General features: G+C 38.6%; 7 protein-coding genes, 1 long non-coding RNA gene and 1 other non-coding gene across 14 annotated transcripts; 5 read left to right on the forward strand and 4 right to left on the reverse strand.

Annotated features, from left to right (window-relative positions):
* Positions 1–2446: 2446 nt before the first annotated feature.
* Positions 2447–9645, reverse strand: LOC105696030 (60S ribosomal protein L3). Its single transcript, XM_012418167.2, has 8 exons — positions 9605–9645; positions 9022–9214; positions 7123–7291; positions 6149–6284; positions 5585–5771; positions 4498–4700; positions 3263–3418; positions 2447–2720 (listed from the first exon to the last, which is right to left on the reverse strand). The coding sequence occupies exons 1-8, from the start codon at positions 9605–9607 to the stop codon at positions 2505–2507; spliced, it is 1263 nt and encodes a 420-aa protein (XP_012273590.1). The 5' UTR covers positions 9608–9645; the 3' UTR covers positions 2447–2504.
* Positions 9280–9356, reverse strand: LOC111673983. Its single transcript, XR_002762201.1, has one exon. It is a non-coding gene; the product is annotated as a small nucleolar RNA U43 (small nucleolar RNA).
* Positions 9646–10569: 924 nt separating the features above from the next.
* On the forward strand, positions 10570–35705 carry LOC105696019 (meiosis regulator and mRNA stability factor 1). Of its 5 annotated transcripts, none has more exons than XM_023432473.1 (25): positions 10570–10696; positions 10937–11268; positions 11894–12037; positions 13166–13450; positions 14015–14181; positions 16253–16356; positions 17642–17840; positions 18271–18433; positions 19211–19427; positions 20250–20326; positions 20885–21028; positions 21402–21554; positions 21989–22387; positions 22801–22976; positions 23408–23580; positions 23726–23937; positions 24016–24166; positions 24616–24794; positions 25514–25906; positions 26647–26859; positions 27845–28112; positions 28930–29279; positions 29502–29582; positions 30699–31023; positions 31196–35705. In XM_023432473.1, the coding sequence occupies exons 2-25, from the start codon at positions 10966–10968 to the stop codon at positions 31258–31260; spliced, it is 4941 nt and encodes a 1646-aa protein (XP_023288241.1). In that variant the 5' UTR covers positions 10570–10696; positions 10937–10965; the 3' UTR covers positions 31261–35705. The 5 variants fall into 5 exon arrangements, with proteins under 5 accessions (XP_023288241.1, XP_012273568.1, XP_012273569.1 ...); XM_012418145.1 differs by having other exon boundaries at positions 10966–11268; XM_012418146.1 differs by having other exon boundaries at positions 10966–11268; positions 30699–31020.
* LOC111673982 lies at positions 13401–14045 on the reverse strand. Its single transcript, XR_002762199.1, has 3 exons — positions 13963–14045; positions 13554–13872; positions 13401–13487 (listed from the first exon to the last, which is right to left on the reverse strand). It is a non-coding gene; the product is annotated as an uncharacterized LOC111673982 (long non-coding RNA).
* A 951-nt stretch (positions 35706–36656) lies between the features above and the next one.
* LOC105696023 (NADH dehydrogenase [ubiquinone] 1 beta subcomplex subunit 10) lies at positions 36657–39043 on the forward strand. The gene is made up of 4 exons (XM_012418153.2): positions 36657–36874; positions 36974–37109; positions 38270–38406; positions 38519–39043. Exons 1-4 carry the CDS (start codon positions 36793–36795, stop codon positions 38626–38628), a joined length of 465 nt encoding a protein of 154 aa, XP_012273576.1. The 5' UTR covers positions 36657–36792; the 3' UTR covers positions 38629–39043.
* An 882-nt stretch (positions 39044–39925) lies between these two features.
* LOC105696022 (nuclear distribution protein nudE-like 1-B) lies at positions 39926–55372 on the forward strand. Of its 2 annotated transcripts, none has more exons than XM_012418151.2 (8): positions 39926–40093; positions 42021–42251; positions 43363–43653; positions 44657–44793; positions 44879–45079; positions 45514–45647; positions 46630–46700; positions 54730–55372. In XM_012418151.2, exons 2-8 carry the CDS (start codon positions 42166–42168, stop codon positions 54785–54787), a joined length of 978 nt encoding a protein of 325 aa, XP_012273574.1. In that variant the 5' UTR covers positions 39926–40093; positions 42021–42165; the 3' UTR covers positions 54788–55372. The 2 variants fall into 2 exon arrangements, with proteins under 2 accessions (XP_012273574.1, XP_012273575.1); XM_012418152.2 differs by lacking the exon at positions 39926–40093 and adding an exon at positions 40103–40442 and having other exon boundaries at positions 54730–54798.
* A 1684-nt stretch (positions 55373–57056) lies between these two features.
* LOC105696012 lies at positions 57057–59591 on the forward strand. The gene is made up of 5 exons (XM_012418121.1): positions 57057–57642; positions 58175–58222; positions 58294–58395; positions 59099–59242; positions 59489–59591. The coding sequence occupies exons 1-5, from the start codon at positions 57378–57380 to the stop codon at positions 59578–59580; spliced, it is 651 nt and encodes a 216-aa protein (XP_012273544.1). The 5' UTR covers positions 57057–57377; the 3' UTR covers positions 59581–59591.
* Positions 59592–59965: 374 nt separating this feature from the next.
* LOC105696003 lies at positions 59966–61779 on the reverse strand. Its single transcript, XM_012418111.1, has 4 exons — positions 61673–61779; positions 61110–61202; positions 60255–60508; positions 59966–60114 (listed from the first exon to the last, which is right to left on the reverse strand). The coding sequence occupies exons 1-4, from the start codon at positions 61762–61764 to the stop codon at positions 59966–59968; spliced, it is 588 nt and encodes a 195-aa protein (XP_012273534.1). The 5' UTR covers positions 61765–61779.
* A 2119-nt stretch (positions 61780–63898) lies between these two features.
* Positions 63899–71304, forward strand: LOC105696004. Its single transcript, XM_012418112.1, has 10 exons — positions 63899–63998; positions 64459–64827; positions 65719–65859; positions 66344–66394; positions 66755–66820; positions 67529–67810; positions 68738–68872; positions 68971–69021; positions 70515–70729; positions 71146–71304. Exons 1-10 carry the CDS (start codon positions 63899–63901, stop codon positions 71302–71304), a joined length of 1569 nt encoding a protein of 522 aa, XP_012273535.1.
* Positions 71305–109917: the final 38613 nt, after the last annotated feature.

The following is a 109917-nucleotide window of genomic DNA, read 5'->3' on the forward strand; positions in this document are numbered from 1 at the left end:
GTTAAAGGATCTTTGTGAATTTTTGTCGCGATGCGAACTGCGTCTACGGTAGCTTGATGGGGAAGGTTGTTCCGTTTAAATTGATCTCTCGAGCTAGCGGCTGCGATTTTTTTCGGAGGAGACACAGGGTTTGAAGTTTTTGTGAGGAGTTCATCACTTTTTTTAGCTTGATGGGGAAGATTGTTCTGCTTAAATTGATCTCTCGAGCTAATGGCTGCGATTTTTTTCGGAGGAGGTACAGGGTTTTGGAGTTTTTGTGAGGAGTTCTTCACTTTTACAGCCGGTTCTCCGGCTGCCCAGATTTGTAACAGGTGGCAAGTGCATTAGCCGTCTGCATCCTCCACCGGAGGTCGAACAGGACGCGGTCGCTCGATCCTTCCCGTGAATCTCTCAACTCATCTCTGATTTGGCAGAGATGAGTTAGGAGATTGCCATAATGGTAAGCCACCACCGTCAACTGCCGCATGGTATTACCATCGCGAATACGCGAGCCCCCAATGGTAAGAAATTCGTTGCGCCGCCCTTGGGGGCAAATAACGGTGAAAGCTAACGTACGAAATCAGAGGCAGCACATGGTGCGATCGCGCGACTCTGCCCGTGAGCAATCTCCCAACTCATCTCTGTATATATATGAGAAGTCAAATCGTTGGGGAAAGTATTCCCCCAATTGGGTGTACCGATTAGTTTGAAATTTTACCACGTAAATATGGAGGCGCCAAAGTAGGTCCTGAAACTCATGAAATTTCATTTTTCATTAATAATTTATTTACTCATCATGGACTAGAACCAACATGGTGTGGTCCGTGTCCAATTTCGACGTTTTACGCTTCTTTGAGGCTTAGAATAGAAAATGAAGAGTTTCAGGACCTAGCTCGAATCCCCTGGATTCATGGTTTCCGAGGTTCTAATTGCCTGCAGAGGGACACTCTGCGCCATCTGTGATTTCCGTGTCAACTAAATTTCCACCCGAGACCTTGCATTACCATCGTTTTAACATAGCAGCGCGTGACACTGTTTTGCCTCTATTCCATTTAAATGCAAGTTTCTCGATTACCAGAGTGTTCTAAATTGTCGTGCAATTGTCCTGATACTTCCGTTTCTCATATTAGAGCCCTCAATGATTGTATATCGATCGAAATACGAGTTCGACGCCATTTTAGTTTTGGTTTTGGCTAAGTTATCAAATTTTTGGCAAAAATCCAAATTTTGAAAATATCAGGATACTTCCTAGGTGCTCACGAGTTACGTGTCAGTTTCAAACCGTTCGATTCAATACCTTTTAAAAAAAGAAAAAAGTGTCTTATTCGAGTTGACTGATTTGAGGGGGGGTTCACTTCACCTTAATAGGCCTCCGAATTTTTTAGTAATTTGTAACAGAACGTAACGTTCAATTAAGCTCGAATAAAAATCAGTAAGTCTCCATAGATTGTACACGATTTTCCGACACATGCACTCGTAAATCTCTATGACTTAGTCATTTGTAACATAGCGCATGAAGCCGAACTTAAATAATAAATGGCAAAGCTCATAGCATTGTATGTACACATTAATATCTCGATAAACGTTTGGAAAATGGTACTTTGTTACGTGTAGAATAAATGATCTAATTCAACATGTTCAATAAATACTATATTTAGAAGCCTTTTTACTAAGAGTATACGTGATTTATGTAGGATAATCCAGCAGGGAAGATCTGTGCAATCTTGACGGTAAATATCTTACAAATGTACACTAATAATTGTCACAAATTGGGACTTTTTTTACAAGGAAATCTACTACTTAACCCTCTATAACGCCACATGGATTTGAAGTCATATCCGTATATCGATATTTCTCCAGTTTTACTCAATTTTTCCTGTAAAATTTAATATAGCATATCATTGTACCATTCCTTTGTAACCTAATGATTCGGTTACAAATCAATAAATAGTTAATATCTGCAAATTTCACATTGTATCACTAAAAAATGATACAAATTCTTGTCTTGTACAAAAGAAGAATTGAGTCACAGAGGGTACAAAGTAGCAAGGAGACGATACTTATAATCAGTTCCACAAAAAGCGGTCCCAGAATCGAAATCCAGGGATTTCAGATTTTCGCTGATCAATGATGCGAGCGCCACGCGCGGAAAATCTCGAAACTTTGATACTACGGTACCAAAACATTTCCTATCGATATAACTTAAAAAAAAAAATGCTTTTCATTTTGCAATTAAAGTACTTTCAGAGCGATAAAGACTATCAGACGATAATTTTTAATGGCAAAGATTCACCAAATAGGCGCTCTCGGAAACTAAATTAGCAAAAATCCGAAGAGCTTGGACCTAACCTTAAAGTGGAACCAACTTCGATACACAGAATTGTATCTTCTAATACTACTTCGTGACAAGGAATAACTACACAACTGTCAAAATTGCACAAATCTGAATCACACACCACATTCTTCATTGGTTTTCACTCATCGGTCACTTTATTTTCCAATAAAAAATGTGATCGTAATAGATTCTACTGCGCAGCAGCAGTAGCAGTGGCAGCAGCAGTGGGTGCTGCCGTAGCTGTCTGAGCCTGCTCCTCGCGAACACGATCCTTCTTCAACTGGCCCATGAACGAAGCCTTGTCCGCAGCAGTCTGGAAGCGACCGTGTCCAAACTTGGAGCTGGTATCGATAAACTTGAGGTTGATCTTTTCCAGTGCAGATCTCTTGGTATGCACCAGCAGCGACTGCAAGAACAAAGTCACATAGTACGATTGACTTGACTCCAATCGTGCTAATTAATGCTACGATGCCCATGACTTCTCAGTCCTATCATTTATTATCACATATGTGTCATACGAGAATAGTAGGCTCTATTAGATTTTCATCATCGAATCTGTTGACAATGATATAGTAATTACTAAGGTTGTAAAGAATATTTAGTGTTGCTTTCGATGTATGTAAAAATTTCGTGTCATTTGGACTTTTGCATTGGCAATACGACTTTCCTTCTTTTGCTCTTACTAAGTCTTTCATTTCTTTAACTGAATCAACTTTTCTTTCTAACGCGTCTATGCACAGAAAATATAATGAATCAGACCTGATGAAGCCGAGCTCAAGAAAATTGAGTAGCCTGTAATTTGCCTTAATTTCATTTGATCTTATTTTCTTGATAGTAGCCAATAAAAAAATCTATTCGACACAAGAATTTTCTTCTGAAAAGTGATTTCTTTTCTTCGTGCATTTTCATTACAACCCCAGTAATTGCAAAAGAGTAATTGTCGGTTACCTTTCGTAGCGTAATGACACGCTTCTTCGGTCCCATACAGCATCCCTTGATCATGACAAAGTCATTGTTCACTTCTCCATAATGTGGGAAACCACCCATGGGCGTGATGGTTTTCTCCGTAAGATCATACTCAGTCGAGGCATTGTTTTTGATGATCTGAAAACGGCAGAAATAAATCAGTAACGTATTTTAATCGATCCAAAGGATAAATATAACTCCCATAAGATTGTCTAGAAATAAATCGATACAAGTAGATGTAAAGATTCAATAGACACTTCCATTTCGATAATATGGAAATGTATAATTACTCGTGACTTCGATACTTATTTTGTGATAAGTGAAAATTACTCATTTTGAATCGGATGGAATGAACATAGAGGTATTTTTTTAAAAATCCATTTTTGCATACTATTTCTGGGAGACCGGTATGATTTATATGTATGTATACATTTAATTTGATATATAAATATAATATTACATATAAAAATATCAATACTTTTTTCAATGCATGTAATAAATAGGTCTCAATATACTTTAGTGGTATCGGTTCATCCCTAACAATGTGTTAGCGAGTTGCTCTTACGTAGCTTTGAAAAACAAGAGAGGAGTAGCCAGAAAATCACAAAAAATTATCTTAATAGTAGAAAATACTTAAGTTGTCACTTGAGTAGGAGATCCCAAATGTGAAATAATCACACCGGGTACTATGGTCAAGTCCGTTTAATCTGGCCTCGAGTCGATATTAAAAAGCCATCAATACATTTGTGTAGAATTGCTTTCTTGCGAGGCGTAACTTAATTCTTAACACGTTCGCTACCACGTACTGATTGGAAAACTGCCACCGCGTTACAAGTTTTTATTAAATAGATCAAAACCAATATAAATACATAACTAGGCCCTCGTAGAGAATCGAGGCGTTATACATATCAAGTGAAAATTAACCTGAAATATTCTCAGATTGACAGCGTATAGCGGATGGTTCGAAAAAATCCGAAAAAAGTTGCAGGCTCTACAAAAGGGAACGTACTTTCATTATGCCAAACATGGGTCTATGATAAGTTCTCTTAATTGAGAAATAAATATTTATCGAATTGATGTGCGGAATTTTGGCGTTAAGTATTCGGTGTCGTTCGCACATGCTTTTAAATGTATTTGGTGCGAAATTCTACCGAATTTTCTGATGACACTGGTAGCGAAAGTTTAAAAAAAAAAAAAAGTTGAATATTAAACCGTACCTTGCCATCCTTTGTATGAATACCCTGACCGATCCTGTAGATCTTCTTGTTCATTTCTGTACGATGATGATATCCCTTCTGACCAGCACGAGCCACAGTGAATGAGACTCGACTCGGATGCCATGCACCGATACAGGCAACCTTTCGCAGACCCTTGTGTGTCTTGCGAGGTAGTTTCTTCGTATGCCATCGAGAAGTGACACCTACAATACAAATTAACATTCCATTAGAAAATGGATACACCGCATAAAAAATTATGATCCTTCACTTAAATAAAGACGTCAGTAGGAAGGCAGCAGAGTGTCATCCTCATGGAAATAGGATAAATGATATCTGCTTTGTCATCATGTAATAACCATCAGAAATTAACAAGAAAAAGTTCATTCGCCTTCATTCTCAAACTACGGAAGTCAGTGTATATACACATCAAACATTATTCATGTAACTGTCAAGAATTAATCATAAAAATAAAGTTCATTCGCCTTAAACAATTCACAGATTACAAAAATCAGTATATGTGCCATTTGAATGAAAAACGACGTCGACGTGAAATATATTAAATAGAATTGGTTACATGAACGTAGAATAGGAGTCTGCGAATTAAACCATTCCCATGGTTCTTGTAAAGGCATAAAAGTGAAGGGAACGGTTGGATAGTACTTCTTTGTCTCTCTCTTACCGTTAAGCTACCTTTTCACTGCCTGCATTGCTGTAAAATTAAATCCAGGAAAATGCTTTGATTGGCTCATAATTCTTTGTCATCTATGATGGCTATCTGCCTATTTCCAATCAATCGAAAAGTTTTGCTTGAAGCAATTTGATAGTAATGCAGCAAATGAAAAGGTACCGTTAGTCTGTCGTCTTATTAGAGTTCTCTTATGCAAAATCAGAGTAAAAGGAGAGTATAACCTATTCTATCTTTCTTGATTTGGCTACCTTTGGTGAAATCGGAGAGCAAAGTTCATATAACCTAAACTTATCTTTAATTACAAAGTCAAGGATCGTTCCTATTAAACCTTCTCATTTATCTTAAAATAAACTTATCTCTAACAAAGTGATAACATTCCTTAATTCTTGCTTTACATACCCTTGTATCCTTTTCCCTTAGTAATGCCAATAACATCGATCATCTCATCTGAAGCGAATACGTTGCTAATGGGAACAGGCTTCTCAAGATGTTCCCGGGCCCATTGAACCTTCTGCTCGATGGTTCCACCATTGAGCTGGATCTCCATAATGTGAGCTTTCTTTTGACGCTGCCTAAGCAACTTCATCTGTGTAGCAAAACAATGATACAAAATATTAGTATCTTGATCTGTCTTGTAATTGAAAGTTATGTGAGATTGGCATCTAAGGGGTCAAACGTTTATGAAACTTTCCGCCAAACCACGTGTATCTAATTATTTGACATTCTATCACGTTAATATGGTAGCCTTAAGAAAGGTCATAACTAGATAAAATTTCATTTTGTATACAAAATTAATATCAAATTGTAAAGAATGAACTTTTATAATGCGTTTCCTTAGAGCCTTCGTATTTACAACATAAAATTTCAAACTATATCCAGTTTGGAGAAAAGTTTCATAAACGAGACATCTAAAAGACGCTTCACGTCTTAACACTTCAGAGTAAAGTATACGATATTACTCACTTGCGTGTGAGCAATGATGCGAACAACCTTGCAGTACTTGACGATCTTCTTGATGTCCTTTTCGATCGACTTGCGACCGAGCTCGTCCTGCCACTTCTTAGAAGCTTTGGTAAAGGCCTTCTTCTTGCTCTTATACCTGAAGAAAACCAGCGGGAAAGTCCGTCCGAACACAGCAAGGTGGACGAGACGGTATCCCTGTATTTAGTGCCAGCCTCATCATAATGAGCGGAGGCTGGACACCGATTCGAATTGACCACAAGATGAGCATTCGGCTCGTTGGACAATTTCGAAAAAGTGCCCTCATCGAGTGAGCGGAGAGCTAAGTTCGACGGTATTAATATCATGTGCACAAAACTACTCCAGAATTACAAATTATGTCTTGACCAGACTTAACGCCAGAACTTCCAATGGGTATATATTGCACTGAATGAAAAAGATTACTTTCTAGAAAAACAGAAATTCTTGTGTCAAATAGATCTTTACTAGCTGCTATCGCCAAAATAAGATCAAATGAAATTAAAGCAAATTACAAACAATACTCAATTTTCTCGAGTTCAGCTTCGCTAAATCTACCTAACTCATTATCATTACGTTTAAAGTGAAAAGTTAATTTTTCTTTAGTGTGAAAGTTTGCAGGAATTAATAATACATTTATAACAAATGAGAATTCAATAGAATTACCAGTAGGTCTGGTATTTTTTTCTCAAACTTTTAACAGTTACCAATGAAATTGTTCTTACATTAACCTTAAACAATATTTGTCATTCGTTATTTTTCATATCAAGTACTGAATCATTTGAATAACTAATTTTGCCTAGAAAGTAATTTTTTTGTTCAATATGCATCTGCGCACATATCTATACTTGTTCATCTTCCATTGTCATTGTTCTATTGTTATATCATTATACCATTTTAGTGTTCTCGGAATGTCATATAATTAATGAAATTGTTCCAGAAATTTCAGGCCTAATTACCAATTCTTGTAGAAGCGACGCCGACAGTCTTCGGAAAGATGTTCGGCCCAAACGGTTGTCAGAGCACGAAGTCCATGAGGAGTTTCGATGTATCCAACAATACCGACCACGATCATTGGTGGTGTTTCCAGGATCGTAACGGCTTCGACTATCTCCTTCTTGTTCACTTCTACTCAGCAGAGAAAAAAATGATTTAGCAATTATGTATAATGAGTTAATGGTGAAACTTAATTACATTTGAAAGGTAATCAAATGTAAATTAGGTTTTACTGGTTTAAAAGCTGTGCCAAGCATGGTTTGTCTCAATGGTCTGCACCCAATGGGCTACCAAGAGTTTATGGAATATGCCGTGCTGCCGTCGCTCCTACAAAGTAGGGGACAGCATTGATATTCGACATCGCAGTTTGGAATATACTGCACGGAAAAGCAGCTCCTAACTGCAACTTCCGCTCAACCAGAGTGTTCCCACAAAGGTCTCACGAAAGTATAGATGTCGGAACTTATCATAAATACAGGCAGTTTTCGCCTTTACAAATCAAAGAACTCGGTAAAGTCTCAAGTCAAATATATTTATTTTATGCAAGAATTAATTTGTTCCTAGCGACTGTTCATCAATAAAGAATGTTTAAAGCAGGAGTTACATATGTAAAATGGAGCGTATAAAATATGAAAATTTGAAAAGTAGAAACTACCTATATATCGATAATATTTAATTGCAAAATAATATTCTCTTGATGAAGAAAGTTGCTCCAACTAATGGGTACTTTTTCTAAGTTTGATACACTAAATACTATACAAACCATTAATTCAAATAAATATTTACTGAAAAAAAAAACGACATTTTTCTCTATAAAATAAAAGATACGAAGAGTATGTATTATCCTGCTGAAACATCTACATATATTTTTGCACATATTATAAAATGTATGCCATAAGAATATTCAATTCCAAGAAGATCTGTCTCAAATTTATGTTTAAGCTCAACTGTCACGTATCTTTGCTCGAAAATCCAACAAAATATATACCACTCACAATTGAAGCAACTTTAATTTAGTTATTCTATTTACTAAAAATGTATTGAAACGTTTACATAATTTCACAACAGATATTTTACTTCTATCAGTTCAGGTTTATGTAAATGTAACATTTTACTGAAATTCGTAATGAAATTTAATGAAAAGCTGGTAAACTCAACACGGAAATGAATTTGTATTCCTAAAAATGTTGCTATTTGATTTAGCCGTTCGGAGTAGCGATAATTACATATGAGGTTATGTGAAATGAATTTTACTGTGAAATTACTGTGTAATGTGAAATGCATTTTAAGCAAATTTTGCAACAAAACTTTCACAAATTGTGGGTGGTATTGGTCAGTTCTTATAAAAATGGATTGATCGTTACATGTATAATTAAGTTTTCAAGTAGAAACATTCTTAACACATTCCGTGCCGAAATAAATGATGAGTACGGTGTCGTAAACAAACCATGAGGCATATACACCCCATGTGGCATGGAATGTGTTAATCTTACCCTCATTCAAATAAAACTCTTCATAATTCATATTCAAATTAAACTTATCACAATTGATAGCCACACAAAGCAACTTTTTCACATTACAATTTAACTGGAATTTTACTAATTTTCACTTATTAAACCTTTGCAAAATCTTTTAAGAAAACTTCAAAATGCAGAAGCCACACGTAACTTCTTCAGGTTAGAATTTAACTTTACTAAATTTCTAATTATTAAACTTTTGTAAAATCTTTAAAGAAAACTAAAATGCAGAAGCCACATGTAAAGCAACTATCTCATGTTAGAATTTAATTTTACCAAATTTCTAGTTATTAAACCTTTGCATAATCTTTAAAGAAAACTTAAAAATACAGAAGCATTACTTACTTGAGCCAGGCCGATCGGCTTCTCGGACCACATGGGTCATACCAGCTTTGTAACCGACAAAGGCAGTAAGGTGAACCGGCTTACTCGGATCATCCTTAGGGAATGCCTTCACCTTTCCTCGGTGACGCTGGGATCTCTTTTTGGGGTAGAATCCCATAGAGCCATGCCTCGGCGCACTGAATTTCCTGTGAGACTATGAAAAGGGAATGCTTATTCCCATGCCATGCTGACATGCACATGTTAAATTACTCGATTAACTTTCTCAGACCGCCCTAGTTTAGTTTCCTCATAGGACATCAGTTAAAAACCATAAACATTTATAACTAAATCATCATTGCAACACTTTATCATGTATAAAAACATGTACATTCACGAGAAACGTGTCTTTGCACGTTGTTGAGGTTAGACTCGGAATCGAGTTTAAATTCTGCACATATCTATGTAGACAGTTCTAAACAAGAAATATTGCTCAATATTGATTGTTAAACCCGTCTTCTTTCTTGTTTTTGTGTATTACATGAAAAATGTAAGAGGATGTTTGAATTATCGAACGATTACGAGAACAAAACACACGCGCGCTTACCATGGTTGAACTGCTCACGAAGGTGAAATCAAAATGGAGGACGTAAGTTCCGGCAACCTCCTTTTATACCGTTGGGTGGTTTTCATGTAGATGAGTTTGAGAACTGCTCATCCGTATCTGAAATGGGATTAGTTGAAATGTATTGACGGATACTCACCGAACCAATAGCATAATAGAGTATTAAATTTAAGAGATCGTCCCTTATAGGTTTGTTCGCGTGTCTGCACTTTCTACACTCGAGTGTAACGAGTGTGTTACACTTTTTTTTAAAGGTGCAGAAGTGTAGATACACTTTCGTCGACAATTGGACATTTAATTAATTTTTTGTCTACAAATCTTTATTTCTTCTTATACAAATTTCATTTCTTCTTATATGTTCAAAGATAAATGAAAAATATGTCGAAGACAAAACAATTATTCCGAAATTTAACGTTTATACTTGTTTAAACCTGCTGTAAACCAGTTAATCGGAGATTAACTTCACTGTGGAACCAGACCTTAACCGGTGTTTAATTGATTGAACTGGGTATAAACCAGTTAAAGTTCGGTTAACTCGAGTTGTGGAACCGGGCCTTAATCAACTTGTCTATAGAAATTTTTATTTCTGTTCATTGTTTCCGGAGCTTCCTATAGACGGCAGTGAAATGAAGTAGTTACTTTTACATAAGAATTCCAACTCTTCCATACAACTTTCGAGCAAATTCTTGCTGATGTGAACGCTTAAACAGACTACGTCTCCATCGTACTCGAAATCCGGGATTTATCGAGTCCGGATCTAGTAAATCCGAATTTAAGTGTCGATAAAGACACTCGGGATCAAATTTACAAATTCTCTGATGTGAACATACAATTTACGGGATTCGGATTCGATAAACCCGGATTTAGTAGTGCGATGAAGACGAGGTCATAGGTTTCATTGATGGTGTAAACGTGTTCTAACAAGGAATGAAGGAATCACCATCCTTGCAAAAAGGGGGAAAAGGAACAGAAAGAAGCGCGAAGCTTCGCTGACGAAAGAAGTTTTCGGTATTTTATGGAGTTTCTCCAGATTTTCCTAAGTTTACGATGGATCGACAGGTTAAGTGAATGCAGGTGAGTTACAGATCGTTGTCGCAAATCAATAACGAAGAAAACTGTTGGAATAATAACGTTAATTTCGAGGTGCGCGTCTCTTGACATAACCTTAAATAGCCTTGAAAATATGCGCTTATTTTGCGACGCAGGAGCGCCACATGTAATTGATTTGTTTCTATCATGTGGTTGTCGTCAGGTTTCAAGTTGTGGCATAATTGTCAATTTATGTACTGATTATGATTGCATGCATTCTTGCAGGAACCCTGCGTAATATAATTTTATTATAGATGGCAACGACTGACCCTTTGACGCCAGTGCCCTGTGCAGAGATCGAAGACGAGATCGAAGGTCTTAACGAGAAGCTATTGGAGCAGCTCTCATTTCTGAAGGTATCCACACCAAAGAACGATGGAAAAACGAGCGATCTGTCAAATCCTTTGGTGGACCTTCAAAGGTCGATATCGTCGGAGGTGTTTGGTCACTACAGATATGATTGCTCGTTCTATACCCAAAGGAACACCATTAATGCAAGTACACCTGCAAGTTATTTGCCCCCTATTGGAGTATTTTGGGACATAGAAAATTGCCAGGTTGGTTTATAGTTTTTAATCCTCGTTCCTTCCCCAACTTTTACATCGCTTTCTACAATTGGGTTCAAATGGATCCATAGTAATAAAAGTATAAAGATAATAGTACAACCATAAGTTTGTATATATAATTATTAGTTATGTAACTAAAAGCACGGCAGAAATATAAAAAAAGAAAATCTGATCGGGTTGAAATGAACTTGTAGAAGGTATGAAAGCTAAATTTCATTTGTTGGTGCGGCTGAAATATCAAGTAACTTGTCTATGATTAACAAAACAGATGTTTATAAGAGGCAGCTGTGAGTAATAGTTTTTAACATTTCCGCCTTCCGCAATTTTCACATTGTTTATTATTATTGGGTTCAAATGGTAATAAAATATGAAGATAACACTTCCACCGTAAATTTATTTATGTTATTTACGCAACTGAAAACATCACACAGAAGTATGAAAAAGAAAAAACGGCATAAAAGTCAAATTTCATTTGCAGCTATGGCTAAGATATGTAAAATAACTTGTATATAATTTATTTATAATTAGTAAAACAAATTTGTATGAGGTGGTTTTGGAGCCTGATTCACTTTCTTAATTTATTAATTGAATAAACTTTATTTTCCTACATGTTTAGGTCCCAAAAGGTAAATCCGCCATGGTAGTTGTACAGGCAATTAGGGATAAGTTCTTCACTGGATATAGAGAGGCGGAATTCATTGTTGTATGTGATGTACAGAAGGAAGTTAAACAAGTCGTCCAAGATTTGAATGACGCTCAGGTATTTTTATCAGTGTTTTGCATTCAAAAATCATTTCGTTGTTCTTACTCCATTTATATCCAGGGTTCTGAACCAAAACGTAATAACGGTCCCAATACGGTTTTGGTTCAACCTTAATTCTCTTTAACGATTCTGGTTTTGGTTCAGTAAGGAAAATAAAGGTCCAGGTTTTTTTTTATTCCTGTCGGTTGCCTTCGATTTTTTTTTGTTATAAATATTCACTTGTTTTAATTTGATATGCACATGTGTGTGACGGTTTTGAATCATACTATGAACGGAACTATTACTTTGTGTGGAAATATAGTATATTGGCTCGCATGACAAATAAGGAGACATTAGGTATTTTTCCGTTTATAGTATTGTTTTAATTTTAAATTATGTGCATATGTTGCTCTTATAAAAATCAGGCAGTAAGATTTAAAAAACAGTTTATTTCATTTTCAAAATGGAACCGAAAAGAATAAAAAACGACCGAATATAGCAACTTGGTTCCGCTGTAACGAATTATTGACAAATATCAGTTCAGGTTGAATTACAAATAACTCGACTTCCGGTGTAGCTATTCCAAAAAGTAGAATAAGGAGCTCCTACTCTGTGGGTTTTTCCGGAAAATTCTGACCCTGTGTTTCCTTGCCAAGTTAGCCGATAGCGACACTAGCGATCCTTGCGGGGAAATCGTAACTTGATTATGCAACATGGTAGTGTGTAGAATATGAGTCAAATGTGATAATACGTGTGGTGCAAATGTAAACAGGGCTTGTGTCACCGGTTTTGTCGCTTTTATTTATTAATATTTGTAAGGTATTAAATAATACGTGTCTCGGTGATTAATAAATGTTCCGTGATTATCATGTACTTGTTTGTTAAACTACTCTGTGACTAGGAGTTTTAAATTACAATAGCATTCTCAGATACATTTCTGAGCTTAAATTCTCAATAATTTAAAAACTAACTATGACGACCATTTGTGGGAATTTAAAAGTGTTGGATTTTTCCACAAGAGTCTCTAGTGTTATTATAGGTTAACTTGGCAATGAAATATAGGGTTACTTTTATATGAAAGTGAGAGCTCTTTATGTTACTTTATGATCGAATGTATGCCTTATTCCGTACGTATTGAATTTTCAGGTAAATTTAATACACGTTGCCTCGACGTGTAAAAATGCTGCCGATGAGAAACTGAAGCAGTCGATTCGGCGGTTCGCCGATATCCATGGCAACTCGGCTGCCATAATACTCATATCGGGAGATGTCAATTTCGCCGCCGATCTGAGCGACCTGCGACATAGGAAAAAGATACATGTGATACTCCTACACAAGGAGAACACCTCCACGGCCCTTATATTATGCGCTAACGAACATTACAATTTTACCGAACTAGTGGAACCACTGTCGGCGAGGCCAACAACGAAGGTAAATACTAAGCAATTCCAGGAAGTCTTTTGCATACCTACAAGAATGAGTAAACTATTACGAAAAGTATAGAATTTGGTATGTCGAGGATCAAGGAATGCACCTTTAACTGCAAATGCTATTGCCACTGCGATCATTTTACCATACGTCAGACCAGCTTTAGCACCCTTTGATGAGGAATTCAAAGCTTCGATCCTGAGCATGTGATTCATTTCTACATTTGCACCGTGCAATAAACTCATGAAAACAGATTATTCACCAGTTCTTTCAATCTTTACACTTCTGCGTTACGTTTGTGTGTTGTATCCAGATCTTGCGATGCCTCCTGTGAGACATGTCGAATCTATTTGTCCAAGTTTGTTATCAATTCTGGCCTCGTCTTGACTTGTTGGTATTGGCTTTCCCTGGGCTCGATTCTGACACTTTGCATGCCGTAGAGAAAAGAATGGATAATTCAAGGCGCACCGTTGTGTTGTGAAGTGTTGCACAGTAGATGGTAGAGAAAGACTTACCCGAAACCTATTCGTTGTGCGTGTTGTCGTGTATTAACCACGTACTTTTCAGGTGTCCGAGACTTATGACCTCCTAGTTTATAACCTCCCCAGGGATAAAGACGTCATAGCTATTAAACGCCGTCTGAAACATCTATCCTCCAACTGCGGTGGGCGAGTTATGGGCGTTGAATCGAACGTCGGTACTGTACGCTTCCTTACTCAAGACTCCGCTGTCAGGTACTTACTGAATATTACTTAACCTCACTTTTTATGACTCGGTCACACTTGCATGAAGTAGTATAAGGGACTCCCACTCTACACGAGCCATAGGCTTATATTCGTTTCGCACTTTCAGTGTTAAAAAACATGTTTTATCCTTTCAAAGACGACATGTAAAAGACGTCTTTTAGGGGGATATGAGAGTGGTATCCAAGGGGTCAATCGTTCCTGAAGTTTTTCTCCAAACTGGGTGTACCAAATCATTTGAAACTTTACTTATTGAATATAAAGGCTATAAGGAAGGTCCTGACACCCATGCAATTATCACTTTTTTTTAATTTTTGGCAGACTTTTTAAAATTTTTTATTAGAAATGAAATTTCATGCGTGTTGAGACCTTCCTTATAGCTTCTATATTTACGTTGTAAAATTTCAAACAATTCGGCACATCCATTTTGGAGAAAAGTTTCATAAATCTTCTTATCTTTGACACCATGTTCATGTCACCTTAACTCTAAAAGTGAAGTATTAGAACAGAATATCATGATTATCATGTAAGTATTTTTTATACATTATGACGACCATTTATGAACATTTATAAGCGGTGGGTTTTTCTCCAAGATTCGCTAGTGATACTATTGTCTGACTTGACAGCGAAATGTAGAGTTACTTTATATGGAAATGAGAGTTTATGCTACTTAACACTACTTGGAACGACGTTTTGGGTCATCCGACTTCATTTGTTGGTACACAGCACAGCACCGTGTGATTGTCTTTGCTAATCTCTGGCATAATTCACTATTTCTCAGCTCTTTGGGGACAACTAATCCAAATTAGATGGCATAGATAATTAGTTATCTAAATTTAACAAATCCTGCACATCAGATTTTATTTTAGATAAGCTTTTGGGAACTTTTGTGTGATACGACAGTGAGAACGAAGGCTTTATTTTAGATTCAGTTAATAGAAAGTTGCTGTATAATTATATTAAAGCTAGGTATGATGATTATGTTAAAAGTATATCAGAGTATTCGTTTTAGTGTTTCCACTTAAACATATTTTTTGTAATTGTATGGATCTTTTAGAATACTTTTTTGGAGTTTTCAGGTCCAATGAAGTGCTAATTGAATTATTAAAACACCAAGATCACTGATTAAAGGAATATTTCCCAGTAGGAAGATTATTACAAAGAGTACGATGTTATGTAATAGTTGTTATATAATTTAAAGCCGCCCATTTATATATCTTGATAATAGAATACAGCTTGTTTTTATATTATGGAATTAACATTTATTAAGAATATTGGAAAAGTTACTGTTAGACCTTAAAAAATTAGGAATAACATTAATATTGCAAAATAATTATTATTTCAATTGAATTTTAGGCTTTTAACTGAATTTCTATTTAATTTCTTTGATCTGATTCAACACTGAGTTCTTATTTAATTTTTAGGATTAACAGTAGGAATTGAATTTTAAATTAATAGGTAAAGTAAAGCAGGATTAAATTCTCTTACGGTGAAAGCACTGGTTTGTGATTTTGAATCGCACATTCCGAAAAGGCTTATATCAATTAATCGATGTAAGCATTGTCTATAATTCGTATGTAGATCGAGCAGAGGTAGGGTGGAGAGGAAGGATTATAAATGGATTTAAATTACAATAAACCGTGATAGTCGATCGTAACTCCAACAACTTCCTTCCTCGAAGTTCCTTTGTAGACTCGTAGAGTCATTCTATTGCCACATTGAGTAATTGGAGCCCTGAAACTGCAGGTAAGATTACGGTTAGATAAAAAGTGAAGCATTTAATCGTTCTTCAAAAGTGTTGACAGTTTATGTGGGCCGAGATAACATATTGTAATATAAGCGTAGAGTTATGTAGACTGAAGTGGGAGAACTGTTTTTGCCTTGACGATTTCGTCCCAAAGTAAGAGGGAAAAAAGAGTTTACCTTCGACATGTGCCAACTGTCAATTCAGAATTGCTCTCAAATATGACGTGTGGCTGCCAATATAGGATGTACGTCCCAATTAGGTTGGGTTGGCATTTATATCAAACATGTTTTTTTTTTTTTCTTTTCCTTCCAACAGAGCACAGAAACGTATGGACGGGGAGTTTGTGCTGGGCTCGCAGATCACAGTCAAGTTTCAAGAAGGGAAGGTCGACAACAACGGGGAAACTTTAGGCAAGGAAGGTGAGTAATGCTACGATAAGTCGAGCACATTCCTATGGCACTTATTCCACTAAGATTATTCTCTCTGGAGAGTGTCTCAATTCTCGCGAGAATTATCTTTAAATACTCTGTTGAAAGTGAATCGTTCCCAAACGGATTTTATGTGCGTGTATGTGTGTTTGTTGACAGTTTTCAAAACGACCTCAAAGTTACGAGCACAGCGTTGTATGAAAAATTGATTCGTATGGTCATTGTTTTAATAAATGCATGTTTTAATAAATTCACAGTATGTAATCATACTGTGAATTTTCTTGGTTATATTTATTATCTGTACGTGAATTCAGTCGATGGTGGACTTTTGTTTCAATTCATAAGGAATTTTGCAGCTCTAGGCTCTCTCTTAGTATTGTTTAAATAAGGTAGGATGTTTAAGAGGCTCTTTCTGTAATACTTAACCTCTGTATTCGTTAATGTTTATATATTTGTAATGTTCATGGGAATTTAATGATTCCTCGTTAGTTCGTTTAGATTTTTGGCGGGAAACTCGTCGGAGAGTCGCCATTTACTGAGGTTATTCCTTTATGCGTGTTTTATATTATCCTTTGTTATTTTATGTCCTTTATAATTGTTTTTCGAGGTCGTTTAATGCATCCTGATATGTGAGAAATTGTACTTTTGTTTCCTTCTTTTCAATTATACCTGAAATTGTATCGGAGGTGTTACATTTCTGTTAGAGCTTGCCGCGAAAGGTTACAAATTCTGATTGACAAGTTATGAAAAACATATGCCAGTTAAGGTAACCAATATTCACCTCGTTATGCGAAGCGAATAGCTGTCATTTTCTCAACGTTTCTACTAGCTGTCATTTTCTAGTTGAATGTATTCAGAGGAAAAGGATTCGCATCATAGTCAAGAAAATATCACATTCGGAGAGGTAAACACAACGCAATGATTCGTTTAACGATTTGAAAGATAGTCAGGTAGTCTGTCGAACCATTATAATTATTCCTGAATCTGTTCGGTCGAGATGAAAATGAAACTTGAACTTAAATTATTTACAGTTGACGTAGAGATGGATCAACTTCTTACCGTAATTCTCTTTGAATTTGTTCTGTTCAAATTAAAATAAGAAAACTGTTAGTTAATTCTATATCATAAATTTAATGCTGAATTAATCTTTTAAAGCAAAGGTATTAGTTGTGGAGAAAATAGGGGAGAAAGAATGAAAAATAATGGAAATTTTGTCTCTTTAAAGAAACTGATCTTTTGGATTTGGCGACAGATTTAAGTGTTACGTTGTCCACAGAGATTGGATCCTGTGAATACTCAACAAGTGAATCCGAAGTAGGCTCCAACACCAAACAAATGTATTCTGCAAGTGCCTCCGTCAGAGGCGCAAGAAGTCTTCCTGCCACCCCGCACTACTATTCGTCATCACCTGTCATCGGTGCCTACCCAGGATGGAACGGCTTACACTGCCCTGTCACAGCCGGAGCACCACCCGGGTGAGTTGGTCACATAATTTCCTACACAAAATAACAATGTACAATTTCGTTTAAAACTCTACGTGCACTGTGTGATTTTATTAATTTTTATATAAATTTTTATTTAAATAAATAGCTTGTGGTTTTCATCCAATATGTTGTTACAAATTACTTAATTATTACAAAAGTAGTCACGTGAGTAACTGCGGCTTCCTAACTAATTTATTACGCAGAGCTTGTACACATTGGTGCATTCGTAACTAATTATATCGGAACACATTGAAACCTTTTATGATGACCATCCGAGATTGAGCCCTTGAGTCACCTCAAGCTGATTCGGGCTGTGAACATTCGAAAGAAGCTTTGATCTTATCTGATATGTTATCACCATTCTAATCGATAGAATGTATCATAGAGCTGAGATTATTAATTTACATTATTAATGTTTTAGAATTATTCAACCACCTGCTGCCTACATGGGAAGAGCCTTCCCTAGCAATGGAGATGCTGGCTTCAACAGATCATACAGTGATCTTCCGAGGGTGTACTCATCATCGGTGTGGCAGATGAGCAGCGGTCAACAATGTGCTCGTCTCTGGGACGAACAGTACAAGGTACTTGCTTTTTCCTTTCATTTTAGTCTAAACTCTTCCTGCTTCCATTCTATTAACACTGAATTACTTTATTAACATTTGGTGTACGAGCATTTTGTATACATATCTCCATGGGAACCCATCAAATCGACAGGTGAATGAAAACTCATTTAAAAAAAAAAGTCGATTTATTTAATTTAAAAACAACTTACTTCTATACTATTAACTTATACATTTAATTGTGATATATAGTTACATAATATTGATAATATTAACATATTACCAGATGAAAAAAAATAGTGATTATTTCTGTAATTTTGTTGGAAAGCATAACGTTAAATCATTAACAGCATAATTTTCTGGATAACATAATATTATTAAATTAGCGATGTTAGAATTGCACTGTAATATTTCTTCAGTTTCTTCAACGTCTAGTAATATTGAGAAAATGTTTAGTTATAAATGCGTAGAACATGTCACTTGAGATTGGTAAAGTACACGGAGTAACTTATTAATAACATATATTTTAAGATAACATTAAGGTGATATGAAAGTGGCATCTGCGGAGACAGCCGTTCATGAAACTTTTCTCCGAACTGAGTGCACCGAATCATTTCAAGTTTTACCACGTGACCATGAAGGCCTTAAGGGAGGTTCCGCCATTCATAAAATTTCATTTGTAATACAAAAATTGAGGAAAAAATGAAATGATTCGAAACACCCAGGTTGGAAAGAGTCTCATAAACGATTTTCTATCCACAAGTCTCTTTCTTATCACCTTAATAACTTATTTCTTAGGCTGGGAAAACGAAGCTCCTCGGGAAGCGCATCCAGGTTCCGCAGGCTCGGGACAACGATGCCGCTACAGGAATTCGTTCCCGCACACCAGACGGTTTCCGACGAATTCGAGAAAGCCCGTCGACATTCCCTCATCTACCACCCCTCGACTGGAACACGCCGAGACCTGCGCCATTTAGTAACTCGTCCCTTCCGACAGGTTATACTCCTGGAAATGGTACTTTGATCGCAGAAGCTCTTCGATGTCACTCGTTTTATGAGAGCAGATGTCAACTTAATCCTTAATTATTTATGTTTTATTTGTAATTTTGATTCTTCAACTAGCAATGTGTTTCCTCTGTACTTTGTACTGTCAAGAGTTTGTTAAGGTGACATGAATGTGGCATCGGAGGGGTTGTTCGTTTATGAAACTTTTCTTCGAACTGAGGGTATCAAATCGTTTGAAGTTTTACCACGTGAACGTGGAGGCTCTGATGAAAGTTCTAACACGTGAAATTTCAATTTTTATAAAAATATAAAGAAGGATTATGAACAAATTTAAATACAAATGTCATAACAATTTAAAAAAAGTCTATGAACAAGTTAATATATTAAAAAAAAAAAAAAGAGATTTCTTGGATGTCAGGACCTTCCTTAAGGCCTCCATGTCCATGAGGTAAAATTTGAAAGAGTGCAAGAGAAGCGAAAATTTAGTTGCAGCTAAACCTCACAGATGGCGACGTTGGTTTGTCAAAATATAGTTATGAATTTATGGGATTTCGACAGTTGTATATGGATCTTTTTATCATTACTTTACCGAAATGACGTATAAAACCCCTCAGTTTGTATAATTATCAACGTAGACTGTAAAAGACTTCAACATAAATATAAATGTCGGTAATGGGACGCGCCAGGTTATGTTGCCACCTGAGTATTTAAAACGGCATTGCCACCAAAAAGGGTGTAGAGAAATTTTACTTTATCGTCGTCGATTAAATTTCTTAACGCCTTTTATATCCTCTTAAGTCACCAAGATAGTGAAGAATTATATTATTTGCAGGTTATACACCTGGACCAACTTCGTTCAAACGTCGCAGTTCTTCGCCGATGTACGAGCTCGGCCATTGGAATGGTCAGGTAATTGTAGTAAATCGATTGTTCCATCCTTTTGTTTTTTGTGATAACATTTCTTCTTCGTTAATGTTGGTTCCGTATTTAAGGGGATATGAAAGTGGCATCTGAGGGATCAATGAAACTTTCCTCCGGACTGGGTGCACCGAATCGGTTCGAAATTTACAACGTGAATATAGAGGCTTTAAGGAAGGTCCTGACACCCATGAAATTCCAATGTTTTGTAATAAATTTAAAACAATCTAAAAATGTTTTGAAAACTTTAAATTTCATGGGTGTGAGGACCTTCCTTATAGCCTCTATATTCAAGCGGTAAAGTGTGAAATAATTCGGTACGTCTAGTTCGGAGAACAGTTAAATAAACGAGACCTCTTTGACGTCACTTTTACATCGCCTTAAGATTAAGTATCGAGTCTTCGATACCTTATGTACCTTCTTTCGCAGCATTCGCCTTTGATTGTAGACATAATTTATTCCTAGCTAGAGGCTCAAGAATATATTTTCTGTAGAGTGAACGAGTGATAAATACTTAGAAGTAATTACAATTCTGTAATAATGTTGCAGCCAAGTAATCAGCAATCAGGTCGACCTCGTTGCAGCCGTACACCATCACCATTCGATCAGAGTAACGTTTCAAGAACGACGGCTCAGCAAACCGACAGGATCTCACCGTATCAGCACAGTGACGCCGAAAACGAGGAAGTCGAGGTTCGTTCTCGCCTCTCGATTTGGCTCTTAATTCCTAACTTCTTGTTTCCCTTAAGGTGATGTGAAAGAGTTCTGAAAGTTTCGACAGTTTTACATCGATTTCTTCATCGTTATTTTATTGAGACGATGTATGGAACGCTTCATTTCGTATAATTCTCAAAGTAGACCGTAAATGAGTTAACATAAATATAGATGTCGGTAACGTGACGCGCCAGTTTGTTACCACTTGAGTATCCAAAATGACGTCACCACCAAAAAGGGTATAGATGAATTTTATTTTCCCGACGTTGAATAAATTTCTCAGCGCCTTTCATATCATCTTTATAAGTTGTGGGATAATAAGGTGGGATTCCTAATACGCTCATCTCTGCAGAATTTCTTCAACCCGATAAACAATCGCAACAGTAGTACCATATCCAATGGTACGTACACCCCGATCGAGCTGCAGGTGACCAACTTGGACCAGAGTATCGAGCCGAAGGAGATGAAGCAGATCCTCTCCTCGGTTTTCACCGAACACGTGGCGGTATGAATCTCTCTAATTAATAGTATATGCGGCATGAATCTCTCTAATTAATAATAATAAAAAAAAAAGGAGAATCGAGTCCGGAAAGTTCGTGCTAATCTTTAAGTCCTAAAGCCATTTGCATACGTACCAGTTAAACCGGAGCCGGCATCGGCTTTTCTGCCAAGAACGATGTGATTTTCATTTATTTACATTATTACCATCGAAATGAAATCGGCGTCGGCACCGGTTTTGCCGGTCGTGTGCAAACGCGGTAATGCCATCTATCGAAAATCAGCAGGAACTTTTCGGACAACCCAATATTTAAAAAGTCTGCACTTTTTGCAAGACCAAGACCAAGACCAAGACTCAACCGAGCAAGACTGCGACTACGGTAGTCTTGATCTGGTCTTGCATTTGCTCATCCCTAACTATTCCTTCGTCGGTCTCCGCAGATCCTGAGCATCTCCCTGTTCATGCAATCGGATGGCAGCTACGCCGCCAGCGTGAAGGTTCCTTCGCTCTCGGACGCACAATATGCGATCTCACAACTGCACAGGCGCAAAGTCGGCTACAAGAGGATCCTGATATCATATGCACACGCCGGGGGTCCGAATCCCCAGCTGGTTCGCTCGCAGATCGTCATGCTCCTGCAAGACGTGCCCGAGCACCGACTGCCCCTCTTCAAGTTCCGGCAGATGTACGAGAGCAGGTTCATGTCCTCAATCAGCGTCTCCGAGATGCACAAGATGAGGGACGTCTGCACCATCACCGAGGAGGCCGACGGCAGAATGGTCACCCTGAACCCCGACCACAGGAACACCCCCTCCCCCTGCGCGAGCATCGTCACCCAGGTTGGCGCCGAGGCAGATTTATTAACAGACGAAACATTTTTTCATTACGTCATTATGCGAAACTCTTGCGTCACTATCAACCTCTTCTGCATGATTAAATTTGATAGTGCTGTGAAGTTGCAGCTATGTAGGTATGAGATTGTAGCCTTTGGCTTAGTTCACACTGTGCAAAGAATTCAGAAGTCCCCGTAGAGGTCAGTTTGAATTCTGTGATGATACCAAAGAACTCAGAGGTTTCATAGACGGCCAGAATCTACGTTAGCATTTAATTCTCTGAGTTGGCTAACAAACCGGAAGTAGGACTGAAAGACCTTTTTGCACGTGCTCTGCACTCTCAACCAGTTGCCATTCTCGATAGGAAAGGTGGTAGGGGATTATTCTGATAAAAAATCATTTTATAAAACTCCTTTCAGAATGGACTCGTCGAGTTGCCTTACTGCACGATACACGCTAGGAAACCTTGGTCAGGAAAAGGCTGGGCCGAGCAGGAAGTCGCTACGTTACCTAATATCAAGGTCCCCTTGAAGGTCTTTTCCACTCGTCTGCATCGACTTTTGACCTCGCATGAAGGATCTTTACCTCTACGAAGGTAAGCGTATACTTAGGGGAATGTTATTACTACTGTAACGCTTCGTAAAACATATGTATTATTGGGAATTCTTTGTTAACAAACAATGTGATATAACAATTTCTCTGTTTAACTTCACGTAAACCACAACTATTAAGGGACAGATGAGAATATATATATATATATGTTCAATCCATTTAATNGGAGTAAATTACTTGTCACGGGAAGTCCTGGTCACAGGTTCTTTTTTTTTTTAATTTATTTATATTTCTGGAATTATTCTAATACAAGAAGATAATACAATGTGATATAACAATTTCTCTGTTTAACTTCACGTAAACCACAACTATTAAGGGACAGATGAGAATATATATATATATATGTTCAATCCATTTAATCAATACAAGATTTTTAAAAGCTTATGTATAATTTATATTGCATTTTTATTGCAGTTTTCCAAGCTGTTACGAGGCAGAGTTCAATGAGAAACTGAACGTCGATGAGACCGGTGTCCCCTTGGAGCACTTGGTCCTCTGCGTACCATCCGTTGAACTGAAACAAGGAGCTGGTAGCGTAAAACGCGTCGTCTGGGCTAGCAAAGGGGCACACAACACGGAATGCGAAGGTAAACGCTGTTAATAACCCATTCTTTACTAATTTTACCCTTGTACGTTGGTACGTTGGTAAAGGTACGCTGTACCTTTTCCTTGGATCTCGATTCTCTCATATCTTTTTTGTTTATTGTTTATTATAATACTGTTCTTCTACAGAGGCTAAACGAGTCAGTCCACCCCTGGCGAACCAGCTGGCTCTCTTCAGCAGAGAATTGGTCGATCTTTTGAAAACCGCACCCCATTGTCAGATTCTGTTCAACCGATTCATTCCTGCTTATCATCATCACTTCGGAAGACAGTGCAGGGTCGCTGATTATGGCTTCACGAAGCTGATCGACCTCTTGGAAGCTTTAGCACACACGGTACAGGTCCGTGAATTAACACCTCGTTCGCGTTGTAATTAATCCGTAAGACGGAGGACATTCTCATTGTTTCATTTTTCTCAGGTAATGGGAGAGGGAAACAGCCGAGTCGTAACCCTTTCGCATCGCGCACAAATTCGACGCTTCACCTCGGATTTATTAAGAGTCCTCAAAGCTCAAGCCAGCAAGCAGGTCTCGCTCGCTGAATTTCCAAGCGTCTACGCCAAAGTCATTGGTAAGATTTCCTTTTCATTTCTTTATTAGATACACCGATCGTTAAGGGCGCTTTACCTTTGACGGTGTTAAGGTGAAGTGAAACACGTCGAGGAACTTGATCGACGTCGATAAAGATCTTTCTAAATACCTACATCGTCGACGTTCGTTTTTATATAGACAGCTGTGTCGAATTATATTGGAACTTTAGCACGTGATTACGAAACTCCTAATGAAGGTCTTGAAACTCATAAAATTTCATTTTTCCAGAAAAAAATGTTTTATTTAGTTCTTGCCCGGGATAAATATATATATATTTTTTTTTCCAGGAAATGAAATTTCCCCAGTTTCGTACTCTTTATTAGGAGCAATCACGCGTTAAAGTTTTACATTATGCTGAGCATCTTGTTTGGAGAAACGTTTTATAAATATTTTATATATGTATAATATATAATTTACTGTTTCGATCAGGTAAGCCCTGGGACATCGCAGATTACGGGGTCTGCGAGATGGACGACATCCTCGGCGAGGTCTCCGAAGGGACCATCGTCGTCAAAAGCGTTAACGAGACCAACGACAAGATAATCGCCATCCCGAAGAGGAAGCAGACTCCGGAGGAAATCGAACGCACGAAGAAATTCGCTACCGAGGTAGATTGCAAGCTATTTGTGTAACGAGAAGTAACGCCCTTTAGATACACAGAATGGCAAATTTACTTTCTAGGTGAAATTAATTGCTTGAGAAAATCTATATGCTTCTTACCAAAGACATTTCTTGGCTCCAGTAAAATTGATTTTGTATGTGAACTTGCGAAATTTCATTTTTCGACAAAAAAAAATGTATTTATTCCGGACGAGAACCAAGAAAAAATATTGTTTTTATTTAAATTTTATTTAAAAAGTGAAATGTTGTGGGTTTCAAGACCTTCATTAGGATCTCCATAACCTCGTGTTAAAATTTCAAATTATTCGGTGCACGTAGTTCGAAGACAAATTTTGTAAATACTTTAATGTTTTGATATATGTATAATGACTTTTTCATATCACCTTAAGGGGATGTTCATGTGGTGTTAAAGAGGTCTCGTTTATGAAACTTTTCACGAAACCGGGTGTACCGAATCGTTTCAAACTTTACAACGCGAATGTAGAGGCTATAAGGATGACCCTGACACTCGTGAAATTTTATTTGTTATAAAAAAAGTGAACAAATTTATAGAAATTGAAATTTTATGAGTGCCAGGACCTTCCTTAAGGACTCCATATTCACGTTATAAAATGTGGTATTCCCAGTTCGGAGAAAAGTTTCATAAACAAGACCTGTTGGCCGTCACTTTGTCATCGCCTTAATACTAATTTCATCTTTACTCCAGGTCGTCGAATTGCTGAGACACGCGCCTAGGTGCAAGATGCTCTTCAACAAGTTCGTCCCCTCTTATCACCACCACTTCAGCCATCAGTGTCGCGTCTCAGATTATGGTTTCACCAAGCTGATCGAGCTCTTCGAGGCCATCCCGGATGTCGTCAAGATCGAGGATACCAATGGCGGGGAAAGACGAATAGCTCTGACGGAAAAGGAAGCTCTTCAGGTTATCGCCGAGCAGATTGCCATGCTGAGCGCCAGGTCGAAGGGGGGCCTGGACATCGCCAACGTCGGCCAGGCTTTTCTTTGTCAATTCGGTTATGCTTTACGTCCCGAAGTCTACGGATGTAGCTCCATGCTCAAACTCCTGGAGAAACTCGACGGCATCGAGGCTGGTTTCGAGGTAAAGCGAGAAACATTCGGTAACATTGTTGCAAACTTGTTAGCATTCCAATTATATAATGTTAACATAACATGTAACATATTGCCAATATGTTATGTATACATTGCATTATTCGATTTATAACAGTGTTATATAGCTGCAGAGGAAATAGCAATACAAATTTTACTTTTATATTATATGTATGTTACATTATGTGTTACAAACGTTATGTAACAGTTATATTATTGTTACATAATCGTGTTTGGTGTCCTGAGGCTCATCCACAAGTCTTTGAAGAACTGTTTATTCACTTGGAATTGTTTTTAATTCTTCCAGGAGTAAATTACTTGTCACGGGAAGTCCTGGTCACAGGTTCTTTTTTTTTTTAATTTATTTATATTTCTGGAATTATTCTAATACAAGAAGATAATAGTTGATCACAGGAAGTGCAAAAAGCTCTTTCCCGGTGTGAACTATTTCCCTTTGACGATTCTATTTTATTTATTCACCTACGATTTTTCTAATGCGAAGAGAAAATAATCTATCGCAGGAAATACAATACAGAATCTTTTAAATAAGCAGACATTACTTTACGTATATTTAATAAACGTGGATTATTATTTAAATGTGTTGCTTTAAATGAAAGTGAATGGCAGTGTCTGGAAAGCCCGATTTTTTAAATTTCAAGTAACGGCTAATTAATGAAGCATATCGAATAAATTTCCGTTTACTGTTCATTAATTTTCCTTTTGTCGTTTCAGGTCATCGAGACACCAGCAGGCACCAGGGTGGTAGCTGTTAGCGATAACAAAAAGCCGACCACACAGGAATTAACTCTGAGGTGTCGGCGCGTATTGATGGACCACCCTTGGTATCGATTGCCGGTGGCGGAATTTCAACACCTCTATTCCCGATACTACCGAGGACCTTGCAACTTCGAAGAGCTGGAAAATAGCTCCAAGGAAGTTGTACAGGTTTGTCGACATAACTCTTGCTCCGACACCCAAGGTTTAGATTGCACTGACCATTTAGTACACATACTAGACACCAGGGGCCCTTACTCATGTCTCACTTTTAACATTAAAAGATGTATTTTAGAATACTGTCAAAAGTGATACTACTTACTACGTTGCTTTTAAATCACTTTTATAGAAAATCCTTAAAATACGCATTTTAGCAGTAATACCCTCATTTAAGGTGATGTGAAAGAGTCAGTCTGTATATATCTGAGAAGTCAAATCGTTGGGGGAAGTATTCTCCGAATTGGATGTACCGATTCGTTTCAAATTTCACCACGCGAATATGGAGGCGCTAAAGTAGGTCCTGATACTCATTGACATTTTAATTTTCATCCAAAATTTATTCACTTATCATGGACTACACCAACATGGCGTGGTCTGTGTACGTTTTCGATGTTTTACGCTTCTTGGAGGCTTAGAATAGAAAATGAAGAGTTTCAGGACCTAGCTCGAACAATTTAGAATATCGCAGAAATGGAATATTACAGAGTCAGATGGAAAAATGTGGTAAATACTTTCACCAACGATTGCAAGAGCTTGTCCTGCGGCTAACATGTGTTTTTGGAGGAAAAATTTAGTTGCAGCTAAACGTCACAGATGGCGACATCGGTTCGTCCAAATATAAACAGTCATGAATTCATGGGATTTTGGCAGTTTTACATCGATCTTTTTATCATTACTTTATCGAAATCACACATCGAACGCTTCAGTGCGTATAGTTCTCAACGTAGACTATAAAAGACTTTAACATAAATATAAATGTCGGTACGGGACGCGCCGGTTTATGTTACTATTTGAGTATTCAAAATGACATTACCATCAAAAAGGGTATAGATGAATTTTAATTTATCGACCTTGATTAAATTTCTTTACGCCTTTCATGTCATCTTAAATCAGATGCAGGTTACACGGCAGAGTTAACATGATATCATGATTTCAGTTTACGACAATCAATGGCGAATCATTCGTGGAGTTGGCTCCTCTTCAAGGCTTCGCCTGCGACTTGTATCGCGTCTTAACGAGATATGGCGGCTCGATGAACGCCTCGCAATTTGAGAATGCGTACCAGACAATCATCGGCCAACCATTGCGCGTCTCCCAGTTTGGATATTCATCTCTCACGGCTCTTCTTCAAGCTCTGCCTTGCACGGTAACTCTGAAGGAGTCTCGCCAGAAAGAGATCATCCAGCTGAACAAAAAGTTAGCCAGTGAGTATTCATCCAGTGCGTTAATTTATCTTCGTTGTGGATTAATTTGCGAAGCTTTTTCAGAATGACACCAGTGGCGCTGGCGTCGTTTCGCTTGGCGAATGTTTATGAATTTATGGGTGAACTTAGTTTAAAGATTTAAACTGGGTGATATTTATGCGTGAATGCAATGTGTGTGAATTTGGTTTAAAAATGCGAAGTGTGTGAAATTTGTGTGTAAATTTAATTTTATAGGTGAAAAATATGTAAAATTTATGTGGGAATTTAATTTAAGGAAGCAATGTGTGTGAGGTTTACGCATGGATTTCGTTTAACAACGCAAAGTGTGAAGTTTATGTGCGAATTTAATTTAAGAAGACAAAGTTTGTGAGGTTTATGTGTGGATTTGGTTTTACAGCATTCATTCTACACGTAACGTACGTGTAAAAAAAACCGCCATTACTTATGCACCAACCCAATATTTTAGCTTACGAAATGCAATGCATTTTCAAAAAGAGACGAATTTCAAAATACAAAGAACTCTCACACCGTAGTGTTGAATGAAAGTAGATTTCAAACATTGCAAGTTCAATGGATGGTCACGTTACAGAAAAGTTTGTTGTCCTTGATTAATTTTCTCCACGCCAAATCTATTCATTTTACGGCAACTAACTTAATATGTACATAGTTTATATGCAAATTATGTCAATGAGATCATTGGAGCGAAACATCGACGAACAATTGAAGCGAACCCTAGTTTTTCATTGTTCAAAGTCATTGAAATGTCGATTTTACGTGTAAATAAGGTCCAAGACGTTAATGGAGAATTATTTTGCAGTCTCGTTGCCGTCGACCTCGTCGCCTCGAAGCAGAAGCAACGATTCCGGAAGCGAGTCCTTCGAGAGCGAGACTTCATCTCGGAGCAGCATCCTCGCCGAGACTTCCAATCCTCCCGCAAACTCCACAAAACGTCCAGGACAGACAACCGAGACCCAGGCAATTTGGAAGCGGAAATACGGAGAGCCGAAGTCCTGGAAAAAGAATAACGACTCTCAGCTGGAAGCGCCGAACGAGTGGCCCGCCCTGGAGGAGCAACAAACTCCCCAGGAGAACACCCCCACCGACGTTATGCGTATCCCGTTTCCACCCGCGCCTGTCTCACCGGATTTACTTCAGTCTCCTGTCGGGGTACGAGCTCGATTTCATTCCTTCGTCACTGATCACTTCGTTCGCTGAATTTAAGATGATGTGAAACAGTCAGCTTGTATATATCTGCGAAGTCAAATCGTTGGTTAAAGTATTCTCCGAATTGATTGTGCATCCAAGAAATGTATCTTTTCGTTTCTGTTGAAAGAAAAGAGTGATATCCTAAGATTTATATAATTTTAAGGAATTTGTTAATGCTTCTAGGCGGAAGAGAAGAAGACCGGCGTGTGGGAAACTCCCCCGAGAGTCGTTCATTCCACCCAGGACAAGGCAATCGTCGTTCATGTAAGTTAGGGAGTACTACTTTAAGATTAAGTGAAACACGTCGAGAAGTTCTATCAACGTCGGTAAAAGATATTCTTTTAAATACCTACGGTACCGACGTTCGTGTTTATATCGACATCTGTGTCGAATTATATTGGGTATTGTACTAAATAGCATTCTCCATATGTCGTTTCCGTACAATGTTTACAAAGAAGTTGAAGTAAAACCCGAGAAATCCCCAGGATTTGTGGTTATTGATGCCGTAATTGACTGCACAGTGCCATCCTGCGCCATCTGTGATTCCAGTTCTAACTAAATTTTCTGTCCGAGACCTCTTAACTTCGTTTTAGCACGAAAGCTCATAAGACACTTTTTTCGTCTTTATTCCATACAAATGCGAGTTTCTTGATAACCAGAATGTTCTAAATCTTTGCATAATTGTTCTGACACCCTTGTTTCTTCAAAGATTCCATCTATTGCATCTGAGCCTTCAATAATTATATATCAATCGAAATATGAGAGCCCGACGCCATTTTAATTCTGGTCTAGACTAAATTACAAAATTCCTTCTTTATAAATACAAGTTTTGAACGCGTCAGGATAATTATATTAGATACTCACGAGTCATGTGTCAAAGTTTCGGACAGTTAGGTCCAATACCCATAAAAAAAAGTGTCTTATTCGAATCAATTGATTTATGGGGTTTCACTTAAAAGAAATCAGAAGTCTTCATAAAAGCCCAGAATTATACGGACATTTGATGCTCGATAAATAGTATGTTAGCCAATGGATGGCGCTGCAATCTTCTCTCCATCTCTCTTAATGTTATACGAGTATAGTAGTACTTAATGTGTGTACGAGTTAATCGCGCTCTAAATAAATTTGGAGGAACATTTACGTTTTTAACCCACGAGCAACTTAGACGTTAACTTTAACCTACGGTTGGGTAATCAGTGATTTAACCAAGGTTAGTGGAACCGGGTATAAGAGCAAGCGCCATCTGGGCTTCTATGGAACTTCTGAATTCTTCGACTTCACCTTAACAGATTGAATGACATATTACGCCGCAGTCGCTACGTCGGCAAGTTTACTTTTGTAAGTAAATTAAACTAAGCTTTTCATGAACGAATTTCACAGCTGCCGCCCCTGACGTCGTTCCTGCACTGGGAGGAGGGCTCGAGCGACGAGAGCCCGTCCTACGTGATCTCGCCGATGATGCATAACCTCTCCGTGACGGGGAAATCATCGGTGAGCCGAAACTTCGCCAGCAGTTCGTTCGAGTGGACCTCCGTGGAGGCTCCTCACCCCTCAGAGCTGCCGCTTCCATCGCTGTCGCTGACCCCGGTGAAGAAGAGCCCCGTCGAGGTCCAGGTTGCGATCGACGATCCCGAGGTCGCCTCTGCTCCGGGGCACGACGAGGTCGACTCCGTCGGCCGGTCCAGTGTTACTCCGAATAAACGTAGTGAGTCGTCTACGATCAGAAAGTAGAGAGAAAGCCGATGCTAGAACGGTAGATACCTTGGGCCTACCTCGAGTACCTCGCGCAGGGGCCCCCACGGCCGGCAGGCAAAGCAGCGCCTCTGGTGGCGGTCCAGGGAAACATCAGGAAGCTGTTTTCTTTGATATGTTCGCAGGAAAACGCCGGCTGGCCGCCCAGTTCGATCAGCCCATCGACGCGACCGCCAACGCGAATCTCTAGGGCCGAACACCGCCTCGAACAACTGCGGGTGCAAGGAAACGGGTTATTCTTTAATGTCGTGTGCGAGTAGTGGACTGGAAACCACTGGCTGGGCTCTACCGGGCGCAGTTTCATCGGAAACTGAAAATCAAGTCGTGTAGAATTATTCAAACCTGTGATTCTCTTGGTATCGATTCCTCTTGATCAGTTTGAATAGATACTTGAAGTACAAACTGGTCAGACAGCGACCCTAGCTGTGGTTAGATGAACTACCGGGAAGCTACTTCCATCAATGCTCGCTCGGCAGCTGCTCGGCTTAGCTACCCCGTCCAATCCATAAAGAATGCAATCCTTCGGGGCGATTGACGCCTCCAACAATTGCATTTGCAAGGAAACGGGTTATTCTTTACTCTTATATCTGCGTGGGTAGAAATACGTTGGCTGGACTCTGCCGGGCGTAGATTGAGCGAGAACTGAAAATTAAGATCCTCACGATTATCTGGAATGATTAGAAGGCGTGAAGAATTGGTCAGACCTGTGGTTCTCTTGGTTTCGATTTCCCTGAATCGCTTTGATTAGGTATTTGAGGTGCAGTCCTGTCAGACAGCGTCCTCAGCGACGATTAGGTGAACTATCGGGAAGTTACTTTGAAACTACATGAATCAATGCTCGCTCGACAGTAGCCCAGCTTGATTAGCTCTTTCAATTGATGAGGAATGGAATCCAACTCCATCAACGCCTCAAACAACTGCATTTCCAAGTAAATGTTTATTTTTTATCGTTTGCATGTGGCTGGATTCTGCTGATCGAAGTTGGATCAGAGACTAGATCGTAGATCCTCGCTTCAATTGAGAATGATCGGAAGGAATTTCAGTCGTAGGGAATTATTCATATCTGTGATTCTCTTGTATCCGGAGCCTTCGAATTGGTTTGGATGGGAAACCTGAGGAGGTAGCTCGACCAAGTAACACAAAGTAAATCATAAATGTCTAGCTGGAGATTCTTTTCTTTTTTAGTACTCACAAGGAGACGCCAGTAAAGTGGGATTGAGATTTATAAATCCTCCCTTCCATCCCAGATGATTAGAGAACGTTTTGCTAGTTTAGGAATTATTTCCACCTGCGATTCTCTTTGAAGTCGTAGTAAGTGTTGGCGATGGTAGGAGGAAACGTGGATCCAATTCTTCTTTTTTAGTCGCCGAAGCAAGGCACATGTTAGATGCCGTCCTTTAGAAGCACCGAAATTGACACTTTTTCCAACTGAGCTTATCGATGGCTTAATTTCTCCCTGTACTTTGAGATTAGCTTGGAGCTTGAACACATGGACATCTAAATCGAAGAATTTGTGCCTTAAAACAATTGGTTTAAGTTATACAAACGAACGTAGAGTTATGTGAACAGTCAGAAGGATTTAATTAAGTTATAAATGAAAACTTACATATCTTACTCGACGTTCAATCGCTTGGTCAATAAGTAACCTCTTCGGCGTGAATGTGCGCGTGTTCACGCGTCCTAACCTAGAAGAACAGTGAGAATTAATTGCAGTCGGTAAACTGAACTTGCAAAAGGGCAGCTTCGACACCTCCTTTGAAAGGAGCCACCTTCACGGTATTAGAAATGATTTCTCGAGAACGAGAGAAGGAAATCGCTCCCGAAAGGGTTATTTTACCTTTGCGGAAACACCCTTCTCATTTAGGAATTTCGATAGGACATCATGGGTTGAACACGATGGGAAATAAATATAATGACTATTGTTTCCTCTCGTGTGACCAATCTCTACCCTTCGTTACCTTCTATTGGAACTCTTCAATCAGACTTCTCCAGCATGTGCGTAGTATTATTTCCTTTTAACAGTCGTATTGGCCCCGTCGATGTACTCTCCCTTAATAATTTTAGCCATTACTTTCGGTAGGGACCGGGGAGAAGACTTGTCGTTTCCTCAGGGAAGATTAGGGAAGCGTTTTTATCCACGAAAAGACAAAAACCCTGGAATAAATATATAGATATATATAAGGATGTATTTACTTGCGTCGTGATGAGGGATAAAACGTGTCCTACGTGTTGGAATGCTCATTATCTGCTCCATGATCTCCGATTTTATTTTTTAGTAGCGTATACGTCCATGTAATATATGCGAATAGTGTCTAATGGCCAGTACGATGGGTCGTCACTGTCGAGAAGAAGGATTTTGGATGGCACACCTTGATCGTGGATTTGATGTTTGTCATTGCAGCGTGGCAATGGGGTTCTAACTAAATCGTTGAAATATTTCCATGAGTATTCATTTAATTCGAACTATGTACAAGAGTAACTGTTTAAAAGAGGTTAGAATCTGACTTTTTAACACACAGGGTGGTTCACGTCTCTTCCGCCTTTGAGGTTAAAGCAGGAAGCTGGCTGAAATTTTATTATATGTGCATGTTTAAATTACAGGGAATATTTATTGACTGGGAATGGTGCATTTAATCTAACGCAATTTGATAAAGAAATGATTTTTCTTATTTTTACCTCAATTGTTATAAAATAATTCATTTTGCTTCAATCGTTATAAAGCATTGACTTGGTTGAGTAAATATTTCTGTAGTTAAGTAATAACCTCTGTAATCCAGATTAACACGTATAAAATGTTTTGTCAGTTCCGAACAGTAGCCTTAAAAAAATGAGAGATGCTAACTTCACCAATAAACTCGCACGATAAATTGTCGCTGTACAATGTTAACTTTTTGTATGCTTATAATATGCAAGAAGTTTTAATTGAATGGTAATTTCAATGCAGATTTTGAGTGGAATGTTTGATTTTTTTATAAAAGTATCATGTGCTTTACTATTGTTTTCTGTAATCGGCTAAAAATGAATTATTAACTATGCTTGGAATTTGTGATTGGCTAATGCTCATATTGCTTAGATTTGTTATCGATTGTGCAGTGATTACGATTGGAAATCAACGATGGATTATCTGCAGTTTTGTGATGATTAGTTTTTGAATCATCTGTGTAAATTGTTATCAGTTCTCGTTGCCAGTTGCTATTTGAACTGGCATAACAGTAATAGTCACAAGTGCAGTTGATGATTACATTTCGTCAGTTGTAAATTTCAAGTGCAATTGACGTTTAAATTAGAGATCGATTGCAAATTGCCACTTAATTGTCAAATAGTTATTCCGAATCTTAAGGTGGCATGAAAGTGGAAAGAAGAGTCTCGTTTATGAGACTTTTCTCCGAACTGGATTAACCAAATCGCTTGACATTTTACCACGTGAATGTGAAAGCCTTAATAAAGGCCCTAACTCATGGAATTTCATTTTTAAGATTTGTTTATAAACATTTTAAAATTGTTGTATAAGAAAAATAAAATTGTATGGATGCCAGGACCTTTATTAAGGCGTTCCTTTTCACGTGACAAAGTTTCAAACAATTCGGTGCACCTAGTTAGCAGAAAAGTGTCATAAATGACACTCCACTCGTGTGTTGACTCCTCCGATGCTACTTTCATATCGCCTTAATAATGGATTCGAGTGACTACAATTAAAAAATGGTTTCCATCCACAAATAAATGCCATTGAAACTAATCCTTCTCTGTTCCATGGACTCTAGTTCTATGTTTGAATACATGAAGTCCGTACATATCGAATACCTTTTCCAAAGTGATGCGAAAACTCCATTTGTCAGCTGTGGGTCTTATCAGGACACGCAGTACAAAAGAAATGTGCGAAATACTCTTTGATCATTACTTCGTTCAGACAAGTCCTTCGAGGTACCTCTCCGCACCATGGTCCAACATTGCCTTGATCGATTGGTTTTTACACTGCAACTTTGATTCCGTCGTACACAGTGCCTATATAATATTTGTTTGGTATATGTATATATGTATAAGCTTATTATGTAATTGTACAAGTATGTAAACGTCGATCGCATACGACTGAAACCTGCTAGACTTAACAGTGATATTTATGTAGCGAAAGAGAGAAAGAGAATGATTTTGTATCGATTTCTGTACATTTGGGTAGTTTAAGTGTAGCAGATTTTAGTCGTCTCGCCCCCTTTTTTTAGTCAGCATCCTACACCTTTAACTTGTCTTCTTCGTTGAAGAAAGGTAGCGATGCTCAGGTGTCCTCAGTGAAGGTTCTTCGCTGCCTTCGGAGAAGCCTCTGGTGTTCGATCCAGTTTTCTTGTCCTGTCGAGTTAATTTCTTCTCTCAATGGGAGTTAAGGTAGTGCTCGGTCGATGCTAGACACGCCTGATCATTGTAATCCGCTTCTAAGGGACAGAAAAACAAACTGGTTTGATGCCTGAAGTGTTTTAACGTCTTAACGAATAGGAGCGAATTGTTAATTATTAGGGAGATAATTGGATTCTTCGACGAATGTATTATAAATTAATTCGGCATGCGCGGTCGATCTAAATGTTTTTATAAACGTATACACGCGTTCTTCCAACTACGATGCAAATAAATTTAATTACAAAGGAACGATGGTTTGTTGGGTAATGTATGAATCGAGTAAAGTAATTAAGATTATGTGTTTAGCACCTGAAGATTGAGTGAAAACTTACAATTCATTCTGTTTTATGCAGAATACAAGAAATGCAATTAAGTACAAATATTTATAATTTTATGAGATTAGTTAAGGAAAACATTAGAAATATTCCCTAGTAACGATTTAGTTTTGTAATTACTGGGGAGTATTCCTTAATCTGTTACATCATATCTCATCTTACAACTGCAGCAAAATATGCACTGTTTTAGTGGAACTTTTTATGACATAATAGTCATGTAAGTTCACATGTTATGAAAGAGTCCTGGAACATGAAATGCTTTTTTTTTAACAGTTAAATCATATTTTTTTTTATGTAATATTGAAAGAAATTCTGCAAATATTTTTATTCAGCATTATAGCGTTGTTTTCAATCTTTATGAATTTCGGCCATCATCAGTTAGGCTTGGTTCCACAATTCTGGTTAATCGGAGTTTAGCTGATTTGCAGCAGGTTAAACCTGGTGTAAACCAATTATAGTTCGGTTAACTTGAGTTTTAGAACCGGGCAGGGATGAGTTGGGAGATTGCTCACGGGCAGGGTCGCGCAGGATTTAGGTGGATCACAGCAGGATCCATTTTTTTTTTCAAGTCATCACGGGTAGTTCATCGCTATAGATCTTGCCGACCCTGCCAGTGAGTAATGTCCCAACTCATCTCTGATACATATTGACTATATTTTGTGCACTTATGAAAAAGGAAAACCGTAGTAAAATATCTAGAAACTATTTTCATTAATTCCGCTTTTTACGCTAGTGGAAAAACTCTGGATATTGATTAATTTTTGTATGCATAATGTTTCTGGGGAAATATACAATGGTTTCCCCTATTTCACACGAGATGGCGCGACATTATTGGGGAATCAATATGGCTGCTCTAATTTCCCCGTGAATATGCCATCTTCGCAAGCAGTTCGTTCGCGCCTCTTTTGAGGCGGTTATGGCCGTCGTATTTTTGTACATTTAACAAATTCTCGTAATCTTAGAGACTTGTCAATTCTGATCGGTGAAATTGCCCACCGAAAATGCCGTTTCGCGACAGTCCCTTGGAAAAATTCCTGAGCACAGTATACAACATTCTCGATGTGCCGGTTACTGCTTTTCGAGGTATTACCTAATCACCTTTACCTTCTCCCTTGTTTTTCTAATATCAACATTAAAAGAAGCCTCGATTCGTGTATATCAGAGTGTCTCGAATAATTACAGAGAAAATCGTCGTACCTAATCAACAGAAGTATCCGTGGTATCACCAGCAGTTCCGCAGAGTTCCCACAATCGCTGAGTGCAATGTCGACGACAATGTCTGTATCTTCGAGGCTCAGACACAATTCTCGAGAGATAAGTACGTTGTCCTCCGTTACAAGGTGGAGAAGAAGTTCCCATACGAGCCATTAAACTCGTTAAAATCGAACGTTGTAAGCGAACTTTTTCCCCATCTGATATACAAATAATATAAGTTACTTGTAAACACAACGGACACAATTCTTAAGAGATAAGTACATTATCCTCCATTACAAGGCGGAGAAGAAGTTTCTATACGAGCTGTTAAGGTGATACAAAAGAGTCAGCTTATATATATATATATCTGAGAAGTTAAATCGTTTATGAAAGTATTCTCATAATTGGATGTACCTATTTCGTTTTAAACTTTACCACGTGAATACGGAGGCCTTAAAGTAGGTCCTGAAATTCATGAAATTTCATTTTTCATTCAACATTTACTTATTTATTTATTTATTGTGGACTGAAACCAACATGGCTTGGTCTATGCATGTTTTCGCTTTTTTGCTTCTTGGACGCTTAGAATTGAAAATAATGAGAATAAAATGAGTTTCAGGACCTAGCACGAACAATTTAAAACACTGTAGAAATGTAATATTACAGGGTCAGATGGGCAAATGTGGAGAATGATGTGATGTGATTTAATTTTATCCAATTTGTGTTAGGTTAGGTTAATAGTTCTAATCTGATCGTTGTAAAATGGCCAGCAATTAATAGCAATACACGAGTTCAACTTATTTTGTTCCACCTCCTCTTTAGCCTATTTTTCTGAAGAGAATTATTAATTATTCTTAATCTAGAAACTCGGTAGAGTTTTGAGCCAAATACATTTAAGCAAGAAATTCACAGTGTCGAATAATGAGTGATATTCTTTCACAAAATATCGTTACGCATTCGCTATTGATTATTTTGGGTATAACAGAAAGATGAATATAACTGGTAATAAACAGTAATTAGCTGTAAAATTAACTGAAAGAATAACATACTAATACTATGAAAATGTTTACAATACATAAATCTATTAAAGTCCTTGCTAATCGCATCATTTATATAAAGGTATAAATTGTTGTTAGAAGTAAAGTTTTAAAAATAAAGTAAACCAATAAAATTTTAAATGATTGATGCTGATGTTTAAGATGGGATGTGTTCAAATTGTACTGTATTTAAAATTCTGACTTACAACTGAATTAAAAAGCTATTGATTGTTTCGTTAATTTCCAGGTTGGTGGATAAGGAAATTCTCAATATCTTAAAAAATCGGTACGGAGACTGTACAAATTTTGAGTATCCAGACCTCGAGAAATGTAAACCACTCTATGATATGTACTATGATGCCCTAGACAACTGGTTCATAAAATGTAAAGGATTTGTTACCTGGCATTTATTTTTCTAATGTTATTACTAATCTCTGTGATAAGAATTCTGAATAGAAAGTAGTTGAACAGAAATCAACATTATCTTTATTTTTAGATGGTGATTTAGGATATAACAACAGCGTTATACACGCTTTTATGAAACAGAAACATCGCATGATTTGGGAGCGGAGACATGGTCCTGTTGGTACGGGAATGAGAGAATAGAAAACCTTGCGCTCTGTATTCGTGTAATGTTGATACTGTAGATAATAAAATGAATAATCGATTACAAGTACGGCATTAAATCGTTTTTCGATAAATTACAATGTTCTGCAGAAATTGAAGGACATTGTGTGTATGTACATGAAGTGATACATTGGAAAGATGGGAAATAGACAACGGTCTATTTTCACATCTTCATAGCGTGCATGTACTGACATATGAAGACTAGTTGTCAAGGTATATAAATGCCTTTTTTACAGAAACAAACATCGCTATATTTGGTTACTTATGTATATATTTCTTTGCATGACAAACTTTGTTCTCATGATTAATTACTGCTGTGTTAAGATTCTTATACACTTTTCTTTTATTCTAAGGGAGAACTTCGCAATGTAAAAAATATAAGCTATCCGACACAGAGGCTTTTATCAGTTTTAACTGACAATATTCCATAACTCGAATTAACCAGAGTTTACTCGGTTTACAGGAATTTTAAACCGGGTGTAAAGTAGTTAAACTTAGGTTAATTTGAGCTATGGAACAGTTCCACCAACCTTAGTCAAAAAGCTAATCCTCGGTTACGAGTTGCACGTTCTACCACATTTTAACTGCGGGTCAATTTCATTAACCGCCGTTTAGATTAACCAGCCAAATTCGATCGTTTAGCCTCAGTTAATCGAACTTCAACCTAAAAACTGCACAAACGTGAGGAAAACATGGATCATATTGAGAACGTATTAACATCTAATAACCAAACGGATGAAGACGCTTTTTTATTTTATTTACAATTTCTTAATGATCGAAGTACGCTTGAGAGTATTTTATATTAATTCTTAACCAAAGAACTTTACTTCTTGACGCTAACATCTATTAAATAAGTTCTTGCATGAAACTAGTGGGACTTCCTGTCTTGACAAGGGCGCATCTATTTTGTTTTTAATCAATCAGAGTATCAGCCAATCACGTGAATATATTCACCGACAATTCTACTTTTTTCGAACGGTACATACGATTAGCTAATGCCGCTCTAAATAAACGTGGTAGATATTTACGTTTTTAACCCATTATTAATTTGGATGTTAACTTTAACCTACGATTAAGTAATCAATGATGTAACCGAGGTTAGTGGAGCCGGGCATTAATCCTAGACCGGCTAATCTTGGATTAACCGAACTTTAAGTAGTTAGAATCGGATATAAACACGTTAAACTTCGGTTAATTCAAATTGTGGAGCCGGGCCTAAGTAATACACATTGTTCACGATAGATGTCACTACCTGGTCTCGATAGAATAGGCTTCGTAGCTTATTCGCGTCCGCCATTTTGCAATCGATAGAGACAACTATTTGCGAAGTAGTTTGACAGTTACGGGATTTTTGCGTCGCACTTTGCGATGTCTTGTTACGAGTTCTGTCACGTTCGGCTTCGCAACGCTTCTTGGTGATAAGATTGGCGGGCCAGGTGATAAGGTACGCTCTCAAGTCGACCTTTTTGGCTGTCTGCGTTTCCGACGTTACGAGTTTAAAGGGGACTCGAGAGATCATCGCGGCAGTGACTCACGATGCGCCTCAATACCAGCGAAACTATGCAGCGTTATTATTAATACGTATAATCTGCCGTATTTTTTAATTACGTATCTCTCTACACCGCAGAACCGGCTCGCCCGACGTCGCGCGTTCTCGAAACCGTCGGAGAGTGTCGTCTTTTATTTATTTCCAAAGGTTGTCTAGGATAACGTAACTTTCTCTGCGACTTTTACATCACGAGAGTTTTACCGAGGACTAGGAAGACAGATTTTATGTGGCTTTGGTTTACAAAGTAAGTTTGCGGTCTCCCTCTGTGCCTTCGTAGATTCAGGATACCCTTCGTTTATTTTAGAATGATTCGTTGGGTTACTTCCGTAGATTATTACACATTTATTATATAGTAAACATGTTTGCGATGTAAGTTAAGAACTGATTTATTTTACGATACCGTGGATGTATTTTGGTTTTAATTTGTTAAATCTTGTCCGGCAGTATGTAACCTTTCTCCACAACTTTTATATCAAGAAAGTTTTGCCAAAAACTAGAAAGATAAATTTCATTATGTCTTTGGGTTTAAAGATAAGTTTTATGGCCTCGAACTTTTGTGAAGTTATATTTATTTTCTGATAAACATGTTTGCGATATAAGTAGAGAACTCGTTTATATTATAACGATAATGTGCAAGCAGTTCCATTTTTATTTATTTTGAAATCTTGTCTGGGAATACATAACTTTCTCTGCAGCTCTCATATGAGGGGAGTTTTGTCAAAAACTCGGAAGATAGATTTTATGTAGCTTTGGTTTATAATGTAAATTTAAGAACTGTGTTTTTGAGAACTTGGGAAACCGTTTGTTAAGTTGTTTCTTAAGTGGTACTATTAGATTACAAATGAGGAACTGTTAAACTTATTTTGTGGCAAATATGTTCACGATGTATCTAGCGGACTCATTTATTTTATAACGATACTATGGGATCATGTAATTCTTTATTTGTTTCAAAAGCTTGTTTAGATGTACTTCATTTTCTGTCTTTCGTATCAGGAGAGTTTTATCAAAAATTAGGAATATATAGTTTAAATTGTTTCAGTTTATAAAATATGTTTATAGTGTCCGTGCTTTGGTAGATTTAGGAAACCCTGGTTGATTTTTTTTAAACGGGTAACTAAACATTTATAAAAATGATAGATGAAACAATTGAATCATAACATTACTGCTAGTTTAATTATGTAGAATTAAATGGTTCTTATTTTGCTCTTCGTTTAGTTTAAAATATTGGCTAGAAGTACATAACTTTATCTGTGACTTTTATACCGACACGACTTTATCGAGAAAGCAAGAGCGGAAACTTTTATTTTCTGGTTTTGTTTTAATTATTATCAAGTCCATTAATTTCATTGCAAGTCGAAAGTACAGAAGCATTAATTTCACAAGCATCAGAAGTTACATTTGAATTTTATCTGACCTCGTACTTGTGATAAAGATGGACTTCATGGAACTGATAAAGTCACAGCTGATAAATGTTTAGAACAATCGAGATTATTTATAGGAGCTTTAATTGCAACTTATCGAAATTTCTGCCACCTTTGCTCCCCGTTTCATTGACCGTCTTTATGCAACGAAACTGATAATTCAATTTATTTTGCAAGGTACATATGTGCCTGTAATTATGAAAGTGGCCCAATTTATTTATTTTTTGTATTGAAGAACTAAGTTCACATTATTGTAATTTAAATGTACGTAACATAAAATATGGGAGACTCATTTTTGTACGTTTTAGATTTTGATTCTGACCATTTTCATACTTACGGACAGATGTAGATGAAAGTTGAAATGAATCGATTCATTCAGTAATTAATTTTCATTTTTTCAGCTCACCGAATTTTCCTTAAATGTGCACACACACACCCGGGATGTGTAATTCTCTGTGTAAATAGAGAGGCAATACATATTTCGTCAGTTTCAACGCTTACGGATCAGTGGGTCATTCTAACGAAGTGTTTCGAGCAATATCAAAAATGATGGAAATCGACCCACCACATTTCTCGTCGAAGGACGATGAAATTCAGTATTGGATGGAGCTCGCTCGCCAAATGCATCAACGGTAACTAAAACTCTTATATTTGAGAAATGTAAATCTATTTTCTTGTAATACATTGAATGGTACGAGAAAAGCGTCGCGAAAGACATTATAATCTTTTAAGTGAAAGTTCTTTCGGTATAATAGACGTGTAAGTTTGCATGATATAAAAGGACTCCGATTAAAAAAGTGAGTCTTTTTTTTGTTTTTACAATTAATTAAATCATCTTCGTATTTGTCGCGAAACTCTACCGTGTTTTCTGATTGGAGCAACATAAATCAAATAGAAATAATTGTGCCCAAAACCAGTACTGAACGCGTAAAGGCATATTACGTTAGAACAATGAGGAATAATTAGTAATTAATAATATCTAATAATCAAGAGAAGTGGTAGCTTCTCAGACAAGTTCATGATCGTAGCTGAGCCCTGCGTCTCTTTACTCTAAACATCGCTTTAACAGGCATTTAATGTTCGTTAAGTAGCTAGTACTGCTACTAAAATATGCTATACATTTTTTAACATATAAAAATTCTCTTCAACTCAGTAGTTTCACTTCCAACGCAGCAATTATGTTTTTAATTGTAAGTCTTAGGTTAAGGTTGCACAGTACAACGTACTTGAGGCAACTCTTCGTTGGGTTTCTTAACCTAAAAATCGTAATTTATTCTTACCACGAAGTAGTATAAAGAGATAACGCCATGTATTGAAATCGTCTCTCACTTTAGGAGTCCAAGAGCTTCAGACTATTTCCGATCTGATGTCGAGAGCGTCTCCTCGATGAAATGTCGCAATTGAAAATTATCGCCCGCTAGTGTGTCTGCTAGTCTTTAATAACATTAAAAACGTCACATTCTGTAAATCATCCGCGGATTAACGTTTCATTTTGCGTACTTCAATTGCAAAATTAATAGCATATTGTAGGTAATATACGCCGATAGGAAATGTTTGGTTACGTAGGATTGGAGTTCCCTCATTTTCCGCAAGTGGCGCTCGCATCGTTAGATCAGCGAAAAACCTGAGATCTTGGGTTCCGATTCTGGGGCCACTTTCTGTGGAATCGAGCATAGGCTTTGTCTCCTTTTAATACTTCATGGGTGTAGTTATGTCACTACTTCATGATTCTCACTATTGCAGAAAAGAAGACGTGGAAAGAGAATTGGAGGAGTTTCAAGAGAGCTCGCAGATGCTGGAGAAGGAGCTGGAGACTTCGCTGGAGCAGGCCGAGAAGACGAACAGAGAATTGCGACAGCGAAACGCCAGACTCGCCTCCGAGGTGGAGCAGCTACGTGCTCGGTTGGATCAACAGACTGTGGACTGCACCGCGTTTCAAACACAAGCGCAAGACCTTCAAGCCCAGCACGAGAGGCTGGTGAAGTACATACGAGAGCTGGAACAAAAGAACGATGACTTGGAACGGGCACATAGGTACTTCACGAAATATTCACTGGAGAGGTGTTTAAAGGTGGATTCACATCCGACAAGAATCAAATCTGGAGCCAAACCTGAAAAAACACTTGTACACGGAATCTGTGTAACGAATGTTAACCCTTTGCACTCCTTTGTCGAGTGTGACTCGACATCTGAATAATTGGGAGTGCAAAGGGTTTTCCCTTTGTCAGAGTTAGTCGATTATGAAACTTTTTTCAGAACTATTACAGGTGTACCGAATTATTTGACTATGGAAACCGCAAGGAAGGTTTTGATACCAATGAAATTCAATTTTTTAGAAAAGCGTAATAAGTTTGAAAAATATGAAATTTTATGGGTGTCAGGACCTTAGAGCCTCCTCGTTCACGTGGTAAAATGTCAAACTATTCGGTATCCCCAATTCGGAAAAAAGTTGTATAAATGACACTCTTGAAAAGCCATTTTTGTATCACCTTAAGACACGTAATTGTGCATTTTGTTCTCCACACACATTGATATTGATACTCGTGTTTTAGTATACGGATTCGTTCGACACGCTCGAATGTTGACTGGTGTGTTTTTAATATCAAAGTGTTTTAATGCTGGTTTAACAATTAGTTGATATTCAATTAGAAGCGAGTACTACATAAATATCCGCGCATTTGAGTATCCGTGTACTACAAATAACACGTATTAAAACACGGTTACGTTAATAACAAGAATACCCTGAAATTATCTGTTGGTGCACAATTTTAATGTTTATTACAATACCTGTGAGAAGGTCACTCACGTGGTCTGGAAATCAAATCACATAAGAAAACTGACTTGGCACATAACGCGTTAACGATTTGTTGCTACCGAATTTCCAGCATAAAAGATAATTTAAATTTATTAATAAGAAATCATTCGCGGGGTAAATGTTTAAGCGAGTTAGTAGGGTGTGAAACGCGTTCTAACCGACGTGAGTTTATATAAGAAATTCTCAAGATAACAAATATTTTATGGTGTAATTTTTTAAAAGGGTTAACATGGTAACCGAGGAGGAGATAGAGGCTAAGTTTAATTTAGCCATCGAGAAGAATGCTTTGCTCGAGTCTGAACTTGACGAGAAGGAACGCCTAACAGTTGTAGTGCAAAGATTGATGGACGAAATCAGAGGTATGACTGTGTAGAATTATATGATTGGTGTATTTCTAAAGTGTTTACAGAGTTTGGCACGTTTCATGTTGCACATTCGTTTCAGATTTGAAGCAGGAGATACAAGTGCAAGAGCGTCAGAAATCGGACAATGATAAATCATCGGACAGGATCTGCGGCGTCGTTGACAGCAATAAATTACAAGTCGAGCTGGAGTCCCACATTGTGCCGCCGGCCAGTACGGTGGCGCCACAAAGCATCGCACCGCAAGTTCACACATCCTTACCGTCCACTGCACCTCTCAAAAGTAAGATTCTGCTTTTTCTGTTTGCGAAACGAGTAATTTAACCAGGGTTGGGTAAGTATAATACGCCGTGTAAAATAGTAGTTTAAAACATTTTGTAGAAGAAATGAAATTTCATGAGTGTCAGGATCTTCCTTGTAGCCTCCACATTCACATTGTAAAGTTTAAAACTATTCAGTACACCTAGTTCGGAGAAAAGTTTCATGAACGATTGACCCTTCCGATGTCACTTTCACATCTAATTAAATGGGGTTCTTATCAACTTGAATAAAATTAAATTTGCTATTGGTCATTCATTTACTTATTAAAACGTGAAGAGATTCACTTATTAACTCTTTACTACTGATAGGGAATAATTTGTTAGAGGTAATTCTAGAGGGTAAGCAAAATGATACATGAGGTCTACGGTTAATGTATATTCATTTATTCTCTTGCAGTTGGGAATGGCGTTATGCCGGGTATCATCGGCAATAACAACAACAACAACAATAACAACTCCAGTACACCATTGACACCTTGCACTCGAATATTGGCCATGAATATGATCGGTGATTTGATGCGCAAAGTCGGGGTACGTCAATCGATTCATACCTTTAAGAAATTAAAACAGTGTACTAGTGAACGTAAAAATGTTGCGTATAAGTATTCATCGATGTACACGTTAGTATGTCGATTAAGAGTATGTACGCAGCTGCATTTAGCCTCGGGTACACTTTTAACAAAATAAATAGATTCTATAGTTGTATCTATAATCTTATGGTGTTATGAAAGGGTCAGCCTGTATAAATCCAGGAGGTCAAATTGTTCGTGGAAGAATTTCAATTGCAAAAGAATGCTGGCTTGTGTTAGTAACGCGTGTGTTTAGAGGAACAGGTTAGTTACAACTAACGTCACAGATGGCGTCACTGGTCCATTAGAGTATCAAGTCACGAATCCACGGGTTTTCGACTATTTTATATCGATCTCTAAATCATTACTTTACCAAAATGACATATGGAACGTTTCATTTCGTATAATTCCCAACGCAGCGTGTAATAGACTCCAATATAAATATAAATGTCCGTAACGTGTGGCGCGGCAGCATATGTTACCTCTTGAGCATCCAAAATGTCGTTACCACCAAAAAGGGTGTAAATGAAATTTATTTGATCGACGCCGATTAAATTCCTCAGCGCCTTTCATATCACCTTAACCGTTTGAGTCCCAAGCAGGGCGATCGCGCAGTTCAGATTTCACGTAGAAAAATCCTAGTACATTTGAACGCTATGAACAACTGACGGTGCAGTCAGAGTCTGTCGAAATAGCGCGCTCTTCCTTCCTTTTCTTCTTAGCATAAAAAAATCTAAACTAAGAGAAGCTCTATTGCGCTGATTGTCAATTTTCGAGGGCAAAAAAAGGCGTCTGGCCGAACAATAGCGCTTGTCTTAATTGAGACTGAAGAGACAATGTCTTTTTAATGACTACTGGAACTCATACAGTGAAATTTTTGGTGACGAACTAGAACGAGGGTGTTCATGGCGAATTCATTGTTTACCTGTTCTTTTATTTCACAGGCCTTGGAGAGTAAGTTGAACACGTGTCGCAATGCCTCTCGGGAAGATCAAGCTGTGCGGGACCTCTACAGGTAACGCTGTGACCACTTTAGTCCCGTAGGATTGTGTCCGTGTTCCTTTCGTCGTACTCTGCATGCGCTTGCGGAGTAAGGGGAGATATCATGTACCTGCAGTGGCCGTGCGTGTTCCTGACGTCGCAAAGACAGCGCCGCACAGTGTCGACCGTCTCTCCTAACGTATTAGTGTCGAAGTAAGGACTCGTCGGGTCGTTCGAGAACCGACGATAGGTGGCAGGGTACATGGTACTTACCATACGCCGTTAGTATTTCCCGTTTGGCGCTTTGGCACGACCGTGGTCTACGGCCACTGATCTTTACACTCAGACCGATATTTCATTCATTCGACGACGTCGCAAGATGAAGCGAATGAGAGCTTTTGAGTGATCGTTCGACTGGTAGGAACATACGACGAAAGTTTCTCTGCGGCTAAATGTAAGCTCTCGTAGGAACCCTTGAACATATTGTACAATTTCTAAAGGGAAGCTTTTTAGAAATTTAAACTCATAGAACTATTCTCATATTATTCAAATAGCCCGCGGGAAGTGTTCTGGTAATGCTGTGGCACCAGTGTTGCCACCGTTGCGATTCAGAGGGTAGTAGAAGTCATGAAAAATCGGAGTAGATTAACTGTCAGCGGAGTAGAAATTAACGTTACCGCCACCATAGGGCAAATGGCTGAACTAAAATCTAAGGTGTTCATTAGATACTGCAAGCCAGAACAGGCGCCACCATCGCAACCTCGCAACATAACCTCTCGTTCGCTACGTCGCGCGATGCCCTTGGAAGAATGAAATATCGGCATAATTGGATAGCTGATACCCCAGGATATAACGTGACGACTTAAAGCCTCGAATTTTTGGCAGAATTAATATTGTAACGTTTGCGCATACGTCGTACGAAAGAAGTACAATGGCGGACATGAATGCCTCCCCTGCAGATACGGCATCGCTTGTGTAGGACGGGAGGGCATTCATGTCTCCCAGTGTACAGTAGACAACCGTATAACGCGGTTAATACGTCACGCGCTATATTAATTCACGTTATAGGAAATCGTACGCTGTACAGGAATTTTTCTTGTATAACGCGCATAATGCGTTTTGTTATTTGTCGCGTTGTACGAAGAATCGCGTTATATGGAAACAGTAGTCGCAATATCTTTTGCGCGTTATGGAAATCCCCGTTGTATGAACTCACGTTATACGGGAGTCTACTGTATCTGTACTTAGAGATATAGATACACGATTACACGAAAACTTTCGGGTATTGCAACCTCTGTACAGGAGCAGATAGTACTTCTTTGGTCCGCATTCAGTGGCGCTGGTGTAGTACCTTGAATTCGTCGCACACTTCAGGAGAACAAATAGGTATCAGTTATCCATTTAGTTTATACGGTGTTTACAAAATGGTGGACTCGGTTTAGACAGCGCTAAGGTCGAAAATAGAGTGGAAAAGTCCTGTACTATTTTTTTTCTACGGTTTTTACCTGTAATAGTTAATTGAAAAATAGCCAACTAGGCGCGTTGATTAGATAAACGAATTAGCTCTGCTGTTTACATTGAAGGATAATTTACGACGACCTCTTCGATTTGCATTGCGCTAATCGACGCGCCTGGTTTGTTGTTTTTTAATTATTTATTACAGGTAAATAATACAATATAAAGAAAAAATGGAAACACAACGTCTCGACTCCATGTTCAGCAAGGCTTGCGTTGTGAATACCGTGTTCACCATTTTTGCAACATCTTATGTAAATCAGTGCCTATGACGAATTGCCTTCGTCACCAGAGATACTCACGGTAACAATGGCTGTTTCAAATTGATCACAGACTCCGTTTTAAGTGTAAGTCTCGATCAATTGTTCTCCCAGGTTATAGAGCTTTAGGAGTGGAGGGGATTTTTTTGTTATACATGCACAGTAATCGTGCCCGATGGAGGTTGGACAGAGAGGGTATATTCTGTCTTTTAAGGCGGTATGAAAAGGTGTATATATATAAAACTTTTATATATATAAAACGTCAACATATTTCTAAAACTTTTCGCCAAACAGGGTGCATCGAATTATCTGAAACTTTAGCACATCATTATGGAGGTCCTAAGGAAGAACGCAATGCTCGTGAAATTTCATTTTTCGAAAAAAAAAAGTCACCTTTTGGTTGTTCTCCGAGATAAATACAAATTTCTTTTTCGAAAAATGAAATTTCACGACCATCGCGTTCTTCCTTTTAGGGCTTTCATAATCACGTGCCTGAAGTTTCGAATGACTCGGTGCACCCAATTTGGAGAAAAGTTTTATAAATATTTTTACTTTTTGGTTTGTATATATGACACTTTCATATCACCTTAAGGTGATACGAAAGTGGTGCCGAAGAGGCTCGTTTATGAAATTTGTCTCCGAACCGGGTTCATCGAATCGTTTCATATTTTAACAGCGTGAATATAGAGGCTATAAGGAAGGTCCTGGCACTAATGAAATTTCAATTTTTCTTTCTTAATTTGTAGATATTTTCCAAATTTTTTGTAAACAATGAAATTTTACAAGTTTCAGGACCTACCTTAGAGTCTCTTTATTGATATGGTACAATTTGAAACAAATTGGTACACCCAATTCGGAGAAATACTTTCTTTTGTTCTCTCAGATACCACTTTCATGTCACCTTAAGGCTATGAAAGTACACTGTTTATTTGTCAAATTGCGTTTTCAGGTGTAATATACTTGCTTACACCGGTGTTGCATTTGCACCACGCTTATCCTTTAAAAATCGGAACTCTTAACATTACACATTTATTTTTCAATATTTGTACATATATGTCACTAATGTATGCGACTAAAATTCGTTTATCAATTACGATGAACTATATTCCCCAGATTTGATATTAACTCGACGCTTATATACTTCATTATCTTAAATTTTTTTAGTACTCATATTTACTAGTGACAGGATACAATGTATTTATCATTGTAATGACTCTTACGTACAGTGTAATTCAAAAACTTTTTATTTCTATATAAAAAGATTATGCAGTTTATGTCGGAAAAACTTGCGGATCCACTTGAGACAGAAAATACTTCTTTGTCTGATATCTTCAGAGTATCTCTCTCCTTTTAATGATCACTTCATTCCCATAAAAGTGCCAATTCATAGACGCTCTATTTTAGCGTTACGTTTAAAAGTAGTCACGTGACTTTTCCTTAACTCTAGCGGTAGAAAAAGGAAGTTCAGTGTTTCCAAATTTTGCGTAAACACTGTATCAGCAATGGTTTATTGTAAATTTGAAAGTCAGATAATGAAAAGGAGGTGAAAATCCATGTCTATTGTTTAGTTGAAGTACAAGTTCTGCTAAATAACGCTTTTCGCTGTATCCTTCTTTTTTTTTTTTCGTTATTTAAGGAATTTTATTTGGTGAGCAAGACGGGAAAAAAATGAGAAATACAACGTATGCAAGCGTGTATTTGGCGCGACACTCCACCGAGTTTTCTGATTTAGTATCTGATTACGAAATCATTGATATGAAACGGTCAGTAATGAGGAGATTTCGCAGCGCTATCTAGTGGCGCCGCCAAGAACTAAAAGGAATTTTAAGGAAATCTGAAGAAATGATTAGTTCCAATTTGAGGATTTTCATAATCTCGACTTGGAGATACTGTTTTTATATAATATATGAATCCTCTCCATTGTAATATTGCTAACTTAGGTAGGTTTCTGATCAGCTGACGTACAAATTGGATGCCGTGTCGCTTTTCATGAAACTATAAAACTAACGTTAACGTTTTCTGTGTTCATTTGATCCATTTGACGCTAAAATTGAGCGTTTAGTGCGTATGAAAAGGCACCTTAAGCTCTATTATAAGCTCTATGACGAAAACACTGCCGCAGCTGTGAAATGCCTTCAGATAACCTCAAAACCTAACCTAAGGTAATATGAAGGAGCATAAGGATCTCCCATTTCCATTTAAGAGTGACCTCATATCTCGTTGCCAAGTTAGCCAGTAGTAACACTAGCGACTCTTGCGGGAAAATCCGACACTTAAATGCTCATAATGCCGTTTAAAAAATACTTACGCGATAATCACGGAATATTTTTTAACCTGTAACCATACCAAATCATACCAAATGGCGTTACCACCAAAAAGGGTACAGATGAATTTTATCTTATCGACCTCGATTAAATTTCTCAGCGCCTTTCATATCACCTTACCTTGTATATATGTATTTGGCGCGAAACTCTGCCGAGTTTCTTATCCACCGAGACATTTATTTTTTAAAATTTTACAAATAGTAATAATTAAAAACGACAAGAACGACCCGTACCACATGAAGTGCCATGTTTCATTTGTTTTCTAAGCGCTGCCGTACTGTATAATCAAGTTGCAACGTTTTCCCGCAAGGATCGCTAGTGTCGCGGTCGGCTAAGTTGGCAGGCACACAAGTCGGAGTTTTTCTGAAAGACACACAGAAGTGGCAGCTCCTTAGGCTATTTCATAGGCAATATCCTAGCGATTGTTACGATCAGCCCTGCACAACGTTGCTTGTACATTCTCGCCGCATTAATTTTTTACCAGTTCACGAATTTCTTCCCTGCACGTACACACACATACACACACACCCTGCATAGCACCAGAGAATATTCACCGCCACTTTGTGTTGCATGCAGTTTGTATGTGTTGGTAGCTCGATTAGGTTTGTATATCAAGATATGAGAATATATAGAGGATGTCCCAGATCATCTGTCCATTAATATCAAAATGGAGGGGAATTATTTTTTTATGGATAACATAAAAAATTCCGGTAGATGTGTCGGATATAATCTGTAGAATGATGATAATGTCGACTTTGAGGACTAAATGGAATATGATGTCCGAATGTGGGTTTGCTTAGACCCAGTGTGGGTTTATCAGAGTTTTTTTGTTTTCCTTAAAAATCTTTCCCCTCCATTTTAAGGTGGTATTAAAGACAGGTTTAAGGGGTCAATCATTTATGGTACTTTTATCCAAACTGGGTGTATCGAATTACTTGAAATTGTACCATGTGAATGTGAAGGCCACGGGGAAGGTTCCTATACCTATGAAATTCAGATTTCTTTGAAGAATTAACATTTTATGAATAAATTAATTATTTACTTTTCATGGGTGGCGAGACAAGCGATCCTTAAGGTGTTTCGTGGTCACGTGGGGATGTTTCAGTCGATTCGGTATACACAGTTCGGAGAAATTTCATAAATGGTTACTCAGATGCCACTTTTACATCACCTTAAGATTCTCGTTCATGAAACGTCTTTCCAAAGTGGGTGTACTGAATCTATTTAAACTTTACAATATAGATGTGGAGGGTGTAAGGAGTCTTGAAACTCATATTTTAGGCCAGCAAAATTCTTACACTTGTGTTTGATTTGTGTTCGATGTACAATGGCGGATATGAATGCCTCCCCTGCAGATACGGCATCGCCTGTGCAGGATTGGAGGGCATTGATGTCTCCCAGAGTACAGTGGCGGATATGAATGCCTCCCCTGCAGATACGGCATCGCCTGTGCAGGTTGGGAGGGCATTGATGTCTCCCAGTGTACGTAGTAGTGCAATAATTGTGACGTATTTTTGGTCCACAACTCACTTTTGTATACTTCCTTGTTAAGCACTTTTCCATCGTGACTTTTTAACTCAATGTTGTAGGTGTAACATTATTCGACGTCCGTGTGTGTACGTGTTAATTGGTATCCGTGTATGTGCATTTCCACGTTTGATTGTACGCACCTAAATAGAAATTCATGATCATATGATGAGGAAAAATCGATTGACAAAGAATTTGCGGAACATTTGCTGCATATAATGTCTGCAATGTATGTACGAATATTGCATAATAAATTTGAAGAAAAATTTGCGATAAATTTGTCATAAATGGTCGTAGCAATACATTTATCGCATATTCGAGTCATGTACCAGTCATGTCATAATCGACATTTATGAGCTGAAAATTTATGGGAAATTTAACAGGAGCTGTAACATCATTCCGTCACATTAATTTGCGGAGATTGTATGAAGTTAGTTGATGCTATAAATGGGAGCTAAATATGACGTTTCATGTTTCCGTTTCCGTCACGCCATGACTCAAATATGGCTGCAATTGTTTATCGGCAATGCGTGAGATAAATTTAGCTGTACATATGCGGACAAACATTGAGACATTGCATGTACTTAACTTTGTTTCATATTTATCTATTTTTGGTTCATCATTGTGCTCTGCAGATATGAGTTCCAAATAAGGACTCATGAGCCACACCTTCATGACTCATTTCATGATCTGACCCTGTAAAGATAATGGATTAATTGAAGACGTGGCTTGTTAACCCTTTGCAATCGAGCCATGTTGTCGGAATGAATGCTCATACAAGCACAATTATCGTTGCAAGTGGATAATGTTTATAAAAAAAAAAAAGAAGAAATGTAATGTACCGAAGAATACATTTATGAATATTTAATAACGTAACAGTATTTGGAATCTTTGCTTAAAATGACATTGTTAATATTTGTACAAAATTGTTAGCCATTACTAGACTTTCTGACGGAATTATTTGCAAGATTCGTAGTTTAATATTTTAAGTTTAAGGTTAAGTGTTCCGCAGAGATGTGGTATCGTTTAAGATATCAATATGCATATACGCTTAGAAGATGCATGGCTCTTGTCGCAGTTTAATCTCATGCTACTGAAAGGGATTGTTTGGATTTGTATGAATGAAATTTCAGAAAGAAAATCGTGAAATTTCATTTTTCATCAAAGAATTTATTTACTTTTTATGGACTGGAACCAACATGGCGTAGTCCGGGAACGTTTTCGATGTTTTACGCGTCTTGGAGGCTTAGAATCGAAAATGAAGAGTTTCAGGATCTAGCTCGAACAATTTAGAATACCGTAGAAACGGAATATTACAGAGTCAGATGGGAAAATGTGGTAAATACTTTCACCAACGATTTCAAGAGAACGCTGGCTTGTCCCGGGGCTAACACGTGTTTATAGAGGAAAAATTTAGTTGCAGCTAAACGTCACAGATGGCGCCGTCGGTTCGTCAAAATATAAAGAGTCATGAATTCATGGGATTTCGGCAGTTTTACATCGATCTTTTTATCATTACTTTACCGAAATGACATATGGAACCCTTCAGTTCGTATAATTTTCAACGTAGACCGTAAATGACTTAACATAAATATAAATGTCGGTAACGGGACGCGCCAGCTGATGTTACTTGAGTATTCAATACGACATTACCACCAAAAAGGGTATAGATGAGTTTTACTTTATCGACTTCGATGAAATTTCTTAACGCCTTTCATATCCTCTTAAGGTGAAGTGAAACCCCCTTCAAATCAGTCGATTCGAATACAACACTTTTTCTTATGGGTATTAGACCAAACTGTCCGAAACTTCGACACATCACTCCTGATCATCTAAGAATTATCCTGACACATTGAAAATTTGGATTTTTGGAAAAAAATGTTTAACTTAATTCAGAACAAAACCAAAATGGCGACGAGCTCTCATGTTTCCATCAATATACAATTATCGAAGGCTCTGATATGAGAATCGAAAGGGTCAGGACAATTTTACGACAATTTAGAACACTCTCGTAATAGATAAACTCGCATTTGAATGGGATAAAGGCAAAAAAAGCGTTGTATGCGCTTCTATGCCAAAACGATGGTAATACGAGGTCTCGGAGTGAAAATTTAATTGACCTGGAAATCACAGATGGCGCAGGGGGTCCCTCTGCAGTCAATTAGGGCCCCAGAAAGCATGAATCCAGAGGATTTCTGGAGTTTTACTTTGATTTCTTTATAATTATTGTACGAAAACGACAGGTGGAGAATGCCATTTGGTACAATACCCAATATAATTCGACACAGCTATCGATATAAAAACGAACGTCGGCAACGTAGGCATTTAGAAAAATCTTTATCGATGTCGATGAAGTTCATCCACGTGTTTCACTGCACCTTAAGTCAGCCAAGATACTTCGATAAGTAATCGTGAAACATTGCATATGTTCAATCAGGACTCGGAGGCAAGTGCGAAGCCTTGCTACGGGAAACAACAACCACATTCGATTGTAATTGCGTCCGAAAGGCAGCCACCGAATTCCTGGGTTACTTGCAGAGTGCGACGAGAGTATAATCGCGTCTCCATTACTGAGCCGAGGGATTCGTTATCCTAATCGTGTACAAAGGTGACAATTGCCGGTCGGTGCGTACGAGAACAGGGAACATTGGTCCCGTCCAGTAATTTCTTCTCGTACGTATGCAATCTGCGGATTCGTCCCATCTGGAAATCGTCCCAATAATGGAAATACTCGAAGATGATGATTTTGGATGCTGAGGTGGATGCGAAAGCTGTATCATTACGTCGCTTTCGTATTGAGGAGTCCCATCGTGGAAACGACTTTATTCCTCCTGGTTTGAAGAGAGCATTGGATAAGCACAATCTGTGAAGAAGGAGAACGCTTCTTACCGAACGGCTTAAAATTCTTCCTGTTGATTTCAATGATTATTCAAAGCAATCCGCGAATTGCGCGCTCTGTTAATTTCTCTTGTACGTACGTTGAATTGCTTTCAGTAGTTTTACTTAGGTGACAAGTTGCCGCAGCTGTATAAAATTGTATTTGCGAATGAGCAAAATAAATTAAATATTACTCCCGTAAATGTTTAGTGGAGGTTCGGAAAGGAGGTGAATTTCTGGCAGTGGACACGTTTAGGAGATGATTTGCGCTTGATTTGGTGGCGCCACCTATCATTTTTTGCGGATGTTTGCCGAACTAAAATTATATGGATGATTACGCTGAAGTATTTTTAAATGTTTCAAAGCGTTAAGGTGAAGTGAAACCCTCTGAAAATTGGCGATTTGAATTAGAACTTCGTAAAGGAGGTTAATTTCTGGCAAGGGACCAGAATTAAAATGGTGCCAAACTCATATTTTGATCGATATACAATTACTGAAGGCTCTAATATATGAAACGAAAGGGTCAAGACTATTTTACGACAATTTAGAACCCTCTGGTAATCGATAAACTTGCAATTGAACGGGATAAAGGCAAAAAAAGTGTTGTATGCGCTTCTATGCTAAAACGATGGGAATACGAGGTCTCGGAGTGAAAATTTAGTTGTTACGGAAATCACAGATGGCGCAGAGTGCCACTTGTAGAGTGCAGGTCAATTAGGGCTTAAAAAACCACGAATCCAGAGGATTTCTGGAGTTTTACTTCGATTTCTTTATAATTATTGTTCGAAAACGACAGATAGTGTATGCCATTTAGTACAATTCCCAATTTAATTCGACACAGCTGTCAATATAAAAACGAACGTCGGCAACCTACGTATTTAGAAAAATCCTCTTTATAGACGTCGATCAAGTTCCTCGGCGTGTTTCACTTCACCTTAATACAGAAGTGTCCCCCCTCGTTGATTTGCAGGTAAACATGGAAGTCTTCTGACCTGTAAGTATATTAATTATTAGGAAATTAAAGTCAGTATGCCTCGCTATTATAAAACTTAAGGTACACGTTTCTTAGTAAAGTGATTGCTGTAAAAATGTTTTAGAATCTCATTCTGTGTGTTTTGTAGACGATTTAAAAATTATGTACGTACATAGTAGAGTCCGTGGCGATCGTTACGTAATTTAAAATATCGCTAATGAAATGTCTGGAAAATCTATTTAATTTGATAATATGAACGGTTGGAGCTGATTAAGGACGGCTGTTGAAAGAAATTGTTCTGCAAGTCACTGCTGTTAACGTAACATGAAGCCGTAATGTTTTTAATATATCATGTTCATAATTTCATATTGGTACAGCAATTAAACATTTCTCTTATTTTATGATATAACGGAAAGAAAAGAGACGGCATAGTCTCTCGACCGACATTTAGAGGTAACATGAACTACAGAATAACAGAATATCTATTTTTTGTTTTGCAATTATTGAGTGGGTTGCTGCCATCTAGCGGTTGTACATGGAAACTGGTCCATGCCTAGCATGGACATGCACCCTATATTACAGTCACATAACACTGGAATAACATGATATATAACGAATGTTATTCAAAAGATACATTAATATCATTAACGTCGAATTATTACCGTTCGATAACATTGTTACAAACTTGTTAGCATTGCAGTTACATAACATTAACATAACATGTAAAATGTAACAGATATGTTATGTATACGATATATTATTCGTTTTATAACAGTGTTACATAGCTGCGTAGGGAATAGTAATACAAATCTTCTTTATGTTATATGTACGTTATATTACATGTTAAAAATGTTATGCAACGGTTATATTATTGTTACTTAACATTGTTTGGGGGGCTTGTAGTTTCTCATTGGCAATTCAGAGAACTTTGGAGCATGTCAATTCATTCCGAATAGCACCGTCATTTCTTGATAATCAATCATGGCCTCTGTCAAAGAAAATGTGACTTTTCAACAAAAAATAGTGTAACTCCAAATCCTCTCCTGCTTAAACCCAATAGAAACTATTTAAATTCAAATAACATTGGCAATGGACGTACAAGGCTAACATCTCTTTTTTAATTATATCAACCTAACAGGAAATCAACTAAAAAGTTGTTAAAAGTATTGTAACCTCTTTGGGGCGTTATTAGATCTAATTTTTAAAAATATATTCTGGGAGACGTTGCTTTCAATATGAGCTGTTGCAACGGTAACTCAAGAAGTAATGGGGCCGTTTCGAAGAGGTACAACAATGGCTGCAATTGCAGTTCAGGAAGTGGGAGTTGCAGTGGAAGTGGAGGATGCTGCAATGTGGAAGAAACTTATCACTCCTATGTACCTTTACCTAATGTACCTCAAAAATTTGTTAAACAATTGGGCAAAGGTGGCTGTGGCAGACCTAACTGTGCACGAATGATTCCTCCACCATCTCCTGCATCGGATGAAGAGGAATGGGAGTGTTAGTATTTCTTATTGTTTAGTCTTCCTTTTACCTTTAATGTACTCTATTCTTATTTCAACGGTCTCATTTCTTATGTATGTATGTTTTATTTTTATTTTAACGGTTTACATATTTATGTATGTGCGTTTTATTTTTATTTTAATGCTTTCAATTCTAATGTATGTGTTCTATTTTTATTTTAACGGTTTACATATTTATGTATGTGCGTTTTATTTTTATTTTAACTCATTCAATTTTCATGTATATGTGTTCTATTTTTATTTTAACTCTTTCAATTCTTTTATATGTGTGTTTTATTTAGAATGATAGAGTATATAGAGTGACCCTTTCTTATCACCTTAAGGTGATATGAAAGTATCATCTGAGGGGTTCATCGTTTATGAAACTTTTCTCCGAACTGAGCGCACCAAATCGTTTGAGATTTCACCATCTAAACATTAAAATACAATGCCTACTATTGTCACGCCTGATGAACAATATACAACGAAAAAACCATTTCCTCAATTACGACTGTGTTTTATGGTTACAGTTCCGAATGGTATGACTACTCTACCCCATGCACATTGCACGTGGCATGGTAAGAGAAACCAAAAAGATCGAGTAATTTATGCCAAATATAAAACTGTAACGTTGATTTAACAATTACAGGTAATAACTGCGATTACCTGAAACATGTTGATAATTCTAACCGAAGTTACACGCGAACTCAACCTACTTATGACGAAATGGGTTATTCCGACAACGACAATGGTAATTACTAACATTTATTACCTTATTAAATGCAAGGAAGTAGTTTTTATATATTTCACCCTGAAGAAAATGAATTTCATTAGACCAGAGAACTATTTCTTTGAATAGTACCAAAGAAATGTTTTGTTAATTTAAAGAAATAATTATTTGACTCGAGTAAATTCGACGCAACGTTTCTTCGGAATTATGACAATTTATTTCGAGTTATTTGAGTGATATTATTCTTTGAATTAACAAAATATTTCATTTGTACTAATCAAAGAAAAGTTTCTTTGATTCGATGCATTTTCTTTTTGTTTGTGCATTATTTGTCAGAAGTTTTTGAATAACCTAAAGAGACGATTATGGTAATGATAAGCTATTCAAACTAAGGGATAGAGAAGATGAGTCAAACTGGTATGGTATTAGAAATATACATATATATATAGTTTATATATACATACATACATACATACATATATAGTTTATATATATATTGTAGAATAAAATAATCAGTTCGTTAGAACGATTAAGGAAAGAAACCCAGAAAAATGGTTATACGTCGTAGACTACGTTAGTCATTGCGTCACACGATGCAGAAAATGAATGTGGATTAGAATTTTCAAATAGCCCAACATTCATAATATTAGTTACTATTTATGAACTGATTAAAGCTGACATTTAAATAAGTTCTCTTATACTTTCAATTTTGCCTTCACTTTAGATATGAACCAACAGAACGATTATGAGTATCAACAGGAGCAAGAAACCTACCAAATTAGAGAAGGAGGGGGATGTGATCAACCACAAATGTATAATCGAGATTATGCAGATTATTATTACGAAGACATTTCTGTCGATGAACAAAGTACGTTTATATGACGTTCATGTTATTACATCGATTTCATTTATATGGTGATAAGTACCGTAACACTTAACTCTTTATTTCTATATATCGTTATTATATTTGTGTTATTATAGTATATAAGAGATGATGTTATTATATTTTATATTTATTTATTTATCATGAAAGACTGGAAAATGGACGTATTTTTAAGTACTACAAATTAAGGCAATGTAACATAATTAAAGGACATTTTTTTATGGTTTTCAGAACCATTACGGACAAGGCCAGACCAAAATTGGAAGGGGGATTTAAAAGGAAAATACGCCAGTGAAATTCATAATAAAAAAGTGCATTTCTAAAATAGAAACAGAAATTTAGACATCTTAGGAACTTATGAAATTGATCACTGAAGCCTTTAAAAGTGGTGTGATATTTTGGCGATTCGATATCCTGCATGGGAAATTTATTTAAAACTAACATTGTGCGTCCAAATCAGTTATTATCATTGTAAATTAATACAAAAATGAATATTCAACCTTTGTGAATAATTAATTGAATATTCTTAATATTCCACGTTCGTTTCCATTAATTCCAAATGCCATTAATTATTCCATTAAAGACTTCATAATTACCATTAATGTTCCTTCGAATGTTTCTTCAATTACTTTTCACGTCTTATTATTCATTTATTGAGAAAGGAACATCATAATGAAACGCAACATACAGTTACAACACTTTTTCTCCTTATTTCGAGTTTTTGTTTCTATTTTTGTGTTTTGCAGAATCCTTCATTGAAATTTCCGTTTTCATGCAAGCCATTGTCCTCTTCCCATATTTGTGTGGATTGGATCCTTGGGATTTCCAGAAACGCGGAAATGTAACCTTCAACGTATCTATATTTAAAAAAAAAAAACCGTAAAATTAGAAATATATTTACAGATACATCTTACGATTTTCCATGTCATATTATTGGAAAAATTCGTCTAGAAAATGTTACGAAGACAAGATCGAGGACATTTTTTTATACACCTACCGATCGAGATACCGAGAGTTCGATTTTTTCGCGCCATGCAGATAATTTTCTCTATTGGCATAATTTCACACGTACAATTAAGGCTAAATTGCGAATAAATCCGATGTTCTACTCTTGGAACCTGCCATGAAGGAACATATGCCCAGAGATCGTGTTTATCGATGAGGTTCCTAACCTCTAAGTAGCCTAATTTCTTTCCACAAAATGGTTCACGCGTCTCAGCTGAAGATATTCCAAAGACTTGTCCAAAGAGCCTGAAATACGATTATTACTGAATCTGTTTTAATTTATTGAAAAATCTCTTCCTTTTATTACGCTATTTTAACTTCGTTTATCAGAAATAAGTCGGTAATAAAGATGCCGTTCTTTTTTTTTTCACTTAGCCTGGATTAGCATGAAATGACGTTGAGCTCGTATATTTCGATTAATATACAATTATTGAAGGCTTTGATGTGAAAAACGNTCGGACCTAGTTATTATTTACGATGTTCAACCTGGCGCGTCAAATTGCACAATGAATGTCATTTTTTGAACCTTTTGAATGAGTAAAGTCAACTTTAAAAAAGCCATTGAAATTCGACGATTTTTCTGCGTTTTTTAAGCTATGAACGAAACCCATTGGCCCATTTAATACCGAGATATGGATTTTTTAATATTTCATTTCGTTTGGTTCGCTTGAATTTTTTCGTCGACTGTTTCGGTTTAATATATAGAATTTAATATATAGAATGACCCTTTCATGTCACCTTAAAATACAGGTCGGAAAAAGGAAATGCAAATAAATATAATAAAATCAGTTTTTTAACAGTTTAATTTTAAGTAATCGTTAGAGATATTAATAAGTAATGTACGTACGGCAGGTCATTAAAACAGTGATCAGTCACTTGAGTGGATTTCAAAGGGCAATCGAGATCATATCTGTTGCCGCATTTTGTACACAGGTCCAATCTTTAGGGATAATTATTACTTAGTAATGACAAATTAACGTTTTGAACCCGAAGCCATTTCGACATATGGGCGAAATTCGTCTGACCGTGCAGGCAATATTCGACCAAACGTCGGGCGCCTTTGAGCGCTCCTACCCTAGTAGCATAGAATAATTTCTAAATATTTGTTTGTAATCTTTGCTAAATATCTCAAGCCACAGATTTTTTAAGATTTCTTGTAGATTTCATTCGAAGATATTTGAAATATTTGTTGAAAATCTCAATGACATATTTAGTTTCAATAATTTATAANAAATGTCTGGTAAATATTAACAAAATGTACGATATTCGTTAAATATATAGAAAATATAGGACAAATATTTTGTGCTACCAGGGTAGTGGCCAAAGAGTTAATATTATATCTCTCAATGAAGACCAAATATTTATGCACTTTTAGTTTTAAAAGGACGATATCGTGGTTTTTTTACTTACGGTACATCGGGAATAGAACGATTAACCTTAATAAATTTTTCAAAAGAAGGAATAGAATGAGCATCAAGATAAAAATTGGAATGGCCGGACATTATTACTTGCAAGAAATCGCGGTTATCGTTATTAAATTTACTAAAAGTGTTTCTTAACGAGTGACCATTAAATTAGATTATTAGGTAAGAAAATTCCCCAAAAGTTTGGAAATTTTGACAACATTGCCAATCAAATTTAACAATGAAGTGGCGTGTCTTGTTTCTCATTTTTTTTGCGCCTCGGAGCAAGCAATTTTTAATAATTAGAAGTGTTAATATTAAATACAAAAGTCCTTGATTGTATAAAATGAGCTTAAAGGAAAATATGTGAGATTTGATTTAAGCAAGATAGAAAAATCAGCTTTTTTAGCTTCATTAATGGGAATTAAATTTTATGATTACATTATTTTATTATACATTAAAATAAGGAAAAACGTAATCTAGGCTGCTAAATTATAATTTTTTATGGATTCTTGTTTATTTAACTAGTTAAAATGTGCGCTAGTAGTGTCAGCATGAAATTACAAGGATTTTGAGTAACTAATTTTTAAAGATAAGAGGTGTAAATATTAAATAAAAAAGGTCTCGATTTTATAAATTGAGCTTAGCGAAAAATAAGTGGGATTCGATTCAAGCAAGATAGAAAAATTAGCATCATTAGCTTCATAAATGGGAGTTTAAATTATAAAAAAAATGTAATCCAGACTGCTAAATTATACTTTTTGACAGATTGTTGTTTATTTAAGTAATCAAACTGTGGGTTGAAATATTAAAAAATCAAATTCATACGTTTTGCTGCCATAATGAAATAGTAGTACGCAAATATTGCAAAAATTTGTCTTTTTTTTATACCAAACGAAGTGGCCGATAATAATCGTAAAGTGAAAAATGTATTTTTATTATATGTTTATAAATTAAAAGTATAATGAAGATTTTCAACAAATGTTTTAGATATCTTCGAATGAAATTCATAAGACATCTTAAAAAATCTGTCGCTTGAGATATTTAACAAAGATTAGGAAGAAAATGTTTAGAAATTAATTTATTTTACTAGGGATGTTATCGTAGGGAAGTGTCACTAGTTATAAAAAATTACGAATCAGCCGCGTTTTTTAGCTCTTTCGTCCTATTGGTCAAATTGCAGACATATGTTGAAGTCAATTATGGCGATTTTTGACTTTAAAACTGACAAGTAACATGACTTGAAGGGTTAGAACATTTTCGAAAATGATTAGAAATATTCCCGCCTCTTTATCATTTACCAAAAAATCCTAACACTAATGAACAATGAGTTCACGAGGGAGAAGCGGTGATTCGTGTCCACGTAAGAATTATAACAAATTTGTTAACATTTTAGGGTCTAAGATATATTTCCTTAACAACATTATTTCTATTTAAAAATCAAATCCTTGTTACGATAACGCTGCAAAACACTATAAAATACTAATAACTTTCATGTAGCGCTGCAATGAATTTCATTATTTCTGATATTTATTATTTATTTATAGTCATTTGAGGTTATACATCAAACGACTGCCTTAAATGGAAATTATCGTTTAAATGTGAAATTTTTAATGTTATTTTTGAATATTCACATATAATGCATAACGATGATACGACATTGAATTAATATTTATTTTCAACAAATGGCCGCATTGGTTAAAATGGTATTATTGAGAAAACGTAAACTTTTCATGTTTCTCCTTCTTTGGTAAATGTTTTGTAAATATTTCAAATGGCTGTTAAATATTTACAAAATGTACGATATTCATTAAATATGTAAAAATATAAGGCAGATGTTTTGTGCTGTTAGGATTATATCAGTTTCAACGTGCTATTCTTAATTAAATTCTCTCTCCTTTCAATTGTTGCATTTTAGAAGGATTTATTCATATAACTGAACTGATGGTATATATTTTTACAGACGTTTGCGCGCAGGATAATTTTATCGATCTCGATTTCGTTGATCTGCCCGATGGTAAGGAAACTCACATTAATCTTTTTCAAATGATGTATTTGTCTTAATTATTTATGGTCGTCTTGGCTCTGCAAAAAGTTAAGACCAAAACCATGGTAGTTTTGGCTTTACAAGAAGTTCAAGCCCAAGGCTAAGATCATAGTAGTTTTGGCTTTGCAAAAAATGCAAGATAAAGGCAAAGACCATGGTCGTTTTGGCTGTGCAAAAAAATGCAAGATGAAGACAAAGACCATGATCGTCTTGGCTGTGCAAAATGTTAAGATCAGGACTTGTCTACTAGTCTTAGCATTACAAAAAGTGGAAGACCAAGATGATGGTAATCTTGGCTTTGCAAAAAGTTTACGACCAAGACCAAGACGATGGTAGTGTAGGACTTGCAAAAAATGCAAAATGAAGGTAAAGACTAAGACTATGGTAGTCTTGGTTTTTCAAAATGTCTAAACCCGAAACTCGATGGAATATGGCCAAGACTTGACTGGGCAAGACCAAGTCTCGAGTATATAAGACCGAGACTACCATAGTCTTGATCTTGGTCATGTATTTGCTGATCAGTAAGAGGCAAGGATGAGCAAAATCGGTCTTGATCTTACAGTCTTGGTCTTACAGTCTTGGTCTTACAGTCTTGGTCTTACAGTCTTGGTCTTACAGTCTTGGTCTTACAGTCTTGGTCTTACAGTCTTGGTCTTGACTTCGCAATTCTTGCAAGACCATCTTGCATCCCCTCATCACATCTTAACACCATGGAAGTGTACTTTACAATATAACGTTTCCCGTAGGTGATGCCGATGGCAACTATACCCCTCCCGCTGACTTTGGGGGCGACTCATTGTTTCAAGCAGACTTTTCGGATCCCGCGGATTTGATCCAAATCGAGCCAAATGAACCATTGTCTGGAGAAGATGTACCAGTATGGTGGCCGAATCAACGGACGCCAGAAATCAGCAGAATCGAGGAATGGACCCTGGACACCATGCCCGATTCCCGTGATGGACGTTTTCTCCACAGTACAATGAAGTCTCAAAGCAAACGGAATAATCAAGTAGAGCTTGATTGCTTTCAACTTTCCGGCGAATTGCCTGATTCCGATGATGAACTGTCCAGGGAGCACTACAGACCTGGATTATCGTCCTCGTCTGGAAATCGGGGTAGGTAGGTGTGGGGTGTTAGGGTTAGAGTTCTTACGAATATTGTTTCAAAGCTTTATAAATATTAACACTTTTTCGTATGCATACTATATCACACTATCATATCACCTTAAGGTGAAGTGAAACCCCCCTCAAATCAGTCGATTCGAATACAACACTTTTTTTTTAAGGGCATTAGACCAAACTCCGAAATTTTTACACATCTAAGAATTGTCCTGACACATTCAAACTTTGGATTTTTTTTTTGATTTTTTAACTCGGCCCAGACCAGAACCAAAATGGCGTCGACGTCTCATATTTCTATCAATGTACAATTATCGAAGGCTCTGATATGAGAAACGAAAGGGTCAGGACAATTTTACGGCAATTTAGAACACTCTGGTAATCGATAAACTTGCATTTGAACGGGATAAAGGCAAAAAAAGTGTTGTATGCGCTTCTATGCTAAAACGATGGGAATGCGAGGTCTCGGAGTGAAAATTTCATTGACCTGGAAATCACAGATGGGGCAGGGGGTCCCTTTGTAGTCAATTAGGGCCCCAGAAAGCATGAATCCAGAGAATTTCTGGAGTTTTACTTCGATTTCTTTATAATTAATGTACAAAAACGACAGGTGGAGTATGCCATTTGGGACAATACCCAATATAATTCGACCCAGCTATCAATATAAAAACGAACGTCGGCAACGTTGGCGTTTAGAACAATCTTCTTTATCGACGTCCATCAAGTTCCTCGACGTGTTTCACTTCACCTTAAATGAATCAGGAAAAAGGAAACATTAATTCGAAAGTTATCGTATAAACAAGCGTGGCGATCGATTATGGGGCCGGTATAATTACACAAATGGCTTGCTAAGATGTATAATACTTATGAACTAATCCCTGGGAATAGATTTTGCAGAGTTCGGAGAACAACACCCTCTTGGATTTGACAGAACTAGATCTGAACATGGAACTCCTGGCATGCTTGCAAATCTGAATCCCGCAGAACTCGCCATCTTCGAAACCGAATATCCTGAACTGGATCCACAGAGTAATGAATTCGTTTAAATAATTAGCGACAAATGTTAAGGTCAAGTGCAACCCCCCTCGAATCAGTCGATTCGAATAAGACCCCCCTTTTTTTTAAGGGTATTGGATCGAACAGTCTGAAACTTCGACACAACCCTAGTAGAATAATTTCTAAATATTTGTTTGTAATCTTTGCTAAATATCTCAAGCGACAGATTTTTTAAGATTTCTTGTAGATTTCATTCGAAGATATCTGAAATATTTCTTGAAAATCTCAATGAGATATTTAGTTTCAATAATTTATAAACATGTATAGAAATTATACTTTTTAATTTATGAACATATATTAAAAATACATTTCTTTTACATTACGATTATTATCGGACACTTCATTTGGTATCAAAAAACGGAAGAAATTATTATTTTCGTTCCGCTATTTCATTATGGGAGCAGAACGTGTGATTTTGATTTTAAATATTTTTAAAATCTGGATTTTTGTCTTTCAGTGTTCAGGACAGGTCCAGTGTTTCTTGACGAACCGACGCACGTCTCACAAGGTAACAGAATTATATTAAAAAATTACATTATATTAAAAACTAAACTATAAATAATGTCTCGTACACTGAGAATAAACAATGGTATACGTTACCACACTGTAATAAAATAGACGCCAGTCTCTGCAAGGGATATGATTCGCGCATGCTTTTTTTATTGTATTTGGCGCGAAACTCTATCAAGTTTCCTGATACACTAAAAACTGCCCAAACGTAAGGAAAACATGGATTAGATTGAGGATGTTTTAACACCATCTTATGACGAAACAGATGAAGACGATTTTGATTTTATTTACAATTTCTTAACGATCTGATGATGCGCTTTTATTCCAAAACGATGGTAATACCAGGTTTTTATTGCAGGAAGCCAAAGGTCGTGGAGAAATGTAGATGGATCCAGCCTGCGATGTCCTACTCCATCTGATCGTTGTAAGTTATATAGACATCATTGCAGTCAACAATATATATGTACCATGACGGACATGAATGCCTCTCCTGCAGATACGGCATCGCCTGTGCAGGATGGGAGGGCATCGATGTCTCCCAGTGTACAATATACAGAGACTTCGTTACAATCAATACTATGCAATATCTGTAAAGTAACTTAGGATAATAAGGCCCTTGGTTATTTATCACTATAGAATAAAAGTTGCAAAGTTTGTAATTCCTTTTGCCAATCAGTAGCACAATGAAGAGTCCATTCCCACCTTATTATCCCACGTTATTATCAATTACCAGAGGTGTCATGAAATGGACATTCTATATATATATATATAAAACGTCAAAATATTTATAACAATCTTTTCCAAACTGGATGCACCGAATCATTTGAAACTTCAGCACGTGATTTTGGCGGCCCTAAGGAAGAACGCGAAGCTCGTAAAATTTCAGTTTTCACAAACAAAAATTGGGATCTTGGTTCTAGTCTAGGATAAATAGAAAGAAATTCTTTTTTGTAAAATTAAAATTCACGAGCATCAAGTTCTTCCTTAGGGCCTTCATAATCATGTGCTGGAGTTTCAAATGATTTGTTGGCCTCAGTTTGGAAAAAAAATTCGATTAACATATTCATATTTTTATACATTACCCTTTCATATTTTACCCTTTATCACCTTAAAGTGTTTTTCACGTGAATAGCCGATAACCTGACGGGCATATCTACGGGTGTATCGCAATCGAGTGGTTATCAGAATCAACGAGTACAGGAGTCTCAGCGAATACAAGAACAACTATCGCGACGAGTACAAGAAAGATCGCAACGAATGCAAGAACAACAATCGCTGCGAATTCAAGAACAACACTCGCAACGAATGCAAGAACAGCTGCCTCCACGAATACAAGATCAGCACATACAATCAGGAATGAGCCGGGAAATTACACCGAGAGCGGAAAGAGTTGAAAGACAAGATGTCCCTACAAGTAAGCGAGACTTCCCTAGTAGCAGAAAATATTTCTCTTATATTTTCTATATATTTAACCAATGTCCCATTTGACCAATACCCAATATAATTCGACAGCTGTCAATATAAAATCGAACCTCGGCAACGTAAGTATTTAGAAATACCTTTTTTTACCAACGTCGATCATACCTTAAGGTGAAGTGAAACCCCCTTCAAATAAATCGATTGGAATACAACCATTTCTTTTAAGGGCATTAGACCAAACTCCGAAATGTTGACACATCTAAGAATTGTCCTGACACATTCAAAATTTGGATTTTTTTTTTTAATTTTTTAACTCGGCCCAGACCAGAACCAAAATGGGGTCGAGCTCTCATATTTCGATCAATATACAAATATCGAAGGCTCTGATATGAAAAACGAAAGGATCAGGATAATTTTACGGCAATTTAGAACACTCTAGTAATCGATAAACTCGCATTTGAACGGGATAAAGGCAAAAAAAGTGTTGTATGCGCTTCTATGCTAAAACGATGGGAATACGAGGTCTCGGAGTGAAAATTTAATTGACCTGGAAATCACAGATGGCGCAGGGGGTCCCTCTGCAGACAATTAGGGCCCCAGAAAGCACGAATTCAGAGGATTTCTGGAGTTTTACTTCGATTTCTTGATATTTATTGTACGAAAACAACAGGTGCAGTATGCCATTTGATACAATATCCAATATAATTCGACACAGCTGTCGATATAAAAACGAACGTCCGGAACGTAGGCATTTAGAAAAATCTTTATCGACGTCGATCAAGTTCCTCGACGTGTTTCACTTCACCTTAACGTGATAAAGACCAACAGACCAGCTAGCAGGTGATGGCATTGTGAGGCCTGTATAATTAAACAAATGACTTGTTAAGATGTATAATACTTGTGATCGAATCCCTGGGAATAGATTTTCCAGAGTTAGGGGAACAACACCCTTTTGGATTTAGCAGAAGCAGATCCGGACGAGGAAGTCCAGGTGGAAACCTAAATCCCGCAGACCTCGCCATCATCGAAACAGAATACCCTGAACTGGATCCCCAGAGTAATGATTTCGTATAAACAATTAGCGACAAATTTTGAGAACAATTTCGACAATAGGAGGTTCCGATCAGGGCGGTAATCTGGATCTTTGTCTTTCAGTGTACAGGAGAGTTCCAGGGTTGCTTGATAGATCGGCGCACGTCCCACGAGGTAGGAGAATTATACATTGTAATAAAAAATTAAACTAGAAATCGTACATTGATGATAAAGAGTCTCATACGTTACCACACTGTGGTAAACAGGCGCTAGTCTCTACAAGGGATATGATTTGTTCATGCCTTTTTTAAATGTGTTTGGCGCGAAACTCTACCGAGTTTTCTGATACACTTATGCCCGATTCCATCGATTTTGATCGAAACGTTAATCTTCGTTTACAATAAGTTGCATGTTCCCCTACATTTTCACGGCGGGTTAACTTCCATTAACCGCTGTTTATCGAAGGCAATCGGTTTTCAAAGGAAATCATGGATTTTAATGCTCGACGTAACGTAAATAACAAAAATCAGCTGATAATCGCAAGAGGAAATCGCTGGAAATCACCAAAACATTGCTACTATATTAAGCCTGATTGTCACTTGTGATCGAATCACATTGTTGACCATCATATGAAATCAAAGGCAATCGATTTTCAAAGGAAATCATGGATTTTAATGCTCGACATAACGTAAATAACCAAAATCAGCTGATAATTGCATGAAGGAATCGCTGAAAATCACCAAAACATTGCTACCATATTAAGCCTGATTGTCACTTGTGATCGAATCACATTTTTGACCATCATATAAAATCAAAGGCAATCGATTTTCAAAGGAAATCATGGATTTTAATACTCGACATAACGTAAATAACCAAAATCAGCTGATAATTGCATGAAGGAATCGCTGAAAATCACCAAAACATTGCTACCATATTAAGCCTGATTGTCACTTGTGATCGAATCACATTTTTGACCATCATATAAAATCAAAGGCAATCGATTTTCAAAGGAAATCATGGATTTTAATACTCGACATAACGTAAATAACCAAAATCAGCTGATAATTGCATGAAGGAATCGCTGAAAATCACCAAAACATTGCTACCATATTAAGCCTGACTGTCACTTGTGACCGAATCACATTGTTAACCATCATATGAAATCAAAGGCAATCGATTTTCAAAGGAAATCATGGATTTTAATGCTCGACATAATGTAAATAACAAAAATCAGCTGATAATCGCAAGAGGAAATCGCTGGAAATCACCAAAACATTGCTACTATATTAAGCTTGATTGTCACTTGTGATCGAATCACATTGTTAACCATCATATGAAATCAAAGGCAAACGATTTTCAAAGGAAATCATGGACTTTAATGTTCGACATAACGCAAATAACAAAAATCAGCTGATAATCGCAAGAGGAAGTCACTGAAAATCGGCGGAAATCGCCGAAACATTGCTATCATTTTAAAGCCGATTGTCACGTGTTACTGAATCACATTGTTGTGTATCATATTAAATCAAAGGCAATCGATTTTCAAAGATGGAAATCGTTTTCACCGATTTCCAAGTAAATTGCCCCTGGATTTCAATACATGGCGTTGTATCTTCTTATACTACTTCATGGGTGTAATCATTTCGCGTAATTTCATGTACAAATAGGAGATAGCATGAGACAACATCCTGGACCGTCTGGGTCGATGCCTCGTGGGGGAAGTTGCCATTGTAGTCGCAACATCGAAGCATCCCCTCGAGGTCCAGCCAGAGGAGCAAACATCCCCTGCAGTCATGCCCACAACATTCGAGGATCCGACTTGCAACGTGGCACTCACAAAATACTTACGAGGTTAACGTGTGTTCCAGATGAACCTATAAAGGTAATTGTGGTATCCATCTCTACGATTGCTTTGACAAGTAACCCAGATAGAAATTCATGATCATCATATGATGACGAGAATCCATTTACAAACAATTTGCAGATTATTTCCTGCATGAAATGTCTGCAATGTATGTACGCAAATTCCAGGATAAATTAGAAGAAAAATTCCCGGTAAATTTGCCATAAATGGTTGTAGCAACATGTTTACCGCATGTTCGAGCCATGTTCCATTTATGCCACAACCAACATTTATCAGATGAAGATTTATGGAAAATTTAACAGGAGCTGTAACATCATTCCGTGACATTGATTTGCGGACATGCAACACATTATTCATATTCATCTGATACAAGCGATATAAATTAAGTTTGGAATAATTAATTTATCAGCTGTACAAAGATTGTTTGATTTTAGTGTGATTCAGGGATACAACACATTATTCATATTTACTGCCAATGTGGAGAAACAAGAGTTAGAAGTGGCGGAGCAGATGAGATGGGATCATTACAAGGAATGTCTTCTTCAAGAAGAAGAGCCAGAGATCCAAACAGATGTGTTTCTTTCAGAAACTAAGACAATGGACGGCGTACCGAAAAGAACAATAACAAAAATTGAAAATCCCTATCTAATTGTTACATTTAAACCTCGAGAACCCTCAAAATATGACTCCATTACATTTTTTTTCGAGCTGTTGGTAAATCTTATTATTTTGCACACTTTCCTGTAATTTTGACTGACAATGCTGATCAAGCAATTCCCTATCTAATTGTTATAATTAAACCTCGAGAACCCTCAAAATATAATTTCATAACATTTTTTATGGAGCCGTTGGTAAATCTTATTATTTTGCACATTTTCCTGTAATTTTGACTAACTATGCTGATGAAGCAATTCCCTATGCAATTGTTACATTTAAACCTCAAAATATAATTTTAATACATTTTTAATGGAGCCGTTGGTGAATCTCATTATTTTACACAATTTGCTGTAAATTTGAATAACCATGTTGATCAAGCAATTCCTTCATTGTAAACAAATGTTTCGAAATACATTTTATTGTCACGCATATTAACATTCACGTATGGTATAGTTGTACAACGCATGTTATACAATATTGTTTAGTTTCGGTTTTGGAAAGATTTTATATTTTTTACTTTGTTTAAGATCTTGCATGAATATCGTGAAATATTTAGTGTTTTCTTTAAATATCTGCAAAAAATAATACGGTCCCTGATTTCGAAAGTTAATGTTGATTAGAAAAATTTTTCGCTTATCGAGGCAATGTTACGAAAATTCAACATTTATTGTATATATTTCACATATAAACTGAAATGTCTCGAGTGATCTCATGTGTCTATATTACGACAATAATAATTGTGATGCTATTAATTTTTTATACGACAAAATGGCTAAGAACTTTGAAACTGTGAACGTGGAGATGAAATAGGAAAGTCGAGGAAGACAAACGTTTTAAATCACTTAAATGACTTAATTATAATACATGAATACAATAATAAATTTGAGTTTTGCACGGTATTACTAATAACTTCTAAAAATATACACTTTTACGATTTGCAAAATGACTGAACTACATGATATCATGATTATTTTACGTTTAGAAATTTCTTCTCTAATTATTAAAGATGTATTTAGACAATTTTTAGCCGAATGTGTTACATTCAGTTGGTTTGATATGATATTATCACGCGCGGTAAAACATTTATCCCTCTTCGTTCTTCTTTATCGATCATGGGTGGTTAGTTCGAGTATATGCCACATGATGTCTCTCCTATTGCCGTTTAATTTTTATCACAAAATGAAACAAGTTTCTCGCTCAAAAATGTATTTGGCTCGAAAGTTTACCGAATTTGTTCACACTTATAGTACTACAGGGAGATCGGAGAAAGTAGGCTTACGGGGCAAATTGATTAATATTTAAGGTGATATGAAAGGGTCGTTCTATATATATCAAAACGTGAAAATATTTACAAAACTTCTCTCCAATCTGAGTGCACCGCCCAATTTGAAACATTAACACGTTATAGAAGCCCTAAGAAAGAACACGATGCTCGTGAAATTTCATTTTTCTAAAAGAAAAGAAAAACATCTTTTATGGTTCTTATCCGAAATAAGTATAAAATTTTTGTTTCATGATCATCAAAAATGAAATTTGACGAGCAGTACGTTATACCTTAGGGCCTCGATAATCACGTGTTAAAGTTTTAGATAATTCGGTGCACCCAGTTTGGAGAAAAGTTTGATAAATATTTTGACTTTTTGTTATGTATACCATCACACTTTCACATCAGCTTAAGGGGATGTGAAAGTGGCATCCGAAAGCTCAATCGTTCATAAAACTTTTCATAGAACTGGGTGTCTCAAATCATTTCATACTTTAAAACCTGAATATGGAGACCCTAAGGTAGGTCCTGAAACTCGCGAAACTTCATTTTTTACAAACTATTTTTAAAATACCTATAAACAAATTTGAAAAGAATTGAAATTCCATGAGTTTCAGGACCTTCCTTATACTCTCCCTATTCACGTTGTAAAGTTTCAAACTATTCGGTAAATCGAGTTGGGAGTAAAGTTTTATAAACAAAACCTCTTCGATGCCACTTTGACATCAGCTTAAGGATCCGACGCGGTTAAATCTTCGTGCCTTTCCCTGTGAAATTCCCACGTTGCGGCGTTAAACGCACATCGAGAAGGGAGTACGTGAGTTGGAAACAACGGTCACGTCCGGGACACGTTAACGCATAAAAATCCGCTTAGGAAGTGCCGTGGCGCCTTAAACGGTTATAAAAAACGCACGCGGGTCGGAGGAGGCCGGAAGGAAGGTGCGACTCGATCGGCGATTACCCACGACAAAGCCAGGAGAGCCAGGGAAGAGGAGGCGCCAGCTCGTTCTTACTTGTAGGAAATCCCCGTTTCTTTGATCCTCGCATCCCTTTGATCTCTCGACACTCTCGGTCCGATCCTCCGGCAGTGTTACGCGAGTAACGCATCCCCTTCTCCCTTTTCTGCCTATCCCGTGGCGCCCGACGAAGTGGTGCCACCTAACAAAACAATTTCAAAGCCTCTTCAATGTACCCGCGCGGCATTGTGTGTTTGCACGAATAAAATCCCTGGTCCATTGGCTTTGCCCTTTGCTTTTGCCGGCGCATCGGCCTCCGCCAAAGACCGGGAAAGAACCTGCCGTTTATGGTACGCCCGGAAGCGACACTTTGCGGAAAGTCGCCGATCGAGTTGGGATTCCCCAACAGAGCACCTATGCAAAAAGGACATCAAATTTACGGACAATTTTTCGACGTCCGACGTCAAATTAATGACATGGTAGACCTTGCTGACGTTAAGACGTTCGCGGGGTGAACATCGATAAACGTCGAGTAGACGTTAATATTGACATTGTCTTGACATAATCTTGACATAATCTTGACATAATCTTGACATAATCTTGACATAATCTTGACATAATCGATGTTAAATTGAGATAATCTTGACATAATCTTGACATAATCGATGTTAAATTGACGTCGCGGGGTGAACATCGAAAAACGTCGAGTAGACGTTAATCTTGACATTCGATGTTAAATTGACGTAAAGGAGACGTTCGCGGGGTGAACATCGATATACATCGAGCAGACGTTAATCTTGACATTCGATGTTAAATGGACGTCAAGTAAACGACGAAAAACATCAAGTAAACGTTGAAGTCGCCGATCGAGTTGGGATTCCCCAACGGAGCACGTATGCTAAAAGGACGTCATATTTACGGCTAATTTTTCGACATCCGACATCAAATTAATGAAATGGTAGATCTTGCTGACGTTAAGACGTTCGCGGGGTGAACATCGATAAACGTCGAGTAGACGTTAATATTGACATTCGATGTTAAATTGACGTAAAGGAGACGTTCGCGGGATTAACATCGATAAACGTCGAGTAGACGTTAATCTTGACATTCGATGTTAAATGGACGTAAAGTAACCGACGAAAAACGTCGAGTAAAAGTCGAAAGGCGCCGATCAAGTTAGGATTCCCCAACGGAGCACGTATGCAATAAGGACGTCATATTAGGTTGTCCCATAAGTTTCTTCCCTTTTTTTCATAGGACATGAATACACTATGCGGAAGGAACTTATGGGACAACCTAATATTTACGGCCAATTTTTCGACGTCCGACATCAAATTAATGAAATGGTAGACCTTGCTGACATTAAGACGTTCGCAGGGTGAACATCGATAAACGTCGAGTAAACGTGAATGTTGACATTCGACGTTAAGTTGACGTAAAGGAGACGTTCGCAGGGTGACAATCGAGAAAACGTCCAGTAGACGTAAATCTTGACATTCGATGTTTAATTGATGTAGAAGAGACGTTCGCGGGATGAACAGGGAAAAAACGTCGAGTAAACGTCAACCATGACATTGGATAAATATCAACCATGACATGCGATAGACGTCAATCTAGACATTCGACGTTAATTGACGTAAAGGAGACGTTCGTGGGATGAACATCGAAAAAACGTCGAGTAGACGTTAATCGTGAAATTCGACGTTAAATTGACGTAAAGGAGACGTTCGCGGGATGAACTGCGAAAAAACGTCGAGTAAATGTCAAGCATGACATTGGATAAATGTCAACCATGGCATTCGATAAACGTTGAGTAGACGTCAATCTAAACATTCGACGTTAATTGACGTAAAGCAGACGTTCGTGGCGTGAACATCGAAAAAACGTCCAGTAGACGTCAACCATGACATTCAATAGACGTTAACCATGACATTCGATAGACCTCAACCATGACATTCGATAAACGTCAAATGTACGTAAATTTCGCAATAGCGACAGTCCGTAAGCGAAATCCCCACGACAGTCTCTATTGCAAAGTTTACGTAAATTTTACGTCTATTGAACGTCAAGATTGACGTCAACTCGACGTTCATCCAATCTTCGCACCGCGGATATTCGGACGTCTACCTTACGTCAATTTAATGTCGACAAGGTCTAATATTACGTTCATTTGACATCAAAAGTCCAAAACTTCCACGTCAATTTGACGTCGTTTTCACATATGTGCTCCGTTGGAGTATTTACTTAGGACGAAAAAATGTTAAAGCTTCTTCAAAGTATCTGCTCGGCATTATACTTCCTGAATAAAATTCGTGAGTTATTATCTTTCCCCTGATCCTTTGCTTTGATGTTGTCAATTTTATTTAAAAAGACCACACGAAATGAGATTCGCTCACCTGTAGTTTGCTTTATGACCGGAAGCGACGCTTTGCTGGTATCGTCAATCAAATTTGAATGCTGTCATATGAAAGTGCAAATATGGGTTTCAATCAATATAGGATGTCACCAATCTGTCTCTACAAATCAAGAATTTCCTACTACAAGTTAATACAAATGTATTAGTAATGGACAAAACATTTTTATTGTTGGTGCGATTATTTATGCAGCACGGGCGAAACTTTATCGGCAATGCCTTTTCTAAAAATGTTAATTTCTTTTTTTATGCATAACCACGTTCCGTCCGATTTTTTTTCACGGTATTTTTATGTAATCTTTGCCAAATATCTCGAGCGACAGATCTTTTTAAATGTCTCGTAGATTTCATTTGAAGATATCTAAAATATTTTTTTGAAAATCTCAATGACATATTTATTTTTAATAATTTATTAACATATCATAAAAATACATTTTTTACTTTACGCTTATTATCGGCCCCTTCATTTGTTATAAAAAAGAACACGACAAATTTTACCAATATTTTCGTTCTGCTATTTCATTGTGGCAGCAAAACGTGTGATTTTTATGTTAAATATTTTAAAAACAATTACAATGTATTCGGTAGATAATATTAAAAAAGAAACACATATTAAACGAATGGAAATGTTTTGTATATCTAGAAGAAACACATTACGAAGACACGTGGAGTTAAAGTTTTGCAAATATTATAAAAATAATATTCCAAAGTAAATGTTTTGTAACTATTTAAAGTGTCTGTTAAATATTAAGAAAATGTACGATATTCCTTAAATATATAGAGAATATAAGCGAAATATTTTGTGCTACTAGGGTTGGCATTCAAGTTACTTAATGAAACAATTCCAAAGCCTGTTCAATGTACTGCATTGTGTTCACTCGTATGAAACCCGTAGTCCATTGTCTTTGCTTGGACTCTTTGTTTTTGTCGGTGCATCGACTTCGACCAAAGGGCGACTCGGACCAAAAAAGAAGAGGCCTTTAAACTCTCCATTTATATTCAGCTGTGGCTGGAAACGACACTTTGCGGGGATTTGTCAAACGAATTAGAATGCCGCGGTGTGAAAGCTGCCGCATCAGTAATGCCGTACATAGGTTATGTTCCGTCGCCCCCACGGAAAAATGCATGATCTAGCTAAATGAAAATTAATTTTCGAGTAGATACAAAATAAGAAGCAAAGCACTCAATTGCAATAGCATTTACAGTTTCCTTATGAAGCATCTGGAATTTTTTGCAAAGGGTATTAATCATACATCAATGATAATATCAAACAAGATCGCATTTACACGACACACGATGTCATTTCGGTAAAGTAATAATGAAGAGATCAATGTAAAACTGTCGAAATACCGTGTATTCATTATTCTAACGACCGTTTAGGACCGACGTCGCCATCTGTGACGTTTAGCTGTAACTAAATTTTTTCACTAAAAACACGTGGTAGTCTCGGGACAAGCTAGTTTTCTCTTGCAAATGTTGGTGAAAGTATATCCCATCTGACACTGTAATATTCCATTTCTACGGTATTTCCCTAGTAGCAGAGAATAGTTTCTAAATATTTGTTCCTAATCTTTGCTAAATATCTAAAGCGACAGTTTTTTTAAGATATAGTCTTCATTTGAAGATATTTNTATTAAAATGAAACGAAATGTTTTGTATATCTGTTAGACAAAAATATTATGAAAACACATGGTACTAATGTTGTACAAATATTATGGAGATAATGTTTTGAAGTAAACGTTTTGCAAATATTTCCAATGTCTGTTAAATATTTACAAAACGTATGATATTCGTTAAATATATACAAAATATAGGACAAATGTATTGTGCTACTAGGTTATAAATTGTTCGAAGTAGGTCCTGAAACTCTTCATTTTCGATTCTAATCCTCTAAGAGGCGTAAAACATCGAAAACGTACACATGTTGCTTCTAGTCCATGATAAATAAATAATTTTTTTACCTTTATCCCGTTCAATGTGAGTTCATCTATTATGAGAGTGTTCTACATTGTCGTAAAATTGTCCTGACCCTTTCGTCTCTCACTCCAGAGCCTTCGATAATTGTATATCGATCGAAATATGAGAGCTTGACGCCATTTTGCTTCTGGTCTGAGTTAAGTTCAAAATTTTTTTCCAAAAATCCAAATTTTCAACGTGTCAGGACAATTCTTAGAAGATCAGGAGTGACGCGTCAAAGTTTCGGACAGTTTGGTCTAATACCCTTAAAAAAAAGTGTTGCATTCGAATCGACTGATTAGAAGGGGGTTTCACTTCACCTAAAAAACCCAACTAGTAACGCGTCGGGAGTTCGCGCCGACGATCCGTACGTGGTTCGCGGCTCGTCGGCGGAGATAGCGACGGTTGGCGCTGCAGCCGCGAGCGGGTAGGGCCGTCGATTGGCCGTCTTTGAAAGGCGCCAGTTACGGGCCGGGCCGCGCGAGGTCGCGGCGGTCGCGCGGCGGGTCTGCGGAAGGGGGGGTGGGGGGCGCGCGTCTCATGGCGACGGTGTTGGCATCGCGAGGCGGCGCGTAAGACGCACACGTCCCCTCGGCGAGCGGGCGCGCGTCTCCCAGGCGAAGCGGCGCGCGCGAGGCCGGATCCCGGCGCGGTGGCCGGCCTGTGCCGTAGTCGGATCGCTTCGGGCGGAGGCGGCACGGCCAGAGCCAGCGAGCGAGGGCGAGGCGGGTCCCTGCCGTCGGCCGGCCGCGAGGCCGACGAGCGCGAGCGAGCGAGAGGGGCGGCGCCGCGAGCGCGGGTGCGGGAGAAGGACGCGATGCGCGCCGCGAGTGGAACCGGGGGGGAAAGTTGACACGCGGCCGAGCTCCGAGCACGACGCGCGCCGACCCGGACCGTGCGTCCTGCCTCCTCGAGACGAAGAGAGCGGGTGAGTCGCCTCGGAGAGCACCTAGACCGCCGGCCCCGGGGAGAGATTTAGGTTAGGGCGCCGAGCGAACCTCTCGTAGGTAGTATACCCTGCGCCGCGGCGGACATGTCTCACCGGGGGCCGGACCAGACGTCCGCCGCGGTCAGCTGACCGAAGGGCGCGTCGATGTACCGAGTGAAGTGCGCGCTCGATATATCGATGCGGCGCCGCGGCGCCCGGCCCGGATTCGGAGCGCCGCGGCCAGAAGTAAACAATAGCGAGTCGCGCGAGATTAATTGCCCGGCTGAGATCTCCCGAGGCCGGCGTTACCGTATCGACACGTTCCCCCGGTACGTGCTTCGACTCTTCCTCCGCGGAGAGGGCACGACTCGGCTTTCCTGTGGTACCTTGAGCTGTGTTCCTCAGGAGGTACCTTAACACTTTTTGCCGACCGGGGAATTTGGAAGTAATTGCGACCATGGGTAGAGTTCTATATCCAGTAAGTTACGTCAGGAAGGAAGAGAAATTCCCCGTAATTTATCAGTCATTTCTCCAGCCTTTTTTATCGAGAAATTATGAGAATTTGAATTTTTCAACAGAGCGAACGAGAGGTTTCGATTAGCTATAGAGAAACATCGTAGAGGGGAATTTCCGTTGTACGTTCTCCGTAGCCAATGAAAACCTCCCATTCGCTTAGTCGCAGAATGAAATATCAGTTCGTTTGAAACAAATCGCATGGAATTTTCCGTGAAGTTGTACATACCTGAATATTTTTAGCTGGAGGTAAATACGACCCTATAATCAATATTTTCTAATAGTAATTATTACTCTTTAGCTTGAACTTTGAAGTTGATTGAAAAAAAAAAAGTTATTTAAACGAAGAAACCTAAAGTATAAATAACAAAATTAACGTTCTCTTAAATTCTCAGTGTTCCCGGTAACTTACGGTATGTTTCACAGTTACCTTCTCCAATTTAATGTTACCGAGAATTTTCGAACTCTAGGCAAGGTGAGCGCTCACTTATCGCACTGTCATCTCACGTGGGTTTAGTCCCCGAATTACGTATTCGCTGTATGAAAGAACGAGATCACTAGCAATTCCGGTCTGGTAATATTGCCAAATAAAGGTACATACCTTGTAAATCGAAAATTGCTGAGAGGTAGGGGGTTGTAGGCAGGAAAGGCGGGAAGATGGATAGCCGTTAAATGTAAGAAAGAGGGACTCGAGTCTATCTATATTTCTTACATATGTACTACATTCATATTTACGTGTACTATAATTAGAAGTTCAACAGTGTAATTTTCTTATCGTGTCATGTAAGCATGAATTATTTAACAGTTTTCAATGTTTAATAATGTAATATAACCTTGCAATAAGAAAAGGTAACATGTACATCCTAGTAAATTCTTTTTTTTTTTTTTTTAACGAAAATGAGTAAGGCATCACGTAATTCGCTTCTTCTTCCAATAAGGTTATTATTACGTCCCCGAGTGCGATTGTTGCCAAAAATCTAAACGCCCAGAAGGTTTTACATTTTGAATTTCGGTGTAACAATCCGTGGAAGTTTATGGCGCTTATTTTTCTATCTTTCCTTGTATGCTTCACCATTTTTCATTTAATTCCAAAAAATTGGTTGTAGGTTAAAATGTAACTGCAAATGCGTCTGAGTCGATCGTGATTTCGTATAATCGTCTCTTTCCAGCCTTTCTACCAAATCTAACCTCAAAACAGGACCGTTTGCAATGCATCTTAAGACCTAGATCGACGAGAATTTTTCGGAACGCCGAAACAGTTTATAGGTTAAAATATAATTCCACCACAATGCGCCAGATTTCCCATAATAGCCTCTTGTTATCTCTTTCTCGCCTTTCTCTCAAATCTAACCTCAAAACAGGGCCATTTGGAATGCATCCCAAGACTGCCCATGTCGGCGAAAATTTTTTGGAACGCCGAAACAGTTTATAGGTTAAAATATAATTTCACCACAATGCGCCAGATTTCCCATAATAGCTTCTTGTTGTCTCATTCTCGCCTTTCTACTAAATCTAACCTCAAAACGGCCATTTCGAATGCATCCCAAGACTGCCTAGGTCGGCGAAAATTTTTTGGAACGCCGAAACAGTTTATAGGTTAAGATATAATTCCACCCCAATGCGCAAGATTTCCCATAAGAGCCTCTTGTTGTCTCTTTCTCGCCTTTCTACAAAATCTAACCTCAAAATAGCCATTTCGAATGCATCCCAAGACTGCCTAGGTCGGCGAAAATTTTTTGGAACGCCGAAACAGTTTATAGGTTAAGATATAATTCCACCACAATGCGCCAGATTTCCCATAATAGCCCTTGATGTCTCTTTCTCGCCTTTCTCTCAAATCTAACCTCAAAACAGGGCCATTTGGATTGCATCCCAAGACTGCTCAGGTCGGCGAAAATTTTTCGAAACGCCGAAACAGTTTATAGGTTAAAATATAATTCCGCCACAATGCGTCAGAGTTTATTCGCCGTCGTTTCGCTGAACGGACTCTTGTTGTCTCTTTCCAGTCCCGTCATCCGACAAGGACACGCGCGGCTCCTCGTAGTTCCCTTTGAGCGGCGCTGAAATCGCGCAGTTTTGCCCGTCGGTTTCGCGTAGCCTCAAATTACGTCTAATTGCAGATTCCTGTAAATCCCCCGGCGGGGTCTCTCATCAGTGAAACTATCTCCCGACCAACAGCTTTCCCCCCTCCCTGGATGAATTTTTCCTCGAGTTTTCCCGAGTCCCCGGACTCTCTCTCTCTACCGCGAGGAATCCCAGGGGAGCGATCCGGTCCCTTTGGGCTCGCGACTCCTAACCTCCCGGTTCGTTTTCTCATTTGGGGAATCCCTTTTGCCGGGGACCTCCAGGCGGCGCCTCGTTTCCGTTTGGAACTTTCATTCCCGACGGAACTCTCCTAGCGATACGTCGCCGTCCGTCAGTCTCGGCTTGTCAGTCCGTCGAGAAGTGCGAGGGTGGATACTTAATGAGGTATCTGTCGCCTCTGCCTCTCGCTCCCTTCCTCTCTTCTCCCTTTCTGCCTCCCTTGCTCTCTCTCCCTCTCTCTTTCTCTCTCCCTTTCACCGCGGCGGTTCGAGGGACTAGACGCCGGCTCAAAAATAAATGAATTTTCCGACGTTTCCAGCGGCGCTCCTACCCGGCTGGTTTACGATGGCTACGAGGTTATGTCACGCTCGACGGAGTAGTTTGAACTTCGAAGTGTGGCGGGGGACCGAAAGAAGTTAACGCGAGGTTTTTCTTCCTTCAGCTACGGAGAGGGCGCCGGAGTTTGGACTCTACATAGAGAGGCTTCGGGATACTCGGTAGAGTCCTGCGCCAAATCGTTACATCGCTGATACGTGGGCACGTGTGGGTGGGCGAATCACAAGTCTTTACTGCAAATTCGGAGTCAGGAAGCCGATTCTCGAGGTCGTACGGTCTACTTTCACGGGCGAAAGTTACACTTTCAAAGGTTGATCCATGATGCGACTTCACAATGCAACATTTTTTATGAGATTCATTGCCAAAAAAATCCACATGAACTCCAGCATCGGGTTCCAGGTTGGATGTTAGAATTTATATCTGGTTTGTGCGAATGTGACACTTGCAAACGTTAACGAACGATGCGACTTCACAATGCAACATTTTTGATGAGATTCATTGCCAAAAAAATCCACATGAACTCCAGCATCGGGTTCCAGGTTGGATGTTAGAATTTATATCTGGTTTGTGCGAATGTGACACTTGCAAACGTTAACGAACGATGCGACTTCACAATGCAACATTTTTAATGAGAATCTCTTTTGCCAAAAAAGATCTACATGAACTCCAGAATCGGGTTCCAGGTCGGATGTAATAATTTATATCTGGGTTGTGCGAAAGTAACACTTAAACGTTAACTAACAATACGACTTCATGATGCAACATTTTTCATGAGAATCTATTCTTTTGCTAAAAAAAAGTCCACATGAACACCTAAATCGGGTCCTAGGTCGGATGAAAGAATTTATATCTGGATTGTGCGAATGTGACACTTTCAAACGTTAACGAATGATACGACTTCATAATGCAATATTTTTCATGAGAATGTATTCTTTTGCCAAAAAAATCCACATGAATTTGAAAATCGGGTCCCAGGCCGGATGTAAGAATTTGGTTAATGCGAATGTGACACTTGCAAACGTAACGAATGATGCGACTTCACAGCGCAACATTTTTCTTTTTCTTCTTTGCAATCTATTCTTTTGCTAAAAAAAATCCACATGAACGCCAGAATCGGGTCCCAGGTCGGATGTAAGAATTTATATCTGGGTTGTGCGAAAGTGACACTTTCAAACGTTAACCAATGATGTGACTTCATAATGCAACATTTTTCATGTGAATGTATTCTTTTGCTAAAGTAATCTACATCGGCCTTAATCAATACCATACATGGTGACAGAAAAAAATCAGCATTCAAAGTGTCGAAAGAAACGTGAAAATCCTGTTTTTTTTTCCTTTTCAACATATTTAAATCAAACAAAACGAGAAAGAACATACAAATTTAAGTACGATGAATGGTTTCCTTTCCTCTCCTGCATGTTCCTAAAATTTGGAATAGGTAAAGCGACATGTTGGAAGAGAGGATTTAATTTCTTAATGGAGAATTCACAATCGTAAAACAGGGAACATACTTTGACCATGGACCAATTCGGAAAAGGGCTAAAGAAGGCGTACGTGACTTTATGAAAGGGACACTTTTTCCAAGAGTACCGAGTTTTTCTAAGCCCTCCTGAACTGCAGATGACAACCACTTTGAAAATACGTCTTCGCTCTTATTAAATTTTTAGAAATGCTTTATAAAGTAACCGTAGTTAATATTCTTCTGCGATATGATATAGCTTAAAAGAGGCATATGAAGAGAATATTTACTATTTTCTCGTGTCTTACATGTCCGATAACGAATCTATGCGATGGTAAATCTCCACTTCTAGGTACACCAGTACCCTGGAAATTGCCATAATTTTAATTTTTATTTCATGGGAACACATCAGGAGTGATGTGTCAAAGTTTCGGACAGTTTGGTCTAATACCCTTAAAAGAAAGGGTTGTATTCGAATCGACTGATTTGAAGGGGGTTTCACTTCACCTTAAGGTGATCGTCTAAGAATTGTCCTGACACATTGAAAATTTGGATTGTTTAAACAAAATTTTTAACAGCTCAGAGCAGAACTAAAATGGCGTCGAGCTCTCATATTTCGATCGATATACAATTGTTAACTGCTCTGATATGAGAATCGAAAGGGTCAGGACAATTGTACGACAATTTAGAACACTCTGATAATCGATAAACTCGCAATTAAACGGGATAAAGACGAAAAGAGTGTTGTATGCGCTTCTATGCCAAAACGATGGTAATACGAGGTCTCGGAGTGAAGATTTAATTGACCTGGAAATCACAAATGACGCAGGGGGTCCCTCTGCAGTCAATTTGGGCCCCAGAAAGCATGAATCCAGAGGATTCCTGGAGTTTTACTTCGATTTCTTTATAATTATTGTAGGAAAACGAAAGGTGGAGTATGCCATTTGGTACAATACCCAATATAATTCGACCCAGCTGTCAATATAAAAACCAACGTCGACAACGAAGGCATTTAGAAAAATCTTCTTTATCGACGTCGATCAAGTTCCTCGACGTGTTTCACTTCACCTTAAGTGTTTCAAAGCGTTAAGGTGCAGTGAAACTCTCTGAAAATTGGCGATTTGAATTAAAACTTCGTAAAGGAGGTTCATTTCTGGCAATGGACCAGAATCAAAATAGTGCCGAACTCATATTTTGATCGATATACAATTACTGAAGGTTCTAATATATGAAACGAAAGGGTCAGGACAATAGTACGACAATTTAGAACACTCTGGTAATCGGCAAACTTGCAATTGAACGGGATAAAGGCAAAAAAAGTGTTGTATGCGCTTCTATGCTAAAACGATGGGAATACGAGGTCTGGGAGTGAAAATTTAGTTGACACGGAAATCACAGATGGCGCAGAATGCCACTTGCAGAGTGCAGGTCAATTAGGGCTTAAGAAACCACGAATCCAGAGGATTCCTGTAGTTTAACTTCGATTTCTTTATAATCATTGTACGAAAACGAAAGGTGGAGTATGCCATTTGGTAAAATACCCGATATAATTCGACCCAGCTGTCAATATAAAAACTAACGTCGGCACCGAAGGCATTTAGAAAAATCTTCTTTACCGACGTCGATCAAGTTCCTCGACGTGTTTCACTTCACCTTAAAAGAAAGGGTTGTATTCGAATCGACTGATTTGAAGGGGGTTTCACTTCACCTTAACTGGATTTTCTTTTAGTATAGAGTAGGAAAAGAACAGAAGGGGAGGGGACGAGTTCCCGAGGGAGGGATCGGTTCCGTAGAGGTGGGGAAACGAGAGTGGGGACCGAACAGCAGTCGAGGCGTTCGGGAGCGGTCGCTTTGATCTAGACACGCTCTGTGACTCCTTCACGCCAATAAACTAACGGTTAGGTTAAGGTCTCTTTAAGCCTTAATACCATTATCCTTGCCTTGTGCCCTCGCGGCATCGCAGGCTTTGTCGCGCTCGCTATGCTTCCTTCTTTTTTCCGAGGCGCCGCGACGCGCCCGGCAAGAAAAGTCAGGGACGCCGAGCGTCGAGCGAGATGCCGTACTTTCGCGAAAAGTAACGAAAAAGATGGTAGAATAGGTGAGAAATCGAATTTCTATTTCGCGCTAAAAGAATGTCCAGTTAAGAGGAAACGGAATTCCGGTTATTTTAACTGGGTTATACTGTTAAACGTTTCATTATGATTTTTCTGGTTGAAAGGAGCAGATATTTCTTGTAAAGTGTTATCTGGTTGCTTTAAGGTGATACCAAAGTGGCATTTGACGTTTTCTACGAACCGTGTGTTTTATTATTTTTGCCCGTTATTTTATCTGGACTATATTGTTAAACGTTTATGATTTTTCTGGTTGAAATGAGCAGATATTTCTTGTAAAGTATTATCTGGTTGCTTTAAGGTGATACCAAAGTGGCATCTGAATTTTTCTACGAACCGTGTGTTTTATTATTTTTGCCTGTTATTTGATCTGGATTGTACTGTTAATCGTTCACTTATGATTTTTTGGGTTGTATGAAGAAGATGTTTCTTGTAAAGTATTATCTGGGTGCATTAATCCCCCACATACCACTTTCACATCACCTTAAGGGAGTGGAAAATGTTAATACCTGAAACCGAATTATTCCTGGGAATTATTTCTTGGGTTGCAAACCCTTAAGTATGAACCTCAACAGCCTTTGTGTAATTTCCTCAATGAGCTCCATTAAGGCGGCTCGAAACGATAGACCTTTCAAATTCCCGGCACTCAAGATGTTTCAATTTTTGTAAATTTGTTTCTAAACACTTTTTTAATTTTTCATAGCATAGGAAATGTTATGGGTGTCAAGACTTTCCTTAGGACCTCTATATTCATGTGGTGAAATTTCAAACAATTGGATATACCCAGTTTGGTAAAAAGTTTCATAAGCGATAATTCCCCAGGTACCACTTTTATATCACCTTAAAGGAGTGGGAAATGTTAATACCTGAAACCGAATTATTCCTGGGAATTATTTCTTGGGTTGCAAACCCTTAAGTATGGACCTCAACAGCCTTTGTGTAATTTCCTCAATGAGCTCCATTAAGGCGGCACGAAACGATAGACCTTTCAAAGTCCCGTCACTTTGTTTCAATTTTTGTAAATTTGTTTCTAAACACTTTTTTAATTTCTCATTGAATAGTAAATGTTATAGGTGTCAAAACTTTCCTTAGGACCTCTATATTCATGTGGTGAAATTTCAAACAATTGGATATACCCAGTTTGGTAAAAAGTTTCATAAGCGATAATTCCCCAGGTACCACTTTTATATCACCTTAAAGGAGTGGGAAATGTTAATACCTGAAACCGAATTATTCCTGGGAATTATTTCTTGGGTTGCAAACCCTTAAGTATGGACCTCAACAGCCTTTGTGTAATTTCCTCAATGAGCTCCATTAAGGCGGCTCGAAACGATAGTCCACGCCCCCCGAAGCCTAAGCAGTGAATTACGTCAGACAAAAACATGCTCCTTTGTGGAGTTTTCTGCTCTATATTTCATGTAAACCTGAAATTATATCCCCCATGGGCGTATCCAGAAATCCTCTAACCGCATCGACTGTACCATCATCTTCGCCTATTAAAGTTAGAAAGGCCAGGATCACGACCCGGCGCAACTAATCATCAAAGTAGACTGTTGTTAACCAGCTTACCTTTAGATTTCCTTATGTCGAATAATACTGACGTTAAATAATATCTAGAAAACAGGATCCAGTTAAAAGGAACTCTAAAGTAAGTTTTTACCGCGTTGATTTACGGGTGGGAACTGTGGGATTAGCTTCGATTATCTTTTCAGGTTCGTGCACTCGATTTTACGACTAAAAGACTAGACTAAGCCGATATCGTTCATGGTTTATGGTAATTTTGTGGTGGGCAGTCAGGATGCGGTCCATACATCCTACGTCCACACACAACACCAAGTACCATGTTGTGGGAGTATAATTAAAAAGCTGTATCAACAATTCGATGTTCTGCATATTTTCTAGAGATCTCGCAAGCTAATATAGCGACTTCTTGTTAGAGAATATCTGTGTGCCCCTTAAAATTAGAATAATTGTAAAAAGTTCAACCGCTTAGGTCTGTGGTCTAGGACTAAGTGCCCTTTCTGTCCATTCCGTGTGGGACAACCTCCTCCTATTTTTGAAATCGATCAAAAAGGGGAAGTCACTGATAAAATAGTTTGTTTTCTGTCTTTCGCTTCCGGTGTCTTCGTAGATTAGTGTGTGTTCCGTATATCTTACGTCTATGCCCAGCACCAACTACTACGTTCATTTCCGTCTAAACCGAACTGTAAAAATAACAATCATGCATGATTCACCAGCTCCTAAAATCAGTAGCCCTTTCGGAAGTCCATTTGCCGATGTTATTCACGTGAATATGTAAAAAATATACAGGTCTAGATAAAACAGTTCCTTTGTTTTCTGTCTTTCGCTTCTGGTGCCTTCGTAGATTAGTGTGTGTTGCCTATATCCTACGTCTATGTCCAGCACCAACTACTACGTTCATTTGTGTCTAAATCGAATCGTAAAAGTAACAATCACACATAACTCATCAGCTCCTGAAATCAGCAGCTCTTTCGAAAGTCCATTTGCCGACGTTATTCACGAGAATATGTAAAAAAAATATACAGGTCTAGATAAAACAGGTCCTTTATTTTCTGTTTTTCGCTTCTGGTGTCTTCGTAGATTAGTGTGTGTTGCCTATATCCTACGTCTATGCCCAGCACCAACTACTACGTTCATTTCCGTCTAAACCGAACAGTAAAAATAACGATCACGCATGACTCACCAGCTCCTGAAATCAGTAGCTCTTTCGGAAGTCGATTTGCTGACGTTATGCATGAGAATATGTAAAAAATATACAGGTCTGGATAAAACAGGTCCTTCGTTTTCTGTCTTTCGCTTCTGGTGCCTTCGTAGATTAGTGTGTGTTCCGTATATCCTACGTTTATGCCCAGCACCAATTACTACATTCATTTGTGTCTAAATCGAATCGTAAAAGTAACGATCACACATAACTCATCAGCTCTTGAAATCAGCAGTCCTTTCGGAAGTCCATTTGCCGACGTTATTCACGAGAATATGTAAAAAATATACAGGTCTAGATAAAACAGTTCCTTTGTTTTCTGTCTTTCGCTTCTGGTACCTTCTTAGATTAGTGTGTGTTCCGTATATCCTACGTTTATGCCCAGCACCAACTACTACGTTCATTTCCGTCTAAACCGAACAGTAAAAATAACGATCACGCATGACTCACCAGCTCCTGAAATCAGCAGTCCTTTCGGAAGTCCATTTGCCGAAGAGTGGCAGCCACGCAAGGTGCAGAGTCGAAATCAGACCTCTCCTAGCAAGAGCCCGTGTGGTAAATGACCCCGGGTAGTAGAAAAATCACATTCCCCTTTCAGTGGGAAATTCCGGACGGAAGCGTGAAATTTCATTGGCGGCAACTACAAAGCCAAGGCGGAGGGCGGAGAAAGCGAGAGTGCGAGGACGAGGGGGCGGAACGGAAGGGGAAGCGGGACGGGGGATAGATGGCGACACCAGGAGTCGAAAAATCGCCCCGGCGATGTTCCGGCAGCGCGGTCTTTGATATCGAAATGAAAGAAGGCGAACAACCGGCCTTACCCTGCCGCCCGTTCAGTCGGCCGAGCACGTGGTATCAAACGGGACGCCAGCGACCCCGTCCCCACCCGGGGCGACCTCTACGTCGGGCTTTGCGCGGGACTACCCGCTTTGACTTTGCCGCGCCGCCGCCGGCGCTTGCGAGAAGCGCCGACACCTGGCGGCGAGTCGCGCCACTGCTGATGGGGAGGATGGCACTTTGGCTGGGTCCAGGGGCGAGGAACGTTTTCACGGCCGATTAGGGTGAGAAGGATGTTGAAGGGGGAGATTCATTCAGCTCGGTTCCTTCCTAAATATATTTCATACTTGATGGGGTAGTTGTTATCGAGTCTAGACGTGTTGGGGCGAGGAACGTTCTCGTGGCCGATTGGGGTGAGAAGGTTGATGAACGGGAGAGATTCATTCAACTTTGTTCCTTACTAAATATACTTTTTATTGTATGTGTCATTGCGTGAAATGTAGATGTGTTGATATTATTTAGTACAATACTCAAGATAATTTGACACAGCTGTCGATATAAATACGAAGGTCGATAACGTGGGCATTTAGGAGAATTTTTTTACCGACGTCGATTAAATTTCTCGACAGGTTGCTCTTTACTTTAACGTTCAGATCCGGCTGCAGTAATCAGAATTCTGTTACAACAGGTATATACAGAAAATGTTTATAACGATAACGAATCTATGCGATGATAAATCTCCACTTCTAGGTACACTAGTGCCCTGGAAATTGCCATAATTTTAATTTTTATTCCATGGGAACTACACGGGATCTAACATTTTCTGCGGAAACGCATCATATAAAGAAATTGCCTTTGCAATTTAAATTTATATCCAGGAAGTGGCATGGCGTTCCGGCAAGTGTCGTGATCTTCGATCCACCATGTGTACCCTTTTTTAATATAATTACCACCTTAACGACGGGGCCATGACGTATACTAATACGGAATTGCCTTATCCCATCGTTAAGGTGTTAAGTTTATATCCAGGAAGCGTCATGTCGTTCCGGGAAACACCATGATTTTCGATCCACCCTGTTCGCCTTTTTTGCATAAATAAATGCCCATCAAACTTACCGGCTTGCGGGAGGATGAATCCTCGGATAGAAAAAGGGAATTATTCTGCAATCTGAGTTTATAACCAGGAAGGGTCGTGAGGTACCGGGAAGCATCATGATCCCTATCCTCTTTTTACACAAAACAATGTGTTAGGTTGCCGTAGAAGTAAGATAGTAATTGCAATTTGGATACCTTCAGATGAAAACATTGAAAGAAACGAAATAGCAGACAAACTCACAGGATATATGGTTATGCGTTGCGCAAGTACTGATAGGAGGGACAAGGCTTTGGCTGGGTCCAGGGGCGAGGAACGTTATCACGGCTGATTGGGGTGAAAATGATTTTGGAGAGGGAGATTCATTCAGGTCTGTTCTTTACTAAACATATTTGATACTTGATGGGTTAGTTGTTATCGAATGCAATCATGTCGGTGCGTGGCTGCGATTCAGGCGAGTTCTGTCTGGGAAGAATTGCACTTTGGTTGGGTTCATAGATGAGGAAAGTTTTCACGGCCGATTGGAACGAAAAGGATGTTGAAGGGGGGATTCATTCAACTCTGTACTTTCCTAAATATATTTGATACTTGATGGGTTAGTTGTTATCGAATGCAAACAAGGAGGTGCGTGGCTGCGATTCAGGCGAGTTCTGTCTGGGAAGAATTGCACTTTGGTTGGGTTCATAGGTGAGAAACGTTTTCACGGCCGATTAGGGTAAGAAGAGTGTTGAGGGAGAGGCTCATTCAGCCCTGTACTTTCCTAAATATATTTGATACTTGATAGGTTTGTTGTTATCGAATGTAAACATGTTGATGCATAAGGTGTCCCTCGGTCGCGCGCCATTCGGATTCTTCCGGAACGAAAATGAGGTTCGGCACATCTCGAGTCCTTTATGTTGGCCTTGAGTTGTCAGTCTTTCGTGGACAGTCATCGGACGCGTTTCGATTGAATGAATTTTGTAGTGGTGCATTTTTCGTGTGTTTAGTGGTGATCTTCAGTGCGATCGGGTTAGGAGTTTCAATCAAAGCCTGCAAGCGAAGCTGCCCTCGACGTCCAACGTGGAGCGGTGACAATTCAAGTTGTCAATTCATCAAAAGGTTGGAGTGATTCTGGTACATTTCTTTTCCTACCTGAGGTCGAGATTGCTTTCGTATTGTAAGCATTCTTGAGAACGTTTTCGCTTGCAAGACACCTCTTCAGGCGTCCAAATCACTTTCGTCTTGCAAGCATTCTTGAATTTGTTTTCGCTTGTAGGACACCTCGGACACCCAGAAATCAATCATTTTCCTACTTTTCCTAACATAATTAAAATTCATCTATACCCTTTTTGGTGGTAACGCCATTTTGAAAATCTAAGTGATTACATAAGCTGGCGCGTCACGTTACCGACATTTATATTTATGTTGAAGTCTTTTACAGTCCACGTTGAGAATTATACGAACACGAAATCTTGGATGAAACATGAAATCCATGAGTTTCAGGACCTACCTAAGGACCTCCATATTCACGTGGTAAAATTTGAAACGAATCAGTACACCCAATTCGGGGAATACTTTCCCCAACGTTTCGACCTCTCAGATATATACAGGCTGACTCTTTCATATCACCTTAATGTCATCAATGTACGGTGGGACGGCATTCATGTCATTCAGTGTACCGCACTGTTTGCGTCAGGAGCCAATTACACCACCGGGGACACGGAAGTCGAGCATGATCTTTCCTCAATTGGAAACAGCGTAATTGATGTCTTTGTCGGGCGGGAAAGACAAATAACTTCAAAGTAGAAGTTAACAAGCGTAATTAAATTGGAAGTTGGATTAGGGGGAGATCGTTTGTTTAGCAATGATTTAAATTGGTGCCACTAATGGGTCTTCTTCCACACCCTCTGTGATGCACTGAACGACAATTGCGCTCGATCAACCCTAAAGTTGGTCCTGATGGACCTCCACTTCAGGACGCGAGGGTGGCTCTGTGGCAAAACAAAGGGAGAAACTAATGTACTGCCGGCACCCTGAGAAGGAAATGCCATTTAACCAAAGAAATATTTCTTTAAATAGTACTAAGGGAGTATTTCTTTAAGGGGATGTGAAAGTGGCGTCAAAGAGGTATCGTTTATGAAACTTTTCTTCGAACTGCGTGTATCGAATTGTATCAAACATTACAATGTGAAGAAGATGTCACCCTGAGAAGGAAGTGTCATTGAACCAAAGAAATATTTCTTTAAATAGTACTAAGGGAGTATTTCTTTAAGGGGATGTGAAAGTGGCGTCAAAGAGGTCTCTTTTATGAAACTTTTCTTCGAACTGCGTGTACCGAATCGTATCAAACTTTACAATGTGTTCAACCCCAAAGTTGGCCCTGATGGACCTCCACTTTAGGACGTGAGGGTGGCTCTGCGGCAAAGCAAAGGGAAAAACAATTGCACTGCCGACACCCTGAGAAAAAAATGTCATTGAACCAAAGAAATATTTCTTTAAATAGTACCAAGGGAGTATTTCTTTAAGGGGATGTGAAAGTGGCGTCAAAGAGGTCTCTTTTATGAAACTTTTCTTCGAATTGCGTGTACCGAATCGTATCAAACATTACAATGTGTTCAACCCCAAAGTTGACCCTGATGGACCTCAATGGATGCCTCAAAACTAGAGTATTCCGAATAAGAGCCAACTGCTCGATTCCATGGTCCAAGACTGAGTGTCCTTTCTGTTCACTGTTCCTAGGGACAGTCTTGGTTTAGCAGTATCAATTGTTTAGGCAATTCGATGGCGTCTTCTAAACAATGCCCGTGTCTTCTCGCCCGTGATCCCTGGAACAGGGCCGCCCATGGACCTCCGATCATTTTGCCTTTGTCCCTATGTGAATATTTCCATCATTATACGTTACAATATACAGATAGCCCTCATACAACACAGCATCAAATAACACGGTTTCGCTCTAACACACTATAATAAACTGCGGGAACCCTCGTATAGCACTGCACCCTATAACACTGTTTTGCTCTAACGCAATAAGAAAATTGCGAAAACCTTTCTACAACACTACTCCTACAGCACTGGCTGACATGATTTTCGTTTAACACATATAAAACCTAAATTACCTTAAAATAATGACGGGAAAGAATAACAACCTCTAGCGCCTTTACATCAAAATAATATTTCTTGTTTCTCTTCTTTTCCCTTTTGCGTCATACATACACTTACATTTACAATAAATATTAAGTTGCTTATAAGGAATTAAAAAAAAAAACTTTCTTTTTAATAGGTTTTCGGAACATAATCCCCCCTTTTTGTCCTGCCTCCGTCTCATATAACACGGTTTCGCCCAACACGGCATTTCCTAGGACCCCATCTACCGTGTTATAGGAGGCTTACCTGTACGCGCAGAAACCCCGGAGACGTATTATACCTTATAATACACTCGTAGAAAACCTCGTATATTACATAACCTATCATACCTACCCAACCAAGTTACAAACCCAGCGCGCATCTCCTTCCTGGGCAAGTCCACGCGCCGAAGTCACCTTCGAGTCTCCTCAATCTCGGATCTCTAAACCGCAGTCAGAGACGAGGAGGGAGGGGGGAGGTAGGAGTCGCGGCAGTTGGTGTGAGAAAGACGGGGCGACAGACATATCCCCGCGAGGCTTCATAGACGCATGGGGAGGGGGGTGAGGGGAGGGAGGAGGGGAGGACGAGAGACAAGCGTCCCTCAGACGGCGCGGGTTGGCCCGCGACACTCGCGATTGTTTGATCGGTCCCCGGGGACGCGAAGGGTCGCGGAGGTGGATGAGGGTGGAGAGGGGTAAGGGGGAGAGGAGGGGGAAGCGCCTGAGTCCGACGAGAACGATGCGGGCGCGCGGGGGGAAGGGAGGGGGAGCGTTCGACGCGAGAACTGGGAGCCGGTGCCGACAGGCCAGTCACACCGGGGACACGGCGGGGGCAACGTCGCCGAAGAATAAAGATCGCCGGAGTAAAAACCAGACACGAAGAGGCGGCCCCTTTGACGTTACCGTCTGCCGCACGAGCGGGGCCAATTCCTATCCCCCCTCCACCTCTGTCGCCCCTGACCCCCTCTGAAACCGACCTTTTCTTTCGGTCTTGCTCCAGCATGCGCGCGCAACCCGCCGGCGCCCTCTAACGGGACACGCTCGAAGTAGCGCGCCTTTCCTTGTTCCGTTCATTCAGCCAATTTCACGCACAACGTGCGGATGGGTAAGGATTGAGGGATGCTGGAAGAGAGGATCTTAGGGCATATGTATCTAGATTTAGTATTGGATGTCGTACTGCGAGATTTTTAGTAAGCAGAGTCGGTTTAAGGTGAAGTGAATGCCTCTTATATCAGTTGGTTTGAAGTAGACACGGTTTTTTCCAAGGGTGTTGGATAGAACCGTATGAAATGTTGACAGGTGATTCGTGAGCACGTGGGAATTATCCCGATACTTTCAATGCTTGGATTTTGGAGAAAGATGTTTGTTAACTTTGTCCAGACCTGAAGGAAAATGACGCCGAGCTCTCATATTTCGAGAAATATGGAAAGTTATTGTTGGTTATAATATGAGAAACGAAAGTGTTAGGTTAATTGTATGACAGTTTAGAACACCCTGGTGTTTTTTTCGATGTTTTACGCTTCTGGGAGGCTTAGAATCGGAAACTAAGAGTTTCAGGACCTGGCTCGAACAATTTGGAATACCGTAAAATGGAATATTACAGAGTTACATGGGAAAATATGGAAAATAGTTTTAACAACGATTACAAGAGCTGGCTTGTCCTGTGGGTAACGCGTATTTGCAGAGCAACAAAATAATTGCAGCTAGCGTCTTGTGTTCGAGCTGAATATCTAGAAGGCTAATTCCATTCCTTTCCCCTATTAATTTTTTATAACAGTGATGATGAATAAACAGATTAGATCAGATCCGTATCACCTATTTCATTCATCGTAACGTATTTACTGCAAGCCCTATTGTCGCGTTCTTTATATTTAAATACGTTTCCTATAACATTATAGTAAAGCATTTCTAGATCTATGTTTATAAACATTTTTCTCTGTACCTAGTCATAGCACACATCAGACATAATTTCATTATTTTGCTTGGAAAATATAGTGTACATGGCGCGAAACTCTGGCGAGCCTTTATAATAAAACATTTCTGGATCTATGTTTATAAACATTTTTCTCTTTTCCTCGTTATAGCACGCACCAGGCATAATTTCATTGTTTTACTTGAAAAATATAGTGTATATGGCGTGAAACTCTGCCGAGCCTTTATAATAAAACATTTCTGGATCTGTTTAACATTTTTTTTCTATTGCTAGTCACGGCACACACCAGGCATAGTTTCATTATTTTGCTTGGAAAATATAGTGTATATGGCGCGAAACTCTGCCGAGTCTTTATAATAAAACATTTCTGCATCTATGTTTATTAACATTTTTCTCTTTTCCTCGTCATAGCACGCACCAGGTATCGTTTAATTATTTTGTATGGAAAAGATAGTGTATATGGCGCGAAACTCTGCCGAGCCTCGTGATGTAAGAGAATGCATGAGTCGAATTACATGTGTGAGTTATTCCACGACTAACGCGATCTGTTAAGGTTGAGCGTGCCGTTCGAGGGAGATTTTAAGGGATAGGTTAGGTTAGGTTAGGTTAGTTCACTCCCAGGAGTTCGGCTAAAAGGGACGTAAAATCGACGGCACGCATAAGAGGCAACGCGCCGGCCCTGAATAATTTTCGTATAAAGACCAACAGCGGAAACCACTTCGAGGGGCTTTCTGGGTCGTTTTTGTTTCCATTCCACTTATCCATCCTATTAGCATTTGCAATTTTTTTTTTCTTCCTTTCTATTTAACGTTTTTAAATAATTCTAGTCATTCCACGTCGAGGTCTGTGATATAAATTGATTAATTTCGTAATTTCCTACCTAAAGTCATGTTTTTCTTTAACATTACATTTTTGTGGTAGAACGCATTTACCGCACTAACAAAGATATTGATAACGAGGAAGAAGACGGATGAATGAGTAAAGAGTAAGATGTTAATAATGTAAAGCGGTAGGTTAAGTTATTTTGATGCTGGAGAGCGATTGAACTTTTCAGGAGGCTTCGGTACTTAATTATTTAGAGGCTTTCGGAGGAACAAAAGAGGGAATACGAGAGAAACGGAGATTGAAAGTTCCTGTCGTTTTAAATAATTGCGCGGCCAAGAAAATTTCACCAATGGTGAAATTTAACGTTTTAAAGTATGCAACGATTTGAGACACCCAGTTCTATGAAAAGTTTTATGAACGATTGAGCTTTCGGATGCCACTTTCACATCCCCTTAAGGTGATGTGAAAGTGGCGTCGAAGAGGTTTCGTTTATAAACCTTTTTTCCGAACTCGATTAACCAAATAGTTTGAAACTTTACAACGTGAATAGGGAGACTATAAGGGAGGTCCTAAAACTCATGAAACTTCAATTCTTTTCAAATTTGTTTATTGGTATTTTAAAAATAGTTTATAGAAAATGACATTTTGCGAGTTTCAGGACCTTCTTTAGGGTCTCCATATTCATGTTTTAAAGTATGAAACGATTTGAGACACCCAGTTCTATGAAAAGTTTTATGAACGATTGAGCTTTCGGATACCATTTTCACATCCCCTTAAGGTGATGTGAAAGTGGTTTCGAAGAGGTTTTGTTTATGAAACTTTTCTCCCAACTCTGTTTACCGAATAGTTCGAAACTTTAAAACGTCAATAAGAAGACTATAAGGAAGGTCCTGAAACTCATGAAATTTCACTTCCTTTCAAATTTTTTTATAGGTATTTTAAAAATAGTTTATAGAAAATGAAATTTTGCGAGTTTCAGGACCTACTTTAGGGTCTCCATATTCATGTTTTAAAGTATGAAACGATTTGAGACACCCAGTTCTATGAAAAGTTTTATGAACGATTGAGCTTTCGGATGCCACTTTAACATCCCCTTAAGCATCCTTTTAACGGGGAATAAAAGAGAACCGCCAATTTACTAATAGAGGCTGCGAAGAGGACAAGTCAGGACTCTTTAAGGCTTGGGAGAAATGTTTGAATAAATGCAAATTTAACGATTCGTGGGCATGGAGATCGCAGGCGAAAAGGAAGAGCGAAGAGTGCGGCTTTTGTTAAGGAAATCAAATAAATGTCGCTCGGCAGGGAAAACGAAACATCAAAGGGTCCTTAACCATCGATAATCCGGTATTGGTTTTTATAATATAGGAAAGGAAACTGAAGGTACACTATGTATCGATATCGAGGTGTTTAGGAGACCCGATGAGTTTAATGAGGTACATAAAGTTTACGGGGACTTGAAATCAAGAATTTCGATACAGCAAGATAGGGTAAAATGGCGGCGTTGATGAACTTCCTTTTATTATGAACATATTATTATTTTCTATAAGGGTCGTCTATTAAAATGTAAAATTCTTTTCCTAGAAAATACTACGAGAAAACCCTTCCTTTACACACCTGACGGTAACAATCGACGCGTTCTTTTCAACGATTCTAAACCATGAAAACGGCAAAATGAGTCGATGAAATTTCTTCTATTAGGAAAATATTATCGTTTTCAAAGAGTATCTCTTCTGTCAAGATTTAAAATTCCTTTCCTAGAAAACACCATAAGATAACCCTTCCTCCGCTTACTTGGTAATAGGAATCGACGCGTTTTTTTTCACTGATTCTAAAACAAGAAAATGGCAAAATGGAGGCGGCGATGAAGTTTCTTTTATTTGGAAAATATTATTTTCTACGAGTATCTCTTCTGTCAAAATGTAAAATTCCTTTCCTAGAAAACACCATGAGATAACCCTTCCTCCGCTTACTTCGTGATAGGAATCGACGCGTTCTTTTTCACTGATTCTAAAACAAGAAAATGGCAAAATGGAGGCGGCGATGAAGTTTCTTTTATTAGGAAAATATCATTTTCTCCGAGTATCTCTTCTGTCAAAATGTAAAATTCCTTTCCTAGAAAACACCATAACCCTTTCTCCGCTTACTTGGCGATAGGAATCGACGCGCTCTTTTTCAACGATTCTAAAACAAGAAAATGACAAAACCTAGGCGTCAATAAAGTTCCCTTTGCTAGGAAAATATCATTTTCTACGAGTATGTCTTCTGTCAAAATGTAAAATTCCTTTTCTAGAAAACACCAGTAAAAAAAAACCCTTCCTTTGCCCATCTGGCGATAGCAATCGACGCGTTCTTTTTCACCTGGGCTGAAACGAGGGGGTGGAAAAATGGCGGCGTCGATGAATCTCCATGACATCGACATTTTTGAGCGGCCTGTCAGCCCCTGGGCGTATCAAATTTTCAAATTCAAGCCAATTCCCGAAATGGAGCCATCCGGTATCCAGGTGTACAGGAAACGCACCCAACCGCCAGGGGCGGATGCGCGGTGATCCGCCGTGATAATAGCAGGGCTCTACCGTTGATAAACCGGGATGACAAAAAAAGAAAATGACCCGACGAAATTTTCACATCACACGGATCCACTCCCCTCGACATTTGGACTAATCGCTGGAAAAAAATTGAAGTGGCGAAAGGAATTGCAAAGGGACGCTTTAATGTGGATTGTTTCGGCCGGAAGGATTCTGATCACTTTGGTGGATCGAATTTATTGAAACCGTATTTCGGGTATAATTTCAGCGATATGAATGCCGATGATCTAGTAATAATTTTATATATTTGCAACGACTACGCATATCAGGAAACTCGGTAGAGTTTCGCGCCAAATACATTGGAAAGCATGCGCGAACGGCATCGAATGCGTAATGCCAGTTTTGTTAAACCTTTGCCTCCAAAACCTAGAGCTGAACCCATGACTGAATGAGCTTTACGTTATTATGACCAACACCCTTAAAAATAAATGTCCTATTTGAACCGACTAGTTTGAGGGGGGTTTCACTTCACCTTAAATTGATCATGGCAATGATGAGTTGACTGCAATTCCACTTTTTGTTCTTCCAAAACCTAAAAGTAAGGGCATAACTGCATGAGCCTGGTCATGTCATTCCATCTGACGCCCTTAAAGAAGTGTCTCATTCGAACCGACTTGTTTGCGGGGGTTTCACTTCACCTTAAGATGATCATGGCAATGATGCGTTGATAGCAATTCCACTTTTTTGCCTCCAAAACCTAGAAGTGCACCCATGACTGAATGAGCCTGGTCATGTCATTCCGTCCAGCGCCCTTAAAAAAAGTGTCTCATCCGAACCGACTAGTTTGAGGGGGTTTCACTTCACCTTAAGATGATCATGGCAATGATGAGTTGATTGTAATTCCACTTTTTTGCCTCCAAAACCTAGAAGTGCACCCATGACTGAATGAGCCTGGTAATGTCATTCCGTCCAACACCCTTAAAAAAAAATGTTCCATTTGACCCAAACCGACTAGTTTGAGGGGGGTTTCACTTCACCTTAAGATGATCATGGCAATGATGAGTTGATTGCATTTTCACTTTTTTGTCTCCAAAACCTAGAACTACACCCATGTCTGAATGAGCCTGGTTATGTTATTCCGTCCAACGCCCTTAAAAAAAGTGTCTCATCCGAACCGATTAGTTTGAGGGGGGTTTCACTTCACCTTAAATTGATCATGGCAATGATGAGTTGATTGCATTTTCACTTTTTTGTCTCCAAAACCTAGAACTACACCCATGTCTGAATGAGCCTGGTTATGTTATTCCGTCCAACGCCCTTAAAAAAAGTGTCTCATCCGAACCGATTAGTTTGAGGGGGGTTTCACTTCACCTTAAATTGATCATGGTAATGATGAGTTGACTGCATTTCCACTTCTTTGTCTCCAAAACCTAAAAATGCACTCATGTCTGAATGAGCTTGATTGCGCTACTATGCCCAACACCCTTAAAAAAAGTGTCTCATCCGAACCGACTGGTTTGAGGGGGGTTTCACTTCACCTTAATTCCTTGGTGCGTGCAATTTGTCAAACCATCTGCCAACCGACCAACGGTCGTCGAGTAATTGGTTTTTGGCCATTTCATTCGGTTGATTTCATCAAACAGGCATTCCCAGTCCAGCGATTTCGGTCCCCGAGGAAACTCGACGTGAGTCCTTCCAAACCGGAAGTCGGACCCATTGAGGAATAAGGAACGATTCCGGGAGGGAACCGATCGGCGAGGTTGGTCAGGGGCGGCATCTGGAAACGCCAGGTCGAAAGGCGGCATACATCAATGGCAGAGAAAGAGGGGATTATCGGGGGTGCCGGAGAAAGGGAGAGGCCAAGTACGCGAAATGGAGAGCTACCCCGAAGTGCACTTAACGTTTACAGCCACTGGACTTGAACGCTTTGAATTTTCAAAATCGCCCCCGACTGCGGCTGGGCACGTGTGATACGCGGCGATACGCATGAATTTGGAGGGGGTTCGACATTTTGCAAAAGGATTAATAATTTCCTAGGGGAGACTTCTTACGGGACGGTAGGGGGTGTAGATTAGTTCGCACGTTACGAAAAGAACACTCCTCGGAAAGTGAAACTCTCTTTTCAATTTTTTTTTCTTCTCCTTTGGGTGTTAAGGTTATGTTAAAGAGTCATTTTATTTTTNATGGAAGAAAAATGGAAAAGATCGAATTCAAACTCCAGGAGTTAGGATACAGGAGTAATTAAGGTGTTATGAAAGGTTCATTCTATATATATCAAAACGTTAAAATATTTATAAAACTTTTCTTGGAACTGAGAAACCCAATGATTTACTTCAACATGTGATTATGGAGATTTCAATTGACGTCTTCAAACTCATGAAATTTCATTAGGTTAATCAAGTTTCATCAATTTAAAAAATGTTATAAAAAATCCAAATTTTGAATGTGTCAGGACAATTCTTAGATGATCACGAGTCATGTCTCAAAGTTTCGGACAGTGGTCCAATACCCTTAAAAAAAAGTGTATTCGAACCGACTGATTTTAGGGGGGTTTTACTTCACCTTAAATGCAGGTTCTCCATCGCGTGCGAGTATTAAAAATAGTCATTCCAATATCCCCTGTACACTGGGAGACANCGATGTAAAACGGCTATACAGGCTAAGTCATGGTTTTTTCGAAATTTCATGAGTTTCAGGACCTACCTTAATGCCTCCATATTCCCATGGTAAAAGGGGGTTTCACTTCACCTTAAATGCAGGTTCTCCATCGCGTGCGAGTATTAAAAATAGTCATTCCAATATCCCCTGTACACTGGGAGACATCAATGCCCTCCCATCCTGCACAGGCGATGCCGTATCTGCAGGGGAGGCATCCATGTCCGCCATTGCACATTAGTGTAGACAAATTATAGAGCATAGACATCGGTGAGGAGGTCTCGAGGTTTGCGGTAGGTAATTTCTTCGCATTTCCGAGGCTTTTGGAGGTTAATCGGTGTTAAGGAAATCGATGAATCGGCAGGACTCCGCGAAAGGCGGAGAGGATGAACGGGAGAAAGGAGGATTATGGCGGGACGAGGGACGGCGCAGACTGCGAATTATGGGCAGAAAAGAGGAGAGAGAGAGCCAGAGAGAGGAAGGAAATCGGAGGGAGACCAAGGCCTAGGCTCACAGCCATTTAACCTAAGCGCTTTGAATTTAGCCGAATCGGCAAGGGGGCTTTGCGCACACAATACGTAGGCACGAATCGTGGCGTGCAGGAGTACTCGACAAGAAAGGGCTATACAGGCTGAGTCACGGTTTTTTTTTCCCCAAAAAGTTCACTTTTTATGGACTAGTTTGGTGCATAATCGATGCTACACTGCAAATTAAAGGAGAGTAATGTAACATTAATTGGGCAACTATCTTACGTTATAATAATTGGCGTGCAGGACTACTCGACGGGAAAGGTCTATACAGGCTGTGTCACTGTTTTTTTTAAAAAGCTCACTTTTTATGGACTTGTTTGGTGCATAATCGATGCTACACTGCAAATTAAAGGAGAGTAATGTAACATTAATGGGGTAACTATATTACGTTATAATAATTGGCGTGCATACTACTCGACGGGAAAGGTCTATACAGGCTGAGTCACGGTTTTTTTTTCCCAAAAAGTTCACTTTTTATGGACTAGTTTGGTGCATAATCGATGCTACACTGCAAATTAAAGGAGAGTAATGTAACATTAATTGGGCAACTATCTTACGTTATAATAATTGGCGTGCAGGAGTACTCGATGTAAAACGGCTATACAGGCTAAGTCATGGTTTTTTCGAAATTTCATGAGTTTCAGGACCTACCTTAATGCCTCCATATTCCCATGGTAAAATTTGAAACGAATAGGTACATCCAATTCGAACAATACTTTCCTCAACGATTTGACTTCTCATATATATATATATATATAAGCTGACTCTGTCATATCACCTAAAATACGCGTGCGGTGTAATATTCTCGAAGTATCGTTGCACGTTGCATACCATAATTGCAAAATGAACAGCCTTTTAGGTTATCCACGTCGATAGGAGATTTTTTGGTCGCGTAGTATCGGAGTTCCTACATTTTCCGCAAGTAGCGCTCGCGTCGTTATCAATCCACGGAATCGATCATAAGCGGTGTCTCCTTAAACAAATTTGTGTATTGAAAACTTGTCTATCGCTCACGCAATGCCTTGTCAACTTCGAATGGGTTAATCTAGCACATATCGGACTTAACCTTCGTATTTCGGCATAGTTCCGCCTCCCTTGTGCAGTTGATCCCGCCGACCTGGAGCGTCGTTCGGGCGCTGTAATTATTTCGAAGCAATTTCGGAAAAATGCCGAAAGTGCGGGGTGCCCTTCAGAAATAACGGCGAATCGAGGGAAGGGACTTAACGAATGGACTGACGGAAAAACGGCTTGATGGACAGACCGACAGGCGGCGTGCCAATATGGCCGCGCGCTTCATCCATTATCGGATGGCTTGATCACCTGAGTGCGCATGCGTCATAAATTCCCGCGGAAAAAGTCCTTTTGGACAACCAAACCGATTATTACATACGGCGAAATTGATGTCAAAGAATTAAGATGCGAAAGGCGCCGAGAAATTCAATCGATGGTGATAAAATAACGTTCATCTACTTGCACCCCTTTCGGCGATGACGCCATTTTGGATACGCGAATAGTAACATAAGTTGGCGCGCCAATTATTATAATATAAGATAGTTGCACAATTAATGTTAATATTTTCTCTTTTCTTTTGCAGTGTAGCATCGATAATGCGCCAAATTAGTCAAAATTTATTTACTTATCGTGGACTAGAACTAACACGGCGTCGTCCGGGTACGTTTTCGATGTTTTACGCTTCTTGGAGGCTTAAAATCGAAAATGAAGTGTTTCAGGACCTAATTCGAACAATTTAGAACACCGTAGAAATGGAATATTACAGAGTCAGATGGGAAAATATGGGAAATACTTTCAACAACGATTGCAAGAGAATGCTGGCTTGTCTTGGGGCTCATACGTGTTTTTAGTACAAAAGTTTAGTTGCAGCTGAACGTCACAGATGGCGCCATTGGTCGATCAGAGTATAAAGAATCATAAATTCTGTATATTTCTTGGCTTCTACTTCGATCTCTTTGTACCGATTCCATTGAAACGACATATGAAGTTAATCTTTCCGTAGAATTCCCAATATAAACGACCCAGCTATCGATATAAATGTAAATTTAACTGTTTAAGACAGTATATCAGGGAGAAGAATCTCTGTACGGTCTATTTTCCCGGCGTCTTTCGCATCGCTTCGACAGTTCCTTTTTCATAATTTCTCTTTTCATCTCTCACAATGAATAAAATACTATCTAGAAAGTTCGCGCACGCGCGTAGTTCAGGTAATCGAGTTGGAAGCTTTCATTGGTAAGTTTGCCGGTGACGTCGGTTTCACGTTCCTTTGAAGAGTAATACTTGGCCATCGAAAGATACAGGCCCCGTCGACGGGGAAATTACAGATTCAAAGGAATGACGACAGTAATTGACGTTTTGTTATCGCCGGTCGTTAGACGCTAGGAGGGTTACTGCTCCTCCACCTCTTCCGTGTCAAGAGTTTTCCCCTCTGTCGAATAACCGACCGAAAAATTCCTTTTCCTTTGAAGGCACAATGGTGCACAAAGGAACTCGCATTGCGTTTATACGTCTCTTTCCACCTACCGGCACTGCCGATAATTTCACATTTTTTTTACAATTACAGAATTAAAATTAATAAACGTATTCCGAAATAATCTTGTGAAATGTCTTGTAACAATCTTATAAACGGCATACAAAGAAACTCGCATTGCATTTATACGTCCCTTTTCACCTATCAGCATTGCCGATAATTTCACATTTTTTTCATTTTTTTTTTACAATTATTCAATTAAAATTAATCTTATGAAATCAGATATACTGTTAAGGTGATATGAAAGGTAGATTTTATATATATATAAAACGTTAAAATATTTATAAAGGCATAACGGCGCCGAAGGGAACTTGCATTGCGTTTATACGTTCCTTTCCACCTATCAGCATTGCTGATAATTTCATTTTTGTTTCATTTCTTTTTACAATTATACTATTAAAATTAATCCAGAAATCGTACCCAGAAAGTAGATAGATAATAAAATTAGATAGACCGTTAAGGTGATATGAAAGGGATCTTCTATGCATATAAAAAGTCAAAATATTTATAAAACTTATCTACAATCTGGGTGCACCAAATTCTTTGAAACTTAGGTACGTGATATATTGCAGACATTTCTTGGACAGGAAATGGTCTACAAATTGTTTATAAATTGATTTTCCTCATATGATGATCCTGAATTTTTCCATCTGGGTATTTCGCTCAGTATATTCCTCAAAAGAATACTGGACACACAATACACACAATACATACATTGCAGACATTTCATGGACAGGAAATGGTCTACAAATTGTTTGTAAATCGATTTTCCTTATCATATGATGGTTATGAATTTCTCTATCTGGATATTTTGTTCAGTATATTTCTCGTAAAAATACTGGGCGCACAATATATACATTGCAGACATTTCATGGACAGGAAATTGTCTGCAAATTGTATGTAAGTCGATTTTCCTCATCATATGGTGGTTATGAATTTCTCTATCTGGGTATTTCTCTCAGTATATTCCTCGTGAAAATACTGGGCGCACAATACATACATTGCAGACATTTCATGGACAGGAAATGGTCTGCAAATTGTATGTAAGTCGATTTTCCTCATCATATGATGGTTATGAATATCTCTATCGGGGTATTTCTCTCAGTATATTCCTCAAAAGAATACTGGGCGCAAAATACATACATCGCAGACATTATATGGACAGGAAATGATCTGCAAATTGTTTGTAAATTGAATTTCTTCATCATATGACGATCCTGAATTTCTCTATCTGGGTATTTCGCTCAGTATATTCCTCGTAAATACTGGGCGTAGAATTCATAATTCACGATTTCCCCAACTCGCGTCCGCGTTTCTCCCCAAAGGGCGACATCGCGAATTATTTGAAGAGAACCCCTTTCGAGAATGGATTAGCGGAGGGTCCTCGGAAAGCAGATCTTGGATCGATCTCCCTATAGAAGTGCGATTGCATTGGCAAACTGAGCCATTGAGAAGCAACGGTAAACTCCTAAGTGCGAAATGCACCTCCACTTCACTGACTGCACCCAGAGCACTTGTCGGGGAGGTCCACACCCTAAAACATAAATCCGGACCCTAGAACATATACCGTGACCCTAAAACTTGAATCGAAGAGAGGGAAATAGCCAGCCCCAACGATAAGTGGAAAGTACGAGTCCAGAAATAAGAGGACTTTATTTTTCATTGTCGGCTGTGGCGGCAACTTCTTTGGTTACTGGCCGGAATAAGAGGATCGGCCGATGAACTATTCATAGTTATGAAATTTCACCTTAATCATGGTTGCATAGACATTCGAGTTATAATCCTTAATCAAGGGTTACTTAACGCGTGATTAAAGTAAATCTCTTTATTCTTGTCAATGCAATTCTAATTTCACCATTCTAACATTAACTATTCATAGGACTCATTCATATACTTGATTAACTATTCATAGTTATGAAATTTCACCTTAATCACGGTTGCATAGACATTCGAGTTATAATCCTTAATCAAGGGTTACTTAACGCGTGATTAAAGTAAATCTCTTTATTCTTGTCAATGCAATTCGAATTTCACTATCCCAAAATTAACTATTCATTGTTAAGAAATTTCACGCTGATCACGGTTGCATAGACATTCGAGTTATGATCCTTAATCAAGGGTTAGTTAACCCGTGATTAATGTAAATCTCTTTAATCTTGTCAATGCAATTCGAATTTCACTATCCTAACATTAACTATTCATAGTTAAGAAATTTAAGTTAATCACGGTTGCATAGACATTCGAGTTATAATCGTTAATCTCGGGTTACTTAACGGGTGATTGCAGTGAATCTCTTTTTCCTCGTCAATGCAATGCGAATTTCAGTTTCCTAAAATTAACTATTCATAGTTAAGAAATTTAACGCTAATCACGATTGCATAGACATTCAAGTCATAATCCTTAATCAAGGTTTACTTAACGCGTGATTGAAATAAATCTCTTTATTCTTGTCAATGCAATGCCAATTGCAGTTTCCTAAAATTAACTATTTATAGTTAGGAAATTTCACGGTAATCACGGTTGGTGTAACCGACTCCGGTCCGTTTCCTGCCCCCTCGATTTTCCCTTCTCCTCGCGTCCCTCTCTAACAGCCCCTGCTCGGAGGGGTAAATACGTGTGAAGTGGATCAGAAAGGCGGCAAAGATGAAAGTGCCCGCGCTGACCACCTCAGCTGTCGCAGCTAGCAGTCGTCCATTGTTCATGGGAGACCTCGAGTACTTCGCCCTTCTAATTCAACCTCCCCTCCTCTTTTCTTCCCGGCTCTACTTCCATCCTCTTGGTTTTCCTATGCGCTGTGTCTTACATGAGAACTACAAAAGAAAAGCGATCCGCGTCGGACTTTTGCGCAATTTTCAGTATTAATTTATTCTCACGATTTCTTTCGACTGATTCGACTATTTTTGTCGAAATATTTACAGATATTTTCACTATTGATTTACCAACGACTAGGATCTTAATTAATTCCACTCTTCCATCCTCTCGGTTTTTCCTATGCGCTGTGTCTTACGTGAAAACTACAAAAGAAAAGCGATCCGCGTCGGACTTTTATGCAATTTTCAGTATGCCTGGGCTGGGTCTCGATTCTGGGGCCACTTTCCGTGAAACCTATTATAGACGTTACGTCTCCTTATACCGCTCCATGGTCGATATACATTTGCTATACCTATAGACCTAATTTAGACGATTAATTTACGTATATTCCACTTCATGGGTTGTTTGGACTAGGTCTCGATTCTGGGGCCACTTTCCGTGAAACCTATCATAGACGTTAGGTCTCCTTATATCGCTCCATGGTCGATATACATTTGCCATACCTATATATCTAATTTAGACGATTAATTTACGTATATTCCACTTCATGAGTTGCCTGGACTCTGTTTCGATTCTGAGGCCACTTTCTGTGAAATCGACCATAGGCGTTAGGCCTCCTTATATCGCTCCATGGTCGATATACATTTGCTACACCTATATACCTAATTTAGACGATTAATTTACGTATATTCCACTTCATGTGTCGTCTGGACTGGGTCTCGATTCTGGGGCCACTTTCTGTGAAACCGACCATAGACGTTAGGTCTCCTTATATCGCTCCATGGTCGATATACGTTTACTATACCTGTAGACCTAATTAATTTACGTATATTCCACTTCATGGGTTGCCTGGGCTGGGTCTCGATTCTGGGGCCACTTTCCGTGAAACCGACCATAGACGTTAGGTCTTCTTATATCACTCCATGGTCGATATACGTTTACTATACCTATATACCTAATTTAGACGATTAGTTTACGTATATTCCACTTCATGGGTTGCCTGGGCTGGGTCTCTATTCTGGGGCCGCTTTCCGTGAAACCGACCATAGACGTTACGTCTTCTTATAACCGCTCCATGGTCGAAAGGTTCGGAAAAGGGACGGCGGGCCCGATCGGGCGCGAGTTTACGGCTAACCAGACCCGACGCATTTAATTGCGGCGCGATCTCGAACGGGAACTGGTTTGGGCCGCACAATATGATACGCGGCGCGCGGGACAGCCGGGGACCGGGGTACCCACCTTGCCGACACATAATGCGAGGGCTTATCAAGATCTCGCAATGGCAGCAGCCAGCGGAAACCATCAAAGCGTCCTTTGAAGTTCAGTTGGTGTCCTCGGCTCAGCCGGACCCACCTCTGAGCCTCGGCTCCCCTCCACCTCTTTCCGCCTCTGCCGCTCCACCGGCTTCTTACCGGCCGCATGCCATTACCATGGAAATCTTCTCGCCGCGCCGGAATTAAAAACCCGCCATCTTGGGACTAACACCCGATCACGCTTCCTCTGGCTTAAGGTGAAGTGAAACCCCCCTTTCAAATCAGTCTTTTTTTTAAGGGCATTAGATCAAACTATCCGAAACTTTGACACATCACTCCTGATCATCTAAGAATTGTCCTGACACATTCAACATTTGGATTTTAAAAGAATTAGAGAACAGATTCTAATCGTTAAGGTGAAGTGAAACCCCCCTCGAATCAGTCGATTTGAATACAACACTTTTTTTTAAGGGCATTAGACCAAACTGTCCGAAACTTTGACACATCACTCGTGATCATCTAAGAATTGTCCTGACACATTTAAAATTTGGATTTTAAAAGAATTAGAGAACAGATTCTAATCGTTAAGGTGAAGTGAAACCCCCCTCGAATCAGTCGATTTGAATACAACACTTTTTTTTAAGGGCATTAGACCAAACTGTCCGAAACTTTGACACATCACTCATGATCATCTACGAATTGTTCTGACACATTCAAAATTTAGATTTTTGACAAAAATGTTTGACTTACCCTAGACTAGAACTAAAATGGCGTCGAGCTATGATGTTTCGATCGACATACAATTATCGAAGGCTCTGATATGAGAAGCGAAAGGGTCAGGACAATTTTACGGCAATTTAGAACACTCTGGTAATCGATAAACTCGCATTTGAACGGGATAAAGGCAAAAAAAGTGTTTTATGCGCTTCTATGCTAAAACGATGGGAATACGAGGTCTCGGAGGGAAAATTTAATTGACCTGGAAATCACAGATGGCGCAGGGGGTCCGTCTGCAGTCAATTAGGGCCTCAGAAAGCACGAATCCAGAGGATTTCTGGAGTTTTACTTAGATTTCTTTATAATTATTGTACGAAAACGACAGTAATTTTCCTCCAAGTTTACGGAGCTGTTTATCCCAGGAGTGTTTTAAATTGAACCTTGCTTTCGGAACATTCAGTCTCCCTATAGAAATAGGGTAATAGGAGTTTTACTGTATTTTATTTCGAACCCATTGAGTTCCGCTCTTGGAAAGCTTCCAAAGAAGAAGGCTGAAAGTTTGCTACGGAATGTGCGTGACCCCCACGTCATTGATGACAATGGAGAAGGACAATGGACGGAGATCACTGGCGAAAACAATTGTCTCGATCTGAAAATAAAAAGGACGAACAACGAAACTACGTTGATAAAAATATCTCTTCAAAATAAAGAAATACATCTGGTGGAGGTTTTTTCAAGATCAAGATACAGTATTTCTAAATTTCGTACATAGTTGTTTGAGAATTTAGTGTACGAACAATGACGGAAACAATTGTTCCGACCTGAAAA

The sequence above is a fragment of the Orussus abietinus genome, unplaced genomic scaffold (genome assembly GCF_000612105.2).
Source record: "Orussus abietinus isolate OABI.00-Male unplaced genomic scaffold, Oabi_2.0 scaffold308, whole genome shotgun sequence".
In the NCBI taxonomy this organism is placed as follows: Eukaryota; Metazoa; Arthropoda; class Insecta; order Hymenoptera; family Orussidae; genus Orussus; species Orussus abietinus.

Excerpts from the sequence above, each read along its gene's own strand:
- LOC105696023 (XM_012418153.2), top strand. The coding sequence starts at position 36,793 with ATGCCGTTTCGCGACAGTCCCTTGGAAAAATTCCTGAGCACAGTATAC. Across the intron at positions 37,110-38,269 it reads ACACAATTCTCGAGAGATAA|GTTGGTGGATAAGGAAATTC; the intron begins GTACGTTGTCCT and ends GTTAATTTCCAG. Across the intron at positions 38,407-38,518 it reads AGACAACTGGTTCATAAAAT|ATGGTGATTTAGGATATAAC; the intron begins GTAAAGGATTTG and ends CTTTATTTTTAG.
- LOC105696004 (XM_012418112.1), top strand. The coding sequence starts at position 63,899 with ATGAAGACAAAGACCATGATCGTCTTGGCTGTGCAAAATGTTAAGATC. Across the intron at positions 66,395-66,754 it reads ACCGACGCACGTCTCACAAG|GAAGCCAAAGGTCGTGGAGA; the intron begins GTAACAGAATTA and ends TTTTTATTGCAG. Across the intron at positions 67,811-68,737 it reads AAGACAAGATGTCCCTACAA|ATTTTCCAGAGTTAGGGGAA; the intron begins GTAAGCGAGACT and ends CCCTGGGAATAG.
- LOC105696012 (XM_012418121.1), top strand. The coding sequence starts at position 57,378 with ATGAGCTGTTGCAACGGTAACTCAAGAAGTAATGGGGCCGTTTCGAAG. Across the intron at positions 57,643-58,174 it reads GGATGAAGAGGAATGGGAGT|TTCCGAATGGTATGACTACT; the intron begins GTTAGTATTTCT and ends TTATGGTTACAG. Across the intron at positions 58,396-59,098 it reads TTATTCCGACAACGACAATG|ATATGAACCAACAGAACGAT; the intron begins GTAATTACTAAC and ends CCTTCACTTTAG.
- LOC105696019 (XM_012418145.1), top strand. Across the intron at positions 24,167-24,615 it reads CGTCTACGCCAAAGTCATTG|GTAAGCCCTGGGACATCGCA; the intron begins GTAAGATTTCCT and ends TGTTTCGATCAG. Across the intron at positions 28,113-28,929 it reads GCTGAACAAAAAGTTAGCCA|TCTCGTTGCCGTCGACCTCG; the intron begins GTGAGTATTCAT and ends ATTATTTTGCAG.
- LOC105696030 (XM_012418167.2), bottom strand. Across the intron at positions 6,285-7,122 it reads CGTCGCTTCTACAAGAATTG|GTATAAGAGCAAGAAGAAGG; the intron begins GTAATTAGGCCT and ends GGTTTTCTTCAG. Across the intron at positions 4,701-5,584 it reads TAAGGGAAAAGGATACAAGG|GTGTCACTTCTCGATGGCAT; the intron begins GTATGTAAAGCA and ends TTTGTATTGTAG.
- LOC105696022 (XM_012418151.2), top strand. The coding sequence starts at position 42,166 with ATGATGGAAATCGACCCACCACATTTCTCGTCGAAGGACGATGAAATT. Across the intron at positions 43,654-44,656 it reads GACTTGGAACGGGCACATAG|GGTTAACATGGTAACCGAGG; the intron begins GTACTTCACGAA and ends ATTTTTTAAAAG. Across the intron at positions 46,701-54,729 it reads GCTGTGCGGGACCTCTACAG|GACTCGGAGGCAAGTGCGAA; the intron begins GTAACGCTGTGA and ends ATGTTCAATCAG.
- LOC105696003 (XM_012418111.1), bottom strand. The coding sequence starts at position 61,764 with ATGTCCGGCCATTCCAATTTTTATCTTGATGCTCATTCTATTCCTTCT. Across the intron at positions 60,509-61,109 it reads CACTGTTTTAATGACCTGCC|GCTCTTTGGACAAGTCTTTG; the intron begins GTACGTACATTA and ends ATCGTATTTCAG. Across the intron at positions 60,115-60,254 it reads AACTCTCGGTATCTCGATCG|ATACGTTGAAGGTTACATTT; the intron begins GTAGGTGTATAA and ends TTTTAAATATAG.